Source organism: Momordica charantia, assembly GCF_013281855.1.
Source record: "Momordica charantia cultivar OHB3-1 chromosome 6 unlocalized genomic scaffold, Mcharantia_2.0 BLBB01000006.1, whole genome shotgun sequence".
NCBI classification, from domain to species: Eukaryota; Viridiplantae; Streptophyta; class Magnoliopsida; order Cucurbitales; family Cucurbitaceae; genus Momordica; species Momordica charantia.
Genome location: NW_028275164.1, coordinates 26353334 through 26494826, shown reverse-complemented (window position 1 = coordinate 26494826; position 141493 = coordinate 26353334). Strand labels below are relative to the sequence as shown.

General features: G+C 32.5%; 15 protein-coding genes and 2 pseudogenes across 31 annotated transcripts; 11 read left to right on the top strand and 6 right to left on the bottom strand.

The window, feature by feature from the left end:
- Positions 1–10948: 10948 nt before the first annotated feature.
- Positions 10949–13651, top strand: LOC111026005 (Heavy metal transport/detoxification superfamily protein). Its single transcript, XM_022303969.2, has 3 exons — positions 10949–11311; positions 11455–11530; positions 11853–13651. The coding sequence occupies exons 1-3, from the start codon at positions 11279–11281 to the stop codon at positions 13439–13441; spliced, it is 1698 nt and encodes a 565-aa protein (XP_022159661.1). The 5' UTR covers positions 10949–11278; the 3' UTR covers positions 13442–13651.
- A 3895-nt stretch (positions 13652–17546) lies between these two features.
- LOC111004516 (signal peptidase complex subunit 3B) lies at positions 17547–20806 on the top strand. Its single transcript, XM_022275568.2, has 6 exons — positions 17547–17839; positions 17985–18032; positions 19764–19826; positions 20177–20230; positions 20312–20398; positions 20483–20806. Exons 1-6 carry the CDS (start codon positions 17714–17716, stop codon positions 20606–20608), a joined length of 504 nt encoding a protein of 167 aa, XP_022131260.1. The 5' UTR covers positions 17547–17713; the 3' UTR covers positions 20609–20806.
- A 1820-nt stretch (positions 20807–22626) lies between these two features.
- CAX11 (cation exchanger 11) lies at positions 22627–26730 on the top strand. 3 transcript variants are annotated; one of them, XR_015791941.1, is made up of 3 exons: positions 22627–23763; positions 25273–26218; positions 26474–26730. XR_015791941.1 is itself a non-coding variant. In XM_022303888.2 (2 exons), the coding sequence occupies exons 1-2, from the start codon at positions 22897–22899 to the stop codon at positions 26035–26037; spliced, it is 1632 nt and encodes a 543-aa protein (XP_022159580.1). In that variant the 5' UTR covers positions 22627–22896; the 3' UTR covers positions 26038–26334. The 3 variants fall into 3 exon arrangements, 1 of the variants encoding a protein (XP_022159580.1); XR_002603652.2 differs by having other exon boundaries at positions 25273–26228; XM_022303888.2 differs by lacking the exon at positions 26474–26730 and having other exon boundaries at positions 25273–26334.
- A 7548-nt stretch (positions 26731–34278) lies between these two features.
- NF-YC9 (nuclear factor Y, subunit C9) lies at positions 34279–38003 on the top strand. Of its 4 annotated transcripts, none has more exons than XM_022301388.2 (4): positions 34279–34393; positions 34677–34731; positions 35960–36795; positions 37729–38003. In XM_022301388.2, exon 3 carries the CDS (start codon positions 35984–35986, stop codon positions 36764–36766), a length of 783 nt encoding a protein of 260 aa, XP_022157080.1. In that variant the 5' UTR covers positions 34279–34393; positions 34677–34731; positions 35960–35983; the 3' UTR covers positions 36767–36795; positions 37729–38003. The 4 variants fall into 4 exon arrangements, with proteins under 4 accessions (XP_022157080.1, XP_022157074.1, XP_087981481.1 ...); XM_088125355.1 differs by lacking the exon at positions 34279–34393 and adding an exon at positions 34426–34548; XM_022301382.2 differs by lacking the exon at positions 34279–34393 and having other exon boundaries at positions 34412–34731; positions 37726–38003.
- A 169-nt stretch (positions 38004–38172) lies between these two features.
- On the top strand, positions 38173–43067 carry LOC111023868 (root phototropism protein 3). Of its 3 annotated transcripts, none has more exons than XM_022301371.2 (5): positions 38173–39691; positions 39912–40209; positions 40340–40415; positions 41324–42427; positions 42521–43067. In XM_022301371.2, exons 2-5 carry the CDS (start codon positions 40034–40036, stop codon positions 42983–42985), a joined length of 1821 nt encoding a protein of 606 aa, XP_022157063.1. In that variant the 5' UTR covers positions 38173–39691; positions 39912–40033; the 3' UTR covers positions 42986–43067. The 3 variants fall into 3 exon arrangements, with proteins under 3 accessions (XP_022157063.1, XP_022157060.1, XP_022157055.1); XM_022301368.2 differs by having other exon boundaries at positions 39868–40209; XM_022301363.2 differs by having other exon boundaries at positions 39787–40209.
- Positions 43068–47180: 4113 nt separating this feature from the next.
- AMI1 (amidase 1) lies at positions 47181–53639 on the top strand. Of its 4 annotated transcripts, none has more exons than XM_022301013.2 (10): positions 47181–47325; positions 47454–47622; positions 48805–48957; positions 49257–49381; positions 49475–49600; positions 50058–50240; positions 50846–50993; positions 51107–51275; positions 51696–51830; positions 51923–52322. In XM_022301013.2, the coding sequence occupies exons 2-10, from the start codon at positions 47516–47518 to the stop codon at positions 52055–52057; spliced, it is 1281 nt and encodes a 426-aa protein (XP_022156705.1). In that variant the 5' UTR covers positions 47181–47325; positions 47454–47515; the 3' UTR covers positions 52058–52322. The 4 variants fall into 4 exon arrangements, 2 of the variants coding, with proteins under 2 accessions (XP_022156705.1, XP_022156710.1); XR_015791548.1 differs by lacking the exon at positions 47181–47325 and adding an exon at positions 53502–53639 and having other exon boundaries at positions 47380–47622; positions 51923–52151; XR_015791549.1 differs by lacking the exon at positions 47181–47325 and having other exon boundaries at positions 47380–47622; positions 51923–52151; positions 52275–52322.
- Positions 53640–53694: 55 nt separating this feature from the next.
- ASPGA1 (N-terminal nucleophile aminohydrolases (Ntn hydrolases) superfamily protein) lies at positions 53695–57528 on the top strand. Its single transcript, XM_022301025.2, has 4 exons — positions 53695–53863; positions 56000–56230; positions 56326–56412; positions 56880–57528. Exons 1-4 carry the CDS (start codon positions 53702–53704, stop codon positions 57357–57359), a joined length of 960 nt encoding a protein of 319 aa, XP_022156717.1. The 5' UTR covers positions 53695–53701; the 3' UTR covers positions 57360–57528.
- Positions 57529–58919: 1391 nt separating this feature from the next.
- On the bottom strand, positions 58920–64278 carry LOC111023012 (NAD(P)-binding Rossmann-fold superfamily protein). The gene is made up of 4 exons (XM_022300354.2): positions 64062–64278; positions 63254–63624; positions 60972–61330; positions 58920–59541 (listed from the first exon to the last, which is right to left on the bottom strand). Exons 1-4 carry the CDS (start codon positions 64188–64190, stop codon positions 59519–59521), a joined length of 882 nt encoding a protein of 293 aa, XP_022156046.1. The 5' UTR covers positions 64191–64278; the 3' UTR covers positions 58920–59518.
- Positions 64279–66623: 2345 nt separating this feature from the next.
- Positions 66624–69656, bottom strand: LOC111023797 (NADPH-dependent aldehyde reductase 1, chloroplastic-like). The gene is made up of 3 exons (XM_022301280.1): positions 69042–69656; positions 68059–68417; positions 66624–66781 (listed from the first exon to the last, which is right to left on the bottom strand). Exons 1-3 carry the CDS (start codon positions 69539–69541, stop codon positions 66759–66761), a joined length of 882 nt encoding a protein of 293 aa, XP_022156972.1. The 5' UTR covers positions 69542–69656; the 3' UTR covers positions 66624–66758.
- Positions 69657–76951: 7295 nt separating this feature from the next.
- On the bottom strand, positions 76952–79585 carry LOC111015323 (NADPH-dependent aldehyde reductase 1, chloroplastic-like). The gene is made up of 3 exons (XM_022290319.2): positions 78961–79585; positions 77893–78251; positions 76952–77211 (listed from the first exon to the last, which is right to left on the bottom strand). Exons 1-3 carry the CDS (start codon positions 79458–79460, stop codon positions 77189–77191), a joined length of 882 nt encoding a protein of 293 aa, XP_022146011.2. The 5' UTR covers positions 79461–79585; the 3' UTR covers positions 76952–77188.
- Positions 79586–84287: 4702 nt separating this feature from the next.
- On the bottom strand, positions 84288–88259 carry LOC111015249 (glucose and ribitol dehydrogenase homolog 2). Its single transcript, XM_022290209.2, has 3 exons — positions 87651–88259; positions 86637–86995; positions 84288–84580 (listed from the first exon to the last, which is right to left on the bottom strand). The coding sequence occupies exons 1-3, from the start codon at positions 88145–88147 to the stop codon at positions 84558–84560; spliced, it is 879 nt and encodes a 292-aa protein (XP_022145901.2). The 5' UTR covers positions 88148–88259; the 3' UTR covers positions 84288–84557.
- A 7267-nt stretch (positions 88260–95526) lies between these two features.
- Positions 95527–97463, top strand: LOC111015330 (putative GPI-anchored protein At5g19250). The gene is made up of 2 exons (XM_022290326.2): positions 95527–95676; positions 96792–97463. Exons 1-2 carry the CDS (start codon positions 95589–95591, stop codon positions 97295–97297), a joined length of 594 nt encoding a protein of 197 aa, XP_022146018.1. The 5' UTR covers positions 95527–95588; the 3' UTR covers positions 97298–97463.
- Positions 97464–100915: 3452 nt separating this feature from the next.
- On the top strand, positions 100916–106152 carry LOC111015292 (seryl-tRNA synthetase / serine-tRNA ligase). 3 transcript variants are annotated; one of them, XM_022290267.2, is made up of 10 exons: positions 100916–101037; positions 101255–101408; positions 101510–101580; positions 101876–102037; positions 102130–102235; positions 102912–103105; positions 103604–103707; positions 103799–103982; positions 104445–104624; positions 105196–105552. In XM_022290267.2, the coding sequence occupies exons 2-10, from the start codon at positions 101276–101278 to the stop codon at positions 105406–105408; spliced, it is 1347 nt and encodes a 448-aa protein (XP_022145959.1). In that variant the 5' UTR covers positions 100916–101037; positions 101255–101275; the 3' UTR covers positions 105409–105552. The 3 variants fall into 3 exon arrangements, 2 of the variants coding, with proteins under 2 accessions (XP_022145959.1, XP_022145958.1); XR_002602013.2 differs by lacking the exon at positions 100916–101037 and adding an exon at positions 105750–106152 and having other exon boundaries at positions 101212–101408; positions 105196–105504; XM_022290266.2 differs by lacking the exon at positions 100916–101037 and having other exon boundaries at positions 101212–101408.
- A 7253-nt stretch (positions 106153–113405) lies between these two features.
- Positions 113406–115134, top strand: LOC148211024 (uncharacterized; annotated as a pseudogene).
- Positions 115135–115707: 573 nt separating this feature from the next.
- LOC148211023 (serine/threonine-protein phosphatase 7 long form homolog) lies at positions 115708–117643 on the top strand (annotated as a pseudogene).
- Positions 117644–120817: 3174 nt separating this feature from the next.
- On the bottom strand, positions 120818–128213 carry LOC111015346 (Integral membrane Yip1 family protein). The gene is made up of 6 exons (XM_022290348.2): positions 128053–128213; positions 127862–127901; positions 127383–127463; positions 126513–126711; positions 124565–124832; positions 120818–121171 (listed from the first exon to the last, which is right to left on the bottom strand). The coding sequence occupies exons 1-6, from the start codon at positions 128110–128112 to the stop codon at positions 120965–120967; spliced, it is 855 nt and encodes a 284-aa protein (XP_022146040.1). The 5' UTR covers positions 128113–128213; the 3' UTR covers positions 120818–120964.
- Positions 128214–132336: 4123 nt separating this feature from the next.
- On the bottom strand, positions 132337–139153 carry LOC111015278 (glycoside hydrolase family 2 protein). 5 transcript variants are annotated; one of them, XM_088125681.1, is made up of 11 exons: positions 138867–139153; positions 138516–138654; positions 138001–138232; positions 137800–137858; positions 137139–137204; positions 135774–136004; positions 135162–135331; positions 134878–135082; positions 134059–134715; positions 133741–133968; positions 132337–133455 (listed from the first exon to the last, which is right to left on the bottom strand). In XM_088125681.1, exons 1-11 carry the CDS (start codon positions 139016–139018, stop codon positions 132649–132651), a joined length of 2946 nt encoding a protein of 981 aa, XP_087981807.1. In that variant the 5' UTR covers positions 139019–139153; the 3' UTR covers positions 132337–132648. The 5 variants fall into 5 exon arrangements, with proteins under 5 accessions (XP_087981807.1, XP_022145932.1, XP_087981808.1 ...); XM_022290240.2 differs by having other exon boundaries at positions 137139–137187; positions 138005–138232; positions 138867–139152; XM_088125682.1 differs by lacking the exon at positions 137139–137204 and having other exon boundaries at positions 138867–139152.
- Between the last annotated feature and the right edge of the window lie 2340 nt (positions 139154–141493).

Below are 141493 nucleotides of genomic sequence, written 5' to 3'. Positions count from 1 at the left end.
ACTAAACTTGGAATCCGACCTATACTGACTTGATCGTCGGAGTACTCACCTTTTTGTGCAGGTCCGCCCAAGTGTTCAGATCGGTACAGAGGCCGAGTTCGAGCTACAACCAGAAGTACACTGTTGTGCACATCTTTGCATAAACAATATATACCATCTTAGATATGTTTAAATGAAGAAATAAAAAACAGTTATTAAAAAGCATATGTTTTTTAGGAGGAAAAAAATGGAAAACAAGAAGTAAGAAACCAAATTTCATATTTGACCATAATACGTATACAATTTTGACTTTGGAGTACATAATTTTTATCATGTTTCTTAAAAGCTATTAAAAAAAACATGAACGTTAATCAACGCTGGAGTAAATGAAATGGAGTATGGATATTTTTAAGGGCTTATTTGGTAACGTTCTTATTCATTGTTTCACGTTTTTCGTTTTTTATTTTTCGTTTTCTATTGTTTAATAAAAATATAGAATTACGTTTGATAACTATTTTTATTTTTTATTGATAAAAGAAATAGAGATATGTTTGATAATCATCCCGTTCTCTAACATTGTCAATTAAAAAAGTAATTTTTTCATATTAAATATTCACTTTATATGTTATATTTGTTTTTTAATATTTATTATGCATTTTATAAGTCAATAATGGTAAAATAATTATTTCATTTATATTTTGAAAAACTGGAAGCTGCAAGAACAATAAGGAACAAGACTTAATTTTGTTATTTAATTTTCAAGATTGTATAGTTTCTACACTATATTAATTATGGAAATGGTTCTTAAAAAATGAGAAACGAGAAACAAAAATAGTTATTATATATTTATATTTTTGAAAAACTAGAAATACCAAACTTGCCATAAATTACCAAGCATGTAACATTAAATCAAGCCTAAACAAAAGGCCAATTATTGTCAACATGAGCTTAGTTAAGTAGTAATTGACACATGTCTATGATCAAGACATTATGGACCCGTTTGGTAAAGTTCTTGTTTCTTGTTTCTGTTTCTTTATTTTTAATAAAGAAAAATGTATTGCATGGTTACAACCTTCAAGAATTCAAGTACGATAAAACAATTTTTTTTTTATGTTTTGGAACAAAATGAAAATGAGAATTTTGGTTGTTTCTAAAATTTATATACAATTGTGATAATGTTCCCAAGAAAGAAGAAACAAGAACCAAAATTAGTTGGAAAAAAAGCTTAGATTTCTCAAGAAAATTGGAAACGAGACGGGAACGTTATCAAACGAATCTCATGAGTTAGAATCTCTCGCCCCCACTCATTGTACTAGAAAAAAAAGAATCATAAAATTATCTCTCTAGGTCTTTACACATGAATCAATAAAGTGATGAGAGAGAGAGAGAGGGAATATTTGGAAGACAAGCAAGCCCAAAAAAAAAGTGTATCTGGGTATGTCTGAATGTTGGGGGGTGAAGATGATAAGATGAGTTTGAGTTTGTGAACAGAAAAATGTCAACAAAAGAAAAAAGAAAAAGTAAAAAAGAAAACAAACTCTTCATTCTTCACTCTCAAGTCTCAAGTTCTGAGTTGTTGTTCCTTAAAGCGTTGAAAAAAGAGATCCAAACACTGTCTTATTACTCAGCTTTTGAATCTTTGTTGGAACCTTTTTTTTTTAATTATTTATTATTTACTTTAAAGCTGCATGTTGAAAACTGAAAAGTAACTCTCCCATTGGAGCATTTTTCACCTTCATCTTTTACTTCATTAAATCATCTCTCCCTCCAATGAAATTTATTTACATATGACTGAAAAAGTGTAAGAAAATGGTAACTTTATCAATGGGAATAACCAGATCAGATAAGAATTTCGTTCTTCTTTCTAATTGCTTAAATTCATATGTAATGCCAATTTCAGAGTAATGGGAATTGGAAAATAAGAGTACACTGTTTGGTATTGTTTCTTGTTTTTCGGAAAAATATATTGGATGAGTAGTCACGCAAGTCAACGAGCTAAAATAAGCTACGGACGGGTTTGGTACTCGATCATTCACACACTTCGAAGCTTAAGTTATTACTTAGCTGAACTTAGTAAAGTTGTGTACGTTTGAAAATGTGGGACTTCTTCTTTGATAGGAGATCCTTGGCTATTTAAAATTATAATATTGTGAAGATCTTTTTATTTGGTATGTTTTAAAAAAAATGAAAAATTAAAACAATATTATTATTCAGGTTTCTAATTAAGGGATTGAAAATAAGAAACCGACAACTACATTTTGTTCATTCAAAAACTTATATACAATTTTTAAAACATTTCTTAAAAAACAAAAAAGAAATAAAAATAAGAACAGGAACAGGAACATAATTATTTTGTCATGTGTTGAAGGGTACTCCTCTGAGTTTGTCTAAAAAAAAAGGGTTTTGTCTGTGGAAAACTGAGTGAGGTCACGTCTATCACGAGTCAAATGGTCCCAAATGTTTTTTTAGTTTTCGGGTCGGGTCGGGTCGGGTTTTATGGTGGGTAAGAATGGAAGTTTAAAACTGTACTTTTTTATTTGGTTTTGTTTTGTCGAGTAGTAAGTAAAGAGAGAGTTGGGGAGTTCAGAAAATTGGGGTCCACCAAATGTAGAGTTAAGAGAGGCCAATAATTCACTTACTACAACTCTGTGTGACAGCCAAGCAATGAAAACAGGGATACCTTATCCCCATAACCAAACACCCCTGAGCAATGAAAATAGAGATATCTTGTCGCGAACTGGTACTATAGAGGAGCGGTCATAAACTGGAGACTCTCCTTGATGAAATGATCGAAAAGAAATGGTTTTGTTGAGAGGAGTTCTAATTGTACTCTGAATATAATCTCTAACATTATTTATCCTTTATTCTTGTTTTTAAATTTTAGATGATCAGTTTTGCCTACTGGTTTTGTTCATCTTGATTGGCCCACTCGTTTGTGAATCTTGATTGACTCTTTGATTTGTCGTTGATCTTAATTGACTTTCTGAACTTGTTTTGATTTGCCTTCTAAGCTTAGACTAAAAAGATTTGGTGGAAAATTTCATGTATTTATCCAAGTTTAAGAAAATCTACCAACCTCAAAATGTTACTATTTATTTTATTCAATCTTTAGAAAAGATCATCGTAGTTGTTTTGGGTATTAGATTGACAACGATATGAATTGGTTGGATCAAGAGAAGGACAAAATAATATAATTAACTTGAAAATAAATTGAAAGTTAAAGGAAACTTTGAAATATATCTACAAATATCAATATATTCAAACTTCATGTCAATACATTCCAATTTCAGAACAAACTAATGTGTGAACTAAATTAAGCATTGCAATTTAAAATATGAAAAATAACATATAATATGGGATCAAATATGTTAGGATAAATAGTTAAAAAAAAAAAAGTGAACCAATAAGAATTTTACCAAATCAGAGAAGAATAATTTCTGCGTAACAACTTTGTATAATTTTATCTCGTTTCAATGGATGTTGAATTCAATAGATTAAAGGATGTCAGGATTCATTTGGAGATGAGAAAAAAATAGTATTTCTTTGATAAAAAGAAATTTAGAACGTTTGAATTGGATTGGTGAATCTCCTCGTTTTCCCTCATTTTCAAAAGAAAGAAATGGAAGGAAGAACACTCCCGAAACATCATACATGAACAAGAGGGAAAGAAAGAGAGAAAAATTAGCGTGAGAGTGAGCGGGGGAGGGAGAGAGGAAACAAAAAAGGAAAAAAAACATAATTACCTTGTTCGAGCATAAGAAAGAGACTAGAATTTGTAAGAAGAAGGGGGAGAAGTAAAGAGAAGAAGAAATATAGAATGAGAATGTGAGATAGGTGAAGTGAGGTTGGAGAGAGGGAGAAATCATTAGAGAGAATGTGGACGAGAATAAGGAAAAGTTATATAAAATTAGACCTGCAAAGGTGGATTATTCAAAGCGGGTTCCACGAACAATGAGGATGGAATAGAGAGGTTAGGAAGGGTGAAGAGAGGGAATGGAAGAAAAGGAAAGGGAGAATGTGAGAGAACCATGGAAAGTTACGTAAAATTGAGAGAGTGAAAAGAAGTTATGTAGAATTTGATGACGGGAGAGAGAGAATGAGAGAAAATGAGAGGGAGAATGTGGGAGAATCGTAGAAAGTTACTTAAAATTGAGAGGGTAAAGAAAATTATTTTACTTATTTAATTTTTTCACGAATAAGTTATTTAGAATTAGGAGTGTAGGGAGGGAGCGGGATAAAATGAAAAAAGTTATCAAATATGAAACCACATAAGACACTTTTGAAATGAGCTTTTCAAACATTCACTTCCTTTTTACTATTTTTATGATTTTGCTTTTAACTTAAATAAATAATAAAAATAAAAATAACCTGCACAAAACATGGATAATTAAGATAAACGGGGAGAAATAGAATATTTCACACTGGAAAATTTGACAGAGAAATCATGAGAAAAATATGTAAAAAGAACCAATAAATATACAAATGTTATAAATCTGATGTCCATAACTTCCAAAGTTACACGTCTACTATTTACTCTCCCTATTAACTCTTATTTATTCTCTCGTAATTCATGAGTTATAATCTTCAATTTAGATAGAATATATCAAATATTTATTAGATATTTTTAAAGTTTAACAACGTATTAAACATAAAAGCGAGAGTTAAAACCTTGAAATATGAGTTCTAGTTAAATTTGTAATTTAGCTAAAAAGATATTTTATTTTCAAGAAAGTAAAAACACAAAATTTTAAAGAGAGCACAATAGTACACTCTGTACCTTTGAATTAGGGACCCACCCTAAGGTTTTGTCTACATCTATGCACCAGCTGTTAGCACTAAAATGAATTATTGAATCATTTTTTCAAAATAAATAATTGTATTAGAAAATTTGATTTGATGTTTAATTAATTAATTAATTTAAAACTTAAATTAACCCCACCACCCATAGATTTGAAAAGATATGTCTCTCTTCTCTTATCATCTAGAATTAGATAATTATATATATATATATATATATATATATATATATTATGGTTTAATTCCTTTTTTCTCCCTCTTTCTTTCTTTTTCTTTTCATTTTTTGTCCCAAGCTTTTGCTTCATTCTCACTTTGTTCACCTCTCTCTCACATGTTTGAAAATGAAAGTGAAAAGAAAAATACCTAAATATGAAAAGAAATTAGCTGTTTTTAAACTTATCTCGATATGAAAAGAAATTAGCTGTCTTTGGAAAAAAAAAGATATTCCTATAATTTTTTTTATATATCACATTTTATTCCTAGAATATGTGAAAAAGAAAAAACTAGATCTTTCTTTTATTATTATCTAGAAGTCAGATGAGATGGGATATGCGTACTGTTTCTATACATGTACCTACCCAAGAGATCATTGTTTGGTTGGAGTTGCATTACATGTGGTTTAAACCCAAGACATGATATTCCTTGAAGCCTCAAGCCATCCAAGTAATTCCTTGGAGACAAAAAAAAAAAGAAAACACACTAGATCTTAATCGTAGAAATATACGAATGATGGAGCGAATTTCAGCTAAAATAAATACCTAACATATAACTATGAAATTAGTGTTACCCAATCATAAAAATATTCAAATTAAGTCAATACAACCTAACCAACACGAGTCTAACTCAACTAGTTAAGACATCTATCTCTAATCTAGAATTCGTGAGTTTCAATCTACACTCTCACATGTTGTACTAAAAAAAAAGGTTTCAAAAAGCTGTAATCTTGAATCATCATCTCCACGTATTGTACTAAAAAGAGATTAACTAACAAATAATTCAACTAATTTAACGTTTTTATAAGTACATGAACAAAAATTTAAAGTTGGAGAAAAAAAAGGCATTATTTAGTCAAAGTTTTTTTTTTTTACCATGTTTATTTTGTTTAAACTATGTTGTTTTAAAATTGATAAAATCAAAGCTTCACACTAACTTGTGTGTGTGTGTGTTTTTTTCTTGGTTTTCAAAAGAGTTTTGGTCAAAAGTGTGTTTTTTTTTTTTTTTTTTTTTTTGCAGCTGTATAAATATTCAATTGCATGTGTTTCTTTCTTGAAAATGAGGAAGCAAAAGACAAAGTATAAAAGTTATAGTTTCTTCATTTCCAATTTGCCTCTCCCCTCCCATCTATGATTGAACCATTTAAATTATTTTCCACCATTCCATTTTTTAATATAAATAAATTCAGATATAAATTGGACACTCTAATTCATCACTTGAGACATTATTTTTTTTCTTTTGTTACCAATATTTTTATAAATGTAGATTATGAACCAAAATTTAATTATTTATCGAATTCACTTGGTGTTGTTTATTATTATTTTTTCTTTTACTATTTTATCATTTAAAATAGTCAAATTTATCTCGTTGTTATTTATGAACAAAACATTAAATTGGAATCTTAGACCCAGTTTATCCTTAATTCAAATGGACAAGAATAAATGATCTCGAAAATGTTTGAAAACCCCGAACGTTGAGAAATGGAACCAAAATAGTCTCAATTATTTGTGGGTTCCTCATCAAAACTTAAAAGAATTTGAAAGTTAAAAAAAGAAAAAGAAAAAGGTGAGAAATGGCATTCCTGGTTTGTGTAAGAGCTCCCCAATGGGTAGAGAGAGACTTTTTTCTACCTTAGAATCTTCCAAAGGGTTTTTAAATATCCTAAGAAGATATAATGGGTTTGGTTTTTCTGTCCAAAGATATTATTTTATTTCTTAAAAGTGAACTTAAATGAGAATTAACAATAACACTAATAACAATTATTAATAGTAGGTTTAATTTGAATAGCTTTTGTGTACTTCTTTTTTCCTTTTTTGTTTATTTTAGTGCTAAAGCAAACATAGTTCAGTTGATATATATCTCCAATTAAGAAGTTGCGATTTCGATTCTCCACTCCCACGTGTTGTACTAAAAAAAACTTTTTTTGTCTATATACTTTTCAAAAAGTGAATTTTAATAATTTAAATTTCATTTTATCTCATTTAATTCAATCAAAATTTTAATATGTCACTCCACTCAATATATTTTCTGAAATATAGTCATAAATTTGATTAAATAGTGTATAACAATTATGTTAATTTTTTATGAAGATAAATCAAAAGGTTCACTTCTTAAAAGTATAAGAACCAAAAAAATCACAGAGATTAAAATAAATTGAAAGCATAGAGGCTGAAATAAATAAGAAAGGAACCAAAATTAAATAATATTTAAAAAAACAAAAGAAAAATGAGTTGATTAGTCAAAGGTTACAGGGTCCCAAAGTTCACCATCTCCCATCCCAATAAAGCACTATATAAGATCAGTGTGTCAATTCTTTTTTGTCCCTATTCCACCACCCCCTACTTTTACACACCCAACAATCAAAAAGGAAAAAAAAAAAACATTTTTAATTTCTTTGCAAAACTAAAATTTAATACTCTCATTTTTTTCTTTTTTTGATAGTGATTGATTAATGTGTCGGGTTTGTATAATTCGAAACTTAAGATTAGAGTTCACATTTATTATTTGTCACGTTGGCTTCTGTTTATTTCACATTACCGACTTATTTCACAAAGTTTATATTTTCAATGATATCTTAATTATGATTGTGAACCAAAAATAGAGCAATTTAAGAAATCGACCAAATGATTGTCACAGTTCAACTAGGTTTCGTAAACCATAGAACCAAGAATTTGATGGGATGGCACGACATAGTAAGGATTAATAAACTAAAATCTCTTTCTTGATTCTATTAATAATGATGCATGATCATTCTTAATTGCCTGGTTAATTTCGTTACCGAATGAGACTATATTTACTAAATAGCTGTGCAAAGGTGATTACGACTGGTTAAATCAAAGAGGTTTGAAGCAATAACGATATACCACGTTGTTAGATATTTTGGACCTCAATTTGACTTGGAATCTATTTTCCCTATCTCGATCAATTAGAAGGAAACAAAAAACCAATCAAAATTAATTTGTTTATGTTATACCCCACATAAATTGAAACTTTATTTTCTCTCAGCCAAACAATAATTTACTCTTCTTCCTTTTTTCTTTTTTTGGTTTTTTTTTTCTCTTTTATTTTTCTTTTTTTCCTTTTTTCCTGATCTGTTTCTGAGTTACCCGGGATTGGGATTTTGAATTGCTTTACGTGCTCCACATTACTTTTGCTTTTTTTTTTTCCTCTCTTTTGAATATATATATTTTTTTCTTTTTTTGGTTGCTTTTTTACACATCTAGTCTGGCAACTGCCATTTTGTTGAGACGTTGTAATGTGTTGTGGCCTTTGCCAGCTTCTGCTGTTTAATACAGCTTTGCTTTGCCCCTCTTTCTTGCTCCCCTATAATCAACTTTTCCGGAACAAAAATAATAAAAAATAAAAGAATTCTAGAAATAAAAAAATATTATATTTGTATATTTCTAAAGTAGTTTTAAAATCACTTCAATTTTATGACTTATACTTTTAAGTATTTTTTATATGAATATTCATGAGTTCGAAAAGTCATGGATTTTTGCCAGGGTAACCAGAGGCATGGTCACTAATTAGCGTGTAATCGTGACGATATTATATTTGTTAAAATTTAGATTAATGAATGCTTCATAAATTTCTCCAAATTTTACTAAATTTTCAACCTGAGTCTAGTTCAACTAGTTAAGACATATATCTCCGACCAATAGATCGTGTGTTCAAACTCCTCTCACTCCACACGTTGTTGTACTTGAGAAAACAAGTTTCTCTAGATTAAATTAAAAGAATATATAAATTTGGCTAGTTAAATTAATGTTGCTGGTCTATCTTATAATTATTTGATGAAATAAAGTTGTCAAATTGTGTCACGTATCTATTTAATTTTATGACTTATTTGATAATAAATTAGTCCAATTAAATTGTGTCATAGCCATCTAACGAAGTCTCATTCCATCTGTAAGTCCATAAAAAAAATTAGAGGAATTCATTCGAGAAAGCCATAAAAAAGTCCGAAGCCAAAAGAATACTCTAGAGACTTGAAAATTAAAAGACCAAAGGATTTACTAAAGATGAGAAGATTAAAGATCTTCTACACGAATCAAAGACCCTAGAGATCTTGAAGGCTCTTAAAGACTTCTTGAACATAAACTAAAGAAGATTTTTGTAAGACAAGAGATTTTAAAGTTCTGTTTCGTAATATTTTTGTATTTTTTATTTCTCATTTTCTAGTTTTTTCTGGTATTTTTCTATCGACAAAAACCACGTTTTATAATTGTTTTTCTGGTTTCCTTTCTTACTTTTTTTATTTAAAAAACCAACAAAAACATCTTTATTAACTATTTCTTATTTCTTATTTTTAAATTCAAACTTTTTATGTTATATTTATTTTTTTAATATTTATTATACATTTTATTAGTAAAGATGATAAAGTAATGTTTTATAATAAAAAAATTAGAAAAATGAACAATAAAAAATAAACTTAATTTTGTTCCAAAATTTATACACAATTTTAGTTATCAAATGTTTATATTTTTCAAAAATAAAAAATAAAAAAATGAGAGATAAAAAACGAGAATGTTAACAAAGGGGTCTAAAGATTCCTAGATTTGAACACAGATTCCTAGATTTTGAACAGTAAAACCAGTTAAAATGTATTATATTTATTTATTGATGAAAGAAATATATTAATGAAGGTAACATGAAGATTAAAATGAGTAGAATGGCAAACTCCAATATTCTCAAAATAAATCGTAAAAAATAGAAAAAAAAAATAAGTGGAAAATTCCAAGAAAGAGGAGACCAATTGCCAAAAAAAATTTGGCTCCACATGCCCCAACATCTCTTCCACTAATTACTAATTACTATTTTCTTAAAATATCATTATTATTATTATTTTATTATCACACTAATTATTCATGTTTATCTATGTCGGTCCCCATTTTTTTATTTCCACTACAACTTTCTTATATACTATACTAGATGGTTGAAATTTAAATTATAAAAATGATTTATATTTCCCTAATCCCTATATTTTTAAATCATGATTTTAGATCTTGGTCAATTAATTTTGAAATATTTCGTATTCCCTAACATTTATTATTGACTTGTACTATTTAAAAAAAATCTCTGAAAAGATACCAAAAAAAGATATTTTATATATATATATATATATATATATATACACGAAAAAGTTTGATATTTGGATGTTCACTGTAACTGTTGACTAATTTGAACATACAAATTAGATTTAGAACGTAAATTAAAAAAAAAAAAGATTTAAATTCTATTTGAGTGGTCTAAATTTTATCCTCATTCTATCTAAGTCACTAAATTTTCCATGTTTCAGTCTTAGTTTATCAACTTTGCATAAGAAAATATTTTAATCATTATTGTCGATGCTTTTAATTAATTGCCTAACAAAAACGTGATACAAATACATGGTTTGTTCATTGAACTTATCCAATGAGATATTTGTAAGCATTAGGTAAGGTGTTCACTTCCAAACCAATTTAAGTCCTGTGAAATGAGTGAAATGATTAACTAGGTACCGTTTTATAACCATTTTATTTTTAATTTTCTGGTTTTAAAGCAAAAAAAAAAAAGTAGTTATCAAATTAACCTTGGCTTAATAAAGCTAAAAATATACTTTCTATTAAAAACTTTAGAACTGTGATATAATACTCAAAAATTGAGAGATCAAAATGAAGATATTATTTAGTTTTCTTTAATACTATTACATATCAAAGTGGATATTCCGACCCTCCATTTTAGTTGAGTATATTTTAACTAATTCAACTACGTGCGGTTTTGTTTTTAGCTAAGATGATTACTATCTTACCCATTAAGTTTTTATGTTTAGATTTGAGGAATAAAATGGGTGTTTTTTCTTTTTTTATATATATTTTTAAATGATGAATTGATAAATGTGAAAGGAAATTTGGAAGTTAGTGTAGATGAAAGCTCAAAATCCAGCAAGGTTTCCCCTTCCACTGCAGCAATAACAACCGCCTCTCTCTCTCTCTCTCTGTGTGAAGATTTTAAATAGCAAAGAGAAAACCCTGAAAGAAGGGGATAAAAGCTTAAAAGGGGAACCCCCATTCTTCACCTTTCAAACTAAATATTCCATTTCATTTCATTTCTCTCTCTCTCTCCCTCTCTCTCACTTACTTCAATTTTCCTCTTCTTCTTCTGAATCTTAAGAGAGAAGAGGCATTCTACTTCAAAGCTTCAATCACAAGAGGGAGAACACAGCAGAAAAGCTTAAAGTGAAAGCCCTCAATTCCATTTCTGTTCCCTCTCTCTCTGTGGCTTCACTTCTTCTCTCTAAGAAAGGAGGATGAGTAACAAACAGGATTTCATGAAGATTCAGGTACACAAACTGTTTTTGGGGGATTTTCTTTTCAAATTAGGGGACTGTTTTTCCCTTTTTGTGTCCTTCAAAAAACTTGGTGGGTATTTCTTTTACCTGAGTGAAATTGATGTTTGTTTGTTTGTTTGGTTGTTTGGTTGCAGGCCTGTGCTCTCAGAGTAAACATTCACTGTGAAGGATGCAAGCAGAAGGTCAAGAAAATCCTTCAGAAAATTGATGGTAACACACTACTACTTCTCACCTCTCTCTCTCTTCAATTATTGGGGTTTTCTTCTCTCTCTGTCTCTCTCTGCTTTAACCATAGTAGAACTTAGGGGAGAAATCTCTAAGACCCATGTTTGCTTTCTCACAAATTCTTTGTTATGTCTAACATTTCCTCAAACATATGTGGTTATTCTTACCCAAGTTTCAAAAAGGAGTAAATTTTGAAAACAAAGGTGGAAGAAGTGTTTATAAACTTGATTTTCAGAAACAAAATGGGATTTGTTACTTTGTTGAGAGATTGTAGTGACTGTTTAGCTTCTGGGGGTTTTGTTTTTAGGAGTTTACACAGTGAAGATAGATGCAGAACAAGGGAAGGTCAGTGTGACAGGAAATATAGATCCAGCTAAACTGATACAAAAGCTTGAGAAATCTGGGAAGCATGCTGAGCTATGGGGGGCTCAGTTAAATCCAAGCAATTTCAACAACAACAACCAGTTCAAGAGTATGCAGTTTCAGAATGTCAAAGGAGGAGGAGGGGGAAAAGACAACAACATGATGAACAACAAGTTTCAGATGGAGAAGGCTTTTCTTCAACAACAACAACAACAACAACAACAACAATTGAAGGGCTTCTCCAACAACAAAGGAGGTAACCACAATCTTAACAATCTCAATAATCTCATGGCTCCTCCAAAAGATAAGAAGTCTGTTAAGTTCAACTTGCCTGAGGAAGTCTCTGATTTTAGTGGTGATGAGTTTGATGATGAGTTTGATGATGAATTTGATGATGAAGATGATGAGTTTGATGATGAAGATGATGAACAAGAGTTTGGCCATGGTCATGGCCACGGACATGCTTTACCAAACAAAATGATGCCTATGATGGGGAAAGGAGGAGGGTCTCTTGGGTCAAATGGGCCCATGGGACCCAATGGGATGATTAATTTCAATATGATGAATAGTAAGAAAAGTGGGGATGGTGCTGCCAAGAAGGGTGAAGTTATTGACTTCCCTGTTATGATGAAGGGTAACAAGGGTGGAGGAGGAGGGAATGAAGGCAAAAACAGTAAGGGAGGAGGGAAGAAAGACGGTGGCGGTGGCGGTGGCGGTGGCGGTGGCGGTGGCGGGAATAAGAGTAAGAGCAAGGGAGGAGGGGAGCAGAAGAAAGAGGGGAAGAAGGGGGGTGGGTTTCTGGGGTTGGGTAAAAAGGGGCTGTTTGGTTTTGGTGGTAAAAATGGGGGCAAAAAAGAGAGTGGCCACAGCAAGAAGAAAGGCAGCAGCAATAATAAAAGTTCAGAAGGTGGTGGAGGAGGAAAACATAATGGCAATGGGGCCAAAAAAGGAGGCAAAAATGATGGCCTCCATGAATTTGACAAGCTAGATATTGGCTTCCATGACCTTGATATTTCCAAACCAAGCAAAGGAGGAAAGGGTAATGGTGGAAATGGTAAGAGTATGGGGCAGATGGGCCAAATGGGCCATGGTAATGCAAACAAGAGCCAGATGGGGCAGATGGGGCAGATGGGGCAAATGGGGCCTGGTGGTATTAATAGGGGCCAGATGGGCCCTGGTGGTGCCAATATGGGCCCACCAATGGGAAATTATCCAATGACTCAGATGGGTAACATTCCAGCAGTACAAGGTCTACCAGCACAACAAATGATGAATGGAGGAGGAGGAGGGTATTACCAAGGAATGGGACAGGGGAACCCTTACAACCCACAACAACAACAGTACATGGCCATGATGATGAACCAACAAAGAGGAGTTGGAGTTGGGAATGATATGTTCCAACCCATGATGTACTCCCGGCCGAACCCAGCCGTGAACTACGCCCCGCCACCGCCGATGTTCCCTCCAGTCGCAACCGACCAGTACACACACTTCTTCAGCGACGAAAATACTGATAGTTGCAGTATCATGTAAATTTTTGCCCCAAAAAAACAACTCTTCCCTTTCCTCTCCCCCCTTTGGTTAATTTTCTAGGACTAGTGCTTTTGTGGTAGCTATAGCCTTAGCTGAATGTAGAAATGGGTGCAAAGTTTTTACAGTACCATTGCTTGTGTTACTTGAGAAGAAAAAGAAAATGGGATCAAACTTTGATTCATTCACAGTTTAATCCCTTCAAAGTTAAAACTCCACTCAGTATTTTTACCGTTTCTTTTGTTTCTATACTGACCTTTCAACTTGCAGAGGTAATAAAAACAGAGCCCTTATGGCTCCTCAGTACCTTTATTGTGACAGGGATGTGTCAGTTGAGTAGTGGCTCTCTGAACTGATGTACTATTATTTTTGGTTAAAAAAAAGATATATATATATTTTTTAGTTTTTCTACACTTTTTGTTTGAATTAAATCTCTGTATTTTTGGGAATGTTAGGGTGGGGTATGAATGAAATAAAACAAGCACAGTGACACTAATAATTTTAACTTGAATGATATACAACACCTTATATTACAAAATAAATAATCTTGACAAACTTAGCGATATTGCAAGAAAATTATTACAAAAGACATCGCTTAAAAGTGGCAACGTCTTGATTATCTATATTAAAAAGTCCCGAACACATTGTCAAAATTTTACTTCCATCAAATCATGAATCAACCTTCAAAATTACTAAGAACTATTGGGTACACAATTCCCTTTTGTCTTTTTTATTTTCTTTCAATTTGGTCTCAAAAACTTCACAAAATTGTTTAATACCCACGTGAAAAATCACCTATTTTCCTCTTTTGTTTACTCAACTATAAACGTTAATATAGTTAGTTAACCATGAAATATCAACTGATTGTCACGTAAATAGAAAATGTGTTACATACTCAATGAAGTAACTACGAGGACAATTCGTTGGATTTGATCAAACCATAATAATCAAATTAAAATTTACCATAAAACTAAATTGAAATTAAACTCAAATGATATGAATCCTGTTGAAACTTTTAAGATCACACATAGGGCAAATTAAAACTAAATACAAACTAAATTGATAACTTTAACTATAAAAATGCATAGACCAACATATTACAAAATTTAAGATATAGTGTAAAAAATATTTTAACCAATTTATTTTCAAATATTTCCTTTTCTTTTCCTTTTTTTTTTTCAATGGCAAATATTTCCTTTTGAAGTACTATATATTGCCCCACTGAATCATTATTTGCTTTCGCTTATCTGTTGTGAAGTCATTATTTTTATAATTATTTATTATTATTATTTTTAGTTCAGGGAGTCTGCCTCTAATGATGGATTCAATTTGTTTATTTCTATAATCTCCAAAAAAAGAAAAAAGAAATTGTATTTTATAAATAGTGCTCTTCATTATTGGGCTAATGTGGGCCTGGCCTGCAGTTTAGTGGGTATCTTTATGGTCCAATTAATGATAAATTTGGCAGAGTGGGATAAGCATGGGATAAAGTATCAATTTGCTTCTCCCTATTTTCATAACTCACCGTGCAGAGCCAAGATAATTCGGCAGTAATTGACCTGTAATCCTCTTTTCGAAATCGAAAATTCAATCTCTTATATCTCCCGTTCTTACTTTTATCACGGTAGATATTAAATTGTTATTTTGACGAATGTATAGACACCATAATTGTTTTTTAACTTTCAAATTTCTTGGAGACCTGCTTAATAAATTAATAACTTTCCTTGGTGTAAATTCCAATCCCATAATTCTAACACTGTGTCATACTATATGTTGTTTAAAAAGAAAAAAAAAAACTCCTATAAAAAAGAAAAAAAACCTTCCCCCATTTGTCAATATGTTTTTTTAAGAAAAAAAATAAGACTGTAGTTTATAAAATAATATATTTATTAATTATATAGTATTTAGGTTAAAAAATATTTTGATCTTTATATTTTTATTGAAATAATCCTCAGTCCTTATACTTCGATTCATAACTATTTAATTTATGAAATTTAGTAGCTAACAAATTAGCCCATATATTTTAAATTTAGACCTTACCATACAAAATATTGTCAAATTTTTCAATATGTATATATATAGTCAAAGTTTCGTAACCTTCTATTTCTTGTTTCTCATTTTTTGAGAAAGAGACATGTTTGGTAACCAATTTCGTTTCTCGTTTCTAAATTTTGAGAAACGTTTCGAAAAAAGAGACTAATTTTTGGAAGCTACGAAAAGTAGTTTCGTTTTTTACATTTCTGTTTCTTTATTTTGTGTCTAGGTGCTGTCTCAAGTTAAATAATATACTTTGTCTCAAGTTTTGAAAAAGGAATGAAATGGTATGCAAAATGCTATTTTTAGTTTATTTTTTTATATTTTATATTTCGTATCTAAAATGTTTTGAAAATTTGTTTTGATTTAAAATTATTATATTTTCTTTTAACAAAAAATTTCTCATTTTTTAAATTAAAAATATTTTAAAATTTTACTTTGAAAGTTTATTTCTATTTAAAACTATTATATATTATTTTTAAAAAATTATATTTTTTAAATTAAAAATATTTTAAAATTTTATTATTTATTTAAATTAATAATTTATACTTCTATATCAAAACAAGTTTATATTATAAATGATATTTTCTTTAATAAATTATAAATTTGTTTTTCTTTTTTTTATGTTTTATATTTCTTAGCTTAAAATATTTTGATAATTTATTCTTTATTATATTTTATTAAACAAAAAATTTATATTTTTTAAATTAAAAATATTTTAAAATTTTATTATTTATTTAAATTAATAATTTATACTTCTATATCAAAACAAGGTTATATTATAAATTATATTTTCTTTAATAAATTATAAATTTGTTTTTCTTTTTTTTATGTTTTATATTTCTTAGCTTAAAATATTTTGATAATTTATTCTTTATTTAAATTTATTAAATTTTATTAAACAAAAAATTTATATTTTTAAATTAAAAATATTTTAAAATTTTATTCTTTATTTAAACTAATAATTGATATTTTTATATCAGAAATTTATATTCTGAATTATATTTTCTTTAATAAATATTATTCTTCGAGTCTATGTTATATCTTTTTTATTATACTTACTATATTTTATTTAACTAAAAATAAAAATTAGCTAACCTAAGTAACCTATAAATTATAGGTCAATAGGTTGTAGTAGGTTCGAATCCCATCCTTACAAGTTTTTGTAGGAAAAAAAAATAGAAACAAGAAGTATGAAATAGTGATCAAACATATTTTTGTTTCTTTCTTCTCTTTTTCAAGAAACAAAAAACGTAAATGATTACCAGACATATTTATGTTTCTAATACTGAAAAAAAAAAATAGAAAAAAGAAACAGGAAACAAAAAAAGATAAATGAGAAACAGGAAATGAGATCGTTAAGCCCTAAATCTCTACCGATCTTGCATATTATAGACTAAATCATTACATACTAAATTTTTTTTTCTTCAATTCAATAACATGTAAGGATAGAGATTCAAATCTCTGATATTTTAGTCAAATATATATAAACTTAACCAGTCAGAGTGGTTAGTTCGATATATATTTTTTTTTGACACAAGACAGCTTTTTTGACACAAAATATAAATATAAATAAATATATAAATATATATATATTTTAGTAGGAACGACATATCTACTAAAATTTAGAAATTAGTAATTAAATTATTACAAATTTAACCGTAGATGAAGCAAATTATTATATATTAAAATTCAATTGAGTAACTATTTCTTATTCTTTTTATATAAATCATGAATATAAAACAATATTTTTATTTATATTTTAAAAAATTAAAATTAAAATTTTGATTTTGTTTTTAATTTTTATAAAATTTCTATACAATGTTAGAATCCATTCTAAAAGATCAAGAAACAAAAATTCAAATAATTGTCAAAATGCTTTACCTTTCTCAATCAAAAACTAAATACGAGTTACAAAATCCTCCCTAAGACGTTTAATATATATAATAAAAAAAAGTCAGTTACATAAATCAAAATGCGTGTCCCAACCAATCAAATAATTAGAAAAATCCATCAATTTATTATTTAATTTCATCTTTTGAAAAGAAAATATAAATAATAAAATAAAACTCTGCAACTCTTCCATGCTCGATTCGAAGAAGCAACGGCAGCCATTTCCATCGAACCAAAAGACCATCGAGTCAAAGAAGAAGAATCGAACCACAGAAAGAAGAAGAAGAAGAAGAAGAAGAAGAAGAAATTTGAACCAGATTCCAGAGAATAAAGAAACCAAAAGAAAATATGCATTCTTTTGGTTATCGAGCCAATGCAGTGGTCACTTTCGCCGTCACCATTCTTGCAATTATGTGCGCCATGGCCTCCTTCTCTGACAACTTCAACTCTCCCTCTCCCACCGCCCATATTCAGGTCGACCACTCTTCCGTTCTTGCTCTGCGTTTATTGTTTTCTGTTCCTTTTGTTAGATCTGTGGCCCAGATGTTTAGGGTTTCGGTCTGATTTCAGGGAGACGCTGAAATTTGTTATGCAATTTATTTTTTCTGATTGGTTTTAGGTTTTGAATATCAAGTGGTTCCAGAAGCAGCTTCATGGCAATGACGAGGTAAATTTCTGGAGATTCCTCTCGGTTTCGTCTTTTGGTTCATCTTTGAATTGAATGGTGCAAATTGTTTCTTTTATGTGATTGTTTCTGGATTTGGTTACGGAATTTTGGGGTTTGATTCTTGTGAATCTGGGAATCTCTTGGAAAAATGAAAATGGAGTTTGTGCTCTTGCTAGTCACATTTTTGTACATGAGTATATTGAATGAATTTATGGGTTAGTAGTCTAGCTTCATGGCTACTGCACTATCAGCTTCTTCGATGCTCGAGGACAAACAAGTTATGAATTAATAGGGAAGGATATATTTTGAACTCATTCTGGGTTCCTAAGTTTCAAAATCAAATCGTTCCAGTTTAGTTCTATTAACTCATTCTCCATTCCAGATTCGACCTTTTGCATTGGTTGGGGCATTGGCAGATTAATTTACACCTATGAATCCTAGCCTTTTACTGTCCATGTTTTCATAGGGCATGGTGAAATTCTAGAATTTCTAATTGGGGATGGGGCCGCTTTATAGTTTCCTAAGATCCTTAGTAATGCAATCCTAAAGGCAAATACCACCTCCAGTTCAGCATTGGAGAACCAATACAAGAGATCTGCTTCTTTAAATGTTTTTGGTGTATGCGGTTTGAGAGGAATAAGAGTTTTTAGACGGGTTGAATGGTCTTAGTGGAGATTTGGGCTTTAGCTAGGTTTAATGCTTCTTATGGCTGTTTGATTTCAAGGATTTATGTTATCTAGTCATTATTCTGGTTGGTTGGAGCCTTTTTTTTTTTAAATCTGTAGTATAGGTTATTAGGTTTGTCGTTTTGGTCCTTCTGTTGTTAGCTTTTCTTTTTGCAGGTCCTTTGGTATTTTGAGTATATTTTAGCATCAAAAGGAGAAAAAATTGTATATCTATGTAGGTTATATCTTCTCCCCTCCCCTACAAGATCATGAGACGTTTGTAATTTTCGTTGACCATCTTCAAAATTTTCCTGAAGGTCCAATAAGGTTCAACTTGTTATTTTCCTCATCTATAATCAGTTTTCAACACCAAAATTGAGAAAAAAAGGTAGAATACTCTTAAATGGAACACTTATTTAAAACTAATTGCAGAGAACTTATATGGAGGTACATAAAAAGAGGCCACTTGGCAACTCGTAATGGTTTATTTATTTATTTATTATTATTATCTTTTTATTAATGAAAAACCAAACTTTCACTAAGAAACATGAGAGGGATACAAGTGCATACAAGAAAACAGCCCGCCGAAAGGAGTCTTAAACCTAACTGTGTAGAAAATGACTCTAACCCAAAAGAATAAAACCTAACTAATAATTACGAAATGGCTTAGAGATGGATGCCCAAAAAGAAAGAGTTGAACCTAACCACATCCCATACCTCTTCCCAAGACCTCCAAATCCCTCTAGATATTGTCCCATTTCTCTCCAGCCAAATACCCCATAAAATAGAAAATATTTATCAGAATCATGGTGATTCTTGGGATTATTTGAAATGCAGCACTTAATTCTCTCTGGTTCTTGATTGCAATAGTCGAGCAAGGAAAAGGATTTTAAGTTGGTATTAAGTATCAAATATTTGTTGTTCATGCAATATTAGTGTAATTGATAGTTTGTCCATTGGTTTTTAGATTGTATTGTTAATGAGGATAGTCATTCATCTCAATAATTTTGAAACTTATTATAGCCTTATGCTTTACAGTCTGTGCTGAAAACCATTAACTGTGCAGGTCAGCATGACCTTAAATATATCGGCGGACATGCAGTCGTTATTCACGTGGAACACAAAGCAGGTTTGGCAATAACCTATTTTATTGTTGACCTTTTTCTCTTGTGATTTTTGTGGTATTTGGATGGCTCTAGATACACTTGAACTGAGGATCAAAACTGAGCTGTATAGCTTGTGCTTTTTTTTTTATTTCCTTTTCTCCACAGATTTCGTAGTATGGATTCTAACACCACTCTGGAAATCTTATTGTAATCCGTACTTGTGTTCTGTTCTGTTTAATATACTATAGCTATATTACTTATTAGTCATTAATATGCAATTCTCTCATCTCCTTCCGAGTCGACTGTTTGTTTACATATTGCGATGAGCTGAATGAAATGAATGGGTTTATTAGATTTTAACACAAGTTTACAGGTTTTTGTTTTTGTAGCTGCTGAGTATGAGACTCCTAAGAATTCCTTGAACCAGGTAAGCTCCATTAACACATCTTCTGGATTGCTATCCGTTCCTTGCTTATGTTATTGAGTTGTTATTACATCATTTTTTTAGATCTCGCTGTGGGATGCTATAATACCTTCCAAAGAAAATGCAAGGTTTTCTATTCACACTGTAAACAAGTACCGGTTCATTGATCAGGTGGGCTACCTCTGCAATTTTAGATGAACTTACCTTTTCATCTACATGAACTTGATCTTGTCATATCCTGTTTTGATTTTGTAGGGAAGCAATCTCAGAGGTAAAGAATTCAACATGACGCTGCATTGGCATGTAATGCCGAAGACTGGCAAGATGTTTGCTGATAAGATCGTGATGTCGGGGTATCGCTTACCAGAGGAATATCGATGAATACGCCTTGATGTGGTATTTAAAACTTCAAACCTTTTCCATATATGAGAATACAGAAAATTCAGTTCAGCTGAGTTAGAAAATTACAGACAGGAGAAAAGTTGCATTGCAGCATGTATGAGATAGCGATAGAAAGAGAGTTTTGCTTGGACTTTTTGATACATTCCTATTTCATTTGAAATTCTCCCTTCCCCATAACTTTGGCCTAGCCCTTGATTTTGATGCCTCGAAAATTAGAAATTATAATGTGCCATCACTTTCATAACCGTTAGATGCATGGTAAAAAAATGTTGACGAGTATAAAAGTTACAGTTACGTTGTGTCGGTCATTGAACAAGAATTTTCCAAAAACTATCCCCTAATTTTCCAATTAGTTTTGTAGCTTCTTAAATTAATCAAGTTTGAACCAATATATTTACCAATTGATCAAGCTCTAATAAGTTCATGGGCATTTGCTTTACGTAATTATGTAATTTAATTTTTGATATTTTCTTGCCTCAGATTTGGAGATTTCTTGATTTTGAGTATTTTGCTTGCTGAATTTTATGTGTTGTATTAGTGGAGTTGGTGAGTGATATGCAAATAATAAATAATTAATTCAATATATCGACAATTGCTTACTTATTCCTAAACTTTAGGAGTGAAAACTAAAATTGAACGAACAAAGAATTAGTCAGATGATTCATAGTTCGAAAAATAGTTATAAAAAATTAATTACAAAACTAATTAAATATTTATTTTACAAAATAATTATTCAAAAAGAATTTAAATTGATAATCGTATTCAAATTAATTTATGCATGCTTAAAATATTAGTTACTAAATAAACATTATTATATTTTTAATCACACATATAAATAAAATAAGCTAATTTGTTTTATTTTAAATTCTAAATTCACACGCTATACAATCTCACAAGTTCATTTCTTTTTTTAGTAGTGCAGTGTCATAATTAATTAAAGAAATATGTTTTGTACAATTGAAATATTTTGTACAACTAACTAATTTAACTATTTTGGTTAGTTAAAAAAAGGTGTGTAAAAAAAAAAAAACTATTTTGGTTTGTGTTGAAGTTGATGCGTTTTCAATAATTATTATTTAAATTGTGTTAAGTTTTTAATCAAATGTATTGGCTAAGTTAAAAAGAAAAAAAAATTAAGTTGAATGGTAATTTTGATGATAGTTAATAAATAAATTTAGTTAGAATAACAAAAAAAAATGAATGAATAATTAAATAAACCATTGTAACTTTTGTTTTATTGTAATTTTTAAAATTATTATTTACCGTTAATAAAACATAGCTCAATGATTAAGACATTTCTACTTCAACTTTGAATCCACGTATTTGTATGTGTAATATGACATTTTAAGAAAATGAAAATAATTATATTTTTGTGTTTTTTTAGTTAACATAGGGCGGACAATTTGAACTTCTGATCTTTTAAATATAAGTAATATCTTGACCAACCGAACTAGATGCTTCCAATGGTACACCAATGTCTTTAACAATTGTGTTTAAGGTCATTAATGTTTACTTGAGTAATTGAAGTTTAATAACTCAAGGGGAAATTTCATTTTTTACTCGTAAACTTTCAAATTGTGTCAATTTTCACCCTAAACTTTTAATTTAAAAAAAAGACATTTCAAAAACTCCTTGATTCAAAGAAATCAAGCTCCACACAAAATTAAGTTGCACCAACGTACAAAATTGACACTCCACCAAAACTTACCAATTCCAATAAAAAGCCATAAAAAAAAGGAAAAAAAAAACAAACAAACAAAACCATATGTATTGCCATTTTTTTCTTAATTCTATCAACTTCGTACCAAATTTGTGTTTGTAATTCATTTGATAGATATGATAATACTTTTCTTAACAAATTTCCAACGAAACGGTAAAAATTACAACACATTATAAAGTGTTATGGTGAAGGCTACCACACTTCTGAAATTTCAAAGTGCAATTCAATTAAATAGGAAATTCAATATTAAAAGTGATACACATAACGTTGGATCCCATTTTTCTAAATTGTTGTAAAAAAAAAAAAAAGAGTAGAATACCGAAAGTGTTTTTTTATTGATTTCCAAAATTTTTGGCCTCAAAATCTGTTTCACTCACTCTTGTAAAACGCGTCAAGAATTTGCAGAAAAAGGGCGAATCCGGACACGATTCTTCCTTTTTCTGCTTCTCAATTTGACTCTGTTTTGAGTTCTCACATCCCCATTCTCAGATTCAATCGCGCCGGTGCCATTGTCGGAGAGAGAGATGTTTTGATTTACGGGAATGGCATGGCAATCTCTCTCCCATTCCTAAAATCTTCCGCTCTCTCTCTCGCCATTCTCTCTGTATTCATCTTCTTCATCGTATTCACTCCAAATCGGTCGCCGGAATCGCCTCCCAGAAGGTCTCTCATTGCCGCCGGCGATTTCAACTCCACTGCCTCGCCGACCCCGTCTTGTTCCTCCGTCGAATTCCGCTCCGATGGCCTCGTTAACTACTTGTATTTCCATTTCTGCTTCTTTAACCAAAACCCATCTCTCTCCGTCCCTTTTCTCACTCTCCTCCTCCTCCTGCACTTCTACATCCTCATCAAAACCGCTCAGGATCATTTCTCCATTGTCACTTCCAAGCTCGCCTTCCACCTCAACTTGTCTCCGAGTATGGCCGCCGTGACGCTCTTGGCGTTGGGCAATGGCGCTCCCGATGTATTCGCATCTGTTGCCGCGGTTCGTAGTGGACAGTATCGAACTGGGTTCGGTGCAATTCTCTCCGCGGGCACTTTTGTTTCGGCTTTTGTGGTTGGATTTGTGGCCATCTATGCTGCTCCCTTCTCGGTGAATCCGGCTCAGTTTGTGAGGGATGTGCTGTTTTATTTGACTGCAGCATTGTTCTTGTTCTATGTGTATCTCAGTGCGGAGATTTTTCTCTGGCAAGCTGTTGGGTTTGTTGGATTCTATCTGTTCTTTGTTGGGCTTGTGTTTTGGATGGATTTGGGAATGGGAAGTGGGAAAGCTAAGAGGGGGGCTGATATGGGAGTGGCTAGAGAAGCTGCGGTCTATAACGGTGAGGTGCCTCTAGACTGTGTGATTGGAGAAGGCTACAAAAATTTGGATGAAGAAAAGACAAATTTTGGCTTTTGGGAAGCTCTTGGAATGGTATATTTATTCCCCACAATACCAGATTAATTATTTTAGGTGCATTTTTTTTTTTCTGTTTGATCGCTTGCAAGAATTTGATTTGATGAAGTGGAGAATCATTAGTATTGCTGCAGTAGATTATAAATGGGGAACTGCAACGGTCTTTTTGATGGTTTAGACTGTTTAGTTTGGTTTCAGTCAATAGGAATGAAATCATAGAACTGGTTAAGTAAACAATTTGTTTAAAGGTTTTGATAGGCAGTGGGAGGAGGTTCGAGATCTGCTTATTTTAACACTCTTTTAAAGTTCATCCATAGAACTGGTTAGTTGGTCAATTTGTTTAATGTTTTGATTGATTAGTCAATTTGGCTAAAGGTTAGATCGTGGGAGAAGGTTTTAGATTTGGGTATCTTAACACCTCTACTCTATCTACTGCTTACATAGTTAATTTGTCTAAAGGTTTTGATAGATCATAGGAGATGGCTTGGGATCAGTGCGCTTTATTTAAGTTCATTCGTAAAATTGGTTACACAGTCAATATGTTTGAAGGTTTTGATACATCATGGATGGAGCTTCTGGATGATCTGGTTATTTCAACACCTCTATTCGAGTTCATTGATAGAACTGATTACATGGTCAATCTGTTTAAAGGTTTTGATGGATTGTAGGAGGAGGTTCAGGATGATCTATGTTATTTTAATACTTCTTTTTAAGCTCATTCGATAGAACTGGTTACATTGCCAATTTGTTTAAAGGTTTTGATTGGTCGTGGGAGGAGATCCAAGATTAGTCAAACTCATTTTCGTGCCTTTATTTTAGTTCACACATATAAATCTAAAGTTGCTCCTTTTAAGGTAAGGTCATGAGAGTTATTTGGCATAGTTAAAATCACTTGTGTGTTAAAGATTAAGGCATGTTTGTAAGTGGTTTTGACATGCTCAAACATCGCTTTTGTCATTGTCAAAACCACTTCCATTTAAAACAGTAATCTTTTATAATGATGTACTGGTGATTTTAGAAAATAGAAAAAGTGATTTTGGCTACGCCAAAATTAGTTACCAACACACTATAGAGGTTCATATCAAAATAGTGATATTACTCTTCACCTGCATCTTCTCATAGCAATTTCCACTGGGGACGATGAGTTTAGAAATGACTTTGAGCTGTGTGAGATAGGGTTTTGTGATTATCCTCTTTTCTACAACTTCTTAGTTTAGAACTATAGCTTCAGAATTGAGATAATGAAGCCTAAATTTTACTCATGTTTTGGGATTTAGATGTTGATAAATGTTGTTTATGCAGGTTGAAATGAAAATTTGGCCTGAAACCCATGATAAAAGAGATTAAATCGTTTCAAGTTTCTTTCCACGTTATGTATATATGTATACTGTGCTTGCTTCTCAAAAAAAAAATTTACATTTAGAATGTTATCGATACTAAAACCGATCCAAATAGAACGTTTTTTGCTTTAAAAGATGCACCTTGTTTCCCTGCTGATGTATGTATTACTTTCTACTGCATGCTTAGATCCCAAAAGTATGGGAGGCTCCTGTCTCGTTTCTTCTGAAGCTCACCATTCCGCAACCCGCACCTTCCAAATGGAGCAGATTCTTTACATCAGCAAATATTTCTCTCTGTCCCGTCGCCCTTCTATATTCCTGTAACTCATTCATGCCTTTTAATTATCCCATTGCTTTCCTCTTACCGCATACACATTTACCTCTTTGGTTCGTGGTACTCTTAGCAAGCTCCTCCCTTGCAATTGTTCACTTTGTCACCGAAACCGAGCCCCCCAAAACTGAGCAAGTCCCCGTCGTGCTTGCAGCATTTGTTATGAGTGTATTTTGGATTTCAGCCGTTGCTGGAGAACTTCTCAACTGTCTTGCAGCTCTCGGAGTGCTTCTCAAACTCCCGACAGCTCTACTCGGGCTTACCGTGCTTGCCTGGGGGAATTCGGTTGGGGATCTTGTGGCTGATGTTGCTCTTGCAAAAGCAGGCCAGCCTTTGCTGGCTATGGCTGGATGCTTTGCCGGACCTATGTTTAACATGCTCGTTGGGCTCGGAACGGCTTTGGTTATACAAACAGCTAACAGTTATCCAGAGGCCTATCAGCTTCATTTCCATATCGGAATCGTGATTGCATTTGTGTTCCTACTTTTCAGCTTGATGGGTTCCCTACTTGTAATTATTTGGTACAGATTTCGGGTGCCTCGGTTTTGGGGATTCTGCCTTGTTGTGCTCTATATTATTTTCACGGCTACCAGCTTAGTGATGGCCAAGTTTTCTGTATGATCAAACCCCCTTCTAGACTGAAGTATAAGACCAAGAAACTCCATATATGCCAATGAAGCAGCATTCGGTCAAGGAAAGGCAGCGGCCGAGAATAGTTGGCGTTTTAACTGGGCAGTCAAGGCGTGAAGCGCATCATTTGCTACCTTTGCTACCATTGCTCAACAACCTCAAGCCACTTTTAGTAAGCAAATGTAAATATTTTCGATTCACTGACTGAAAATCCCAAAAGTAAATCTCTACATAGCATCATATTTAATATATATACCTCACCATCTCTTGGACAAGTCGTTGGTTCTATTTTTGGTGATTCTTTTCTACTAAGTTTCATTAACATATAGCAAAATAAGCTTGGTATTATGCCAATGGGCTTCATGAAAACTTGTTTCTGAGTAATAAGTGGGTTTTAGTGTGATGTTCTTTTTTCCCTTTTTTTCAGATTGGCAGGGTTGTTGGCTTTGAATCTGCCATGAGAATGGAGGGAAGCCCTTTAAATAAGCTAAGATTTTGAGTTGTTGAAGGAGAAGCAGTAGGGGAGGAGCTTCATTACAGAGTTGGATGAAAATTGAATTATGATGTGAAACCAGCTGATGTAGATGGTTCACATCTCTCTGTTCAGATGCCTGTAAATGGGGCTACTTGTTTTAACGGCATTCGTTCTTTCGATATAAATGAAATTAAGAATCTGTTTGGTAACCTTATTATTTGTCATGGGGGCTACTTATTTTAAGGGTGTTCGTTCTTTCGATATAAATGAAATTAGGAATCCGGGTAACATTCTTATTTCTCACGGGGCTACTTGTTTTAAGGGCGTTAGTTCTATCGATATGAATGAAATTAAGAATCCGTTTGGTAACATTCTTATTTGTAGTCTTAACGATAAGTTTGATATAGTGAAGAACGTTGAAGTTTGATAGAGAAGGATGAAAAGTCCTCCGGTGTCTTTTTCGTTTTTTTTTTTTCCCAGAATTTCCATAATGTTTATTACATATTAAAAATGTTCAGAACTTTTCAAATACTTGAAAATACACTTCAAAATTTAGAAGAAAATAGCAAAAATTGTTTATTGTAAATGTACGTATCGAGTTTAAATATATTAATGAGTAGAAAGAGTGCCGTCTTTTGTTTTGGAGTTTCTAATTCACTTATGATAATAAGTCTTAATAATAATAATATAAAAAACTTTATGATAATAAGTTTTAACATTTTTTTTGTTTTGGAAGGAGATAGATGGGAGTTGTAACGACCTTTTTTCTTTTTCCTTTTTTTTTTTAAGAACCAAATTGAAAATTACTTTAATACATACATGCATACATATTTGAAATTTTGTGTTCAATTCTTTTAAAGAGTATAATAATTTCGTAACCTCAACCTAGTTTGAATTTGATTAAACGGACACAATGGGTTCGAAGCTTGTATAATTATTAGATTCATGATTAAAATTCTTTTGTAGTAATATATTTTTTAATACGTTTAATTACAATCATAAAAACGAGTAAACAAGGAAGGAGGGATGAAAAATAAGAAAAGAATTGTCTATTTGACATCACGTCCATATTGTTTGTTTTTTTTATTACAACATATTAGAGGTACAGAGTTTGAACCTCCGATCTAGAAAGTAGTAGGTGTCAATTATCAGTGAGCTAGGTTCATGCTGGTTTCATGTTTCTTATTTTATAAAATAAAAATAGAATTGTGTTTGGTATATATTTTCTATTTTGTATTTTTTAATTATTGGAAAAAATAAATAAATAACCATTTAGTTCTCTTAAATATTAAAGTTAAAAAATAAAATTTTTACATGAAAATTATATATTTTAAAACAATTATGTTATATTAAGTTTCTAATATTTATTATTTTTATAAAAGTGATAAGATAATACTTTTATTTATATATTTTTTAAATTAGAAATTGGAACACGAAGCAAGAAACAGTTTTTATTGATTTTTTCAGCCCAACAAATGTAAGGACGAAGGATTGAACCTTCAACCTCGCTAAAGAATAGGAGCAAAATGTCTTTAGCCGTTGAACTATACTCGTGTAGTAAAATGAATAGTTTCTAAACACGTATATCTAGAAAAAATTAGAAACAAGAGAAATATAAATGTTATCAAATGACCAAAGATAGCACGTAAAAGAAGATAGATTTAAACAAATTTAATATTATAGAGGATGTCAAATAGATCAATAGATGTGTTCTCTCTACTTTTCTTGATTCTTCCTTGTTTTCTTAAAAGTTTGATTAGTAATAATATTCCCATTTTGAATTAATTTCTATGATACTCTAAAGGGTCTCAATTTGAAGACAGATTTGATCTTTCCTCATTTTTCTTGATTGCTTTCCATGTTTTTTAGGATTTGAACTAATTAATTTAATATTATAAAGGGTTGATGTAACTTAGTTTGATTCTTATATTTGAATGCTTTCTTTTCTTTCTATACTTATGCTTCTTTTAAGATTATTCTTATCATCATGTGATTAATGCATCTTTTTATTGGCTAAAAAATGTTGATTAAAATCTTAGGTTCCATCACTTCACATATACAAGCTTGGTAATCCAATCCTCTCTATCTATAAGAGAAAAAGAAATGTAGTTGAAAAGAAACGTGAAACAAATTATTCTTAATATATGATTTGCATTTAGGGACATCGAAACCAATTTTGGGATGACTTGTGCTTCAACTGAGCATTAAAAGGTGAATTTTACCTAGTTTTTGAAAGTGTGAAAAATACTTTGAGCTAATTAAAAACAAATTTTGAAATTCGAAAGCCCTCTCTAAACTACTTTTAGAGTAGATGCTTTAGAGCGTGTTCTAAAAATGTTTCCAAAATAATTGTTTTTAGCAAAGTTACATTAGTCAAAAATGCATAATAATAAATAACTTGGATCAAAGGTACAAAAGTGATTTTAGTTACCCTCACAGATACGATGATTTTGAGATAGAGAAATCCTTGTAGCATTGAGAAAAACGCTCTCATACATAGTCTTGGGTATTTCTCGAAATTTTTTAATAGAAAAAATTGTTCAAACACTTGTTAATTCAACTAGACATAATTCAACTAATTAAGATATTTATCTCGGATCAAAAAATCGTGAGTTCGAATGCCATCTCGCATGTTTAACTAAAAAGAAATTCAGGTAGAGTCTACTTTCTTAAGCGCTCAGTTAGTATTTTTTTTTAGGAAAAAAAATTATAAGATCGATCTTAATTGAATTTTTAAGATTGTGTCGGTTTATTTTAAAATGTTACAATAGGTCCATAAATTTTTAGAATAATTTATATTTTAGTCTCTATACTTTATAAATATTGTAATAAAATTTCAAGCTTTTTATATTATATCTAAAAGATCACTAACTCATGGATAAATTTCTAAAATTAGCCTACTATGTGTAATTGTGAAATTGTACAATCAATGTATCACATAAATGTTAAATTGACGATGTTAATTGGTAATATATTAAATACGAAATTGAAAGCTTAAAGACTTATTAGAATATTTTTTTTTTTAAATACAAGGACTAACAAATATATACAACTAGATATTTATTAGAAACTTTTAAAAGTTGAGACCATTTGTAATTTCAAAATGCACTTTGCACGTATATATTGCCGTTCCAAAAATTATCAAGGTTTGGAAATAATGTAAAAGTGCATTTAGAAAAGTCAAAAAAGACCTTAAAAGTGTATTATTAGAAAGCAATTATGGAATAATTTTAACCCAAGTGGTTGATCTAATCGAAGAATTAGTGTCAAGGTCCAGAGCCTAAGCACTTTCAACCGTGGTCTGCTTTGCGCCTAACGTTTTTACAGTTTTACTTTTTATTTTATCTAAAAGACATCATACCAGTGAAGATGTTGTCCCTCACTTATATAATCCATGATTTTCTCCTTATTTAGTCAATGTGGGACTGTAATCGTCGCATTCCGAACAAGCCACAAATTAAGTAGTGTCTTTGTTGGTGGAAATGAGTGATCTATAATATATAGATGATGACAATTATATAATCCATTGATATAAGTCCTTTTGAGTGAAAATCAGAAACAAAGTCATGAGTTATGTCTAAAACGGACAATATCATACCATTGTAAGGTACCAAAAGCTCTATGTTTTATAAAGCTTCTGCAAATTAATTTTCTTATAAAAATATGATTTGCTTGCGTTAAACTCGAAGAAAAAACACATAGGATAATAGCACATACAACTTAACTAGAGACGATTTTGAAAGGGCAAAAGAGAGCCATTTTTATGTCAAAAAAATATTTCATTTTAGGCTCAAGATCAAGGAGGTTAAGTTCGGGGACGAATCACGGATTTTAAATGTCTGTAGATGAAAATATTGATAGAAATATCGACAAAATATCGTTGTCGAGCCAACGAAATTCCATTTTTTATGCTGACAACTGTATCTCATTAGTGGCATATGTCAGCTCTGTAGATGAATAAACACAATTAATAAGTATTACTAGTTATAGAATAAAGTTTATGAAATATGACACTAAATATCTTATTTGGTTAAATAAAGTATACAAATTATTAACTAGAAAACAAATAATCAAACTAATGCAATATATATCTATAACTTAACACTTTATAATTTAACATGTATCACTTAGAGAAAAAAAATGTGTATATTAAAAATGATGCTATAACACTTTTTGTTATTTCTAAAATTATTTATATATTATTATAAAATATTAGGATTTATTTGACTAAAATCGTTTTTGTCATTGTCATAATAATGACTCTAAAACATGCCTTGATCCAGTTTTATAAAGTTTCAACGAGTTTTTGTCCCAAACTCGCGGATTAGTCGAGCTCGATTTATGTATGAGATTAATAAAGTGTAGTTAGTGTGTGAAATAATTAATATAGAGTCATTTAACTAGTTTATTATTATATACATATATATATATATATTTTATTTTTGTATATTATAGGTTTTTTTCTTCTTATTTTAGAAAAACCATTTGTACTATAATATCAAAGTGAAGAAAACTAAGGATTTTGAAGAGGGTTTATAAAATTTCTTCAAAATTTTAATTAGATCCGGTTTAACTAATTACTTCACATTTTTAACACACAACTTAGCTGGAATATTGTAAATACACAAAAAGATATGTAAGATATCAAGGATTCTATTAAAATAATTTATTTAAAATTTGACAACAAAGACTAAAAATAACTTTTTATGATAATCTGAAATAAAATTTCTAAAAATTTACAAATCAAAATTAAACGAATTTAAAAGTCTTAAGTTATGTTTTATATAGAAATAGCTTCAAATAAAATCCTATCATTATTGGAATCGACGGATATAAATATATATGATTAGGTAATAAATTTTTCGATATTTTCATTAACATTATTCTATATGTTCATGCACCGTGGCAGATCCAAAAATTTTGTTGAGGGGCGGCTTCATACTACTTATAGGTGAGAATTCATAAAAGTAATTTTGAAGCTGGTAAGAATTGTCGATAATTTTTCTAAATTTTATATAAAATATCTTTTGAACATTAATTTTTTTAGTAAACTCACCACCTCTTAGTCAGAAATAATGTCAATTAATGATGTTGATTCTATAAAGAATCTTAATAATAATAAAATTAAAAATTAATCTCTAAATAGTAAAACTAATCATATATAAAATGTAAAGATAATAAAAATGTACCTTGGATAATTAAAATTGTAAACTTTTTTGGATATTGCAAAATTGAAACCAAAACTTATATAAAATAAGAAGAATTGAATATAAAAAAAATGATGGTTTAAAGACGAAAAAAAATATATCAGTACAAGAATTTATTAAAAAAAAATTACCCATCTATAACGGCACCGACAATGTATAAATGAAAAATAAAAGCATTATGATTTAATTGTAGCCGACAATTAAAATGCTTTTGTTTTTCACTTTTACATTACAGTTATATCATAATGCTTTTGTTTTTCATTTATACATTGTCGTTATATATATATATATATATATATATATATATATATAAATAAATAAATAATTGACATATTTGGTTGTCCTAAAAAATTATGACATAGAAAATTTGCCATTTCTCTTAATTTTTCAATTTTTTAAAATTGACCTAATCTATGATTTCTTTTTGAAAAAATTGACATAATCTATGATTTCTTTTTCTTCTTCAAAAATAAAATTGATGATTTTCTTTTCTTTTATAAAACTCACAAAAACAATAAATATGAAAAATTATGGGTAAATCACAAATTAGGCTTGAAAACGGACACCGGAAGAATACGAATTACAAAAAAAAAAAAAGAATTACAAAAAAAACACAAATTAAAACAAAATAAAATCGTAGTATTGGAGGCTAACAAACATGAAAAAATAAAAAATAAAAAATAAAAGCACGGGGGTGCAGGTTCAAACACACAAAATAACACCTCAAACACACAAAATAATATGAAGTATAAAAATGTACAAATTACAAAAAAAAAGGGACTAAAATATGAATTAAAAATGAAAAAAGAAAAAAAAAATATGTTGAGGGGGCACTCAAAGATGTTGAGGGGGCTAGAGCTCAAAGTGATCACTGCGCCATTTTTTATTTTTGAAAATAAGACAGATTAATTTGTACTAAAATTATAATGTCAAAACTTGAGGGCTCGAACCCCCGGACCCTACCGTACCTCCGCTCCTGTTCATGCAGATTCGACATTAACATAATGGGTGAATCAACATTTTTATAGTATCATAAAAAAATTGATAATATATATATATATATATATATATATAATATCACTAATGTGGACATAATATTAATAATACAAATTTTTAACTTATTTAAAATACTTATTTTTAATTTATATTTTATCAATATTTCCATACAAATCAAGACCTCAACGTGTCCATCAACCTCCATGATTTAAAACTTAAAATATAATCTTATTTTAAAATTTATCAAACTCTATGTGGATAATGAAAATTAATAAAAGAAGAAAAAAAAGAAGATGATAGTGATGATGCATTTTTTTAAAAATTGGCATATTCAACTCATCCAATCATGAAAATGGGATTATTCAAAGGGTTTTTTTGTGAAACTTGGGGAATATATGTTTGGGTAAAAAAAGAGGAGACCAAAGAAATTGAAAAGCTCAAAATTTAAGATTATGAACAAAGAATTCAAGTAAAAGAGATCATTTGGTCTTTTCTTTAATTATTAGACACCCAATATTTTTTACAATATTTTTTATATGCTTAAGTTGAAAAAACAACAAAATACAACTTAGAAGAATCTCACAAAATGAGACAGCGGAGGTGGATTATCAATGTAGTTGCTTTTACGATAGGTGTGGGTGTAGGGATTCAAACTCACGACCATTTATTTGAAGACATATGATTTAATCAATTAAACTATGTTTAGTTTGACAATTCTCAATGTAGTTTCTAATTAATAGTCATATTAAAAACAGTATATGTTTAAACATTAATAGTAATATTTTTATTTTTTATGTTCTCATTATTAATTTAATATAAGTTTCATTTTCAACTTTAATAGTTTTCTAAAAAGATAATTATATAATTTATGTTTATTTTTTAAGGAAAAAAATATCACGGGTATGTTATATTACTAATAATGTAATTCCTTCACAATATTAAAAATAAATGGATATATTATATAATTTAACTGTAGTTTATTTTACATTAATGTACAAATATACTTAATAGCATAAAGTTATTTATTAAACGACGAGTATATTAATTATAAATTTAAAAATAAAAATAAAGAAAATGTTTAGGTAAAATTTAAAAAAATTGATTAAATAAAATATATGGAAAAAAAATGGCCAAAATGTAAAAAGTGGATGCTCTCAATACGGGAATCTTGGAAACCCGTGTTTCAAAAGGGCGTCCACCTAAGATGTCCGTCTCACGGGAATCTTGAATTCCCACGAAACAAACGGTCCCTTAGTCCTTTCCTTAAATTGAATGTTCAAATCTTTCGCATCCAACATATATCTCAAATCAAAAGTTGTGAGTGTCTCGTAAGATTTATTAGACACAAAATTGAAAATCCAATGACTAACCAACTGTAAAAGATATTTATAGGATGTCTTTTGAAAATTGAAATATAAATTTAAAAATCGATTAGACACTCAAAGTTAAAGAAATTTATTAGATATGATTATGAAAGTTAGTGAACAGCTCTATAATTTAACATATATATTTTTTTTGTGGATCGAAAGTTAGAATATTTAAAAAGATGGAGAAGAGAGGAGCAAAGCAAAGCATCCACTATAAAAAACCCCTTTTGGCTCTGAAGATTGTAAGTCAGAATAGAAGACATAGACTCTGCTATTCCCTCTCTGTTTCCTTCTTTTTTAAGGTCAGTTTCTAAGAAGGGAAAAAAAAAAAAAAAAGACAGAACATTAATCTTTACGAAAACTAAAAAAAATCTCTCTGATTTTCTCTTCTTTTCCTTTTGGGCGGAAGAAACATCCCCAGAAAAAAAGTGTCTCTATACAATTTGGATCTTCCATTGTACGGAGAACTTCCAAACTCAAAAAACCAAAACCCCCAAAAAGATGACATGGGTCATCATCCAATCCTCGCCATAGATCTCTTTTTCAAGCTTTTTCTCTCACCGATTTTCCTTTCTTTCTTTTCAGGGTCTCGAAGATCTTGCACTGTTTTAACTTTTAAGCATCATCTGTCCCAAAAAAGGTAACAAAACTCTCTCTTTCTCTCTATTGTACACTTGTTAACTGCTTGATCGTTAATGTCTATAAATTGTGAAATTTTGTTTCTGGGTATGTTTGTTTCTTATTACATGATTCGGTCGGGTGTGGAAATTAATGATTGTTCTAAAATTGCTGTGGTTTCTCTGATTGTCGGAGGATGATCTTCTGCAATGAACAGAGCTAAAATCTATGCAACTCATTGGGTTTTTACTTTTTATTTTCCCCTTTTTTCCTTGTTCTATTTCTAAGTTCTAGGTATGAACATAAATCAGTCTTGTTTTGCATTTAGCTAAAAGCATAATATCGATTTCCCTCATATAATTTTGTATCTTCTCCACTTGTTTGATGAATTGAATCTGAGTCATGAGTGAGTAGAACAGTGAAGCAGGGGAGTTTCTAAACTGCTGGTTGTTTGTGGGATTTGTTGATTCACGAGGTCTGACGTATTAAACGGGATTCGGGGTTTAGTTTCAATATTTTTTGTGACACTAAGGATTGATATGTGGCTATTTTGCTTATCCTGTAGAATGAAATATGGGTTAGGAAGCACATATAGACAGATTCTTGAATATATGGAATTCTGTGGTTGCAGCTTTGAGAATTTCCTGTAATGAAATTTTTAGTAGATAGGTTTTCAAATTACTTGAACTGGTTAGGAAATGCGAGATATATCATCTACGACGAAGAAATAATGTAAGGAGTCCGATATCGTAGCAGTATACTGACTGATAGTAGACTTGTGCAGTTCTGTGCTGTGAGTTTTGCTAATAGAAAAGCTTTATTCATATATGCTGATTTTTGCTTCCTCCTGAGATCTATTGATTTTGGAGAAAATTTTACTTTGATCACTCTATGCATGTGTATTAGTTTGTTTTAGATTATTCGGTTTGCGGGTAATTATGACTTGATCGTTCTGGTGGGTTGAATTGTGAGATAGCTTAGCTTTGTATAGTGAAGTGAAAAGTAAGCATACCATGGTCTCTGTCTTGCAAAGGTTCTGAATGATATATTGCTAATACTTTGTAGAATTTTGACAAAACTTATGACATGAATGCGTAATTTTTCTTCGGTTCATTTCCCCGGTTAAAAAGTTGTCCTTGTTTCTTCTTTTCCACTATTTCTAGACCCGCTTAGATATGCAACTTTATTATGTCAACTGTTTACTCTAGTGTACCTAATCTGATTATTCCCTTTTATATCTTCTTTTCAAGAGCTGTTGAATTCTTTCAACCGTGATGGATCAACAAGGGCATGGCCAGCCTCCATCGATGGGAGCAGTTGGCAGTGGAGGTCAGATGGCATATGGTAGCAACCTGTACCATCCTAGCCAAATGACTGTAGGTCCGACTTCTGGATCTGTTGTTACATCAGTAGGAGGTATTCAGTCTACGAGCCAACCCAGCGGAGCTCAGCTTGCTCAACACCAACTTGCTTATCAGCATATCCACCAGCAGCAACAACAGCAACTTCAACAGCAGCTCCAGACATTTTGGGCAAATCAGTACCAAGAGATCGAAAAGGTAACCGACTTCAAGAACCATAGTCTTCCCTTAGCAAGGATCAAGAAGATCATGAAGGCTGACGAGGATGTACGAATGATATCGGCTGAGGCACCAGTTTTATTTGCTAGGGCATGTGAAATGTTCATCTTGGAATTGACTTTACGGTCTTGGAACCATACCGAAGAGAACAAACGCAGGACGCTTCAGAAGAACGATATTGCTGCAGCCATCACAAGAACTGACATTTTTGACTTTCTGGTTGATATTGTGCCGAGGGAAGATCTGAAAGACGAAGTACTCACATCAATCCCGAGAGGAACAATAACCGTTGGGGGGCCTGGAGATGCACTTCCTTATTGCTATATGCCGTCTCAACATGCACCTCAGGTTGGGGCCCCTGGGATGATTATGGGCAAGCCAGTGATGGACCCAACAATGTATGCTCAACAATCTCACCCTTACATGCCTCCACAAATGTGGCAGCATGCACAAGATCAAGCCCCTCCCGAGCAATAGTAGCTGTGGCATGGAGGTGAAGGAGAACCGTACGTCTCTCTTTGTTCTTTTTATGACCGATTTTTTTTATTGAAATGATAAGTTTTGTGATGGTATACGTATATATATTGCTGCATTGGTCTTCTATCTTTCTAAGTAGATTTCATGTTTTTGAGGTTCTGTTTGTGTTGAGATTCACTTCAGTCTTCAGTGATACATATTTTTGTTGAAAACATTGGCTGTAAAGTTCATTTTGAGTATATTATCACCAATGATATATGCAACTTATAATTCCCTTTGAGTTGTAACTTTAAATAACTTCCTCACTTTGTGTGTTCCTTGTAATGTGATTATATCTCATTGCTTCTCTGTGAGGGGTCTTTGGCTTAGCGACTGGATTTGTAATAGCCTAGACATGAAAAGTCGAGTGTATATTTGACATATTTGTATAGCCTGAAGTTGAGAAGTCCGACCATGCTCTTGATATATATTTTTGCTTACCTTAGGCCACAAATTTGCTGATCCCACGACCGACATAAACCTACACTTCTGAAATCTCTCTCTTAGGTTACCAACTAACTCTTACAAATTACAAATCGACAAACCAAACATAGGCTATATTAGTTCATACTTCTGACATCTTTTCTTTTGAACAATCCAAACACCGAGGAGAGGACTCATTCTTCTGAAAAATTGAAATGCAAACAATTTAAGCCAAGACTTTGTAACTTGGCTAGCAACTCTCCCTGTGTTCTTTCAACCATTTTTCTATTTCAGTTTTGACTTTAGGGGAAGGAAGGGCTGGGATTCATTATTTTGAACAAACCTGAACACAAACTATACAAGTTTAGACTTCTTAACTCTAGACTACACAAATCCAAACATTTCAAATTTGTGAACCGAACACCCCATAAATGGCTTCACATCTTGATTTTAGATTTTTGTTTGGCCAATACTCACCATTTTCCTGTCAATTGTAGCAGACGGAGTCCCCTCCGAAGCAAATTCATGTCGATTCCAAACCACACACACAACGCAACGGACTGACCAGAGATTTACACTGAAGATTTGATCTGAGGCCCTACGTAATAGTTCTTGTAGATAATTTGCTTGACAAGAGTAGATAATCTTGATTAAGCTGGAAAAAAATCTCTTCTTTTCCAATTCATGCTTTACTCCACTCTCTGAATGTTGGTAATGACAGTCAAAAAGAATGTGCAACTTTATATTATACTTACACATTTGATGCTTTCTTTCACATTGCAACATAAAGAAACTGTAGTTTTCTTATTCTGTCCAGCTTGATTTAATGTTGAACAGGTTATCTTGATTTAAAATAAAATTCTATCTGCCTGATAAGAGTTATAAATTAGAAGCAAAATCACGAGAAAAGGGTTGTTTTGAAGTTGAGTTTAAATATTTTTTCTAATTTAATGTGGATTCATGAACAATGATTTGAAGTGTATAATAATTTTAACTTTAACGATTCATTCGAGCACAGATACACAAAGTACTTTTTAAAGACGATTGTGTACAAACAATCTTCAAAATTTTGTGAAAATATTTTTATGTAGTAGAAAATCGATCAGGAATTTAAAATTGAAATCTCTTTTTTATATTTATAGTAATAAGCTCAAGAAGACTTTTGTCGAAACATCAGTATATAGGAATTCTAAGATTGGATTCTTTTTTCCTTCTTGTGAAAAATTTGATACTCCCTTGACGTTGAAGAGAAACGTTTGGTTAAGTTATAACCTGAAGTGTAGGGACATAACCAAATTATTGGAAATTTAGAAACTAAATAGACATGATTATAGGGACTAAACTGAAAATTTTCAATTATTAACTGATATTCGACATTGAATTCTAAAAATGATAAAGAAGATGATAAAAAGATTTTGTCTTCATTCATAAATTTCTTGTAAGCTTATATTCTAGAGGCATGCTTGAAACTGATCTGTGTGCAGATGCAGAACATCAAAGGTGACCATATTAGAAACCTCGTTTGTCTGAAATTTGTTTACAAACCGACTGAACATACTCATGTTTTTGGAAGTACTAAATAGACATGAACTTTGTTTATAACTTTTCTTTTGTCAATGGCTGCTGTTCTCTGTGTGCTTCTATAGCTCCCATACGGATTTTATTCTCTTATAACAAACATCTATTAATATTATATAAAGCTGAACATGCGAAGTCTAGATTTTGAAAGCTAGCTTAGGAAAGAGACAAGCCTGTAGAAAGGGTTAGGTATCATTACCGACACATTTTACTACCGTTAGTAGCATTTTATTTTTCGCTCATAGTCAACTGGTGAATATAAGATGCAGCCAAAGTTTCACGTCTTGTTTGCAAGTAAAAACAATATCTCCTACTAGGAACCTTTCTGGATAGAGTTTTAAAGCGCGTGGAGATATAAAAGTCCATATGCATATCTCACATATTCGTTATAGCCTTTGTTTTACCGCTTATAGTTTGTTATTTGATTCCACTAGAAAACAGCTTGTATTAATTTTGTCAAGGATGCAGCTGAAGTTTCATATCAATAAGAAATGTGACATAAGGGACAATATCTGTATTAGTAAGAAGCTTCTGAGTACAACATGTCGGGGTGGGGGATCGGACTCATAACCTATTAATTAGAGATATATGCCAATTACTGTTGAGCTATGTTCACTTTGGCAAGAAGCTTTTGAGTAGAGTTTAAAAACACATATGGATAATGTATTGTATGTTTGGTGTTAAGTTGCAGAACATTATAGACCATATATTTTTTTAGAGAACTTTTTTGACCAGACAAAATTTCCACGACACAGAACGTGTCAAAATATCGACCACATCAGCTATTTGAAACATTCAGGGCTAAGGATGAAAGATTCAGTGTCATGGTCTTACAATGAGGATTGTGATGATGGCTGCCATTGGAGCAGACATTGGCAGAAAAAGGTGAGGTCCTCAACTTCTTGTTTTGTGGATGAGAATGCAAGAACAAAGAGTTATGATTGTTGTCTCTAATTTTGTCTGTGGTCATCTTATTACAGTGACAGCAGACAGGAGAAGCCAACTAACTCCATTAATGACATAACTACTTCATTTATCTAACAGAAATTCATTTTGTCTAGAACTCTGTGATGAAACAATTAATGTGCTCACTTTTTTGGAAAAGGGAGGACCTTTTTGGTACTGAACAGACCTATTTAAGGAGACGTGTGCTGTCCATCTGACCATAGTAGACAAGAGAAAATAAAAACAGAACACTTTCTGCCATTTTCTGATCCTTGGAGGAAAATGGAGTGTAGATTTGCTACCATAGATCCTATTGAGATGACAGAAGCAAGGAGGAATCTTGATAGGGAAATTCCGACTTGTGGGTCGGTGATTGGTGGAAAGCACAACAAGTGTATCATTTTCCCTGTTAAATCGATCTTGGTTGCTGAATCTATGGAAAGAAGTAACAAGAATTGGTAAACTACTCTTGGAACCCCTTGTATATTCGTTCTGTTTCATCAGGGCCAGTCTATTGTCTTGGTTCCTAAGACCTCTAACATTTCATTGATACGGTTTTTAACCTTATTTACTATCTGCCAATTGCAGGATTGTTCAAACAAAACCGGCATACGAAAGCGACTTATTTGTACAAGTTGGGGACTTCAGCTTTCACTTGCATAAGGTACACTCTTCTTTTTCAGTTTATCTTTTCAGTCTAAAACAAAGAGAGTTGCAGCCTTGATGATTCCATTGATTAGAGTTCAACTCATCATCATTGATCATCACTCTGTTCAAGTTAATCTGAGTTCTATAATATGTTCTCATCTGTTTTTCAAGTGATTTTATCCCTATTTCATCTATTCTAATTTTGAAACATGGATAGTTTTACAGGATTTTGAATGTATGATTCTGAATGAGTCATAAGAATATACGCATATGAAGGCTCTCTTTCAGTTGCTTGTTATTTGTTTTCAAAAAACTACTTGTGCAACACAACTTATGAAATGAATTTTTGAATCCGTGATTTTTTATTTTTATTTTTTGATAAGAAACAGAAAACCATATTTTGCTATCATATGTAAATTGTAACTACTAAAGAATTTCTCGTGGTTTGTAGCCCACAGAGAATCTGAAAAATTCTTTTGATCGTAATATATTCTAATTCAAATCTTTTTTTCTTCTTGAACTTTGTTTTAGTTCCTCAACTCTTAAATGTTCTGTCCACTCTACACAAAAAGCTACAGAACCAAGAAAATTTTCATTAATAATTTAACAAAAATCTAGAGATATTTTGAAGCCGACACTTGACCTACTGCATGTAGTTTCAAAAACTTGTCTACTGTAGATATGTACTCATCAAAATGGAAAAAAAAAAGTAACTGTGTTAGGTTTCTATGAGATAACTGAAAAAGAATCAACAACAATGAACTTGGTTTTTTATGCAAAGTTCAGAGACTTGCAAAATATTTGAGAGTTTTAAGAACAAAATAAAACTGGAAAAAACTTGAAATTTCAAGGATTAAAATAGGATTTAAACATATATTACGCGAACCGTGCTGGATGGTAACGGGCCAATCTTCATCTTTTCAGCTCCCTATGGTTGCAAGAAGCAAATATCTGAACAGAATGATAATCCAAAACAGCAGTCATGAGGTGCAAAATAACAACAGTGCCATCACCATACAAATTGACAATCTTCCAGGTGGGCCCATGGCCTTTGAGTTGGTGATGAAGTTCTGCTATGGATGGAAGGTTGATTTAACTGCCAAAAATGTTGCTCCCCTCTACTGTGCAGCACATTTCCTAGAAATGACTGATGATCTTGCACAAGGGAACCTAATTTCCAAGGCAGAAGCCTTCTTGAGTTTTGTAATATCATCCTCATGGAAAGACACATTCAAAGTTCTCAAGAGTTGTGAATCGATTTCTCAATGGGCCCAACGGCTGCACGTCCCAGCACGCTGCTCCGAAGCGATCGCTCGGAAGGCTTGTATGAATCCAGAGTCCTTCTGTAACAGAGATTATAATGTTGATAATGTGAAGCTTGAATCCGTGGCAGACAACTGGTGGTTTGAGGATGTTTTGGTTCTAAGGATTGATCATTTCATTGAAGTGATTGAATCAGGTAAACGAAGAGGAATGAAGTCTGAGGTCGTTGGATCATGTGTAGTACACTGGACAATGAGATGGTTTGCTCGTGCCATGAACGGACTCGAAACTTTGATGCTGCAGTATTTCACTGACAAGTTAAAAGTCATCACCCTTGAAAGTTTGATTCGGTTACTTCCTGTGGAGGAAAATTCGGTTCCCGCTAGTTTTTTGTTTCATATTCTGAAGCTGGGATCTGTAATGAAAATTGACTATGAATTGTTAATTAAGCTTGAAAGTAGATTGACCATGATGTTGGAAAAATGTCGTGCTTCGGATTTACTTGTCAAGAACTATGGAGATGCTGATGGCGTTTATGATGTCGCCATTGTTACTCGGGTGGTGAAATATTATGCTTCTCACATATTTCTTAATTCTCAATCAAATTTGCTCGCTGTTGGGAGACTTGTGGATGACTATCTTCTGCTTGTTGCCCGGGATCAGAACCTCAAGGCAGATGGTTTCCGAGTTCTTGCAGAAGCATTGCCTCAGAATGCTCGGCTTTGTTTTGACAATCTGTATAGTGCAATTGATATGTACCTGAAGGTAAGGAAATGCCAAGTTTCAACTCAGAGTGATCGAGTAAGTCTTGGGTTCGGGTCAGTTTTAGTAATGTGATTCTTCTCAATACTTTTGCAGGCACATCCTGAATCAACAGAAGAAGAAAGGACCTGTCTATGCAGATCCTTGAAATACCATAAGCTTTCAGAAGAAGCAAGGAAGCACATAACAAAGAACGACCGGTTACCGCTGAAATACATTACCAGTTTTATTCTTTTGGAACAAGTGAGTATGAAGAAACCTACAACAGCATTTGGATCTAGTTACCGACAAGCAAAAAGTCGAATCGGAATGGGTGAAAGTAGATGTCCAGGAACGAGTTGGATGATGAGTTCTCAAAAGGAGATAAATCTGATGAAAAGGGAGGTCGAGACAATGAAAGTGCAGCTCAATGACATTCAGATGTGCAAGACAAAGCTTCAAGGGCAAGTAAAGAAAGGCTTCAACTACAAGAAAAACCTTGCCAGTGTTCGGAAAATCGTCTGTTTAGGGTTCAATGATTCTAAGTTCGGAAGCCTCGGTTTTGCTCCGTTGTCAACTTGAACTAATCTGCTGTATTTTCTGAAAGAAAATTTTCGTTGTAAATATGTTCATTTCAAGCTAGGAAAAGGCAATCGTTCCAATATATTCCAGCTCTAACCTTATCTTAAACTTCATAAGTTTCTTTGGTTGCATTCAAATACAATGAATTAACAGCTTTGCCAGCTGTTAATGACCAGAATCAAGGCTGACTGATAACCCAATAACCAGAAATTTACAGCTTAAGCAATGAAAGAAAACTCTGTCATTCATATCTGGGCAGATTTGGAAAGTGATCTTTATTGTATCTTGTTATATATAGACTGTACCAGAGAGAGGTTTGGTTGGTAAAGAAAAACGAATTCGAGTAACCAGACTCTCGAACTCTGGTGCTTTTTTGCTGTAACTTCCATAACGTTTGAACAGATTGTTGGATTATAGAACAAAGTCTTGAGTTTTCTCCTTGTGGGTGGAAAGAAATTTCATGTCATGACGTAGCAGAGGTTGGGGAGGCCCCAAATCAACAAGATTCGACTTGAATGAACGATCTAGGAGTTAGTAACTGTTGGCAGTATCGGATGAAGTTGACGACCGATCAGTTACGTTGGGATAGCCTCAAGATTCCACAATCGAAGGAGTTCGAGGAAGTGATTTTGAGGAATATGAATGAAGGAAGCTGTAGAGTTTTGGATGAGATGATCCCTATTGAAATATCAATCTATGATGTTGATATTTGTGAAACTTATAAGGTGAAGTTGGTGAAGAAAGAGGCATTCTGGTTTGAACCACTGCCTCTGGTTGGTGAGAAGTCAAGGAAGGATAAGTTTTCTTCTCATTCCATTGCAGAAGTGAGCGGCAAGTCCTACAATCTGCACAAGGAAAAGAAAGAGTTCGCCTATTCGATCGAGCCTTTTCGACACGTTGTAAACAAACGGGGGCTTGATTATCAACAAGAGATCGGTCTGCGTTGGTCGGGTAGCAAAACGATCAATCAGTTCGATTTTTCAGTTTTATCTTCTCCCAGATTGAGCTTATACAACTTGATGATCTGATCAACTCAGAGCATGAATTTGATGTTTTAGTTCATCTCTCTCTTTCTTCTAACATTTTACTTGCTTAGATTTAGTTTCTTTGGATGTTTGGAATGATAGAAAATCAAATCACCATTTTCTTCCTAAAATATTTGTGTTTTGTGTTTTTAAATTAGGGATTAAGATTTTATAGAGTTACTAAATAACCACGTCATTTAGAACATAAATTGATAAGAGTTAATATTGTAACCACGTCAAAGAACCAGAGAAGTCGGGTAGGAAAGAGTAGAGATTTGTAGTATATCAAATAGTAGAGATTTGTAACATACCCTTCGACTTATCCCTATTAGAAGTTGAATCCTGAATCCTGAATCCTGATCTACGATTGTGGAATTCGAATCCTGATACGTAAATCTGATATCTCCCCTTTGAATCCCTTGAATAAAGGCAGTTAAGATTTTCTCATCCGGCGTACAAACTCAAAAGTAACTTAATTGATCAAAACTAAGTAGTTTTTAAGAAATAGAATTATGATAAATGATCTTATTTATTGGAAATCGTACATTGTGCATAAATGAGATAATTAAAAAAAAAGAAAAGGAAAATGAAAAAGTGGGAAATAATCTAAATCTCTTTAAGAGATTTTATTTTATAAATAAAAATTATATATAACCTTTGTATAACCTTTGCCACTTCCGTGGTGCATCTTATGAATAAAGTATTAAATTTTTATTAACATCCATATGAAGACATTTTCATTGCATTGTAAAAAAAGAATTTATAAAATATAAAAAAATCTATCAGCTATCATTATTTAAAAAGGTAAAATACTTCTATTTTAATTTAAATATTTATTATGGATTTTTTAGTTTTATAATTTTTCTAAAAATATTGATATTGACATTTTATTGATATTTTTATCGACATTTTCACAAAATTGAGACTTCGATATCTTCATCGACATTGTTATTTAAAACTTTGTTTATTAGTGACAACGACTTTAGTTGAGAGAGGATCATACCGTACGTTTGTTGTCATAATTCTTCTATCTTGATTTCTAACAATTGCCCATAAATTAATAAATTAGTATGGAGTGTTGAGGTTCGACCTACCCGTTAAGGTAGATTTTTATCATATAACAATTTAATCATTGTAATTCACAAACACATTTAATCTAGCTCATCGGTTTTTCGATCTACATATATAAAAAAGTTTAGCAAAAAATTTTCCGATAGAGACTAAATTGTTAGTAAGTTCATCAACTAATTGTAAATGGACTAATAGTGTATTTTAAACCATTTTTTAAATGGACAGTATTTGCTTAAAAAGTTAAAAAGGAATAGTGTCAAAAATGGGATTTAAAAAAAAATATTTTAGAAAATGACGTAAATAATGTAGTTTGAAAAGTAGTTACAAAAATAAGGTAGGAAAAAAAAAGATAAGGGACTAAAACGATCATAGTTCAATGGTAATTACTTAATTGACATATCTACAATAAAAAAGGTTGTGAGTTTGATCGTCTCCATATCTATTTAATATATGACGTGTTGGCAGCTAAATCGCATTCGTTGTATGCTATTTAATAATACTTATCTTCTTATTATTATATGAGTCAGCTAAAATAAGGATCACAATCTAAGGAGGAAAGTCTTTCCTAAAAAAAATCACAGAGATTTGATAAACTAGAGAGTTGAAGAAAAAGAGGGTGGAAGGAGGAGAAAAAAAAAAATAATAAAGGTGTGAGGGAGTGAGTTGATAAAAGTTAAATTACATAAAGGGAGGGTGATTAAGTAATTTTCTTTTAAAAAATTGAGACATTCACAGTTGATCAGTTTAGGTTGGCGCTCGAGAGTTGATTTTCAACTAGCTAAGTTCAGGGTTCAAAAAATCGAGCGACATGTTGACGTGTTGGCATGTTCGATATTGGTACCGAGGGAAAAAGTCAATTTTCCTCCATGTTGTCGACATGTCTTTTTTTAAGGTTATTTTATTTTCGTCTTCTCCCAGTACAATAATCCATAATTTCTCACCCCTCGATGATTGTAATATTAATCTCTTCAATGCAATATTCGTAATTTAATACTGTATAAAGGATAACTAATAAGATCAAGAATTTACTTTATTGATTTCTAATCCAATCTAATTCTTAGTGACACAATTGAATAATATATGTGAAATATTGACATATATAAATTCAAATTAGGTAAAAATTAAAAAGGTAAAAAAAGTAAGAATAATTTGAGTGAATTAAAGATGTGCTTGAAAAGTTGGATTGATGATTGATTTGGAGATGTGTTTGAAAAATGTGTAAATTCAAATTTGAAAAAAGAAGCATGTAAAAAGTAAAAAGGTACTGGTTAATTAGAATTTAGAAATGTGTTTGGAAATCAAGTCGTAATTATCTCATTTTCAAATGAATCCTATTATGAAAGAGGCTATAAGAAAGTCGTAAAAAATTTACATTAGTTTACTTTACATATTCAAATAATTTTCATTAATTTTTATTAAAGAAAAAAAATATTTTTGGATATTTTCATTATAAATAAAATGGTCATATTTCATTAAAGGTGATCAATTATAGACTAATTAAGCTACGCTTTATTTGCTAATTTAAAAAATTTTCATCAATTTCCATCAATTTTCATTATTTTTCCCAAAATATTCGTCGACATCGACATGTCCGTAAAATCGAGACCTCAACATTTCTATCGACATCGACATTTTGAACCTTAGCTAAGACATGAACACTGTAATAAAATCACACCCTACTTAATAAACAAAAACTAATTGATTTGTCATCAAAATTCATTAAAACATTTAATCTAAAAGATAGGATTTGACCAAAATTGGTGAGTCCAAACAAGTCATCATCTTGAAGTAGTATGTCAAAGAGCCATCGTTAAGGAGTGCTTTTTAGTATGAGTTGGTGAAATAAAAACTACTCTATCAAGCAAGAAAGAAGCGGCTCTTCCCACGGTAAATCACTATATCAAGAATCAATATAAGATTTTATTTTGGTTCAATAAATCTACCTACAAGACTCACCTTTAACTTTCTCGATAGGTGTATTATTTTATATTTTTCCAAAGAGCATTCAGTCATTTCTTTTTTTCTCACCTATCATAGTGACTAAAATGACACGAAAAATCTATTAGAAGAGTCGGTGGTGGGTATTTATCGAATCTTCATTCAAACGACTCAAGAGAAGCAAAACGAAATAAAGTGAGAAGTCGGAAGGTAGATAAGGGGTCAGGTATATTCAATCATCGAGAAAAATAAAGGACCTGGCAAAAGTTTATGAGACGACGTGAATATGTACAGAGTTAACCACTGGTACGCTGACAACTCTGATCCATTCTTTAAGTCTTATCTTCTCTCTGCAGCATTGACGATTGATCCTTATTCTTCTCACATTGCCCTAACTTCCCCTTCCACTCTGCAATTTCCGACCATTGCATCAGTTTTTGCGGAGTCGAATTCTGATTATATTTGGAGAAGAACGAGGGCCATTTCAGGTTTGGCCATGGCCGTTCAGGATCATGGAGCTTTCGTGGAGAAATTCCTCCTGCAACCGAGCTCCCCCTCCGATGAACTTCCCTTAGCTGGCCTCACTTTCGCCGTCAAAGACATGTGAGTTTCTGATTTTTTACTCCTTTTGATTTGGTCTAAATGAAAGAATTTGTGACAAACTGTAGTGAAATCTGCAATATCTGTGAAGTATTCTTGATGATATCAAGTCCATATAGGTTGAATATATGTTTCTCTCCAAAATATGTATTCATGAAATGTATTGATTATTGTAAGGGTAAGGTTCAATTTTACTTGGGTACTAGGTGAGTTCTTAATTTCACTGAATTCAACTTGGAATTTTAATAAGTGACAAGATTAATATCTCCTCATAATAAATTGTCCTTGAACCAATCAATAAATGATACAAAATTTGATCAAGAAATATGAAAAAGTCCAAAACCAACCAATAAAGTACCCGAATCTAGCCACAAAGTAAAGCAAGTGATCCATGATGGCCACCTACCTGAGGAATTAGTAATTCCTTTGAGTTTTCCGTTACCAAATATTATAGGGTTAGACGGTTGTCCTGTGAGATTAGTCGAGATGCGCGATATCAAAAGAAAAAAAAAAAGTGACAAAGTGCTCAAACTTAACAATAAAATGTCCCAACCTAGCTAAAAGCATTCAACGCAACTAAATTTCCACAATAGTTTCGTCCGACCACAAAAGCACCCATATCTATCACAAGTTCTAAAAAAGGAAAAAGAAACTCAACTAGTTGAAAGTGTTAATTTTATTTTTACCACTTATTTGAGTTCAGTTTAATGAAAATTAGAACTTTAAGGTCTAATTCAATTCTAGGGTAGACATGAATTTTTCCGCCGTTGTAAGGTCTTATTTGAACTACACCTTTTTTTTTTTTTTTTTTTTTTTTTAATTTTATAACAGAGAATATAAGTAGTAAATTGAAGTTTAAAATTGTTATAAAACATAAGATTATTGTTTTTCATTTTCAAATTGCTACGATATATCAACACTTTTCTGTGATTAATCGACATATCTGTAAACTCTTGTCACCAATATTATCTGTAGATATTGATATTTTTGTTCTTACAAGCTATCAACCGTTGGGTTTCTATTGCAACGGCTGTTTGTGTGTGCAAGCCAAAGTTTAGTTCAATAGTATGATTCTTGGTTCTTTTTTATATAAATGGATGGTTCTTAAAATAAAAATGTGACAGTTTTTCTCCATGACATTGGGGAATTAATGTCAAACTTATTATTGTACTCTGAACCAAACAGATTTGATATGGATGGATATGTAACTGGCTTTGGAAATCCTGAATGGGCAAGGACTCATCCACCTGCCAATCAGACAGCCCCAACCGTGTCGACCATCCTAAGAGGAGGAGCCACATGCATTGGCAGGACTGTCATGGATGAAATGGCCTACAGGTACCTAGAAAACATTCCCTTTACTTTTTTTTCTTTCAGCTTTCATTTTGCCACAATGGATAACAAACAAACAAGGCATAAGCTGTGCAAATTTGGATATGGTGGGCAAGGTTTATTCCTTCAATTTCAAGCAGATAACTCTGCTTTCATATCGGTTAAAAACATGAATGTGAACCAATTAGATTCGTTCTGGTTTCTAATTTCTAAACCGAAAGCTTTCACCAAACGATTCATCCCAACAATGTAGGCTTTTGAATCTTTACATTAGCGGAGTGACTAGTTTGATAGTATTTTGGCAGTATAAATGGGGAAAACATTCATTATGGCACACCCCAAAACCCATATGCATTAGACCGGATACCTGGAGGATCTTCCAGTGGCTCTGCTGTTGCTGTTGGTGCAAAGCTTGTAGATTTCTCCTTAGGCAAGTTCTTAGTTCTAAGACGTTGAATAATTTGTGTGGTTCCATGACTTATACTTGGTAAAATGTTGTAAAAGACCGTACCTTGTTTTGTAGGAACTGATACTGGAGGTAGTATAAGAGTGCCTGCATCCTATTGTGGAATTCTCGGATTTCGGCCTTCACATGGGGCAGTCTCTACCTCTGGAGTAATACCTATGTCACAGAGCTTTGATACAGTAGGTAATATGTGATGTCTCATCTTATTGTCACTTTGTCTACTCAATATTCTTTGTAAAACTAAACTTGTTTATTAAGGCCGCCCTCTAGTGATTGTCATACAAAGTTGTTCTTTTTTATTAAAAAAGTGAAATGTCCTTTAACAAACATTTATGATTTTTTTTTTCAAAAGAATTTGAATTGTGGAAACACAACACTCTGTTATTGGCGTTATAATCACAACATCATTGTGATGGCCATGTTACTTGTGATTTTGCGTTTAAATGATTGATATGGAATTGATTGGTAGCAGAGGAATTGGTTGCTTATAGATTGAATAGAGTCCATATCTCAACAAAATGCTATCTTTCGGAACATTTTATAACTCTTTCTTTCAACATCAGCTTTGTATTGATGTTTCGTTAGCTATCCTCCATACTGAAAAAATGTACATTTCTTTGACACCAAATTATCATTTTAGGATGGTTTGCAAGGGATCTGGCTGTATTCAAACGAGTGGGTCGGTTGCTGCTGCAACAGTCGGAGGTTGAACTAATCAGGCCTACGCAGGTGCTCATTGCAGAAGATTGTTTCAAGCTCTCGAGCATTCCTAGTAAACGATTGACACAAGCTTTTGTTAATTCCGTAAAGAAGTTATTTGGTGGTAAGTCAACATCCAGTGTTAGTTTATTTGCACAGGATGTGGTCTTGATGAATGGATATTTAGTAAGGGTTCTGTTAAGCAATTGGACAAACTTCTTTTTCTATGAAGCACAAACAATCCTAAGAGAAAGTTACACAAGGCTGGTCTCTCAAAAAAAAAAAAAAAAAAAAAAGATAACTGCCTAAGCCTTTTAAATTCCTACCTAAGGACCCACTTTCCCTTTTAGATCATTCTCCCTCATAACTAACTTTCCTACATTATATCTTTTTTATTCCCTTGTACACCCATTCTCGCGTATGTGAAGTGAATTGGAGGACTTGTCCGCTGGGTTCATGAATGAGCCGAATTTAGTTCTCTTGAATTTAAGCTTCTCATTTGGTCTGGAGGGAATTCATCAGAGGATCTAGCTTCTACTTCAAAATGTCTGTCATTACTTAGACTAGCCTTTTCGGCACGTTCAACAAAATATGGATTCAGGTCCAGAGCTTTTAAATGGCATACTAGATTGATAGCAATATAGAAGAAAAAATATTTGAGTTCATTTATATTTTCTGATATGATTTTCCAACTGGGTTGGATACTACATATTGAGCCTTCAACTGCAGGCCATCTTATAAAGGAAATTAGCCTTGGGAATTATGTTGACGAAAGAGTTCCAAGTTTGAAGCATTTCATGATTGAAGAAAATGCAGCCCATAAGCATAGCATACCATCCTTGGCAGCCTTAGCAAGATCGATGCAGTTGCTTCAGAGGTTCTGATCTCACCATAAATTGTAACTCAAAATTTTGCTGAGCTGATTGACTGTGATATATTTGTGTTGAATGAACGAATGATCGCTCCACTCTTTTTCCTTCTCCTTCACAGGTATGAATTCAAAACCAATCACGAAGAATGGATTAGGACTTGCAATCCTCATTTTGGTCCGGGAATATCAGAACGAATATCAGATGCCATGAAGACAACAGATGAAAATACTGATTTGAGTCGCTCCATTAAAACCGAACTGCGGGAAGCTCTCGCTGCTCTTCTTGAAGTACTCTCTCTCGCTCTCTCACACACACACAATTTACTGAATTTTGAAAGCCATATAGTTGGAGCTTAAAATGTATGCATTTGGATGAAACTTCTCTTACTGTGCATAAAACGTCATTTTGATGAAAAAAGAGCCCAGTGACAAACAATGTCATTTAGGAGTCAAACTTGAATTACTTGTACAACTTAAAGCGTCCATCGTCTAACAATAATAATGAATTACACGAAACTTATTTCTTGTACTATTATGGCATATTGGAGTTTGTTTCTCAAGAAGTTTCGATGCCCTTGATTCTCCCTAGACTTGTAATTATCTCTCTGAATATAAATAATAGAATCGAGATTCAATCAACATTTTGTGGAATGTGGATCATCATGTTAAACAAATCTCGAGCTGCTAATGTGAATCATCTTATTTCAGGATTTTGGGGTCCTTGCTATTCCAACAGTCCCAGGCCCCCCTCCAAAACTAAACACCAACATATCGGAACTACACGATTTTCGTTCCAAGGCTTTCAGCTTGCTCTCCATTGCTGGAGTCTCTGGATTCTGCCAGGCTCTCTCTCTCTCTCCCCCTCCTTTCTTCTCTCTCTCTCTCTTAAAAGTTAAAACAACCATTTTGATGTTTTTCTTCCACAAAATCTGCAGGTTAACATCCCTCTAGGCTTGTACAATGGTCTTCCTGTATCAATATCTTTGCTGGCAAAACATGGTGCAGATGGGTTTTTGCTCAATGTTGTTGAGACTATTTACAACACTCTAAAAGAAGAGGTTAGCTGCTAAGAAAGACAAAAGGAGGCTAAAAAAAAACTACCTTGATGTCTACAAAATGCTGTCCTTTTTTCAGGTTGAAAGAACAGGAACACGTGAAAAGCAGGTACTTTACCATCTACTCAAAGCATATTGACATGTTTTCCTTTTTCTAGCAATAAATAAATTTTTAAGTTTATTGCTCCATGAGTTATTCGATCTTCCATTGTCACATGTATCCTCTGTATAGTTGTTGATGATGAAGATCCTGATGACGATATTTCATTGCTTTCTCGTATTTTGTTTCTAACGTTTTGAACTTCACTTGAAGAGTTAGACCTCGATATTTCTAGAAATCTTGGTGAGAAAATGTTTACTAACTAATAATTTGGGAAATCAGGAAAATCATAGAAGTTGATGAAAATATATTTAAATTAGTAAATGAAATCTAATTGTACCAATCTATAGTTAAGTTATAGATTATAAAAATTATGTTGAGACATTCCATCAATATTATGATGATATTTTGAAATAAATAAATAATCATGGCCTCTTTTGCCTAAAAATGTATGAATAATCAACATTAATATATATATATTAAAAAAAAATCCTATGGTGTAGGTTCAATTTATTAAGTATCAGTAACTTTCTCCAAATATATAATCACCAACTTCAGCAAATCAGTATTAGTCATAAAGGAGGCATCAATCTTCATCACGTTTGAATTGTAATATTAAAAAAATGAAAATAAAATATTGTAAGAAGATAAAATAAAAATAAAAATTTATATTTAGTCCATAAACTTTGATTTTTGAAAAGTTACTATTTAGGGTTTGCACTTTTTATGGCCTATTGTTATGCTAGATGTATAAATTTTTAATTTTGTGCCTAATGAATATTCTCTATTAGTTTTTTTTAGTACGGCGAAAACATCGAGGAAAATGGTAATTGCATTTACAACTAAGCTATGTTTATGTTGTTCCACGCCGTTAGTTTAGCACGTCCAAAATCCGCTTACCACGAAAAAAAATCCTCAAATATTACATGGTCAACATGTCATGTAAATGTTAAATGAATTAAACATAGAGACATAATAAATCTAAAATGGAAGGATTTTTAAATGTTAAATGAATAAATGATAGAGGCATAATAGATCTAAAATTGAAAGATCAAGTAAAGATCTTTAATCTAACTAGATATATTCTTAAAGTTCAAAGATTAATTATAAACATTATATTATAAGCCAAACTTGTAAAGTTTAAGATAAACATAACTCAATGATTTAAGAAATCTTATTCTTATTCATTTCTTGGACATTGGAGATTCAATTTATCAATATATACCTTAGCAAGATAGAACTATGTTTAAATTGGTTGAGGAATTTAAAAATTTTTTTTAGTACAATAAATTCCCTTGATAAACCAATCCCTAACATTTTGTAGTATTTCAATGATAAACAAAATAATATCCTGTCCAGTTTCCAATACATCGAACACAGCGATCTTCTCAATCTGCACGTCACTCGTCAATGATCAAACGGCTCGCGCACGTCAATGGTGGAACCGTTGCACCAACTCCGCTCTTCAAACCATCAATAAATGTACCGTAATCATTCTTCTCCATCAACCCTTCGCCGGCGAATGATCTGCAGTTCAATCCGTTGGGTGGGGGAGGAAAATGGGGTGGGCAATAGCTCTCCACGGCGGCGCCGGGGACATCCCACTCACCTTGCCGCCGGACCGCCGCCACCCGCGCGAGGAAGCCCTCCGCCACTGCCTCAGTGTAGGCGTTGAAGCTCTCAAAGCCCACAAACCTCCGTTGGATGTTGTTGAACTTGTGGTGAGCAATATGGACTTCCTTTTTCTTTCTATTTTTTGTTTTGTTTTGTTTTTAATTTCAAGATTAATATGAAATGATTTAGTCCTATTGTCTAAGGTTTGTGAGGAAGATTTAGTCGCTTAATTTAAAATTTGTAATGAATTTGTGCTTGCCTTAAAATTTGAGATAAGGTGTAATCAAGGTTTCTTACTCACTGATACCAAATATATGTCCAAGGACTAAATGGTTATACATTGAAAATCGATATTTCACATTGACTAGATTCTTCTTGACAGGTACTAACAAGATGAGAATCGAACTATTAGATTCTTCTTGACAGGTACTAACAAGATGAGAATCGAACTATTGGTTTTTGAGATGGTAATATATGACTTATCTACTAAGCTATGCTCGGATGAGTACTGGTTTTAAACTACAAGACTAGATAGTAAAGTTTAGGGACTAGATGAATAAGGATCAAATGTGGCTTTTAACTTTTTTAGTTTTTTCCTTTCTTTCTAATCTTTTTCTTTCCTCCATGTTCTTTCTTTTCTCAATTTCCTGTTTTGCCTTTTTTCTACTTGCTGAAACTCGGCTGATGAAGGTCATTCTTTTCTGTAAATCTGGAGATTGTATTTACTTTTCAATTTGGTTCATTTTAGTATTTGCTTGTGATTTCCCTTTAAACATAGCAGTGAGCAAGTACTAGCTTTTGGGGTTTGGGGTTTGGTATTATATTATTTTTGACGTTGCCTTTCTGAACAAACAAGTTGTTTTAGCTCATTCACTAATGGCTGTTTAGTGTGGAAATGGATTGTTGATGGGAAATCAGAGAAATTACAAATGTCAAAATCTTATGGGATGTTTGGTCACAGTTTAACGAGTTCGGATTTACGAAATCTGCAGTTGGAAGGAATAAGTTATAGAAATTTGGGTTGTGTAACTTATGCAACCCCTTCAACAGGGGCAAAAGGATTCTTTCGCGCCATCTCTATAGTTCATTATAAAATCTTTGATTGGAAAGAAACATGGAACTTTTAATGAAGGAAACTCATATGCACAACTTTTTTCTTTTTGTGTAGCTCTAACATGGTGTAAATTTAACCCACCTTTCAATTTTTGTTTAGTTGAACTATTCCCCAAATTGAAGGGTTTTTTGTGATCTTTCACCTTTCAATTTTTGTTTAGTTGAACTATTCCCCAAATTGAAGGGTTTTTTGTGATCTTTCATTGTCTGAGCCCGAGGCTTGACTTTTACAACTCCATGTTGTAATTTCAGACCATCTGTAGAGTGGTCGGTATTTTCTATAAACAAAAAATAGCAGGAAGTTGTAAAATGTGAGTTCCATAAGTTTTGGCCTACGTAATTTGGATTTTTGTATTATATAGTCCACAAGATTAGCAAACCCATAGCCTATGGCGCTATATTATGTAAACCCATATCCTAAACAACTTGGCTTCTTACTTTCAAGTTACACAAATCTAACTCATGAATCAAACGTCTCATACCGATTATTAACTCATTCAATGATCTAGATTATCTGAAATAGGGAGAACACCTCCTGTTTCAATGACCTTTATTTTCAAGTCTAACTATTCTTTCCAACACAATCCGTGGCCACCATGACGAAAGCTTAGTTTAGTGGTATGTGGGGTTAGCAAATCCACAGCCTTGATAGGTTAAACCTTCTCCTGTTTCGTTTGTTCACTTTTACTTTCAAGTGTGACCAGTGGAGTCAGCGCATTTTTAATAGATCTCTCCTCTGATCGGTTTATAGAATCAATTATTTTTTTGGCTATTTCTTGGTGTAAATGTTCTCTCATTTTTCACAACTATAACTTTTCCTCTCTCATGTTCAGCTGGAAAAGCTTTCTGTAATACCTTTTAGGAGCACTTTTGTAATTTCATGTAATCCCTTTTAGAGACACTTTTGTAATTTCATATCATCAATGAAATTGTTCCTTTCTCTGAAAAAACCTTCAAAGCGCGACCCTTTTCTTTGTATACAATGCTTGGTTACCTCAATTAATGGTTGCCGCCTTATTTAACGTCGTATAAGTATTGTTTCATAGATTATTTTGACTTGATAATCATGTTATGATTATGCATCACACTTTCCTTGGTTAGATGGTTAGTCTGAATTCGTCCTCCTACAGGTTCGAGAGCTCGAAAACAATCCACATTTCAATGCAGGTAGGGGCTCTGTCCTAACAACCAATGGCACCGTTGAAATGGAAGCAAGCATCATGGATAGTACGAAGAGATGCGGAGCCGTTTCTGGGCTGACCACTGTTGTTAATGCCATATCTTTAGCAAGACTTGTAATGGAGAAGACTCCTCATATATATCTGGGATTTGATGGAGCCGAGGCTTTTGCAAGGGAACAAGTTAGAAATTTCAATCTAAATAGATAGCTAGTGTTTCGTGGCTGTTCAATTTGCACTGATTTCTTATGTGGTCAATTTTCTTGAAATTTGTCAAGGGAGTGGAGACCACTGATTCAAGCCACTTTATCACCCCAGAGAACATTGAAAGGCTAAAACAAGCTAAAGAGGCAAACAGAGTGCAGGTTTGTTGCTTTTCTTTTAACCCAAACATGGATTTTAACTGGTGGTTTGTTTTTTTTTTTTGTTTTCCCTTTCCTGAAGCATCAGATTAGACATCTAATAGGCTAGATAAAGTCATATTATGGAGTTTCCAGTAGTTTTTGTTGGTTAAAGTGTCAATTTAGTCCTCAAAATTAGTTTGAATTTGATCCTTGAGGTCTTAAAAGTTTCAATTTTATTACTATTATTGCATACATGACATTTTCTATTTACGTAGTAATGACTAATGAGCGGGTGTTTCTATTTGACTAATTATGTTGACTGATTATTAAAGTTCGGAGCTAAGTAAGAAATAGGAGAAACGGGTAGGTTTTCAGGTGGGTTAAAAGCGGTGTAGGGATGATTTGTGATGTTTAACCCAACTATAGGAACCAAATTGGTAATTATTTATTTTTCCCTGTATATTAAAAGCTGTTCTGAACCCTTATAGATTGATTATACACAACCAATTCCACAAGCCCCAGCAGAAGAAACTGAGATTCCGAACGGTGACAGTCAACTTGGAACTGTTGGATGTGTGGCTGTTGATAACCATGGGAATTTAGCTGCTGCAACTTCAACCGGGGGATTAGTGAACAAAATGGTCGGTAGGATCGGCGACACTCCGGTAATAGGGGCCGGGACGTATGCTAACAATCTCTGTGCAGTTTCTGCAACCGGCAAAGGCGAAGCCATCATACGCGGTACTGTGGCAAGGGATGTGGCAGCTCTGATGGAGTTCAAGGGTCTATCTCTCAAAGAAGCAGCAGCCTATGCTGTTGAAACTGTTCCTAGAGGCAATGTCGGCCTGGTCGCCGTATCCGCCTCCGGTGAAGTCACCATGCCTTTCAATACGACTGGAATGTTTCGAGCTTGTGCGACCGAAGATGGTTATTCGGAGATTGCAATATGGCCTTCCAAACATGACTGAATGAACAATGTTACTGCAAAGCCAGTGCTGCAAGTTTTTGTTCTTCTTTCAGTCATCAAAAAAAATCTCTGTAACCTGAAACTTTGATGTCTGCTGTGTTTAAATGGATTTGGTGTCTCTCTGTATCTCTGTTGTTCTTTCTTAATAATAAGAGTAAGCTTCCAACTGACATCTTTCATTCCATGTTCTTTGGTTTGATTTTAATAGCTACGTACCCGTTGGTACAAGATGCAGTCACGGTAGAATATTATTTATCTTTATCCAGAGCTCATTTGATAACGTTATACTTCTTGTTCTTAGTTTTCGAGGGTTTTTTTTTCCTGTCCTTTTTTATTGTAACAAATTTGGGATATATGAAAAATTGAAACTTTGTTTTCTATTTCTCAGAAAAATTTCCAAAATTGTTTACAAATTTTAGAAATAATAAAATTCATTGGGAGCTTACCAATCAAATCTTTATCGAAATTTTAAATTTACAATGCATGCTGCTTAGGATAAATAATCAATAATTAATAAACAGTTAAATAACTTGATCTCTGTACTTTTGGTGTAGTCTGTATATTTTCAAATTAGTAACAACATTTTTCAAAATAGAGACTAAAACGTTATAAATTGTAAATTACAAAAACTAAATTGTCATCTATTAAAGTTTGGAACTAATTTTTTTACAAATTAAAAAATATATGGACTAAATCATTACAGATTAAATTTATCAAAAATATTTTTTAACTTTTGTATACAACTCTAGAAACAATTTTTTTTTTCTGGTTCCCGTTTTCAATCAATTTTTCGAAAATAGGAAAAAACAATTAGACCAAAAAAACGACAAATAATGTATAAATTGATATAATTTCAAAAAGTATGTAGTGACTATCCAATTTAAAATTCGGGTTTAAAGTTCCGCCAACTTATATATTCTATAATTTTTCCTTTTTTAAAAATTGACATATTTGTATAAAAAATTTGTAAAATTTTTTTAATTGAATAGGAAAATCACAAAAAATAAAATAAAATAAAAGTATAGGCCGAGCTGGAAAAATCTCACAAATCATGGAAAAAGAAAATAAAGATGTACAAGTAATGTGTGAACAGTAGACAGTTAATTAATACTAATACATATTTGTACCCCTGCGTGTAGACAAACTAGTCCCTAAACATAACATCAATTACATCTAACCAAGTTAAAAGAAAACCACACATTTAAAAAAAAGTATCAATCAAAGTGAAAATAAAATATGTTGACCAATCTAATCGCCACTAAAAATTAACGAAAAATCGACATATCACACGTTTGGTAAGGTTCTCAATCCTTATTTCTCATTTCAAAGAAATTTAAGCATTTTACAACAAATTCTCGTTACAAAAAAATTTAAGCATTTTACAACTAAGTAGGATTGTAAAACAAAAATGTTACCAAAAAAATCTTTGACACCAACTGTCATCATCATTCTTTGAAAAATACGAAAAAATTAATCTTTAACGGCTCTCCTCCTCTTGTCTCGATCCAACCAACCAGCATCGATCTTCTCCTCGCACAACACATCATTTTTTAAAAAAAGTAAAAAAGAAATTCTTTTTTACATCTCTACCTAGGTCATAAAAAAATTTAACAAACGAGATGGTCTACCTAAATACAATGCCAAAAAACCCACACGTCCCAAATAATTTATTGTGAACACTGTTTGGTCACGTTTCTATTTTTTTTTTCATTTTCAACTTTTTTTTAAGAAATCTAAATATTTTACCACTAACTTTCGCTAACTTTCTTTCTTATTTCTCCTCTTTTCAGAAGATTCTTTCTCACAATTATAAGAACCACAGAAACAAATTTCTCTTTTATTATTTCCATTTTCAATTTGTTCCAAAACATAAACAAAAAATTATATGAATTCGATTGAAAGTATGAAATACATCTTTCTTCAAATTTACCAAAACAAACCGGAATAAATTTAGAAGCCACTCAACTATATTTTTTATTTGATGGATTCACATATAGACACAGTTCCACCACATTAGAGAAAGATGCAAGCACACATATATAGCACTTTTTTCCCCCTAAAGAGAGAATTATAAACAAGAACACCATTTTTTTTAAAATAATTTTTTGAAGAACACAGCCAGCCTGCCGTTCTAGGAAGAAGATTCAACACACATTATAATTACCCATTCACAATAGTCCCACCTGCATATTCACACACAAATTAAATCATATTCAAGAAATGAAGGCATCATCAAATGATTAAAAAAACTAGATCTATTTATTAATAATTTATTTTTTTAACCTTATTTCTTATTAAACTTGCTTTAAAAAAATTAAACAAATCTTTTTGTTTTTTAAAATCCCAACAAATGAATTTTTGCGAGTATATATATATATATATTAAAAGAAACCTAGAAGAGCCTAAAATCTCTGTTTTATTTTAACCTTTCCAAGAAATACATTTTAAGTTCTTGGACAAATAATATAAAAGCAAAAACCAATTAAGGAGACTACGTACACTAAATAATAATTAAAAAAATAAGTATGAAAATCATTCAATAACATAAAAATAATTTTAAATACGTTTCAAACTAAATATTATTATTAGGGATTTAGTCCTAATATTAAAGTATTTTTTTCAAATTAGTTTTTATTATTTAAAAATATCAATTTAATCTCTTTATATTTTAAGATTTTCTAATTTACACTAAAAAAATGTTAAAATTTGAGTCACGTGACATAATACTAACTAAATTTGGTAAAAAGAAAAAAGATAAGGAGAAAAGAAATTATCTACTTAAAAATTTAGAATAGAGATTAAAAATTAAATAATAGGTTGTGTAATCTCATGATAAACCAATTTCAATATTAACCGGTGTAAATATGTGTGATCTATCATGGCGGTGTAAATATGTGTGATCTATCATGGTTAAACAAAATGTATCATGGTTAAACAAAATGTATCATGGTTAAACAAAATGTAAATCTTTCAAAAGCTAGCATAGTTTAACGGTAATTGACATATATCTCTAATCAAGAGGTTGTGAGTTCGAATCCCACCCCATTTGAACTAAAATATATCTCTAACTAAGAGGTTGTGGGATTGTCCCACCCACGTGTTGAACTAAAAAAATAGGAAATCATTCTAGAACATATAAGAAAACAAAGTCCTCCAGCTTTTCATACTTTTGGAGAACTTCCAGCTATCAAGGCATTAAAATTACCTTCTGGGGAGGTCCGTTTGATATCCAAAAATTGCATGATTCAAATAATCTATCATGATTGATTAGAATCATGATAAGTATATTTATGTACATATCTTATTATAATTTATAATAATTATATACACTATACTCATCGTGGCTAGTGGCTTATTCATTGTTACCTATTCCATTAGGAACACTATATTAATTAAAACTTTTTAAATAGTCTAAGACTAAGTTAAAAGAAGTAATATTACCTAAAAAAAATAAAAAGAAGTATATAAATATAAAAGTTTATGGAATAAAATTTCTTATATTAAAACTATTTAAATAATCTAGATTAAATTAAAAAAATATATAAATATAAAAATTTATGGAGTAAAATAAAGTTAAAAAATTTATGTTTTGTTGGTTTGCATGGAAACTTACCGTTGGGATGGAGGATTTGACCAGTGAAGTAGGAAGAACAGTGGTTGCAGGCCAAGAACACATACGATGGAGCAACCTCCACGGGCTGCCCAGCTCGTTTCATCGGAACATGAGACCCGAACCTTCTGACTTCTTCTTCATCGACCGATGCCGGGATCAATGGCGTCCATATCGGACCTGGTGCAACTCCATTCACTCGTATCCCTCTACTCACTAGCTCAAGGGCCAGACCTCTGGTGAAGGCAACGATCGCGCCTTTTGTCGCTGTGTAGTCGAGGAGCTGTGGGCTGCCCTTGTAGGCGACTACCGATGTTGTGTTGATGATCGAGCTGCCTTCCTTCATGTGCTTCAGCGCGTGCCTAATATTGTATTGTCACATATGGATCATCGTTCCGGGGCGGGGGCCCGCCCGATTCGACCGACTTTTGGATAACAAGAAGGCGAGCTGATATGCTTTGATCTAGGAAAAAGCCCAGTCAGCCACTAACTCGGTGACTTCATATTCATCATTTTAGAAAGCGGCGCCGAACACCGAAAGTGAAGTTGCTCCTACCTACAGGAGCATCCGCCCCCTCGAGCTCCCGAAAAAGACATTATATGGACTGGATTAAAAGGGTCAGTCATCCTAAAATTAGGATTCATTTCTTGTCGCAAATATTCACTTGTAGCCATGCCATATCTCAATGGACTGGCGTAATTTTTGTATTGTCACGTATGGATCATTTACTACGATACGTTTGATTGTAATTTCAAAACAAGAGATTCTATTGCTGGTTTGATTGTAATTTGAAATTTGAAAACAATCGGTGTCTAATATTGTTATAAACTAATAGATCATTCACTACGACACATTTTTTAATTTAAAATTTGAAAACAACCGGTGTCTAATATTGTTATAAACTAATAGATCATTCACTACGACACATTTTTGTAATTTGAAATTTGAAAACAACCGGTGTCTAATATTGTTATAAACTAATAGATCATTCACTACGACAGATTTGATTTGATAGAGAAGTTCATTCTTTCCATGGGATTCCATCCTGTGAAGATCCACCTAAATGAGACTGAAAATCTCCATTTAAATTCTGTGGAAAAATATTTTTTCTCTGTGACGGGTGGGAAATGCATCTCCATCCCCGTTCCCGTCGATACCCATTGCCCGTCCTGCCCCGCACTTTTTTAAAATATGCATATACTAAAATAATCTTTTTATTATTTCTATACTTAGATAGATACTAAAAAGATTATATCTCAAATACGTAGATCACGTAAATAAAATATTTATTATTGAAAATTAATTAATTAATTATAAATTTCCTTGGAAAAAATGTTGAGAAATAATTTTAGAAGTAAAAAGAATAAAGGGATGAATTTCTCGTGGGGATAAATGGTGGGAGGGATGGGGACGCCGCCGGGCCCATGAACATACCTAGCTTTTGCTGATTATAATTTGAAAATTATTAAAGATCCAATGAAAAGTTTACTGTCCGTGGTTTCAGATGAGTATTTAGTAACATATTTTAGAAATTAAATTTCAACTTTAAAAATTAATATAATTCTAATTTAATCTAAAATAAAATTAATCAATTAGGTGTCTAGTAACATAATTTAGAAACTGAATTTCAATATAATTCTAATTTAATCTAAAATAAAATTAACCAATTAGGTTTCTAGTAACATATTTTAGAAATTGAATTTCTATTTTAAAAATTAATATAATTCTAATTTAATCTAAAATATAATTGATTAATTAATATATATGTTATAAATTTTGTATAACAATTATTTTACCTATTATAAAATTTATAAAATTTTGTATTTCATCTTTTACTCATATTATTTTAATTTTAGTAAAAAATAAAATGAGTTTATAACTCTGAAACTATATTTTTCAAAGTTTTTATCTAATTATTAGATTTTAAAAAAAATTAATTTCTACAATCACAAGTTGTCTTACTCTTTCTTGTTCCCTATCTAGCTAGATATGATGTACATTTTTATTATGGGATTTTAGATTATTTTATTTAACTATTCTATAGTCTATATTATATTTAAGTCTTATGATATTTTTTGAACATCAAGAGATACTATTGAGTTTTTATTATTGTCACAACTAATATTCGTGTACCATTCTATTAATCTAATCTATTAGGTTCTGTAGGAAGCGGCTATGTAAATATACGTGTTCAAAGTAAATAATTATTTTTAAATATTAAGTAACCAAGCTATAAATAAAGCAGAAAATTTATAGACTAAAGTATTAAAGCTTGAAATGCTACCTGGCCATGAAGAACTGTGAGAATATGTTGGTTCTAAAAACTCTCTCAAGCCTCTGCTCATCAATCTCCTCCACCGACTCCGCCTTGTGCGGCTCTGCAGCGGTGTTTACCAAAATATCAATCCGGCCGTAAGCGGCCACCACCTCCTCCACCCTCCTCCTGCAATTATCGTCGAACCCCAGATCGACGGCAATCGCAATCGGCCGCTTGGCGTTGGCGGCCTGAGACTCCAGCAGCATCTGAAGCATATCTTGAGCATCTTTCTCCTCCTCTTTCTTCACGTAGGTGAATGCCACAGTGGCGCCCTCGAGTGCGAAGCAGTGGCACACGGCTCGCCCGATCCCCGAGTCGCCACCTGTCACCAATGCCACCTTGTCGAGAAACAAGGTTTTAAATATGGCATCGATGTCAAATAGAATTTTTAAATAATTTGTAACGAATATTCCATTAACAAGTGATTGCAAAAACAAAATCGTATTCAATTAACAAGTAAGTATTTTAAACTTTTAAATAGATTAACAATCTTGCAAAAACAAAATTTTCAATTAACATAATTATTTTACAATTTTTAATCTTTTAAATAAATTAAAAATTATTAATATTTCCATATTAGTGATGTTATGTTGGATATTATTTTGACTTTTTTTTTATATATTTTATCGATTTTTTATTTACGATATTAAAAAATATCGATTCATCCTTATGTCGGTGTCGAACTCACGAACACATGAAAATATAGACACCGATTCACCCTATCGATATCATAAACATATAAAAATGTAGACATGTATCAATGAAAATTTAATACCTTGCCGAGAAGCTTATTTGAGGGCTTGTATTGAAAGCTTGAGAACTGAGGAGGTGGGTCCATGATGTACTCTTTCCCCGGCTGCGTTGGTTGCTTTTGAGGAGCAAACTTTTGACCTTCGGTAGCCATTGGAAGCAATCACTGAAAACAACTCGAGCTTTAGATTTGCACAGAGAGAGTAAAAATGGAAGATAATGGAGATTTTTGGATGAGGATATAAATTATAGTTTATAAAGGGGATTGGGGGACTGGGAGAGCGACACGTGGAGATGTATGGTAGAAGAGAGTGTACAAAATAATGTCCACGTAATCACATGCAATTGACACGCAGGAAAATGTGTAGGGTGGAATTAGGGTGATGGGAGGGAAACATAAAGACACGTGTGTTGGAAACAGACAAAAATTTAATTTAAGGTTGTCTAGGAGGTGAATTTATGTATGGGAATTGGGAACTAGTAAAAGTTGTTCGAACATATAAAGTTTTTCAAAGATGAAATAAAATTCATGGAGTGAATATTATTTTATTAATGTTTTAAGTGATTTGAAATCTCTAAGAAAATTTACTCTTGAAAATCCATGGAAGGAATGCCAAACGGAATGCCAAGTCAGCATATGGTTTGTACTAGATGAACCTAAGACCAATAGCATTTTGAAGAAAAATTAAAGAGAGACAAAAAGATAAATAATTTACAGAAGCTAAATGCAAAAAGCTAAAAAAGTAAAAAAAAAAAAAGGTTTATTAAAGCTTATAAATCAATACAAATTATTATACGGATTGGATTGGGTTGGGTTCATAATTTTTCATCGAAGCTTTTGAAAACTCCTAATTACACATGTAGCATCTGGCCCTAAATAATACCAACTTAAAGTTTAAAAAAATGGCAAATAGGTCACAATTAACTCATATCATGATGCCATATTGAAAAGATAATGAATCTAACAAAAATTTATAATATACATGAGTTATTATTCTATTGTCAATGATCCTAAACTTAAAAAAATAGAGAAATTAACAAATAGGATTTTATTGAATTCAATTGCTTCAAATACAAAATCTAATAATCCATGATGACCACCTACCTAGCAATTAATTAGGGGCAAATTATTGCCTGTCATATGTCAACATAAAAAAGCTAAAACAAATATTCATTCAAGTCATTTATATGGGTGAGAGTGGCCCGAGTCGTCGACTCAATATTCCTACTATTTTGGAGACGAGATTGAGTGGAGAGTTGTGAACATAACTACACAAGATGAAATTCACTAATTCCCGACTTTAGGGTAAGTAGATGAGTGTTCTTTTAAGTGCTGACTTCGAGACTTGAACAAGTGGCCCCCACCCTTTCACTGGCCCGAGAGGGACTTCCGGTTATTGGTTGGACCATAACCAGGTTGTTCATTAGAGGATCAGCGGTACTTAAGGTCCAAGATGTAACATAGGGGTAAAAAGTAATTTGATCCAACTATGGTTACAAACAAGGATTGACTTACAATTAATAGTCAAAATCCATGGACACAAAATATTCTACAGTGAGAAGAGTGCAACTGTGGGTTTTTAGTGGAGTGACCGACAGTTAATGAATGTTGATTAATATGGTTAATGAGTTTAATCAATTAATCTCATATTGTTGGGAGGTTTTCCCATGGTGGAAAGTGGGGAAGTGGGTGGGGAATTGATGACTTCCCCCTCAGTCCTCATTCCCTATAAAAGTGAGTTCTCCCATTTTCTTTTTGGAAGTTCCCTGATCCTCGGTTGTTGAGTTTTCGAAACTCCAATGAGAAATTTTCTCTCTTGATCTCCCCATTTTCCTCTCAATTATAAGACGGTTCCCACAAACCGAGTTCTTAACATCCAGAGGATATCGAGGAAGACTTTGTGGTGGCATTGGTGTCTACATTGAAGAGGTGTCTTCAAAGGTATGTTTCACTATATATCTTCCTTTTAATCATATTGCTTATGTCTTTTTCTTCGTTGTAATTCTAAAACAAGATTGAAGCACACGCGTTTGCGTGTTTCCGCTACGGGATTCGATCCCTTCAACTTACGGGATTCGATCCCTTCAACTTAAAGATGTTTCTAATTATGATAATTTGTGCGAGACTCCTCAGGTCGGAATAGTTAGTCGAGCTGAGTTTGACAACGTGCATCATTGGCCGACCTCCAAGGTCAAAGCCGATCCATGCAATGATGTCCGCGGGAATGTTAAATAACATGTTAATCCTACAACACGCCGCATTTCACGGACGGTCGGATGACCGTTAATTCCCATTGTCGGGAGTCCTATTGGACATCATCCCTATAAATAGAGATGCCTACCCCTTATGCAAGGTACGCGAATCCATTGACATTCTAAGAGTTTTCTTTGGAGAGCAAGGTGCTGACCTACGTGGATTCCGAACTTGACCATTTTTGGATCAAACAATACACAAGTAAACAAATTTAATAATTGTAAACAACCCATTTCAAGTTTGAGGGGAAAAAGGAGAGCAATCCATGATATTTAGAACTCTCTAACTTTTTATTTAAGATGAACATAAAAAAATAAAATAAAATCAGAACAATAAAAAGAAAAAGAGAGACATACATATAATATTCTCTCCCTCATAGCTTGCTTTTATTTATTTATTTCATGTAGAGATACTTATAAATAAGAACACTATTTTTATTGAGAAATGAAGATCCCACCAAGATGACATTCACCCATTTACAATAACCCCACCTGCATACAAAATTCAAACACAGATATCATGTCACAAAACTGAAATTACCATTTGACAGTTAAAAAGTTAAATATATTTACTAATAACTTCTCGTCTAATTTTTAAAATATAGTTCTAAATTTTCAACCAAAATTTTTAAGACTTTATTTTTTTTATATTTGATTAAAAAAATTTCAAATGCCTTTTATCGCGAGAAAAATCATTTTATACTACAAGAATTTTTGTCTTTTCTAACCCTTTTTTTTTCAGACCCAACCAAAAACAGTCCGAAAAAGATAGTACTCCAGATGGTATATGAAAATCCTCGAGCTATATGATTTTAAAAAATTAATTTTTAAAATATGGCGATGGTTTTGAAAAACCGTCGACATTAGTTACTTTCTCCCGACTGTTTTCTGCGACCGTCGGGCAATACATAATTTAAGAAAAAGATTTTAGAAAGAGTAATATTCGTGTATATTTTTTTGAAATATACGGTTTTGCGTATATGAGTATATTGTTTTGTGGCAGGTGGAGATATATAGATTAGAAAGAGTAATATTCGAGATAGAGAAAGAAAATCTATAGAGGAATTTCGAGGGAGGGAATTAAAAATTTTATAGAGATCACCAAAGTTAAGAGAGGGAAAGCAATTTATAGAACAATTGAAGTTTTATTGAAAAAAAATTAGGGAGAGAGAAAGAGATATACGTTTGAGAGAAAAATAGAAGTCAATGAAAAAGTTAGGAAAATGGGAAATTTGATTAAAAAAAGGAACTAAATTTGAGAGAGAGAAATTAGAGTTAGAACTTTTTTCTTTTTCTTTTTTTTTTTTTAAACAAATTAGAGTTGAAATTGTAGAGAGATAAGGTTTTTTTTTTTTTTTTTTTTGAGAAATGTAGAGAGATAAAGTTAATTAAACAGGGAGAAGTATATTATGGGAATGACAAATAAGTTAAAGAGAGCAGAATAAGTTACAAAGGGACAGAATAAGTTAGAGAGATAAAAATTAGAGAAAGGAGAAATACATGTGATAAAATTTAGATTTTGAAAAACGTAAATAGAAAATTATTTTAAAAGGGAAATTTTACCACCTAACATAAATTAATTAATATTTACATTTTTTTTTCTGAACATAGTCTAAAGTTTGACTTTTGTTATTGTGTTTTATATTAAATTTGAATTTGAATATGAATGGGATAGTATTTTTTTTTGTAAAATTAAATTTTTTTTATTATACTTAAATATACATACTTATTTTAAAGCTTTTGCTTTTGTTATTTGTACAAAAACTTACCATTGGGATGGAGGATTTGGCCAGAGAAGTAGGAAGAACAGTAGTTGCAAGCAAGGAACACATATGAAGGAGCAACCTCGATCGGTTGACCGATTCGTTTCATCGAAGCACTACTCGCAAAACTTTCAATGTCTTCATTATCCATTGATGACGGAATCAATGGCGTCCATATCAGTCCCGGAGCGACGCCGTTGACTCGTATCCCTCGACTTGCCAGCTGAAGAGCCAGAGCTCTAGTGAAAGAGACAATGGCACCTTTGGTAGCCGAGTAGTCCACCAGCTGAGGGTAGCCCTTGTACGCCACCACCGACGCTGTGTTGATGATAGTGCTGCCTTCCTTCATGTGCTTCAACGCATGCCTGAAAAAAAAAATAGAAACAAGTTCATCACTTAAGCCATGGATTTTGGTTAAATTACTTACATATTTAGTCTTGAATTAGTTCTTTTACTTTTGATTGTAAGAGATGATTTGACATGCATAAAATGTAGGTCAAGGGATAAAATAAGGATCAATAATATATAGTTGACACAAAATGTGGATCCTTAACATCTCCACATGATGGCTGGATCCCGTTTGAGTTTGTTGGACTCTGATATCATATTATTCATGAGTTCTATCTCAAAATCAATTGACAATCAGAAGAGTAGTCCATATCTATTATAGATCCTTGTTAGGTTTTATCTTTTCAAAGTGGTATCGTTAACAATTTGGAGCCGACTAAACAATAGAGAAAATAGATGGATTTTTAGTTGAATATATAGAAGACGGTTTAAACATCATTACAAAGTTTAACCAAATCATTGAACACTTTTAAAACAATAAGGATCACATTAAAACTACTAAATTTTCATTAAGAATTAAATTAAAACTAACTTTAAAATAATAAAAATCAAATTGAAATGAAGTCAAGTTCATAATTAAACCCTAAATATTTAAAGGCCAATAGTTTCGAGTATTTGATTGATTACTTTTTGTAACTTACCTAACCATGAAGAACTGAGAGAATATGTTAGTTCTGAACACTCTCTCAAGCCTCTTCTCATCAATCTCCTCTACGGATTTCGCCTTGTGTTGTTCGGCAGCACCGTTGACCAATATATCGATTCGGCCGAAAGCTGCCACCACCTCCTCCACCACCCTCTTGCAATCCTCATCAAACCCCAAGTCGGCGGCCACCGCAATCGGCGGCTTGGCGTCTGCCACCCGACACTCCTCAAGAATTTGAAGCGTGTCTTGAGTATCCCTCTCCTCATGCCCCTTCACATACGTGAATGCCACGGTCGCCCCCTCGAGCGCGAAGCAATAAGACACCGATCGGCCGATTCTCGAGTCGCCTCCGGTCACAAGCGCCACCTTCCCGAGAAGCTTGTTGGAGGGTTTGTACTCGGGGTTGGCAAACTGAGGAAGAGGATTCATGAGGTACTCTTTTCCTGGCTGGGTTGGTTGGTGTTGAGGAGGAAATTGCTGCCCTTTGGAAGCCATGGAAGCAATTTCAATCACAAATTTTCAATCTTTTACACAAACAAGAAATGAAACAAGATCGATGATGTGAGAGAGAAAGTTGTTAAAAATGGAAGATGTGGAGAAGTGTCAATGGGCAAAGGAAGCCTTATAAAGGCAATTGGGAGAGAGCCACGTGGTACAAGAGAGTGTACAAAATATCCAAGTAACTCATTAAATGTACCCAACGGCACATATGTGTTAGAAAACGGGATTTAGTGGAGAGATTCGAATTTCCGATCTTCGTTGAAATGATTGAACACAATTAATTGTGTGAACCGTCGAATTTGTTTGAGTTGTGTAGTATGAATTAATATTAAACTTCTACTTGTATTATTGATAGTATTTTATATGCTAAATATATAGATACTTTTAGTTTTGTCTTTAATCTTTTATAATTTTCAATTTTATGTTTAATGCGAGCTCTCTTTCTTTCATTTTTATTTATTTATTTATTATCAAAAGAATGTATATTAGAATTCTTAGATCTCTGCATCAGAAATTGTTAAATTTTGTTTACAAAAATTTGATGTATCATTTTACTAACATATTTATCCACATGCTTACTTAGATGCGCTACATGACACATGAAACCTAGCAACAAAATTTATGGTAGTGTGGTACCTACTCCTTCCTATTCATAATTAAACACATCATCAATTCATTTTTAAATTCTATTCGCATGGTGGACAATTAATGAAAGTACAGTAGGATGCAAAATTTTCATACTAGTGTAATATTTGAAATTTTCCCAAACTCAACTTGCGGATTAGTTAAATTTGACCCGTTCATCAACAAAATCTATTTCTTTCAAATCTATTTCTTTCATGTGGCATGCTTAGGTGTCCAAATATGTTGATGAAACAATAATTTAATAACACATCAATTTTTTGTTAACAAATTATAACAAACACCAATAAAATGTTAAGAATCCCACATTAAAAATAATAACGGACCTAACAAAGATTTATAATATATATATGCTAACCTCTAATGGTCAAATGATTTTTGAGATGAAACCTATAAATATTGATATATTATAAGAGCCCAACAAACTCAAACGAGCCTTTGATATGATCTTATATTGAAAAGATAAGAAACCTAACAAAAGTTTATAATATACTTGAGCTACTCCTCTCATTGCTAATTGGTTTTGAAATGAAATCGCATGAATATTGATAAAGTACCACATAGTCCTCCTTAAAATATTATCAATCCATCCAACTCCTATCCCGGTCAACTACTCTTTTCCGGAGCATATGGCATGTCCGATAGAGCTCAACTACGGATCATATCATGACTATATATCATCTTCCAATGCTCACCATTTCCTTGTTCGACACCCGAGGATTCTACCAACGCAGTTAAGTTAGGCACATGACTCTAACCAATGGAGATGTTGTCATATCTTTCATCTTATTTAGCCAATGTGGGAATTTGACGACAAACAAAACACTTCAAATGAAATGAGGGATATGGAGCCAGAAATTTTCATAGAACATTCTAACCTCAAAGGAGGAAAACTTAGGGAGAAAACTTTGAAATCTTAGCTTGTTTCTCTTTATATATATAATCTCTCTAAATCTAAAGATGAACTAGGGAAGGAGGTAATTGTCCCGTTCCTTCTTCGCTCGCCCTAGTTTAGATCATTGTGTATAGTATCGTCGATGAAATAACGAGACTCCTTGTGGACAAGCGCCTATAGATAGAGCCAAAGACTTGAGAGTTAGAGTCTCTAACTTAGAGATGAAATTTACCATATTTAGTATTCTTGTAGTTGCATGGAACATAAGTCACGTATGTGTTAGAAAGAGGCAATATAATTAATGTGTAGGACCATGTAAGAGGTGAATTAAATTGATGAAAGTGTTTAATTTGAATTAGTTAATGTATTAGTGTTTAGATTTTGATTAAGATTCTAAAATATCGTATTTGGAGTATATTGGTGGTATTTTACATCTATCTAATTATTCTTTTATGATTAAATATAACTTTTGTTCCATTTCAAATTGTATCACTGCAAGGAATTTAACCTTTGCCCACGTGAATCTTCGTTGCAACAAATTAAAAAAAAATAAAAAAAAATCTTCGGAATGACCCTTCCCGCCAACGAAAATAGAATTTCGTCGCTAAAATCTTCCAAGACCAATAATTAGTGAAATGATGAGAAATAATGTGTTTGAAATACTTGATGTAGTAGAGTTTATATTTTGATAACATTCTTCATGTATTTTGATATATTTAGTAGTGGTCTTTTGTATTTATATAATTTTTTTATGATTGAAAAATATAATACTAGTTTCAATTTTCAGTGAAATGGATATGAGCTTCAATGACAATTGTCACAAATAGATTTTCATGTAATAGTTTTTTTTTAGAATCCTATTTAGTTTGGACCTTTTTATTTTCTTTTTCTTCTTTAGTTTTGTCATACCATCTATTATAAATAGAGATAGATGAACATAAATTGAGAGAATCGTGAGAAATTCTCCAAAGAGAGAGAGAGTTTGAGAGTTTAATACTTGTGTATCCCGTAGAGAGTTTGAAAGACTTGTAGAGTGATTCGTGAGTGTTTTCTGTATGAGAGAAAATGGAGAGAAATATCATTGTAAAAGGGCTTGTAGACTCTTGGAAGGTTCTTCCTTACATTTTATAGAACCTGAAATGGTAGCAAAGAATTGGACATAACCCACATGGGGTGAACTAGTATAAATTCGGCATTTAATTTTCTTCTCCTTAATTTTTATTTATCATTCTTGTTGCTTATAAGTTTTAGATTAATTTATCTATTTTTGTAAGTTGTAAGTTCCAATTTGTTTTGAATTTCGTATTAATTAGAACTAGAACCTAATCAAGGATTAGCTAACAAATATTGTCTGCATTAATTTGTGATTGAGATAATTATTAGTTAGTTGCGTTATTTTTTCCCCAATACTTTATCTAGATAATATGTTCATTGTAGCGTTTTTCATGAAAATACCAGTTGGTTATGCGTGTAGCTATTAGAGTCCTGAAAGAATTTCTGAGCCAGTCCATGGTTTCGGGAAGAAGGGACGGTGTTTCTGAAAGTAGCACATTGTTTACCTCGGGTTTTCGGTAGTCAAGAAGCAGCTTGAACTCTTTCTTTTCAACAAAGCAAGAGCGAGGAAGATGTCGAAGATGGGTCATGGCGGAGTAAGGGAGCTCGAGAGAGAGAAAAGTCAGTCCCACGTGAATAAAGTTGGGACCAATCAATTATAGAGCTAGTAGGAAAGCTTTCACCCTAATCTTCGAGGACGACAACCTTTTTTTCTCTATCATATATATTAGAACTTGACTTTGTACACTTTGTAATATTACAAATCAAATGAACACTAAGGTTGTGTCGTGGGGATTTTAGAAATGGAGAGTTTAGTACTATAATTGATTTTTCAAAATTACTATCTAAGTGATACCTTAGAAATCAATTTTAGGTGATTTTAAGCTTTATCAATTCTCTAATTTGCCAAACATCACTAATGACAGTGCCAAAATCACTCCCAAATACATATTTGGGTTTGGAGTACTTAGATATTGAATTCAAAAGCTACCATGAATTCATCTCCTTTAGAGTGGACAAAATGTCCATGTAATCACATGCAATTGACACGTAGGAAAATGTTGGGGTGGATAATTAGGGTGATGGAGGGGAACATAAAGACACTTGGATTTTCTTTAAAAAAAAATTACGTGTGGGAATTGGGAAGTAGCTGTAAAAGCTGTTCAAACAAGGTTTTGCAAAGAAAAAAAAAATATGGAATGAATATAATTTTAATAATGTTTTTAGTGATTTAAAACTCTAAGAAAAATTACTCTTGAAAATCCATATAAGGAATTGTTAAGTTTGTAAAGAGTTCGAACAAAATCTAATCCTGGTAAGTTAGGGAATAAAGTAATCCATAATGTTATATAGACGATGACAAGTATCTCCATTGGTATGAGACTTTTTTGGTGAAACCAAAAGTAAAGCTGTGAGAGTTATGCTCAAAGTAGACGATATCATACCATTATGGAGATACTTGAAGTACTTGAGGTAACGTTGTTCCTTAACAAGTGATATCAGAGTCATAATTTAAATCTAGATATATCAGTGAAATCTTCAAGTGTCGAACCAAGAAATTGTGAGTCTCAGAGGGAGACCTTTTAGATGAAACCAAAAGTAAAGTCATACGAGTTATATCCAAAACGGACAATATCATTCCATTGTGGAAATAATTGCAGTACTTTAGATGCCGATGTGAGCATGGTCGGTAAGAAATCAATAAAGCTAATAGCATTTTGAAGAAAAATGAAAGAGAGACAAAAAAATAAAATAATTCACAGAAAGTAAATGAAAAAAACTAAACAAGTTAAAAAAAAATTATATGAGCTTATAACTTAATGATTAATCCAAATTGTACGGGTTGAGTTGCGTTTATTGGGTTTAATTTTTCAAGTCGTTGGAGTTTTTGAGCACCTCAAGTTGCAAATATTACAATAATTAGCCTAAATACCAAATCTGAGATCAAACTAAAAAAAATTGTAAACATGTCGTCCAAATTCAATAATATATCTTTATCACTGATAAATTGGTGGATGTCTTTCACTGGTGAACACAAATAGATGCTCAGTCTATTAAATTGACATATTTGCAAAATCTTATTCTTCGTAGTATATTTGTAAATATGACAAAACTATATATTTACCACCGATTACAAATTTCGTATTAATTTTGTCGTTTATTTGATTTTAAAATTTAAAAAAAATTCAATTTACTCTCCTAAGTTATATACACAACAAGGTAAACAACCCATTTAAAGTTTGAGGGGTATAGTTTGTTGAAACCAACTCAAGACTCAGTATATCTAGGCTTTACCCAAAGGGTTAAAGGTTAGAAACCGGCGTATAAAACCAATTTCTAATTTTGTATTAGGAGGGATTTTGAAAGATTCACCTTGTAAACTTGTGCTGTGAAATAGAAAAGTTTTCTCCCTACAGTGGATGTAGGCCGTGTGCCGAACCACTTTAAAAGATTGTTGTTCTTATTCTCCTTCCCTTTCATTTTCTCTCTTATCTTCATCTGTCTTCTTTGTCTTCTTTGTGAGCACCGCCAGAAGTTGTCTTCTCCCATTTTTTGTTCTGCATGCACTAAAGAGAAGCAAGAGGTGTAGGGTGAGGTAAAATCTCAACAAAATTGGTATCAGAGCCTGCAAAGGAAAAGAAAGTGACAGATTGACAGAAAGAACCAATCTTTCTTTTCAAGAAGATATTCAAGATGGCAGTTGCAAGGTATGAAATCGAAAAGTTTGATGGTAAAGGGGATTTCGAACTATGGAAAACCAAGATTAAAGCAATTCTTGGGCAACAGAAAGCCTCTAAAGCGATTACAGACCCTGCAAAATGGCCCGACACCATGAAAGAGGAAGAAAAGGAAGTTACGCAAGAAATGGCATATGGAACTCTGATATTGAATTTGAGTGATAGCGTTCTAAGGCAGGTTATGGATTTAAAAACAGCCTATGAAATATGGACAAAACTAGATACTCTTTTTTTGTCAAAAGATTTACCGAACAAAGCCTATTTACGGGAAAAATACTTCACGTACAAGATGGATAGCTCTAAAACACTGAGTGAAAACTTAGATGACTTCAAGAAACTCTCATCAGAATTTAATAGTCTTGGAGAAAAGATAGGTGCTGAGAATGAAGCATTTATTCTTCTGAATTCACTACCGGAATCTTATAGAGAAGTAAGAGTTGCTCTAAAGGACGGTAGGGAATCCATAACCACGGATGCGATTATTTCTGCAGTCAAGACAAATGAGCTAGAATTGCAGGCTGGGAAAAGAGAAAACTCAAATGCAGAGGGACATTTTGTAAAAGGAAAATTCAAGAACAATGGAAAAGATCAAAAGAATCAGTAAGAAGATAGAGGAAAAATCAGACCTGTAAAGTGTAACTTTTGTCATAAAATAGGCCACTTGAAGAAGGACTGTTATTTCTTCAAGAAGAAACAAAACACAAAGCAAAAGAAAGGGAATTCAGCGGAAGCCTCAGTGGGTGAAAACTCTATCACATACTCAGATGTACTTGCAGCCACTAATCAGTGTGGACAAGGGGAAACCTCTCAAGAAAAACATGACTGGGTATTAGACTTTGGGTGCTCATATCACATGACTCCATCAAAAGCGTGGTTTCGCTCCTACAAGGAATGGGATGGAGGTCTTGTTTACATGGGAAATAACAATGTATGCAAGGTTGTGGGAATAGGCACAGTTTCTTTGAGATTGAAAGATGGTTCCACGAAAATCTTACAAAATGTAAGGCATGTACCCGGCTTAAAGAGAAATTTAATCTCGTTGGGAATGTTAGATTCAAACGGCTGTAAATACAGTGGGCAAGATGGTACTCTAGAGGTATCAAAAGATTCCAGGGTGGTGCTTGTTGGAGAAAAGATCAATGGTCTTTTTGTTGTTAAAGATGTTGAAAAATTTAGCACAAGTTTAGTCTCTACAAATGGGGAACTAACCAGTGGAGATTTATGGCACAAAAGATTGTCACATATAAGCAGCAAGGGTCTGAGTGAACTAACTAAACAAGGAATATTACCTAAAGAAGCTTGTGAATTTTGTGTTCTAGGCAAGACAACCCGACAAAGCTTCAACAAGTCTGACAATGTAACAAAGGGAATCCTTGATTACGTTCACTCAGACCTATGGGGTCCAGCACAGAGTCCATTTGTCTAAGAATCAACAATTCCACAATAGAACAAAACATATAGATGTGAAATACCATTTCATCCGAGAACAAATCGAAAAACAGCAAATCAAGGTGGAGAAAGTTCATACATTAGAAAATGCCGCAGACATGCTCACAAAACCAGTCAATCAACAAAAATTTGAACACTGTCTAAGATTGATTGGAATGCACGTACCTGAAAAAGGGTAGATCTTCCTCAGAAAGGGGGATTTTTTCTTCGCTTGCAGTATGTTTCAAGGTGGAGTTTTATAGTTTGTTGAAACCAACTCAAGACTCAGTATATCTAGGCTTTACCCAAAGGGTTAAAGGTTAGAAACCGGCGTATAAAACCAATTTCTAATTTTGTATTAGGAGGGATTTTGAAAGATTCACCTTGTAAACTTGTGCTGTGAAATAGAAAAGTTTTCTCCCTACAGTGGATGTAGGCCTTGTGCCGAACCACTTTAAAAGATTGTTGTTCTTATTCTCCTTCCCTTTCATTTTCTCTCTTATCTTCATCTGTCTTCTTTGTCTTCTTTGTGAGCACCGCCAGAAGTTGTCTTCTCCCATTTTTTGTTCTGCATGCACTAAAGAGAAGCAAGAGGTGTAGGGTGAGGTAAAATCTCAACAAGGGGAAATAAAGACAGCAATCCATGTATTTACTATTTAGAAGTCTCTTAACTTTTATTTAAGATTCACTTGTAGGCACAGTACTTACATAGAAAATAAAATAATATCAGAATAATAACAAAGAAAAAGAGATACACATATGTATAATAACGCTCTCCCTCATAGCTTGCTTCCATTTATTTATTTTATTTGGAGATAATTATAAATAAGAACACTATTCTTTTTTTTTTAGAGAGAGATGAAGATCCACCAAGATGACATTAGTTCACACATTTACAATAATCCCACCTGCATACAAAATTCAAACACAAATATCAATTATCCTTTGACAGTTATTTACTAATAACTTCTTTGTCTAATTTTTAAAAAATTTTAAGTATATGAATATCATTTTTTATGGTATATGAGTCGATCAGAAAGGAGAAAGAAAAGCTATAGAGAGAAACATGAGGAGAAAGATAAGTTAGAGAGACTTATGTTATTAATATTTTACTTTTTTTTCCCGAATGTAGTCTAATTTGTGACTTATGTTATCGTATTTTATATTAAATTTTGAATTTAAATATAAATGGAATGGTATTGCTGCAAATATGACAAATACATTTAGTAAAATTAGCAAAATAACAACCACATATAATTTTTTCAAATATAGTACTTATTCTTTTTTCAGAAAAAAAAATGGATGTCCAATTTTACCCGAATGATATACTTATGTAATATATATATATGTAATATATATAACTATTGATATATGTATGTGATATACATGTGATATACTATCAATATGAGTGTCTGACATACTTGCAATTTATATGCAATATACTACTGATATGAGTATCTGATATACTACTAATATAAATGAAAATTTGTGATATTTGAAAATTTTTATAATAGGTGGCATATTTTAAAATATATAAAAGATTTTTGTTACCCAATGCAATTTTCCTACTTATTTTTGTAGAGACTTACCATTGGGATGGAGGATTTGGCCAGAGAAGTAGGAAGAACAGTAGTTGCAAGCGAGGAACACATATGAAGGAGCAACCTCGATCGACTGACCGACTCGTTTCCTTGGAACACCACTTATAAAACTTTCAATATCTTCATTATCGATCGACGCCGGAATCAATGGCGTCCATATTAGCCCTGGAGCGACGCCGTTGACTCGTATCCCTCGGCTGGCCAGCTGAAGAGCTAGAGCTCTAGTGAAAGACACAACAGCACCTTTGGTAGCCGAGTAGTCCACCATCTGAGGGTAGCCATTGTATGCCACCACCGACGCCGTGTTGATGATTGCACTACCTTCCTTCATGTGCTTGAGCGCATGCCTGAAAAAAAATATTATTAATATTCATGGGGTTACATCTCAAAACCAATTGGTAATGAGATGAGTAGTCTATGTTTAAGATCCCTTCTTTTATCAATGTGGGGTCCTTAACATGTTTGACATGTATGAAAAGTTGGTCAGGTGAATAAAATAAGGATGAACGGGAGAATTTTTCAATCAAGAGATTGATGACGGGATTGGTTGGGATTTATGTCTTAAAAAACTTTGTAATTAATAAATGTTTTATTATTTATTTGAAGAATAATTATTTAATTATTTTGATTATATGCGATATTTATTAGCCGTTTGTATGAAAGTCGAAGATTATAAATGTAATTTTGAACCGCATATAGAACATCCAAAATGATATTGTTCAAACTATAACCTAAACAATCTAGAGTAGATGGATAAGGTTGGGTGCTCTGCACTAGTAACACACTATTTATATGACCCGCTTTGTAAATGTTACAAACGATTTGATGCAAATCATTCATGTGAAGACATGTGAGTGAGACTATCATATACATTGAATTTGTATAAGACTGGACTGCAAAATATTTAATCTTCCTTTATACCTCCGTGAAAATATAAAGTAAGTATTTCACATGACGATCATATATGTATCTCAATCTTAATCCTGAGTGATCAAGATCAAGTAAAAATTTTTGTATGGTTGATTAATAAATAACTTTTTGTAATAACCTATGTACCTAACCATGAAGAATTGAGAGAATACCTTAGTTCTAAACACTCTCTCTAGCTTCTTCTCATCAATCTCCTCCACGGACTCCGCCTTGTGTGCCTCTCCAGCGCCGTTGACCAATATATCGATTCGGCCGAAAGTCGCGACCACCTCGTCCACCACCCTCTTGCAATCCTTGTCGAACCCTAAGTCAGCAGCCACCGCAATTGGCGACTTGGCATCTGCCACTCGACACTTCTCAAGAATTCGAAGCGTGTCTTGAGTATCCCTCTCCTCATGCCCCTTCGCATACGTGAATGCCACAGTCGCCCCCTCGAGCGCAAAGCAATAGGACACCGATCTGCCGATTCCCGAGTCCCCTCCAGTCACGAGCGCCACCTTCCCGAGAAGCTTGTTGGAGGGTTTGTACTCGGGGCTGGAAAACTGAGGAGGAGGGTGCATGAGGTACTCTTTTCCTGGCTGGGTTGCTTGTTTTTGAGGAGGAAATTGCTGCCCTTTGGAAGCCATGGAAGCAATTTCAATCACAAATTCTCAGTCTTTTGCACAAACAAAAATGAAACAAGATGGAATGATGTGAGAGAGAGTTGTTAACAATGGAAGATGTGGAGAAGTGGCTATGGGCAATGGCAGTCTTATAAAGGCCATTGGTAGAGAGACACGAGGTCCAAGATATATAGTGTACAAGGTATCCAAGTAATCTCGTGTGGGTGGCTCCAATTTTTGACCTTTGAAACTATATTTAGGTGGCCAATTAGATGAGGATATTTGAATTAATTGTGTAACGTTACGGCGATTAGGTAGAGAGATGTACACAACTCTTCTCTTTTTTTTTTTTTTCCCCTTCCTCAAGTCACCCAATCAAATAGATTTATTAAATATCTATTAGGTATTAAAGGATCCTAGGTTGATAAAAGAAAGGACTCTACATATGTTTATAATAGACGATATGAGCCACTCCTTTCGTTGTTAGTTGGTTTTGAGATGAAATCTCAGATATATTAATATGATATCAGAGCTCAAAACGGCATCCGGTCTAATTTTACTATCTAATTTTTATATATAAAATCTTTCCATTCCATTCTTAACATTTAGGAGGACAAATTAGAAAGAAAATTTTAAATCTGAGTTGTTTTTCTTATATATAATTTTAATTTAAATACTATTTGGAACCTTGTACTATCGACTTTGGTTTATTTTAGTCCATTTACTTTTGATACGTCTATCTAATATTTCTACTTTTACAAAGTGACCATTTTTAGTCGCTTTATTTTATTTTTATCTCATTTCTTTCGATTATACAATTTTCTTTCGATTATACAATTTTAGCATTAACACTTTGTTGGAATTAATTTAATAATTAATTCATATGTGGGTGATAAATTAAAGAGCAATTGTCTTTGGACTATTTAATTGACATGCAAGTGATCTTGATTATGGGCGCATGAATTCTCATTTAGTGGTGTGTTTACTGAATAGAAACCAGCCTATTAATCTGAGGGGATTATGGGAAGCCCTGGGACTAAACTATAAATATATAGTTATGGTTCCCAATACACTATGTTTCTTTGTGCCTCCTGTTCCCCATCACAAATAGAGAGTATTGCTCATATTTAGTCCGGGTTACATAGTTGAGGAAGAACACAAACCACAACTTCTTGCATGTCAGATCAACTATATAATCATTCCAGGTAATTCTAACATTGTTAAAGATTTTGGTTTTCTTCCATAATTAGATCTTTGATCTTGATTGTTCTGGAATTTTATGGCTTTTATTTTTAGAACAATCATAAACTAGGATTCCTTTAATTTTCCAACTCACCTCACTCATTAAATTTCTTAAAATTGTACCCATAAATTTGTATTAAATAGCTTTTATTGCGTATAAAATTGGTGTTAAAATTTTATAAATATAGACAAAATTTTATTACCTTTTAAAAGTACAGAGACCAAAACAGATATTTTGAAAGTACAAAACAAAAATGAACAAAAGTTGAAAATAAGAGACCAAAATGAACGTTTTAAAAATATAGGGATCAAAACGAACCAAAGTCAAAAGCATAAGAACCAAAATAGTACTTTAAACCTATTATTTTTTTAATCTAAAAGATGAACTATTGGCTTTGATACTATATCAATATTCATGGAGTTCCATCTCAAAACCAATCTCAAAACCAATTGGCAATGATAGGAGTAGCTCATGTCTATTATAAACCATTGTTAGGTCACTTTTCTTTTCAATATGAGATCCTTAACAACTAAGAAGGGGGGTCGTCCCTTCTTTGCTCACTCTTTACTTTAGATGATTATTGTGTAGTATCATAGATAAAATAACTAGACTCCTTGCAGAAAAGCTCCTATGGATAGAGTTAAAGAGTTAGAGTTAGAGATAAATTCTTCACGTTAGGTATTCTCGTAGACTATGTCATTGATAATATATTAGTGATAGACACATATGATATATTATATTATTAATAGACATTTATCAATGATATAGGTAGACTGGTGGATGGAAATTAAATGAGTTATTATATATGAAAATTCATATAGGTATATTGTCAAACGAGAGACTTTTTGTTTGAGTCAAAATACAATGATTTTTTTTTCATATTTATAATTGTTTACATATATATCTATTAACCATCTTTTAGATTAAAAAATTATAAATATGCAAAAAATAAAAATTAAAAAAATTTACCTGTCCAAAAGAAAAAAGGTTAAAAAACACATTTGATCCCTATACTTTCACTAAAGTAACAACTTAGTCTCTAATCTTTAGTTTGTAACGATTTAGTCCCTATAATTTCACTAAAGTAACAATTTAGTCCTTGAACTTTAACTTGTAACGATTTAGTCCCTGTCATTTAAAATTTTATAACAATTTAGTCCCTATTAAAAAAAATTTATTAAAATTAAGTGTCAAATTTTATCGTATAACAATTTAATCTTTGTAATTATAAACATATTTGGTCCCTTTTTAGTTTGTCAATTTGTATATATAAGAAATTTAATAAAAAAATTTCACAATAAGGACTAAATCGTTACCAACTGTAAATTACAATGACTAAATTGTTACATATTAAAGTTCAAGGACTAAATTATTACCAATCTGAAAAGTTCAAGAACTAAATTGTTATCAATCTGAAAGTACAGGGACTAAATCGTTACAAAATAAAGTTTGGGGACTAAATTGTTACTTTAGCCAACGTATAGGGACTAAAAGTATTTTTTAACCAAGAAAAAATCTCTATTTGACGAGATTTCTCCCTATACCTATGAATTTTATAGGACCCATAAATGTTACTACAAAAAATACCATTTATAAGTATTTCAATCGAAATATTAGAAGGGAACAACAGGTAGTCCTTTCTCTCGTTTTTGAAGTGACTCAAATTGAGTGATAAATTATATCATAACCATGTTGCAATATTTGAAAATATGACTATTTAAATTGACATATAACAACTCAAATTTTTGTGCAGAATTTGAGATGAACTTTACCTCCTGTAGTTACGTATATAATTTCACTCATGTTAGAGAGATCATAAGACAATTAAGATTATTATTTTTTATTTTATTTTGAGTACGAGGAATAATGTGTTTGAAATACTTGATGTAGATAAGAGTTCAGATTTTATAACATTCTTCATATATTTGATATATTTAGTAGTGGTATTTTGTATTTATCTAATTATTTTATGATTGAAGTATAATATTGGTTTCAATTTCAAATGACAATAACTAATAATAAATTTTAATTTTATTGAATAGTGATATTACATACAATATAACCTATGCTTGCAAAAAGACGGGATGTAGTTTTGAGTTTTGGATATAATAATAATATAAATAATCTTTAGTGTTATTCTTATCTTTATCCTTATCTTGTCGCTATTCGTTTACTTTCAACCGCGATTTTAATGTATCTTGTGTTAGATAACAGTATCCAAAATATCTCTATAATAGTATGGTATTGTCTGTTTTGGGTATAGCTCTCGTTACTTTGCCCAAAAGATACCATATCAATAGAGATAATTTTCTTCACGTATATATCATGGATCACCTTCTTCCTTAACCAAGATTGGATTTTGTTTGCACTACTTGCAACCCTAACACCTTCCTTTTCTATTCTCTCCTCTTATTTATAGAAGAAGTATCATTTGGTCGGTTTGGATAGACCAGTTTGATCGGTTCAGATCGGCTCAAATTTAGTTTAGTTGTGTGGACCCAAACGGGACAACTTGACTCGAGTGGCTCGATCCATATCGCTTATCTAATCTCCCATTCATGTGAGTTTTATAGGATACGATTTTCTTTCAAGATTGGTATGTATATTGGACTCGCTGCACATCAAGAGATAATTAAGTCCATCAATCATGCACTTTACAAATCAACAATACAACTTCTAAAGGCCGAGTTTGAAATTTAAGTGAAAACACTACTAGGTAAAGCACAAAAAAATTAATTAAATGCTTTTAGGAAAATACCCTAATTGTCTTATAGTGTTAATTATTTTAAATTTTCAAAATTATTTTTGATTATCTAACCAAACACTATAAAAGTTTTGAAAAGTATTTTTAACAGGGAAAAATTACTTTAATTTTTATCATTTCAAAAATCATCCTAAATTTGCTACAACTATCTATATAAACATTAATTTCTAATTTCTAAACTCTTACCAAACTACCTAATCAACAAAGAAGAGAAGAAAAATTTAGAGTTATATATTCTAATTGAAATTCATGGAAGCTTGGAATTTGTTATATACCATCTACATTTTACTAATTACATTTCTTGATTTTGGAGAAAGAGATTTCATTATACCATACATTATATTCATATAATGTATAAAACAAAAAGATAAGCTAAAATAATTATTCACATAAAGTAAATAGATAAGCTAAACAAGTTTAAAACAAAATGAGCTTTTAACTCAATCCAAATCGTACGGATTGGATTGCATTGATTGGATTTAATTTTTCAAGTCGTTGGAGTTTTTAGCACCCCAAGTTGCACATGTAACAATAATCTAGCCCTAAATACCAAATCTTATATCAAAACTAAAAAAAAATTGCATAAAAATGTCACACGTTTATTACTGATAAATTGGTAGATGTCTTTCACTGGTAGACCACAAATAGATGCTCAGTCTATAAAATTGACATATTTGCAAAATCTTATTCTTCGTAGTATATTTGTAAATATGACAAAACTATATATTTACCACCGATTACAAATTTCGTATTAATTTTGTCGTTTATTTGATTTTAAAATTTAAAAAAATTCAATTTACTCTCCTAAGTTATATACACAAAAAGGTAAAGAACCCATTTAAAGTTTGAGGGGAAATAAAGACAGCAATCCATGTATTTACTATTTAGAAGTCTCTTAACTTTTATTTAAGATTCACTTGTAGGCACAGTACTTACATAGAAAATAAAATAATATCAGAATAATAACAAAGAAAAAGAGATACACATATGTATAATAACGCTCTCCCTCATAGCTTGCTTCCATTTATTTATTTTATTTGGAGATAATTATAAATAAGAACACTATTCTTTTTTTTTTTAGAGAGAGATGAAGATCCACCAAGATGACATTAGTTCACCCATTTACAATAATCCCACCTGCATACAAAATTCAAACACAGATATCATGTCACAAAACTGAAATTACCATTTTGACAGTTAAAAAGTTAAATATATTTACTAATAACTTCTTGTCTAATTTTTAAAATATAGTTATAAATTTTTAACCAAAATTTTGAAGACTATTTATTTTTATATTTGATTAAAAAAAATCAACTACTTTTTTTATAGCAAGAAAGATGATTTTACTATGCAGAAGTGTCTTTTAAAAAATTTTGCGTATAATGAGAATCACTTTGCAGATGGAGTCAATCCGAAGGAGCAACATATTAGAGAGAGGGAAAGAAATAAAATCTATAGAAAGAAAAAGAAACGTGAGGAGAAAGATAAGTTGAGAGAGATTATACTTTCGAGAAAGGGAATTAAAAGTTTTATAGAGAGTAAAGTTGGAGAGAGATATGTAGAGGGAAAGAAATTTGTAGAACCATTCAAGTTTTATGGAAAAAAAAAATAGGGACAGAGAAAGACCTATACATGTTTGAGGGAGAAATAAAAGTGAGAGAGTAAATGGGAAATTTTAAAAGAACAACTGAGATTTAAAGTTTTAAAGTGAAAAACTTATAGAGATAAATTAGAGCTCGAAAAAAAGTACTTGAACGATAAAAGTTAATTAAATAGGGAGAAGTATATTATAGGATTAAAGATGAGTTAGAGAGAGCGGAATAAGTTTTTTTAAAACAATAAATAGGGCGTGGGAATTTGAATTTATAACTTCTTGGTTGGAGAGGTATGTCAATTACTGCTAAATTCTTTGGCTGAGGGTAAAATAAATTATAAAAGGATAATATTTTAGAAGGAAAAAAAAATAAGATTTTATGATGAAATAAATTCTAGAGATATAAAAGTGAGAGAAAGGGAGAAAAATTAGATAAGAGAGAGGAAATTTTGAAAGATAATCTTTAGAGAGAGAAAATATTTAAAGAGAAAAAAGAAAAAATATACAGTAATATATAGAGAAAGACATAAAATTTAGCGAGAAAAAAGATTAGCCTGACATGTGTCAGAGAGGGAAATGTGTAAATTCAACGAAGACAGAAAAAAAAATTATATATATGTTAAATAAAGAAAAACGTATGATAAAATTTAAATTTTAACGAATATAAATAGAATTTTTTTTTTTTTTAATACAATAGGCTTTACAAAGAGCATGCGTCAAAAGATGCAAACGAAATTCTTCAAATAGCGGAGAAAACCATTTCTCTAAAAAAAAAATTATCAATTTTGAGAACCCAAAATTTGCTCATTTCTATAGAGTTGGAGATTGAACTCATGACCTCTTAATTGGAGTATATGTCAATTACGGTTGGATTAAGTTCATTTTGACAAATAGAAAATTATTTTGAAAATAGAAAAGTTAGCACCTAACATAAATTTATTAATATCTACTTTCTTTTTTCTTTTTTTGAACATTGTCTAAAATGTGACTTATGTTATCATATTTTATATTAAATTTTGAATTTAAATCTAAATTGAATAGTATTACTTTCGTAAAATTTGAAATCTTTTATTATGTTTAAAAATACACAAGTCACAAATATGAAAAAACAAAAAAGATTTCAAATTTTACGAAACTAATACTATTCAATTTAGATTTAAATTCAAAATTTAATATAAAATATGATGACATAAGTCACAAATATGATAAAAATATTTAGTAAAATTAGTAAAATAACAACCACGTTTAATTTTTTCAAATACTGCACTTCTTTTTTTTAGAAAAAATGGATGTTCAATTTTAAAATGACAACTTTACTCAAACGATATACATGTGTAATATATCTATTCTGACTACTGATATATGTATGTGATATACAATTGATATACTACTGATATAAGTGTCTATACAATATGAATGTGATATACATATGATATAATATCGATGTAAGTATCTAATTATACTAGTGATATGAGTAAAAATTTGAGATATATTTAAAAATTTAAAAAAATAGGTGATATATTTTGAAACACATAAAAGGTGCTACCCTACTTATTTTATGGTAAGTTTTTGTTTCTGATGTTTGCAAAAAAAACTTACCATTGGGATGGAGGATTTGGCCAGTGAAGTAGGAAGAACAATAGTTGCAAGCGAGGAACACATATGAAGGAGCAACCTCGATCGGTTGACCAACTCGTTTCATCGGAGCAGTGCTTGTAAAATTTTCAATATCTTCGTTATCAATCGATGCCGGAATCAATGGCGTCCATATCAGTCCCGGAGCGATGCCGTTAACTCGTATCCCTCGACTAGCTAGTTGAAGAGCCAGAGCTCTAGTGAAAGAGACAACGGCGCCTTTAGTAGCTGAGTAGTCCACCATCTGAGGGTCGCCATTGTACGCCGCCACCGACGCCGTGTTGATGATTGCGCTGCCTTCCTTCATGTGCTTCAGGGCATGCCTGAAAAATATATATATATTAGAAACAATTTAAGCTATGCATTTTTCCCATGTTAAATTACTTACATATTTAGTCTTAAATTAGTTGTTTCCATTTTGATGGCATGGGATGATTTGACATGTATGAAAAGTAAGTCAAGTTGATAAAATAAAGATGAACCGGAGAATTTTTCAATTCAATAGAATGATGACAGGATAGTTGAGATTTATGTCCTAAAACTTTATAATTAATAAATAGTTTTTTGCTTATTTGAAAGATAAATTATTTAATTATTTTGATTGCATGCAATATTTATCAATTGTTTTTATGAAAGTCCAATATTATAAATGTCATCTTGATAATATTGAGAACAGGGAAGAGAACAATGTTCAAACTATAATCTAAACCGTTATAGTAAATCAATAAGGTTGGGTGTTCTTACTCTAATTGATATGGTCCGCTTTGTAAATATTACGAACGGTTTGGATTTATGTAGAGATGTGTGAGTAGATGTATCATAAATAATAAATTTGTATAAGATTGGAATCAATTAAAATAAGTAAGTAAGTAAGTATTTCACGTAACAATTATATGCGACTCAATCTTAATCCTGAATCATTAAGATCGAGTAAAAATTTTTATATGGTTGATTAATATATAAATTTTTGTAACGTACCTAACCATAAAGAATTGAGAGAATACGTTAGTTCTGAACACTCTCTCTAGCCTCTTATCATCAATCTCTTCTACGGATGCCTTATGTGCCTCTCCAGTGCCGTTGACCAATATATCGATTCGGCCGAAAGCTGCCACCACCTCTTTCACCACCCTCTTACAATCCTTGTCGAACCCCAAGTCGGCGGCCACCGCAAGCGGCGACTTGGCGTCTGGCACCCGACACTCCTCGAGAATTCGAAGCGTGTCTTCAGTATCCCTTTCCTCATGCCCCTTCACATATGTGAATGCCACAGTCGCCCCCTCGAGCGCAAAGCAATAGGACACCGATCGGCCGATTCCCGAGTCGCCTCCGGTGACGAGCGCCACCTTCCCGAGAAGCTTGTTGGTGGGTTTGTATTCGGGGCTTGAAAACTGAGGAGGAGGGTGCATGAGGTACTCTTTTCCTGGCTGGGTTGCTTGGGGTTGAGGAGGAAATTGCTGCCCCTTGGAAGCCATGGAAGCAATCTCAATCACAAATTCTCAATCTTTTGCACAAACAAAAATGAAACAAGATAGATTGATAAGATCATGTGAGTGAGAAGATTGGTATAAATGGAAGATGCGGAGAAGTGGCAATGGGCAAAGGAAATCTTATAAAGGCCATTAGGAGAGAGCCACGTGGTAGAAGATAGTACTGTTCAAAGTATCCAAGTAATATCTCACGTGGGGTGCTCCAATTTCTGACCTTTGAAACTACAACTAGCGGGGATATTTGAATTAATTGTGTAATATTAATTACCACTCCATTGGATGAAAATCGGAGAGAGGAAGAGGATGGAGGAAGGAGGAGAAGACGATGAATGAAGAAAAAAGAAACGTGGAGAGAGAAACGGAAAAGATAAGAAGATAAGAAGATACTGGGAGGAGAAAAAGAAAGAGGGGGAAATTAAAAACGTGGGATAAGAAGAAATGGCTATTAAATAGCCACGTAAGTGGGTAAGGAGATACGTAGAAAAGAAAATAATAATAACAAATAAATAAAAGGATAATAATAAAAATAAATAATAAATAAAATATTAATATTATTAAAAAGAATTCACGTGAAGCATTTTTTATTTTTCAAAGGTAAAATCTATTTTGATCACTGAAATTTGAACTGGTCTTTATAATTTCGAAAGTTATATTTTTAGTCCTTGGAGTTTGAAAAATAGTTTAATTGGTTGCTGAGTTAGATTTATTATTATTTGACTAACGAAAAAATGACGTGATATTGTTGATGTGTCAATTTTTAAACAAGGCGTCATTTTTTAGTAATTTTAAATTATTATAATCTTAGGTGGGTTTTTTTTTTTTTTGTTATTGTGTGGTTTTTGATAAATTTAAATAAAGTTAGGACCAATCAATTACAATATGAAGATTTTTACCTCAATCTTAGTGACAATCCTTTTTCTCATCAGGTATATTAAAACCTTGACATTGTACACTTGTGGTATTACAAATTGCAAAAACACCAAGATTATGAGAGCTTTTTCTTTTTTTAGGAAGATTATGAGAGTAAATCTTTGGGTTGGGAATACTTGATCTTGAATTCAAGCATGAATTCATCTTATTTAGAGTGGAAAAAAAAAGCTTTAGAAACTATTGTGGAGTAATGCGTTCATATAAATTACTACATGGTGATTAAATTGGGGTTAAACAGATCATTTACTTACCAAGAATCGAAATAAAATTAATGAGAATGAGAATGTTATTTCTTTAATGTACCAAGAATCGAAATAAAATTAATGAGAATGGGAATGTTATTTATTTGATGTTGTTTATTAAAAAATTATCTGAATCGAAATTAAAATTTATTGAAGATGTTTACTATAAATTAATTAAATTGTCCCAAGATCAATATAATAGAAATTAAATATAGTGTAATTACTATAATACCCGTTTATATTTTTAGCTAACTAAAAATACATTAACTAAATAGTATGATATAGTTTTTTAATAAAATGATAATAACTAAAAATAAATTTTAATTATTGTATAGTGATATTATGTACAATATAATATGTCGTTGCAGGAGACTAGACATAGTCCCGAGTTTGGAGTGTAATAATAATATAAATCTCTAGTGTGATTCTTATCCTTAATTCTTATATTGTCTCTTTTTGTTTACTTTCAACGACGGCATTAGCATACCTTGTGTTAAGGACAATATCTCTACAATTATATGATATTGACTCCTTTGTGTTTAACCTTTGTGACTTTGACTTTGGTTTCACCCAAAAGGCATCATACAAATGGAAATATTTTTTTTTTTTTGAAACAGAACAACAAAACAAATTAAACACAATCAGCGGCCAACAAAACAGACAGCCACGTAGCGCAAAACTGGTTCCACGAAGACGAGAATCCCTCTTCGCATGCTCTCCTTGCTATCCCATGAGCGACTCTATTAGCCTTCCTCGACAGATGCTTGAATCCTTCAATTGGCAAGGATTCCACCTCTTTCCATACGTCTTCAACAATTAGAGAAACTTCGGTGAGCTCCATGGACGATTTATTAATGATGTTCACTACTTCCAGACAATCTGATTCCAACTCAATTTTGATTTCAGCTTCTAGGGTAAGGGATTGATTCAATGCTTTGAGACTTTCCAAGATTGCTAGGGCTTCCAAAGCTTTAATGGGTCATTTCCTTTGTAGGTGGAAACATCCTGCCATGATGGAGCGCCTTTCGGAGTCACGAACAACCCACCCGAGACCGCCGACAGGCAACGAATCCATCCAAGTAGCATCAACATTTAGTTTCCACAGGTGCTGCGCCGGGGGGTCCAGCCGATGTTCCTAGGGAGATTTTTATCCTCCATGTTCAGGTTCCCTCCAAGATTTGTTTTGAACTCATAAATTTTACTTTCGGTAAATGCCCTAATCTTCTGAGAGCAAGGTTGCTCAATTGTGCTGTGAACAATTTGGTTTCTGTATGTCCAAATACTCCATAGAAGAACTAGCCCTGATTGTCTTTTGTACTGGTCCGAGTCTCGCCAAATCCAGTCGAAGTAGTCCATAGCCGTACATTCTGACCTGTCAAACCTACACTTCCAAAATTGATGGATAGTTATGTCTCTTCTTTCTTACGACAAAGAGGACACCCTTTTTTGGTTGTGACTCCTTTAGAGCTAAGATTAGCAAAGTTTGGGATAATATCTTGTCTAATCTTCCAGCAGCAAAGCAAAATCTTGGGGGGGGGGGGGCACTTGAACTTTCCAGAACCTCTTCCACAACATACTTATCAAGTCGGTATGTGATGAAGAAGCTGAATCAGATTCATAGGCGTTGATCCCCAATCTGTAAGCACTTTTCACTTTAAAAAACTCTTTCTTGTCAAATCCCCATATTATCTCGTCATTAGGGTCGTTCCTGCTAAGGGGGATATTCATGATTAAATCAACTTCATCTTCCTGAAAGCAATTCCTGATGATCTCTTCATTCCACACTCCTGGCTCCCTTATTAGTGAAGCAACATTCGAATTAGACAAAGAGTTGTGCACATAATTAGGCTTAAAATTTCCTAATTTTGGGAGCCAAGGTTCATCCGCTATATTCACATCAATACCCGAACCAATTCTCCATCGATAGCCTTTCCTAAATAGATCACGACCCCATAGAATGCTTCGCCAAACAAATGAGGGATTGTTCCCCAAATTAGCTTTGAGGAAGCTTTCATCCTAGCCCATGGAAATAATTGTCATCATTTATCCTAGCCAATTTTGGACTTTGTTTGTGATGAGAAAAAAATCTCCTAATTCTACCACATGAATAAGCAGAAAATAACTAAGAAATTTAAAGAAAGCAATAAAATAAAGAAACACAAGAATTAACTTGGAAAAACTCCAAACCGGAGAAAAAACCACGGCCCACAAGGGAAAAACCACTATGTGAAAAATTATTACAATCACACAATTTCTCTGCTCGACCCTAATTACACAAAACACTCTTTCAAAACAAATATCGCTCAGTTAATTAAAGCTGGTATACCATCCTTAAAGTATTTCAATTGGGATGATTAAAACTCATAAACTCCTTTTATAGTAGTTGGAACACACCTCCTCCTTGTACTTTTTTTATGTGGGACAACTTCTAACACATGGAGACCATCATTGTATTATTCCAATGTGGGACAACTTCAATTCCAATATTTTGCCAAAACCCAACAAATTCCACCTTGGCAAGATATTGAAAAGTTCACAGCTTCTACTGCATTCATTGTCTTCACCGACAATCATAATTCTCAATTCAGAGAACTATAGCCTACTCCACCATAAAAGTGATCACTTGGAATGTCGCCTTCCAAGATTTTTTTTTTTCATCGTCACATGTCAATAAATCTTGCTGAGATTTATGATGCAACTTCCACCTACTTAGCTCACCTGGAAGTTCTTCTGTCATCGACATAACTTCCACCACACACACCTTGCATAACCGCCAAGCCAATGTCCATGTGTAAACTTGTGGAACCGCTAACATCACATCCTCTATCATGGTTAAACGGACATACCATGAGGATGAATTCTTCAAAGGAAATGATCATCGACTCCCCTGATGAGAGAAACACTGTCAGCATCCGACCTAGAGCTCTTTGACGAATCGGCTCTGATCTTTCTTCATGTGTCCAGACTGTCCGCATCCCCATCAACAAGCTTTCTTTTATACGAAGTTTTTCTTCTTCTTCCAATTGCAAGCTACCAGTGTCGAATCTTCATGTGAAGTACGCCCTTCACTCTTCAACCCTTTTTCCTCTAACAAGAGTTTACTAGTAACCTCGGCAAAATTCAAAGTATCTTTCCCATACATCAAGATCGGCTTCATGTGTTCATAAGAAGGTGGAAGTAATAAGATGAGCCTGAGTGCTTTATCTTTTTCATTTATCTTCACTTCGATCGCATCCAGCTCAAAGATGATGCTATTGAGATTACTCAGATAATCTAAAATTTTCGTACCTTCCTCCATTCGCAGCGTGTGAAACTGCTCATTCACGTACAGCCGATTTGAGATGCCCTTTGCCTGATACAACGCTTCGAGCTTCTCCCAAAGTTCTTTGTCTGTCGAAATTCCATGCACATTCGCAAGAATATTCTTAGCTAAACCTGTTCGTATCGCGCTTGCAGCTCTCAAATCCATTTCCTCCTAATCTTCATCACTCATGCTAGACTTCTTAGAATCTCTACTGGAACCACCGTTGTACTCCATTGGACCTCCATCACTGCTTAGCTTTTCGGAAGCACCTTCACTCGGTCTTCCCTTCAACGCCTTGTGTAACCCAGATTGTATCAACACATCCTTGACTTGCAGTTGCCACAAGCCAAAGTTGATCCTTCCGTTAAATTTCTTCACGTCAATCTTCACTAGACTCATAAAGAATGACATATCTGCTTCACAATCCTAGTGAATCTACAAATAGTGAACAATCCACACTATTCACAGAACCGTAGCTCGTTTCAAGAAATCTTTTCTGATGTGGAAGTTCAGACAATGTTGCAACCACATAGCATACTCAGAAATTCTATAAACTACAAACCTAAAGCTCTGATGCCACTTGATCAGAAAAAATCTCCTACTTCTACCGCAGGAATAAGTAAAAATAACTGAGAAAATTAAAAAAATAATAAAATAAAGAAACACAAGAATTAGTAGTTGGAACACACCTCCTCCTTGTACTTTTTCGATGTGGGACAAGTTCAAACACATGGAGACCATCCTTGTATTCTTCCAATATGGGACAACTTCAATTCCAATATTTTGTCAAAACCCAACAGTTTTCACTACTTTCAACCCTAATACATTGCATCGCCCTGGTCTCTTCTCTTATATATAGGAGTCTCATTTGGTCAGTTTGGATGGACTAGCTCGACCGGGTCCGATCGGCTCAAATCTAGTTGTGTGGTCTGACCCAGGTAATTTGATTCGAGTGACTCGACTCATGTCACTTATCTAATCTCCAATTCATGTAAACTTGATAAGATAGTTTCACCTATAACAATTGATTTACTTATGTTCAACTCGCTACACATCAAGAGGTAAGTCATTAATTATTTAGTTACAAATCAACAATACAACTTCAAGGGGTGAGTTTGAGGAAAGGTAAATTTAAGGTGGAAACACTTCTTGGTAAACACAAAACATTATGATTAAGTGCTTTTAGGAAAATACTCTATTGTCTTATTTTAGAATTTCAAAATTATTTTTGGTTAACGCTGTAAAAATTTTGAAAAGTATTTTTAATGTGCGAAAAATCACTTTAATTTTTATCCGATAAAAAATCATCCCAAATTCACTACAGCTATCTATATAAATATTACCTTTTCTAAACTCTTACCAAAACTACATTATCACAATTCACAAGAGAAGAGAAGTTTAGAGTTATATATTCTGACCAAAATTCATGGAAGCTCGGAATTTGTTACCATCTACATTTTACTACATGTCTTGTTTTTGGGGAGTTGAGAGATTTCATTATACCATAAATTATATTTGTGAGGTGAACTTAAGAGCTAATTAAAATAAAGCATGGTGGATAAATTATTTAGCCATTGTTTAATTTACAACGGAAAAAAATTATATTTTCAACAATATACACTACTTACAAATAAGAAGAAAATAAATATAAAATTCAAAACCTATTTCAAAATATATATATATATATAATTCAAAACCAAATCAAAAATAATGATAATGTTGTATTTCTGTTAGTTTTGGAAGGAAAAAGCCAAAGTCAAGATCCCATATGCCTTGGTTGGCCCGACATGAGAGTCATAATTAGTTTTACAGCCAAATCATATGGCTTCCTTTTGTCCTTTTTGTGTCAAATATTTAAGGTTAAATTACGAGGATGGACTTTTCCAATGTTGAACTAGACGGAGGAACTTTAAAATGTATCTAATAAATCCTTGAATTTTCAATTTCATATCTAATAGATTCTTAAATTTTGTGTTTAGTAGATCATTGACTTATTTGACATTTTAAGATTTACGGATATATTAAATACGAAATTGAAAGTTCATGATCATAATATATTAGAAAAGTTCAGGGTCGTAATATATTAGACGCAAAATTTAGTTTTATGTCTAATAGATTTTTTTTTATCTAAAAACAAATTTAAACATGTAATTATAAGATTTATTGGATACAAAGCTGACAATTTGGTAGCGTTCCTGTTTCTTATTTCTATTTCTTCATTTTTAATGAAGAAAAATAAATTACATGGCCCCAACATCTATGAATTCAACTATGATAAAATAATCTTTTTATTTATGTTTTGGAACAAATTAGAAATGGAAACAATAAAAAAATAAACTTATTTTTGTTATTTCCAAAAATTTATATATAATTTTGAGAATGTTCTCGAGAAACAAGAAACATAGTTAATCGCAAGACAATTAAAATTTCTCAAAAAAATTGGAAACGAGAAACAAGGAAACTAGAATGTTACCAAACGGGCTCATAAGAACCTATTAGATACTACTTTTTAAAATTTAGAGATAATTAATTGCAAAATGCTTGAAATTTCTTAGAAAATTGGAAACGAGAAATAAGAAAGCAGGTTCATAAGAACCTATTAACTACTACTTTTTAAAGTTCAGAGATCTATTAGAGACAGACTCAAAATTTCAGAGACTAACATTACGAAAAAAAAGATAGGTAAGAAAGGGCAAAGAAGATGCATGGTATCTTAGCTAAAACCCAATTACTTGACTAACAAGGCAAAACTTGATGAAAAGAAAGAAAAAGAAATAGACAGAGAATAAATTATTCAAAAGTTGTATATGTGTGTGACATAATATTTATAGCAATGGAACCTTCAAAGAAGCTCTCTTTTTCTTTTTATTGCTTTGGGCACAATTGGCAGTCACAGCCTTATTCTTTATATATATATTATCAAACTTATTTTTCATCCACAAGAAAAAGAATGGCCTCTCTCTTCAGATTGTTCAACTTATTCTTCTTTGTTGCTCTCTTTAACTTCATCTTTATGCCCAATGCTGTTCTTTGTAGTGGTACTCTCTCTCCCTCTCTCTCTCTATCTATGAACATCTCTAAGATTTTGTTCATGAATTCAAACAATTTTTTGTGGGTTTTCTATCATTTTCATGATTCTTTTGATCTTTAACAATATTATTCATCCACATGTATACTTCTTCTATCGACAATTTCGTTTATTTTATTTCACGATTTTCTTGATCGGCATTAACATTATACTATGATGTTTTTATCGACATTTTTGTTTTATATAGGCAAGTTTATTACCTTTTTTTCCTTGTTTTTATCTATCGGTATCGACTTGTTGTTAATATTTCTATCATCATCTCTCCATTTATTCAGACGTCTGGGACTTTCTTACAACTAAACTTTGTTCTTTTATTGCAATTGCATTCAACATGTTATCAAATATTTTCATCTACATCACATCTCCGTTTGCTCCATATGATTAAAAAATAAATTACAAATTCAATGTATGGTTTTCGAAGTTTAAATTTTACTCCCTTGAGGCTTAATTTCAATTTGCTCCATATGATTTTATTTTAAAAATTTCAATACGATTAGTACTAAGTTTGGTCGTCATATCATAAGTCAATCCCAAAATTGTATTTTATCCACCTAGAGGATAAAACCATTTGTTAAATCCTACTAACACAATTAGTTAAATAGAAAACATCTTAACATTGTCGTGTAAAAAAATTTGTCAATATAACATAATGATAGGGCAATTTACAAAGTTTAACTAAACCATAAGAACTAAATTTAAAGATTAAATTGAAACTGAACTCAAATTGTAGCGATCAAAACTGAAATTAGGTCCAAATGGTTTAAACCAGTGGCACTAATTTAAACTTTTAAAAATATAGGAACCAAATTGAAACTACACACCAAAATTACCTTTAGGGATTAAATTTGTAATTTAACCGAGATTAATTAAATTCACTCTAACCCGTAAGCTTAAGCTTTTAGGTTTATTTGTGATCTAGTTTGGTTCTTTTTCTTTACTTTCTTATCAAACAACACTGATATGGTCGTTTCCGAAGCAACGAGAAAGTTCCATTATTCTTATATATTCCTTTCTTTGGTAAATAACTAAGTACAATATCCCCACATGGCTACTTTTTCTTTACAGTGAAAGATGAGAATATTCTAAACGCCATCAACAAATATAGGCATTCAAAGAACCTATCCGAGTTTATTATCAACACCAATGCGGCGTGTTTGGCTAGAAAACTGGCTTTGAGGCTGCGAGATGAGGTTTGCTCAAGCCCAGATGATTTCAACAAAGAACTCACCTCTGAAACTAAGCTCTCAGACTTCCACAATCTCTTGCCAAAGTGTCACATAAACTACAACTCCTCTGTTGATGGCATCGTTCTCCCGGCCTGCGTCCCCAACCCCGACCCCGACTCCGTTGTCAGGAACTTCACGAGTTCCCATGATCGTCAGTATCTCGACGACGGGAACTTTACCGGAGCTGGCGTTGGGACATACGACGACTGGGTCGTCGTGGTTTTGAGCACCAACACGTCGAGCGGGAACTTTACCAACGGTGGCTTTTCTTTGGCTATGGATGGGGGCGGCTCGATTGGTGTGATGGCTCTGTTGTTAGGGTTGTTTGTTTCTCTGTTGGTGTGATGAGTGAAAGTTTTGAGGACGATTACTTGCCTACTTACACTGTTAAAGTCGATAGCACTTACTGATCAGTGTGTATGTAAGTATATCATCTGGTGAATTCTCTTTCTTCTTTTCTTTGTTTTTAAACGTTTGTTTGATTCAATAAAGATGAACATCATTCTTTTTATTGCGTACGACCAAAATTAAATAGAAATATAATGAAAATTTTGACGAATTGTAAACTAGGTATCCCTTAATTGTAGGAGTTGTTTAATTATGAATTCACTAGCAAATTTCTAATTGTAAAAATATGAACTAGGATGTGCGAGATATGAGGTAGAATAACAAAACTTATAAATAACTCTTGTTAAGAGAGAGAAATAGTATTTTTTTTTCCCTTTTTAGTGTCTTTTAACCTTTTCAAGCAGTGAAAGGGAGAAAACGACGTGAGAATATGTGAAAGGAAAGTATTGTTATTGTTACCTCTGAAGAAGGGGAAAAAGAAAAAAGAAAAGGGTATTTTCATAGTCTATTTTTGCATTTGGGATTTTAGAGCTAGATTTCGAACATGTTTCAATCTTATGAAAATATTGATAAAATTTCGGTGTTTCTAAAAAAGTTATATAAATCAAGAAATTCAAACGCCAACCTGAACTCGACATGTCTAGCTCTCTAACTACTAGATCATGAATTTGACTCCACTTGTTATATTATTTATATATATATATAAACTTAGTTGTTAATTTAACTAACTATATATATAGTTAATTAAATTAACAAATAATTTTTCACTATTTTTTTAGTTCAACCATGGTGGGGGAATTTGAACCACCGACCTATAGGAGATAGTGTGATGTCTTAACTAGTTAAAGTAAAAGAGGTATTATACATTTTACTATTTTTTTTATCAATATTATATCCACACTAATGATATTTTGTTGGCCTTTTATTAATTTTTTTTTTCACAATATAGTGGAAATGTTGATTTACCCTATGGTTGAACATTTCGAACTCATGGACATATGTAAATATTAATGGAAATATCGACACTGCAGAAGTTGAGCAGTCATGGGACACGGATGTGTTGATGGAAATTTAGTATATACAATTGGAGAGTGACCATTTGTACATCATATTTTTTAAGAATTGAAATTTTTTCAATGATAACTATTTTTGTTGTTTATTTTTAAAGAAAAAGTACAATTTTAGTCTCTAAAGTGTGAACTTGACGTCTATTTGATCCATGAAGTTTCAAAATATACCATTTTAATTTATGAGATTTGGAAAATATATCTTAAATAGTTCGTGAACTCATTTGATGGTTAATTGACTAACAGAAAAAATGACATGAAAGTTACTATCAAATTGGACCTGATAACTTGACAAATTATATATATTTTAGGTTAAAAAATATATTTTATCCATATACTTTCATTAAAATACGAATCAGCGCCGGAACTTTGAAAAAAGTAATTAGTCGTTGTGATTTTATAATTTAATCGCTACTATTAAATATTATGTTCCATGTGTACAAATTAAAAAACTATCTATGGAATTTTTTTACATATATAATTTATATTAATTTTAAAATAATTTACAAAATAAATGAAGATATTATACAATTTAATCAATATTTTATATGTAAATGTATATATGTGTATATATTTATTGCATATAGTTGTTTAAGTCCATTCATTTATTTTAATTTAACAACCTACTTAAAATTCCGTGTATATATATATAGTAGGGTCCGTTTGTATCAAAATCTTGGAAACCGTGTGAGAGCCCATTTGTATAATCTGAATCTAAAAGAGACATCCCATATTTTGTTTAATGAGAATATAGGAAACTCGAACGTATCAAAATGCTTAAATCTGAAGATGTCCTTACGGGATGCATCTAAGCCAACCCATGGGCCAAACAACAATCTTCTCTCCATTTTTTTTAATATTTTCTTTCATCAATTTTATTATTAAAATCATTTTACATGTTCATGTATAAACAACTCATATATTATATATTACATTTATATATCAAATAAACTTCAATTAAAGTGTATACAATATCTCAATTTATTTAGTTTGTAAATTCTCTCTTCAAATTGATATTAATAGTTAATGTCATATATTTTTATAAAAATCTCAAATCAATATAAATGAATATGTTCTATAAAATAACATTTAAAATTCATATAAGTTAAATTCAGAAAAAATAAAATATTAAATTGACAAAGACATTCCCCAAGTACAAATCCTAGGAGATAAAGATAGGCCAGAATTTATAAAGAATTATCCAAAAACATTATAGAAACAAATTTCAAACATGTAGTTTAAGAAAAATTGGGTTAAAAAAAAACCAATTCCGATTAGTATATTGGTTAGAATTTTGACTGGACCACGACGTTATTTAAAATGGTACCTATTTGTTAAATTAAAAAAAAAAAAAAAAAGAAAGGGCGCTGGCTGAATTTGAAAAAGAAAAAAAAAAGGCAGAAAGGTGAGAAATTGAAGTTTTTGGAAGAAAGGAAGAAAAAGGGGGAAAGAATAAGAGAAGAGAAGTAATTTTAAGCCATGAATGAGAAATAAACCTTTTCATTTTTTCCGTATCAAAATAAATTGTGGGACCCAATTTAAATTTAGCAATCTCATCCCCCTTCCACACCATTATTAATCACAGTCTCATTCCTTATTCTTTATTGTGTGAGCCTCACACATTTATTGTAAATTATTACAAATTTTAAACTATATGGACTAAATTGTTACTAATATGAACGTAGAGATACCAAATGTGCTTTTTAATCTATTATTTTTGTTCTTTCTCTATAAATGAGATCCATAACATTTTTAATTAATTTGTTTTATACTTTCATTATTTCTTTTTTATTTATACTATTCATAATTTTTCATCTAACAAAATTTTATACAACTTTTATTAGTTAATATGATATTATTATAAAATAATATAAATCTATATTTAATTTTTTAATTTTACTTTGTTATTATTTATTAATATTAATACATTTTAAAAATATATTTCGTTTACTGAATATTATAATAATAATATTTTATATTAAATGAGAGTTATTTTAATAAAAATATATTTTAATTGATGTAATTTTATTTTAAATGTTAAATATTTTATTAATATTAAATAAAGTGTTATAATAAAAACATTTACCAATAAAATAAAATATATTATATTATTGTTTCAATTAAAAAATAACACATGTATTTATAATTTGCAAAAAAGAAGAGAGAAGTATATTAGTAATTTTTATATAATTCTAATTCCACACCATTTTGATAAAAGAAATTCTGATTTTAATTTCTCAAAAAAGAAAAAATATCAAAGAAATTCTGATTTTAATTTTTGAAAAATTATAGTAAACAACATCAAACAGATTCTTGTTTCTTTATAGTTCATATCAGCGATGAAATGTAAATAATGAAAAAATTCAGGGTTAAAAATGACAATTTTCTGGTACCAAGACTTGGGCACCAAGTAAGAAAAACTTGAGCAATCAGATTTTTGGCCACTAAACATAATATAATAAGCATACAATAATATTTATAATACTTTTAGTTTAAATTTGAAGGAAAATGGCGTGATTGTCAAAAACAACCAAACCGACCGAACCGAAGAATTATTTAAAATGATATTATATTGCATTATAAATATAAATTAATTAACCCTACACCCCAATGCCTCCCTCTCCCTCGTAGCACATCGCCGCCGCCGCCGCCGCATCACTCATCTCTTCGGTACGGTCTTTGTACCCATTTTTGTCTCTCAAATTTCATTGATGAACGTCTCGTCTGCAACCCTGAACCGCTGGTTGGAAGCCGGTTTGGTCCAATCATGGACATCGGTTCGGTTGTGAACCGGGCTGATGCTCAGGATTAGGGTTTTACAGCTTAAAGCTCTTTCTCTCTGAATCTTGCTTGCATTTTCTGGACCCTGTTGTTTGTTGTTCTTCAGAGGCAGCGGAAATCGAGAGAGATGTTGGATATCAATCTCTTCAGAGAAGAGAAGGGTAACAATCCTGAAATCATCCGCGAATCTCAGCGCCGCCGATTTGCTAACGTTGAACTCGTTGATGAAGTCATTAAGCTTGATAAGGAATGGCGTCAACGTAATTCTCATTTTTTACCACTTTTTCATTGCTTTTTTTCTTTTCTTCTTTTTCCTGCTCTATCTATCTGTTTTGAAATTGATAAATTAGGATTCGTGTAGGCCAATTTGAGCTCGAGAATCTCAGGAAGGAGTTCAACAAGATCAACAAGCAAATTGCTCAGCTCAGAATAGTAACTGATCTGCCTTTTTTCTCATTTGTCTTTGTTACCTTTTTGCTTGTTTTTTCTGTCTTACATTATCAGATTCATCTCTTCGTTAATATCTTGCCTGTATTGGTTGCAAGAAAATTAGTTTTGGAACTGAATCGGCTCTCTTAAGTGTTAATTTCAAAGTCCATGCAACTGTTAGTCATCGATTTAGGGATTTAAGTTTCTCTCTTGTGAAATTTATGGTTTGGTTAAATTTCAGTATGCCCTGTTGTAAACTTTGATTTTTTTTAAATTTTTTTTATTTTTTGAAATGAAGGCTGGTGAGGATGCATCGGAGAAGATTAAAGATACTGAAGAAAATAAAAAGTTGTCTGCAGAGAAAGATGTTGAAGCTAAAGATGTGCTGAAACAGTTGAACTCAAAATTGGAAATAATCGGAAACCTTGTGCACGATTCAGTTCCAGTCAGCAATGATGAGGTATAGTGTTTGACTTCACTGCAATTTTTCTGTTCTTGGTAGCTCTTAATTTTTATTTTTATTTTAATATTGGACTTGGCAACATTTTGTAGGCTAACAATGCTATAATCAGATCGTGGGGTGAGAAACTGGTAAAACCCAAACTGAAGAATCATGTTGATCTTGTTGAGCTTCTTGGAATTGCAGATACCAAAAAAGGTAACAAATTTTAACTGTCTTATTCCAGTCGATCTTCTATGTTATGTAAAAAATTCATCTCTCATACCTTCAATTATTTCTACTATGGAACTCTGTTTCAATCTCTTGGTTTTGCTTCAAATCTATGTACCAATGGAAATCTCTTTGTTTTCGTCCATCTGACAAAATGAGGAGTAATAAATCTAGTGTTATATGCTATCCTAGTGATATTGGAGCATGTGAAAAATGTAAAATGACTTCATGAGGATGGATTAAATTCTCATGATGGCCACCTACTTAAGATATTAAATTCGTATGAGATTCTTAATAGTCAAATGTTAAAGAGTTGAGCAGTTGTCTAGTGAGATGCATGTAAGCTAGCTTTGAATGCTCACGAATATAATAATAACAATAATTGTGGTTTGTAGAGGCATATGCTATATGCATCATAGTATTTCAGAGGTTAATAGCTGAGCCCTCTAGTTTGAGAAGCATTAGATTTAGGATTTTGGTTGAGCTGGTAGTGCTTTTCCTTAAAATTTATGCATAGCACTCGCATTCCTTTATCTCCACACCTTGTACCTTGTGAAATCTTTGTTTCCAATCTATACCTTCTATATCTCCCCATCATAATTTAAATTCAGAATAATTAAGCGTTATGCTAATTCCAACTTACTGGAACTATGGAAATATATAGGTTCTGAAATAGCAGGAGGCAGAGGCTTCTACCTAAAAGGAGACGGTGTACGTTTGAACCAAGCTTTGATAAACTATGGCCTTGACTTTTTGGAGAAAAGGGGTTATACAGCTCTGCAGACTCCTTTCTTCATGAGAAAAGATATTATGGCTAGATGTGCTCAACTAGCACAATTTGATGAAGAACTCTACAAGGTTTGCTTGTGCCCTCTGTTTGTTTCCATAGGATTTGAAGGGATTTTAAAATCTAATGGATTTGAAATTAATTCTTTTATTTTTATCTCTTGAAGTATAAAGATTATTTAGATAAATGGTCAGATTTGATAGGATTTCTAAGTCAATTACCAATTTAACCTGATCTGATTTCATTTTTAATTCATGAATTAGGATGGAAAGTTCTTATCCAAAAAAGAATTAGGATGGAAAGCATTAGTAAACTCCTTGTTTTTCATTTCCAGCAAACATCCAAACATGTTTTTTAAATCAAATTCATTTCAAATCCTTACCATTCCAAACAATACAACAAATTTATGCCAAACAAAATTTTAATGATTTTCTTTCTTTGGAAAGTATAGTTTTTACTTGTATTTCAGGACAAGGGGTCTCAGTTCATTAGTAAAACAGTTGTTTTTCTGTGTTTGGGCTGTGGAAGCATGCCAAAATATGACCATAAAATAAATTGGTATTCCTTAGGTTACTGGTGAGGGGGATGATAAATATCTAATTGCCACTGCTGAACAACCACTTTGTGCATATCATCTTGAAGATTGGATTCATCCTTCCCAATTGCCTATAAGGTTCGTGCATCTCACTGAAGACTGTCTACCGTTCTAGCACCAAAATAAAGCAGTTCTGGTTTTGTTACTATTCCTAATGTTCTCTCCTCAGATATGCTGGATATTCGTCTTGCTTTCGCAAAGAAGCGGGTTCCCATGGCCGGGATACTTTGGGAATTTTTCGAGTCCACCAGTTTGAGAAAGTAGAGCAATTTTGTATGACCAGCCCGAATGGCAATGATTCATGGGACATGCATGAGGAGATGATTAAAAACTCCGAGGACTTCTATAAGACGGTAGCTTCTATTCTTTGCCTCAATGGTTTCTTTTTTACGCATTTATGATTTCCATGTTGTCAAGCTGGTTGTTTTGCCGTTTGATGGGATATTTCGCTTGCGAGGAATAATATTTTTTTTTTAAAAAAAGGGTTGAGATGTCTTGGGGGAGAGGGCTGGTCTCTTGCCAAATTTCTGCTTCTCATTCGGTGTTGGTGTCTAAGTTGTGTTTTTTTTTTTTGGTTTAAAAAGGAAATTATATGTTAGGCCTTATTCTTTGGATTGGAGCCCAATTTTGTATAGTTAGTTTAGGTTCTGGGTTGGCTCATCTTGTCGGTAACTTGAATCGACCTTTTTTTTTCTTTTGCCTTTTTGCGTTCTCGTACTCTTTCACAGATTTTTTTTTTCTCGGCAGAAGCTTAGTTTTCCATTAAAAAAAATTGTTTTACTCTTTTTCTGATGTGAGATCATATGTTTTGACAGTTAAATCTCCCTTACCAAGTTGTGGCCATAGTTTCTGGTGCATTAAATGATGCAGCTGCCAAGAAATATGATTTGGAAGCATGGTTTCCTGCATCTCAGACTTACAGGGAGCTAGTATCCTGTTCAAATTGCACTGACTATCAATCCAGAAGGTTAGAGATCCGATATGGTCAGAAAAAGGTCAGTTCTTTTTCATCATTTCTGAATTATTATAGAATTTCTTTGGCAATTAAGATTGTTGGACCTGGTGCTAACCTTTTAATAGGGAGGGATTGATTCTTAAACTTAATTGTTGTCTATGATTCTGGCATTCCTGTAACTTCATGGTTTATTTTTGGATTAAAGTTGATTTGGTCATTTTAAATTTTGTGTCTAATAGCTCCTCATTGGTTTAACGTTTACACCACATACAGTCAGTATACCACTTGTAATTGACACATGAACTTATCAATTGAGAGATCAATAAAAAAAACCTTTTGAACTTTTTGAAGTATATGGATCTCATACAATCTTGAAAGTTGAGGGATCTAGACTAAATAGTCGCATCCCTAGACTTTCGGATCTAACCTATCATTTAACCATTTATTTTTCCTTCTTTGTTTTTTAGTATGTTCAATTGTTTTCAATCTTGGAAGTTGAGCGATCCATCATAAACTTTTCAAAATATAGAGATTGAACTGACTTCAAATTTTCTTTCTTTTTTTTTTTCATATGTTTAACTGCTCTTTTATTCTCCATGGTGCAACCGCAGAGCAATGAGCAAACGAAGCAATATGTGCATTTGCTAAATTCTACTCTCACAGCAACAGAAAGGACTCTGTGCTGCATTCTTGAGAACTACCAGAAAGAAGATGGGGTTGAGATACCAGAAGTTCTACAACCATTTATGGGTGGAAAGACCTTTCTACCCTTCAAAGCGAAGCCATCGACGAGCGAAGCCAAAGGGAAGAAATCGAAGGCCTAATTGCATTTTTCTTTTCTCCACTTTGATTTATAAATTATCTGACTCAAGGGAAGGAAATTGCTCACAATATTGTTGGAACTTCAAATTATCTTTTTGGTGGGTATCAAATTATCTTAATTGCTAATACACACGGCTGTTTCTGTTGATGCATCTTTTGGAAACCTACTTTTTTTGTTTGGTCATTTGTGTACTCTATAAAACAGTTATAAATTGAATTTTCTGATCTGGGTCTGATCTTTTTATTATGACCCAATAAGTATTTTGAAGCTTTCTTCAAAATATTACTCGAATGAATTAGGAATATCCTTGGATTCTAAACTAATTTTCTTGGGCTTTTGCAGGGCTCGCAATCGTTTCCAATCTTGTGAAGCAAGCCCAAAGCTCACTCCAATAATGAAATTCTTGGACCACTCCCACATGGTCTGGAAACTCTTATTTAGAAAATTCAGATTAGGTTTGAGATGACGTATCGATATCGAATGCAGCTGCTACAATATAACTATCACTTTTATAATCGTTGAGTCGTGGTCATGTTTTGGCAGCTGGGTTCATAGTCGTTAGATGTGTGGAAAGTATGATATTGCTATCGCTTTTTCAATAGTTAGATCTGTGGAAAAGAGAATTCAAAACTGTGGTCACGTTTTGGCAGCCAGTTTTGGCAACGTTGTCGTTTTGATGAGAAATTGAAGTCAGATTGAAAAAAAGAGATTAATTGCTGCAAAACAATTTCTTCTATTTTGTTTACCATTTTGGAGTTTTTGTTCTTTGACAAATCCTACTGAGATTATTCAGACCTACTTCGGAATCTAATCAAATGAAAATTTTGATACGAGCAATTAGAGAGTATCAATTTCATTTTCGCTTTGGTCTTCCATTTGGTTTAGTTAGATGATTCGATTTTGATTGAATTTCTCAAAAGCAAATCGAATATTGTTGAATTTTCTTATGCAGTTAATTTTCCCCTTCTAATGCAGTTGAATTGATTAGTAAACAGAGTTTTCATCTCTAAGACCCATCCTCTTGAGTGTTCGATCTTTTATAATCATTCACTTTTACATATCGATGCGAAGCAAATGGTCGGTTTTCTAAAATAATATGAAAAAGAGGTACTTCAAATCATTACTAGTTGATTCTAAACTTATTTGAAACTTATTTGAAAAGTACGTTTGAACTTCTCAAATTGAACTCCTAAAATTACTTCAATATTGGATCTTAAACATGATAGTTTTGAGTTAACTTTTGAAGTCATGGTAGCATGCATCTAATCATTATTTTAAACAACCGAACTAAAAACAATTGGAAAAGATCGACTTTAATCAAACTAACCAAAATTGATGCCAACATGAACATAGGTCGGAAGTAATTGGCAATAATCTTTCTCTTGAGGTCGGAGATTTGATCCTCATATCTTCAAATTGTTGTACTCAACAAAAGAAAAAAAAATCAAACTAACCAAAATTGATCGACGATCAATCCGCTAACATCCTTGAGATTTTTATAAGAGACAATATCATCAAACAAATAAAGAATAACCAGTTTAGGAGCCGGAGGTAGAGAGATTACCCCGTTTTAAAGATTCAATTAAGAAAAGGATTTTTTGGGTTCAACATTTTTTAGTTTCCACAAGAATAAAGATATATATGGAAGAATTTTCATTCATGGTAATCACTCCCATTCATTTCTTACATGAAATAAGAGAGAATCATCAATCCTTCAAACCCAATTAGCAGCACAAAAGCAAAACCAAACAAATTCAACTACAACCACATTCTAATGAGATTAAACGAGACAATTGTGCGGTACTTACTTTGGCTCACACACAATTCTCCACCAAATCGACAAAAGATTATATATAAAACTTGCTCTCACTAGCAAGCAAGTCGACTAAATCAAAATTTAATCCCTACCACAAACACATAACTACATATAACGCACAATCATCTTCGCATACGTTTGCTCGAAAATGATATTTATACAACGCAGTTCGAGAAAGAGAAATGAGAACATCATTTCAATAATTAAGTTTTGATTTATTTCATGAACATTTCACTGATACATGTTTTAGATATATACATATATGAAATTCAAGTACAATTAGAAGTTGTATCAAAATATATACATGTACTCATTTATTTTTGTCTTTACAGGATATTTAGCAGGATAGTATATAGATATATAAAGGGAAGATTTCTGATTCACATGTAACCAAGAAAAGAAATTGAAATAAAACCCAAAATAGGGTTTTAATTTGTGGAGGCAAAAAAAAAAAAAAAGAGAGAGAGAGAGAGAGAGTCTACCTGTTGTGAAGAGGGTCTGGACAAGAGGGAACAGCTCTATAAGTTGTGGCAAAGAAGGCATCATTTTTGTTGGATTTTGGGCTCCCAATTTCATAACTTTCTTCTTCAACTTTCTCCCTCAACTTTCTCACTCCAAAAACCTCATAATTCAAACTTGAAACACTCAATAATAAGAAGATTATCAAAAACCAACTCACTTCTCTCCTTGACATAATTAACAACTGAACATATAGTGCTAAAATTTTGGAAGAGAGAGAGATTGAAGATGAGAAGAAAGTGGTTGGTGTGTGAGGGATCACTGTTATAAGAAAATAATAAATTTTCTCATAACGGGGTTTGTTTTTGTTATTATTATTTTTATTTCTCCCATGTAATTTATACTGTGCGCTCTATCACTGAACTAATAGTTGTCGTGCGGACCTACTGCTGGGTCCGCTATGCCAAAAGCGGGGAAACTTCATCCATCTCTTTCCTTTTTTCGCTCCCACGTCACCATACCAGAGGGACATAGAGACGTAAAAAATGGAATTCTATCAACTTGTTCCAATCTAGGATAATAAGTTCATGGCTTAGTCGTACTTCACCGTCTTAAAGAGGACTTCTATCTCCAAATTTAACTCAGACATAGCTTACTAGCTTTGCAGTGTCAAACCAAAATACTCGAAACCTATAGTTGGAGTTTGTTGTTTGGGTTGAATAATAGTGTGACTAATAATGCATATCTTGAATTTCAGATCTCAAAATAAGCGTTACACAAAGTTCGAATTGCTTACCACTATGCGATCCCAGGAGACCATAATGGGGTTTGTTATTATATCCCAAAGAAAAAAGAGAAAAAAGAAAAGGTGGATTCTCTAAAGCAATACCTAGTGCATATGTGTGATGGCCAATTGTTGAAAGACTTAATTTGTTTCTTGGTCTTGTCAACCTTTTGGAAAGATTATATATATATATATCATAGAAAATATAATGAAGGGCGAGAGTCAATAATAAAGATAAACCTAGGATTTAACTCGAATAATATATGAACTACTTGATCATAAAAGCACGTGTAAATATGAAATTTTTAAAGTCAAATAATACAGCTCAGAAGTTGATATTAAACAATTTATAATCCAACCAAAATAATAATAATAAATCATTCTAAATACTATTTCGTGACTATTCTTTTTAAATTAATTTCTATTGTTTTTAATTCTACAAAATTTGTAATTAACCATGGTGGGGTTGCCTAATTTTCATTAGAATAAGTAAAAATTTTAAAGACACTTTTCCAGGTTTCTGAACTTTCGAAAATGGATTTGGTAGGTTCTCAAATATTAATAACTGTACTAATAAGTATGCAACTTTCAATTTTGTATGAATATGTGGTTGAAACTTTTTATATCTATGATTCGATTTTTAAAATTAAGTGATTTCTTAGATGCAAAATTAAAAGTTCAAAACACAACGTTAAAAGTTGTTTAGAGACTCATTAAAGACATTTTTAAAAGTTCTAAATACTTATACAATTTTGTAATGATTAATGACTACATGTAATTTAACCAAACATATTGTAAAGATATATTTTAAAGAGTTTTCACGGAAAGAAAAAAACAACCACAACAAAAACAATATATTGGTTCTTTTCATGTGTTTTTTTAATGGTATAACTTGATTTAAATGTATACCACATAATCAAAAGACAAAATAAAAGTAAGGCTTTAAATTTTTGTTGACCTATCGGTATTCTTATCACCATTTTCATCTTCGTAGATTCGAGGTCTATATGACATTTCTATAATATCACAAAAAAAAAACAACTAAATATTAAAAAAAAAACCAATATGGATATAATATTAATTATTATTTATTAATAATTTTTAACTTCTTTAAATCAATATCTCAATTTCATAGAAATATCGATAAAATATCGATGGATATTTCTGTAAAAGTTGGAGGAATTTAAAATTCTTAAAAAATATTTAAATTAACAAATAAATATTTTTCTATTTATAGATAATTTATAAGGAATTAATATTAATATTATGTATATATTAGTGGCATTTTGTTGATATTTTTTATATTTTGTTGACTTTTTTGTAATATGATGGAAAATGTCGATTTACCCCTCATGTAAATGTCAAACTCATTGATATATGGAAATATCGATGGAAATGTCATGTATCAACGAATATTTAATATTATGTTCAAAAGATGTGAAATGTTTATTTTTTAATTAAATTTAAATATTTTAAAATTTTTTATAATATTGATATTTCATCTTTCACAAAAAATTAAACTAATTGGAAGCAATTTTGTAAGATTAGTTAAAATAAATAAAAATAAATAAAAAATAAAAAATTCCGTGCACGTTTCCATTTGAAAAAGGCATTGATGGTGGAAAAAAACACATAATTTTTGGGCACTTGACATTTTGGGATTTAGGGTTTCTAGAAAAACATAATTTATTCTGAATTTTGTTTCTTCTTTTGTAATAATAGCTACCTTTTCGCTTGATCTTTTAGCCTTTTTTAATTATTTTCTCTCTCCATTTTCCACTTTCAGAACTTTTTGGGAAAAGTTCTTACTTTTTCGAAATTTTTTCAGTTGAGTCCTTACTACTTTCAAATTTTAATTTTGTAGGTTTTAAAAATTTTCAATTTGAATAGTAAAATTGGTTCATAATAAATTTATATTAGAATACAATATGAACATAACTTGACAGTTAAGATATCTACTCCTTATTTAAAGTCGAAGGTTCAAAGTCTCACATTTACTCTTAAAAGTATTATTTAATGAAAATTTTTCTCTGTATATTATGTTATGTATATTAGATAAATTTATTATCAACAAAGAATTAGATTTTTATAAAAATATCAAGGACTAAAATATATATTTAACTTTTTTTCCTCAATTTTCTTTTAGATACAGCCTCGACTCTCTCCCATTATTAATAATCAAATTTTAAATTATAAAATTATTAAAAGGAAATATTTGGTACTTTAACTGCGTGGTTAATAGTTAAAAGAAAAGTAGTTTAGATTTTGATGTTTTAATTAACATTTAGATTAACGACTCTCTTAGCTTGGTTGCACAATTCGTATTACATTTCGTGTTTTGTTGGTGACTTGTAATAGAGCTTTGCACTGATATAGTGTTCGATCTCGTACACTTTAAAACTTACGTTAGTACTTAGTATTATCTAAATTTACGTCTGAGTAGACCTTCAGAAAGGTGGGACTCTACCTTTTATAGGAGAAACATTGAAAATTATTCCTATATCTTTTTTAGTACAACATGTGGGATGAAGATTTAAAATTATGACACATTTTGGTCAAAGATAGCTATTTTAACCCATTGAACTAGGCTCAGGTTGACACTGTGTTATATCTAAAAATCTAATTTTAGAAAATAATTGGATAGATTCGATTAGGGTAGGTAGGGTGCAAGTGATATATTAAAAAAAAAGCAAAACCCTATATCTCACTTTTTTTTTTCTCAAATAGCATTTCTGATATTTTTGTGAACAGAAAATTAGACACGTTTATCTCACATTTTCTTTCCATTCACACCACATTTTCAATAACGAAACCACCTAATTTATATCCTCAAAAGGGAAAAATATTTCTAATCACACCATTTAAATTATTTAGAGTGGGTTACAAAGCAACAAAAACTTCAATAATTCCAAACAAAAAACAAAAAAAAAATAATGTTTTGAGATGACTGAAATTCAACCCTTAAGTAGAGAAATTAGTGTTCATTCAAGGACATTTAGAAATAAACAATTGTAGGTCCACTTGTTAAAATTTTTTGTTTTTGGTTTTTCAATTTAGAGATAAGTGGATTAAATTTAAATTCTATTTTGATTCTGAAATAGAGTTTAAAATATTTTATTTTAGTTCTCCTACTTTAAAAAGTATCTTAGTAATTATTAATTTTTTTGCTAATTATATCAAATAATCCATAAATTTTTAGAACTTCTTGAACTTGTTAGAGGTATTAATACATGCATACTAAGTGAAATTTAAAAACCTCGGCTATAGAAACTGTTGATGTAGAAATTTGGCGTCCTGGGATTCCGCCAAATTCGCACTGAATCTTCTAGAATAAAAGGAATCCGACAAGACCTACAAAACAGAATAGCACTAAAGATTGATGTGGCTTTAAGCCACACAGACTCCGATGCTTAAGTCAGAGTCGGAATAGTGGAATAGAAAGAATAAGGTATTTTTACATAGCAAAGAGTAAAGATTTGTAGCATATCTCCATATTTAAGTAAAATCCTAAGTTCAACATATCTTCTCCTTTTGAATGAAAATAGGAATTTTCTCAAACAAATAAATTTTCCATAATATAGTTTAGGTAGGTTAATAAAATGAATAAAAAACGATTATTTGGAATCCAATAGAAAATTTACATAATTTAATATAATGAAATAAATAATTTTTTAACAACTAAAAAAATATGACAGCTCAGGCAAGCTAATGCTGAAAAAATATTAAGGGGTTGTATTAAAAATCTTCATACAAAAAGATCCAACATGGCACTACGTATTCCAATAGTTGAACAAATGACTTAATAATAAATCAAAAAATATTAGGAATTCAACCTACTGACTTAAGAATCTAATTAATAGGAAAAAGGCAGATAGTCAAAATGAAGGAAAAAAGTTACCGATAATTTTAATTTCTTTCTGATTGAGAATAAGATAGTTTAGGTATGGCTTTCTTTAATTATTTTTTTATATCCATGAGTTTTCGTGCCAATCTACTAGCACCTTCGCTAATCTCACGTGAGACAACAACTTGACCCTTTTATATTTAGCTTCTCTTAATTTGAATCATATTCAAATCATCCCTACAGAAGAAGAGTGGGTGGAGCTCTCTCCGCTCTCCCTTGTTCAGATTTGTTTTTGTCGATGGCGCCTGTGAAATTCGTTGAAGAAGAACGAAAAAAGAAAAAAGAGGGAGGGAGGAGATTTCAAGAACAGTGGCGATGCCGACTAGGATGGCAGCACTAGTGAAGGTTGCTGCTGGAGGAAGAAGAGAGATAAGGGAAATGAAACGAAGAAAATGAGAGAGGAAGAAGAAGCCAACTCGTACGGCTTAGTCATCGAAAATAATATAATTTATCAAATCAACAAGCTCAATCGATAAGTCATGTATTGTTAGGAAAAAAAATCAACAATTCATGTTATGCTCTAACGGTTAAATGATTTCAAGGACCATTTTGAACCAATTTCAAACTTTAAGAACTAAAAATGTACTTTTTGAAATTTAAGGGATCAAATGGATACTAAGTTCAAACCTCAAAAACTAAAAATGTATTTTGCTCACTGCCAAGACGACATGCATATGTCTCCCATCGAGTCATGTCGAGTACTGATAAGTGAAGTGTCATGTGATGCAACCAAGGAGGATGGTGCATCACCTAACACACTATATGGATGTGCTAAAACAATTCATAGAAAAGGCATTTATAGAATGTAAGTAGAGGCGATGTCAGTAGTGTTAGTGACAAGTCCAATTAAGGTAGTTTTTATACTTTAAAAACCAAGAATAATTAGAACTTGTTTATAGACACCCTAATCAAACACCATCGGGTTCCATTAAATACATTTATATTCCATTAGAGAACCATAATGCATTGGATTTAATGTTCTCTATTGCACTGCCATGTCCGCAATTAATGGAATTATATGTGAATGTTAGAAATATGACGAATGTCTCATTCGACCTCGACGGTGAACATGATATCCCTCTTGAATCATTGGATCTCGAGGGACCCAGCCAACGTCTTGACCATAGTCAATGTCTTGATCCCGAACCTGAGTCAGTTGTACCTCCAACAACTAATTTAGATGAAGATATAGACTTAACTGCTGATAATAGGTTTATAGAACTCAGGACAGCGACAGATGATGAGTTTGATGAATTGGAACTCGAGGGTGAACATGAGATCACTTCTCAAACATTTGACATGGACGGTGTTAACAGTATTGCAGAACACGAGTCCATGTTGCAACCAGTGACAGTTGAAACTGATATGTTGTACAAGGGGTTCATGTGTAATGATAAAAGAACTATGCAACATATCGTCAAACGTTTTGCTGTAAAGAGTCATCATCCTTACGAAGTTGTAGAGTCGCCACCATCTATATGGACGGTTAGATGTAAGAAGTGGCAAGATGGATGCAATTGGCGACTTCATGCGATTCTTAAGAAGAGTACTAACTTATGGGAGATTACAAAGTACGTGGACCAACATTCCTGCATATATTCAGAATTTAATCAAAGCCATTGTCAATTAGATTCAAATATGATAAGTAGAGAATTTTGTGATGCAGTGAGAGCTAATCCTTCTACGAGTATTGCGACACTTCAAGATCCGAGCAAGGAAAAATTTGGATATCATGTTCCTTATGGGAGGGTATGGGAAGGAAAAATAAAAGTTTTGGCTCGTATTTTTGGTAACTGGGATGAGTCATATCAACTTTTGCCAAAGTGGATGTACATGCTGAAACACACTAATCCAGGAACAATCGTTGAATGGAAAATTAGAAACTATGGACAATCGGGTCATGGCATTCTTCATTCTGTATTTTGGTCATTCGGTCCTTGCATTGCAGCCTTTCAGGAGTTTCGCCCTGTGCTTCAAATAGATGGTACTCACCTTTACGGAAAGTATAAGGGGAAGCTATTGATAGCAACATCAGTCGATTCAAATGGACATTTGTTACCTCTTGCGTTTGCCATTGTAGACTAAGAGAGTCTTCAGACCTGGGGATGGTTTTTAAAAAACCTAAGAAAAGTTGTTACGCATCAAGAGATATGTTTAATTTCAGATCGACATGGTGGTATTATCTTTGCGGTTAATAATCCAGACAATTGTTGGACCGGACCTAAATCGCATCACAGATTCTGTCTACGACATGTTTCTAGCAACTTCAACAAAAAATACAATTGTAAAGAGTTGAAAGATTCGGTATATCGTGCCGGTGCTCAATTCCAAATTTAAAAGTATAACAAGGAGGTGGAAAATATTAAATTACTGAATAGTTCTTGTATGAATTTCTTCCGCAACATTGGGATTGAGAAGTGGACCCTATCACATGATGGTGGATATAGATATGGGTGGGCGACAACCAATCTTTCCGAATGCATAAATGGGGTGTTGAAAGGAGCTCGGATGTTACCTATCACTGCCTTGGTAGAACTTACATTCTACCAATGCGTAAAATATTTCGAGAAGCGGAGGGAGGAGACAAGAGATGCTTTAAGTAGAAACGAAAAATACACCAGGTATTTTTTAATGCGTTGTTTACTATCCTTGCATTATGTCAATTTTGTTAACTTACATTATCAAGCTTAATAGGAATGCTTACGATAAGCTTGTTAGATGGGCCGCGAGATCCAGCAAACACACTGTAGTCAGTTATGATTGAGTCGTAGGTGTGTTTCATGTGAAAACAGGGCTTCACTATTACAATTCGAAAGGAGGGAACACACAAATAGTGAGAATTACTGCCGAAGAACGTTCATGTACATGCAACAAGTGGCAAACGTATGGCATGCCATGTTCTCATGTAATGGCAGTTTGTTCACACTTAAACTTTAACTACGAGGACTACATTGAGGAGCCTTACAAGCTTTCGAGGTATGCTGAGTCTTACGCTCCTCAATTTCAGCCAATCCCGCATGAAGATTATTGGATCGCTCACCCAAACTTACCTATATTGCACCATGATCCAACATTATTGAGATTGTCTGGACGACCAAGGAGCTCGCGTATTCATAACGAGATGGATTGGAGAGAACCAAGTGTTCAACAGAGATGCGGGCTTTGTAATCAACTTGGTCACAATCAAAGAACTCTGTGTTAGTTTAATTGTCAATGTAATTGAAAACTCTATGTGATTGTACTCTGTGTTAGTTTAATTGTCAATGTAATTGAAAACTCTATGTGATTGTACCTTCAGTTTAATTTTCCAACTAATGATTATCTATTGTATTAGATTATGGAATTAAACCGAAGTCCTATCGATCGATCTGTATTGTATGACCAAACTCGACATCGATCAGAGTTAGTTTGGCAAGGTCAGTGTAACGAGGAGTTGCACTGCCGACGTAGAGAGGCGGTATTTGATCGTACCATCCCATTGCATCATTTAATTGAACCTGCATTACGCGCTTCTGGATTTTACGGATTCGCCAGATTGGGATTTATCCAATTAGATTGGCATTTCATTACTGCGCTTGTGGAACGGTGGAGGCCAGAGACTCATACATTCCACATGCCTGATGGAGAGTGTACTATCACTCTACAAGATGTAGCGGTGCAGCTTGGGTTACCAGTAGATGGCGAGCCTGTTACTGGTCGCGTTGATTATGATTGGAGAGACACCTGTCAAGCATTACTTGGGGTGACTCCAGGTGCTGCGCACATTAGAGGCTCTAGGCTGAGTCTACCTTGGCTAGCTTCCCAATTTCGTAATCTAGCCGACGATGCTGATGAGGAAACCATTGTCAGATACGCTCGTGCCTATATTATGCAGCTTATCGGTGATAGTCTATTCGCCGATAAGTCTAACAACTTGGTGCATTTAATGTTTCTTCCTCTATTAGCCGATTTCGAGGTAGCTGGACGTTTCAGTTGGGGTGGAGCATGTTTGGCGTGGTTGTATCGAAATCTGTGCAAAGCGTGTCGCTCTGACTCTCGTGACATTGTTGGTCCAATTATACTTCTACAAGTATGGGCTTGGGATCGATTCCCCACTATGGCTCCACAACGTCGTCACATCTCAGATGACGACCTCGTGGGTCGACCAATAGCTGCCCGGTACGTCGATATAAATATTGTCCTATTTTTCTCTTAAAATTTTTTTACGCATTCAATTGTTGTACTAACCTATAATATTATTGATCCAGTACAGATACATGTTGGACCTCTTGCTGTCAGGCTCGGTACGTTTTTTAAATGTTATAATGTAAAAATATATATTGATTTATAATTGATTACACGATTTTTTTATAACAATTTCAGATGATCTGGAAGCCATATGATAACGAATTTGCCAACCTACCCGACTTCTGTGTCAATGGACATAACATCTGGTGCACTGTGAGTCCACTCATATGCTTTCATATTGTGGACTGGCATCATCCTGATAGAGTTACAAGATAATTTGGTATGAAACAAACAATTCCAGAGGTGTCATGCACCTGGTAGGATCATATTGCACATTTTGTGGCGAGGTGGAACATACGTAGCCAATTTCTTGTTATCAATCCTCCAGTCGACGACGACGATACTTGCGATCCAGGATACATGAGCTGGTATACGTTAATCACCAGACGATATATAACTCGAGAAGGAGCAGCATTTGGTGCTACGGTACAATCTTTTATTTCGTTATAACAATTATTCAAATTAATAAATACATATTCATTAATTTTTTTTTCATGTAGGCTGCGTGTTTCGAGCAAATCAGTATTCTCTCGTCATCAGACGAAATTAATAGGTTGTGCAACGTTGGCGGGAGGCATCTTCAGAGTCTTCATCAAATGTACAAAGTACCTACTCCTGCTCGTGGCCCTAGGCGTAGAGGACGACGTCAAGTAGATCAAGATGCTCCAGTACGACTTGACGATCCCGTACCTGAAGTTATCTATCATAGGGTTGAAGACATTCCACCATTTACACAGACACAGGATGATGCTGGTCCGTCCACGCCTATGGTCATGATACCGACTCCTGGTTCTAGTCAGTATCACACACCATCTTTGCCGCCGCAGTATGGCTATGGAGGGGGCCATGGACGTGGAGAGCATGGACAATACTTCAACTCTACGGAAGATCGAGACCCTACAGAGAGTCAAGAGACACCGGCGGCACCATTAGTTCGTCGTCAGCCACATCGTAACCGGCGACGTCCCCATTGTGGAACAGATTAGATCGATAGACTGTAAATTGACGGACTACAAACATTGTTCTCTTATTTATAATATTAATTTTCAATTTTGAACTAACATGGATAACTTCATGATTATATAAGAAAATCATAAAATCATAATTTTTGTTTACACATCATAATATAATTAATAATAAAACTTATTTTAAAAATATAATTAATAATATATTTGAGGGGATTTTTTAATTAATATAGTTAATAATAACTAGAGATTAAAGTGAATTTTTAGTTAATAAATAAATAAATATACCCAATCATTTGTATTTTATTTAAAAATATTAAAAATACTAAACAAAAAATAATGTGGTCGTCAAGAGACGACCACGATTAATAAAAAAATAAATAAATGAGATGGTCGTCCAAGGTGGCGCCACGTTGTATGGTCGTCTCTTCCTGCATGGTCGACGACCATCCCTTACTTTTTTAAAACCACTGTATTTTTAAAAAAAAGTTTCAAAACATACCATATTTTAAATAATTTTAATTAAAATACAATATTTTTAAAATAAGTTTTATTATTAACATTATTAATAAAAAACACCCCATTTTTCTCTCCTACTTTTCAAAATATTTTCTTATAATTTTTGACTAATTGTATCAATGGTTGCTAAATTTAAGGTAAAACTCAATCATTGATTCAACCTCTAAAATTTAGAACCATAAGTTTTAAAATTTTAATTAAAAATTTTAAAAGAGTAAGGACTTTCTTTTTTAATTGAGATTAAAGACCAAATTGATCACTACTTAAAAATTAAAGACCATTTAATATGTTTAGCTTTAATTTTTCACTAATCTTTAAGCAAAAACCTAAATACATTTAGCAATCCAACAGCTAACCTACCATATAGTTGCAAAAACTTGTAGACATTTATTGTTATGATAAATAAACAAAAGATGTGTCTTTGTATACTTGTCAAATAATTTATTAAATTGAATGATAATGAACCAAGAAAGTTCAGAATTTAAACTTCAACTAATATATTTTTGTATTGTCATCATACTTTTAGAAACATTTATTTAATTTCTTAAACAAATTAAAAACTCAAAATTTTTGTGTATTTTTAACAAATCTTATTTTAGTCCCACCCTCTTAAAATGTCCACTTTAATCTCGACTACTTTATGACTTTTAGATTTATTCCGTTTTGATTCCTATATTTTCAAAATATCTATTTTGTATCTAAACTTTAAAAAAATATAACAATTTTGGATCTTCCCTTTATTGAACTTTTAATAAATCGATAATGTTGCTCCAAGTAAATATACTAACGTGTTAAGTACATGAGCATATAAACGAATCTTAGGTGACAAAATAATATGATAATTGATAAAAAATGGTTAACTTTTTAAAGTTCACGACGAATCTTCAAAAACTAAAATGGTTATTTTTCTAAAACACGTGAAGCAAAATAGACATTTTGAAAGTTCAAAGATCAAGATAGACCGAACCTAAAAATTTATGAACCAACATGAATTTTTTAACTTTTTCAAAACTAAGTAAAAAGACTTCAAAATCTTTTGAAAATATAATATTACAAAATCTGAAAACTACTAATACTTCGACCATTCAAACTACCTTCCAAATCGACACTTTAAAATTGTTCAGAGATAAAAGAATTCTCCAAATCTAATTTCCAAAAGCAAGATATATCATAGTATCTATATAGATCTAATGGAAGGAATCCCAAAAGGTGTTGAGTGACATATAATAATGAAGTTGATAACAGTAGCAAGCATAATTAGGGCAAATGAGTCCAAATAAATGCAGCAAAATAATTAGAAAATGAGGTCCCACCCATTGATGCAAAATTTATAAAGGACAATATATTTGAAATGAGAACCAAACAAGACAACTCATAGACACACATGTAGCCACTACCACCTCTATTTATCAAATCAAATCCAACTTCAACAATCTTCTTTAAATTCAAACAACATCATATCATATCATTCCATGATAACGATTCTGTTTCTTTCGAGTTTTTATAAATAATATTAGAAAATTGTTCATATTTCCTGTTTCTCATTTTAAGAAATGTTTATAAAGTTGAATATGAATTTTGAAAATAACAAAATCAAATTTCTTACTTTATTTCTTCTTCCTTGTTTTCGTTTTTCAATTCTTTTTCAAAATATAAATTTTTTTAGTACAATATGTGGGGTGGATCATCGAACTCATGATTGGAGATATATTTCAATTGCTGCTAAACCATGCTCGCTTTGACTTTTCAAAATATAAATAAAGTCATTACTTTATCATTCTTGACTTATAAGATATGTATAATAAATATAAAAAAAAATTTGAATACTTCATATAAAACTTTTGTTTTTTATTTAGATAATAAAAATAAAGAATAGTTGTCGAACACACTTCTCCATCATTTTATTAATAAAAAAAATAAGAAACAAAAAATAGTTACTTTCTCTAAAAAAACAAGAAATAGGAAAATTATCGAATTGACCCCAAATTTTCATTCACATGTCAATCTTTTCATCGATATTGTAATTTTTCACCATATGAATGAAAAGATCATTTTTCTTTTAGCAATCTGCTTTGAACCATAAAATTCTAACCAAATTTATTAGACCAAATGTAGTTTCCAAATACCTCTTTTCATTTTTTAAAATTAGCTAAGATTGTACTAGTAGGAGTAAATAAAACCTACTTTTTCCTTTTTCTAATAAATAAAACGAGAAAACCGGATAACAATGTCATTTTTACATTTCTGTTCTTAACATTTATACTTCCTTTCTAACCGTTTTTTCCTTCTCTCAAAACACATTCTCAACCAAATTTCAAAAGAACTACTTTTCAAGTTTTCAAGTTTTAAAAACATTTTCAAAATCTAATCCAAGTAAAAGTGGGGTTTATAAGCTTAATATTCAAATATCAGTAAATCAAAATAGTTATCAAACAGACCTTAAATCACTATCGAATAGGATTCAAAAAGCTCAAAAAAATATAATCATTTAATATAGAAGGACAATAAAGAAAACACATACCTTTGTTTGAGCCCCTTGAGAGATTGGAGAAGATATGTCCAAACCTTCCCATGGATGAGAGACCAACCAATTGAGATGAGAAAATGTAGTAGGATAGATTAGAAATTGATAAATCATACATGTTCTTGTAATAAACATAGTAGAATCCATTGATCTTATAGAACATATAAGCTGTTTTCAATTAATGAATGATATGGTTTACTAAACATGCCAAGTATTGGAAACCAATGGCCCTCCAAAAAGAAAAAAGAATTCTTCTTTGTAATCTACAATATGTTTATCAAGGGTGGGGCAGTTCAGTTTTATACAGTAATAGTAAACAGATATAGTTTGAGTATGACAGCAAGAGCTAACTGCAGCAAGAAGATACTGGCCACAATCAAAAACCACCTTTCACCAGCTGACTTTATGTGAGCTCGGAGATTGAGTGCCACAAATGTTGCAGACATGAATCCCGCTACACCCGCAATAACCCATCTGAAGATTTCCAGAGGGATGACAGAGAGACACTGCAAACAAATACACTCGTTTGAGCCGCCAACAAGTAGAGAATAATATATCAAGGACAAACTGAGCATAGTTCAACAATTACTAACTCTCCGGTCTCACATTCGCAATGCTATATTCTAAAAAAATAAATTATTTGGGACCAGTGCTATGGCCTGGGCCTCTCAACTCAGGACCACACTCACGAGAGATATCTTTCATGCTATCATGGAGATAACACAGAAGGTACCCGAAAAAGATTATGAAAACTCACCATAGCTTGTTAACATTTATTATTATGGATAGGAAAAAGAGTTTATGAGAAAGAATGACACGAAAAAGTATTCTGAAGGAGCAATGGAGGGGAGGGGATACAATTATGAGAATCTTTTAAGGACTTTGTGGAGGAGATTGATGCGTTTGGACATGGGGTAGTGGCAGTTTTGATGCAGTGCAATGACCCATTGCTTCTTTTAGTTTGGTCCTATCTTATCAAGCTTACCAGAGGTCGGCTTATAAAAAAGCGATAATAGCTATCCTGCTAGCTGTTCAAATGTGGTGCCATGTTCACTTGGATGGACGTTCTTGATTAAAACAGATTAGAAAAGCAGCCAACACCGGCATAGCTCAGCGGTTAAGGCATCACGATTCACTACTTCCTGGACCCATCGATGTAATATTCTAAACAAAAAACAAATCAGAAAAGCCTCAAGTCCTTGCTGGAACTAGTGAGTATGGAAAAACTGCTTAGTTTTGGGACCCAATATCAGATAATTTTAGAGGTAAAGCAGCTGATTCTCTTACACATTTTCCTATGGGAAATCTCAGGAAGATTACCCCCCACCCCCTCTTGAAAGCAGTGCAGAAGCGAGACTGTACTTACTCTATAATTTCAGTTGAAGTCTAATCATGTGAGGTACCAAAGGCAGTTGGTGATTTCGAGGGGATCTTTAGTCATTTCCACATTTCTGCAGCAATATCACTACAGGGCATTGGAGGAGGTGCAAGGGAGCTGAAGGCGTATAATAAGAGAATGGTTGTCAAGAGATCATATACCTGCTTACATTGCTTTGCTTTGAAAAGCCCATATTCTTGGGCCAAATGGAGTGGCTTAGAGCTGGTAAAATACTTTGAACCATGTATCATCGAAAGTCATCCTTTCCAACTACTATATGGTCCGCCACCTCCACCTCTAATTCGATATAGTTTCCCCTCATCTCTAATTTGCTAGTAAAAGAGATGCACTCCTCAATTATTTGAAATTACAGAAAATTTTTTATAATTTTTTATGAGAATCATTCATTTTATGGATCAGATGAAATTACAAAATATGAGGAAAATGACCTCTTCCACCTAGGGGAGCTACAATGGTAAAAATTAAGTTATAAAAGTAAAATGAAACCATCATGAGTGGCTCATTGGTCCAAAGGGGTTAGGGTAAATTGAGAGGGAATAGGTCCAAATCCCATGATGGCCACCTACCTTAAGAATTAATTTCTATGGGTTTCCCGGCACCAAATGTTGTAGGGTTAGGTTGCTATCGTGAGATTAGTTGAGGTGCACGCGAACTGGCCCGAACACTCATGGATATATATATATATTAAAAAAAATGAAAGTAGGATGAATTTTTACACCACATAAATCACGAAGCCCAGTAGATCATGAAAGCCCAACAATTGGCAGCCCAGTAGATCAACGATAGGAGAGAATAGAGATGTTGACTACCAGGCTGGTGAACTGGTCTTTCGTAAAATCCAACCTTACCAGCAGTGCTCCTTAGCAGCCAAATGCAATAAGAAGCTGGTACCATGATATTATGGTCCTCTTGCAATACTAGGGAAACTGGGCAGGGTGGCTAAATGCTTGCAGTTACCAACTTCAGCATCCATTCCCCCTATTTTTCACATATCGCTGCTCATGGAACCAACCTCCAAAATCCATCACTGCCAGCCAAGCTCAGTTCACATATGGTGCTCCTTATTTTCCATCAAGTGTTTGGGAGTGAGGCTACCTACAGCTACCAATGGAGAAATAGAGGTGCTAGTATAAGCGTAGACGCCTAAAGAGCACCTTGGGAAGACTTCTTGCTTTTGTCTCAGAATACCTTGCTTTCTATCAGGAGAACAAGATGAAACATTGGGCAACAGGTATTGATAGTTTGCTTTACTTACACCAGGAAGAGGCGTGAATCTAAGGAGGGCAAATAGATGGAGAGAATATAGGGGAAGTATTTACTTAGTGTAAAAGATGGTCTTATGTCCGAGTTTGTTAGCTTTAATGAATTCAGCAAAATAATGTGAAGTTGGTTAGCTGACGTTGTGAGAGGAATTATATATACAAGGAAAGGAAAGGGAAACGGTTAGGCAGTTAGTAAGTGGAAGCTAGAATAGTCTTACTGCTCTTAGAGAGATATAGACCTCACAAACGTCATGAATTTTGTACCATTTTCCTTTTAAGTCAATAAAAAGTTATGTTTCATTTACAAGACTCTTATCACATCAGTAGGGGTGGGTTCACTCAAACTTCCCTGAGCTTTACGAGCATGTCCCTCTTTCCTACTATTTGAACTACTGACAAAATCATCAAAAGAGACCCGAATAATTGTTGAAACAAGGAAAGACAACACATTGGGATATGCCTCTAGGCATCATCATCAAACAAATTCTTCTAACCTCCCTTTATCTTGACTAAGCACCATAATATCAATTATCTTCCCGAGTTATCAAGTCTGAAGATTTCCACTACACAACCTTTCTTATTTGAGGTTTTTTCATCCCATAGGACATTTCTTATAAGAGCCCAAATTAAAACTCGGAAACTATCATGCAGCCAAACAAGGGAGACCATTTGGTCCGTCCTTCCCAACCTCATAAAAAAAAAATCATAGGTGATAAAATTCTAATCTTAGGTGGGGAAAATTGTAAACTACAGCTCTACGCATGTACCCTTAGAGTCTAAAAACGATCCTTCATACTCACATGCTTGATAATAGACAAAAAGGTACTTCTTGCCTTATTCACTCTAACTTCTTTGTTGATGTGACAGACAAACAATAGCAAATGCATTTGACCAATAAGAACATAAAATGCAAATTTGAGAGTGACATGGACAAGACACAATGTCGAATATAGAAAGAAAGTGAGAGAAAATGAAGAGTGTGTATGTTTACTAATTATTAAACAACATCATGGGTATAAAGAAATTATGATCATTTTAATTTATAAATGATGCATTGTAAACATTTTAAACAACAAAGGTGCATTTTCACTCAAGAGTTAAGATCCATGCTTTCTATACTCGTTTTTTTATGGAAAGGGGAAGTAAGAGTGGTTTCATGAGAGAAATTTCATGAGACAAAAGGATGAGCATGTACTTCGTAATAAGTAATAGTATTGATTATAGACTGATAGACATACCAGTGCTGGGATGAACACAAATAAAGAGTAGCCATAGAGACATAAGAGCTGCACAAGGCCGGAAGGCACCGAGAAGTACTTAAGCACTAAGTATAGTCCAACAGGAACAATGGTGACATAGCCATAGAACAGACCAGCAGACCAAGTTACCACATTTATGTCATAGTTCCAATCTTTATTCTGTAACTTGTGGGCCAAGTACGTTACAAACGTTCCAATAGAAGCAGCCACAAATATCAAGGTAGTACATATCCAAAATGGTCCGTATCTGGGAAAAAATGAAATTATAATCAGAGAGTATGCGCCTGCAAGATAAAATAATTTCATTCTCACTACCATCATGAACTAGGTCATCAAGTAAAATGATCATCATTTACTAAGTCTAACCTTCAGCTAATAAACTTGAAACATATACGATATATGTAACAAGAAAATCTGAACAAATATTTTAACTTTACACAGTTGTTAGAAAGCATTACAGAAAAAGCAAATTTGGAAGCAGAAAAGGGAAAATTTTCTAGATATACATGGCAATATTTTAATATCAAACTTTTTATTAAATATTTATTAATCCCCTAGTTTTGTAATAATTCTTTCATCTCCAACCTTTTTTTTTCATCTCCAGCCTTTAATACAAAAAGAGGATAAATGATAGAGTCATATTTAGACTATTTTGTCCCATCTCTTAATTCAATGCAATTATTTATATACTACTTATTAGCTTCATACTTGTACATATTAATATCAGTTAAATTACAATAATTATAATAAGTAAAAAGCTAAGTATAACCCTTTCTAAATCTTAGAAATATTTTAATATCAAAGTTTTTATTAAATATTTATTGCATTATTATTAAAATATACAATATTAGGAGTACCTTTTATTTCAAAATAAAATTAAGTATTAATATTTCTTATTTGCTTTTGTCAAAAAAAATTATTGAAATATTAGTGAAAATTATTTCATTTTTCAAAAATAATTTTTTTTAAAAGAGATTGCTTAAGATTTCAAAAAATGAAGAAAATATTAAAGGAAATTATTTTCATCCCTAAGGCCTGTTAGGTTGTCTGTTTTGCTTTTTTTAAAATAAATATCCCCATTTGAGGTGTTAAAAAAATAATAAATAAAATAAAAAGGAAATTATTTCCAAAAAGCTTATTTTACAAAAACGAGGAAAAAGAAAAAACTAATGTGTGGTCCTTAGTTAATTTGAAACCTTATTTTTATGATAAGTCTATAAATTTACATACATACGAACATGTCTACATTCATCAACAGCAAACTTTTAATTAAGTGTCAAATGATCTTCTTTGTAGGAAACGAGACTGTATTAACTAAATAAGTGTTAAACGATTGAAGTAAAAACCTCACAAGTATCACTTATTTAACACAAAATATAGATACTTCTCATAGATCTGAATTGAGTACTTATTTTGTATAAAAACAAAAAATAATTGAACGTTTCACCTGTATTGCAGTTCGTAATAAACTAGTATGATAAAATATGGTTTCTTATCAAAATGAGGAAAAAAAAAATCTGAAAGAACTTTCTGTCTCAATCTAACAGAACAAGACAAAATCTTATAATATAGCAAGTAGCAAGTAACTGCCTAGAAAATATATATCTAACAAAACTTTGAATTCCACAGACGAATGATTATTGATATGATAATTTTATTCTCAAATTCTTGACAGAACATTCATGAATTCGACATCTAGAGCAAACTTCCTCATGGAATTTAAGCCACCATTTATAGTTGCACTAAAAAAATCAAATGCTTGAATTCACTATCGTTTGGGAATTTGATAGAGTAAATTGCCTACAGAAAATTCAGACCACTATCCAAAGAAATTCTCATTTCAAAGGTAAATTTTTTAATATCATTCTCCAATAATGAGCAACATCAAGAAACGACACATTAGTACAGCTATAGAAAAAGAGCTTACAGATCTGGGGTGTCAGCTGTCCTTTCATTGAAAGTTCCTCTAAACGGAAAAAGTGAATCTTTGATCCTCTCTAAGACATCTGAAGTATCAACATCAAAATATTGTTTGTAGGAAGACACTGAGAAGGTCCGAACCCAACCACCCTGTTTGGGGGATTCATCAGAACCAGATGAACCAGAGATAGGTTTTGAAAATGTGTCTGCAACAGATAAAATTCGCTATTAGCTCAAACTTCAAGCTTTAATACAATATTTCGTAAAAGAAAAGGTATGCTCCATTGCTTTGTTGGCTCTAGTAGAAAATACTTTGTGTTTTCCATAGTTACATATGTACATGCATACATATATATACATATGGTTAATGTGAGTGTCTATATGTATGTATGTCAAAAATAGAAATAAAAAATGAAATCAACATAAGATGCATGCTCTTTTCATTACACAAATAAACTCATGTCTTTCCCAGTATAATGAAATGAAGCCCTATGATACCTTGATGAATTTAACAGCATAATTATCCATTGCTCATAAAATCTAATAAATGCTCATTACATTATGTCAAACTGAGGATTAAATTAATCCATTTAAGTGAGGTGCGTCTCTATGAGATCGTGTCATGAACTTCTGACCAAAAAGTAACCACCATGCACATGGTTAATGAAACATAAACTAACATAAAGTATACTGTACGTAAAGGTCAATGGTTGAAGAAGCCCTAAATCTCTATACATTAAAAACAAAATACCATCTATAATTTGACTTGATCAGGGAAAAACATAAAGAGATTAACAGTAAAGCCACCTTCTCCTATCTAATTTCTATACATTAAAAACAAAATTGAACTAAACAATTAGGAAAGATCTTTAAATACCATCAGCATCGCGAGGAGGCTGGGAACCACCAGAGATTTTTCCTTGAGTTCCAGATGGTGGAAATGTTTGAAGATTTGAGTCTACAATAACAAAGCACCAGTTATCATCTTGCCACTTATAGCAAAGGAAAAAAAAAAACATAAAATCAGTGGATCAAAATCAAACTACAGTAGTTGATCTCGATCCTCATAATTTATAATTAAACTAAAATTTCACTCCAATATCTAATTCTAAATCTTTCCCGCAATAGAAGATTACATCGAATCCATTTTCCATATTAAATTCTCCATGAATAGATTATTTAGATCTAGCTCAGGCCAGTCTGCCAAGATTCACTTAAAGAACTCAATCTTCAAACTTCATTCCAATTATCTATGAACTTTGGATGTGGCTAATATGTCTAATCGAACGTGCATAATTTCTCAGAATCTAAACGAACATTAAAGTAAAACGATATCAGAAATAGGAAAGGACTTACCAGTGAATTTAACGGTTAAATGTCCCTGATCCGGAACAGCCTGGAAATCAAAGAACACAGAAAATGGAGAAATCAATCAGAAGGGATCAGATTCGAGTATTGTGGAATGCCATTTGAAAAAATGCAGCAAATTCGGTAACTTCTCTCCAAAATCAAAAAGAACGAGAAAGCAAAAGGGAATAGAAGCTTACGGGCACAGATCCTGAAACATTTTGGTTATCTATAGTCGTATAGTTACCTCCGGACATCATCTTGTTCGTCTTCTTTCTTCTTCTTCGTCTTCCTCCTCGGTCTTCTCAGAGATCTATCGCCATTTCTGAGATTAAATCGAGTTTCTTTATTTGTTTGTAGTTTTCTTTCATTTTTTTTACTTTATTACATTTTCCTCCACTTTATTTTCATTATTTACATAATGACCCGGACTTTACCACAAAAATGACATTTTTGAGAGAAAAAGTCGTTATTACTCTTGTGTTTAGTTCGGTTTGGTAAATTTATGACTTTTCACTTTTTGGTTACCGAGTTTTCAAAAGTTCTATATAATCGATTTATTTATAAATATATATTCTTTTTTTAATCTTTAATATTAAGTGAAATTTGAAATATCTCATATTTGAAACCTTACTCTGTCATTTATCTAATGTATCTAAGGTTCTATTTACTCACCACGGAATAAAAATTATTGGAATGGAAATGTTATTCCTTTATGTCCTGTTTACCTATTCAGAATTGAAATCGAAATGAAAATCAATCAAAATTGATTCAATTGAATGAAATGTTATTCCTTTGATACCATTTATAAGAAATTTTTTATAATCGAAATTAGATATATAACAATTACTAGTATACCTTTTTATACTTTCTAACTCATTACAAATTCATTATTGTGCTATCTTTTTCTAATTAAAATAGTAATAAATTTTAAATTAATTTATTAATGTATTACTAATGGTAAATATTTTTTATTATAATAATTTTTAATATTAATAAATATAGAATAATTAAAATAAAATTTCATCTACTAAAATACTTTTTTTATTAGAACAATCATTTGTCAGCTTCACGAGCTTCAATCATATCACATGTCTTGATGATAATAAACTTTATTTACTAATTACTTTAGTAGTTCAAGGTGTCCATTAGAGCTCAAAATGACAGTTTAAACGCATTTTGAATCACTCAAATCAGAGTTCAAATGAATAATTTATGGCCAAAATAAATTTGGGAAGAAAAAGCATACGTGGCACGTGATGTGGACAGTTCAATCAATTAGAAGACGACATATGGTAGATGACATGGCAATTTGTCAATGTGTGTTAGATGATGTGACAGGTGACGTGATATCTAATAGTCAAAATATGCCAATGTAACAGTGATGTGGCACTGACGTGAAATCAACAATTTTGCTGACGTTGATAGATCATGTGACGATATGTGACGTATTCAAATTTGAAGAAATCAATAGTTTTCACAAATTTCTCTCAATCTACAAATCTTCTTAATATCTGTAAATTCTTTTTCGATCCCCACAAATTCTCCCAATCTCCAAAATCCTCATTATTTCATTACCTTACCTCAGCTTTTAATCTAAATCATTTGTTGTCCTAAATCCAATGACCATAATTCATCATCGAAATTCTATTTAAAGCCACTAAATTCATCATCCTCCATACACCAATTATCCAAGTAAAAGCTACATTTCTCTCTTTAATTATTTTGCTCTCAAATTTTCATTCTCTTTGCACAAAAATTTGTCCATATTTTTTCGTGTGAGAGATAAATTAGAGTGTAGCTTAGCTATTTCATTTCTTTAATGCGGAATTTGTAAATCTAACTCAGTGAGATACTTTATTTGTATTGCTTATTTTACATTTTGGGTTTTGTATTAAGATGTTTGTACACATTGGGTTGTAAGAAAACACAATTTGTTGGATCCCGAATCAGAAAAAATGATGTGGGTTTCTCTTTAGCCTAGGTCAAAAAGAGGTTCAATCGATTTAGTTCTCACCTATAAGAGAGTCGGCGCAGTAAAAATACCAAAAAAGAGTCTTGAGGGGGTGAAGTAAAAATTTTCAAACCACTATAAAAATTCATGGTGTCATCCCTCTCTACTTGTTTTAATTTGTGCATTTTTTAATTTTGTTTGATTTTTGTTATTCTTGATTTTTAATTTTAAAATTTAAAAGTTGGTACGCAATTTTATCCAGCCCCTCTAATATTGCCAAATGATCCTACACCATCATTTAATATAAAATTATATTTAATAATAATTAATTATATTTTAAAAAATCATGATATTAATTAATAATAACAAAGTAAAATTAAAAAATTAAATTAAATTTTATAATATTTTATAATAAAATTAAATCAACTAATAAAAGTTGTATAAATGTTTATTAGGAGTATAAATGGAAAATAAATAATAAAAGTATAAAACAATTAATTAAAAAAGTTGTGGACATTAACAGAAGAGAGAAATGATAAAAGTAGTAAAGTAATCGTAATAAATATTTGAGCTCACAGAATAGGAATCGGAATTAGATTGATGAAATTGTAAGAGAGGAATGGGATGGGATGGGATTAGAGTTTGAGGTAGTCTCGCCATTTGATTTCATTACTACAATTTAATAAACACATTTGGAAAAAAATTGATTCTCATCTAACAAGGTCACATGAAACTGTTGATAAAAGTTAATAGATATACACTGATATATCTAGATAATTATATATCTATATAATAAGGGATAAAGATAATAAAGAGAGATAAAAAAGAAAGAAAAAATTTTTTAAGCCTTCATTTTCTATTTTTATCTTTTTTCAATTGGGGGAGCATAGCTCCACTAATTAAAAATTAAGACATATAGTCAACAGTTAAAATATCTTGCTCTCTCATAGGTTGGAGGTTCAATTCCCTATTTCCACATGTGTTGTACTTAAAAAAAATTTGGACATTATCTCGGATCAAAATGTTGTAGATTTGAATCTTCACTCTCATACATTGATATATTGAAGAAAAGGTTTTATATAATCCACGATGAAAATTTTGATATGAAAATTAATAGTTCAAGTTTATGGATATTTAGATATGAAAGGAGTTATAAGAAAAATCACTTATATTACTAAAATTTATTGAAATTTTGTATGTTTCTTTCAAAAAAAATCATTCAAGTCATAAACCATCATTTTAAACATATATATCAATAACATAAACATTAAGGTTGCAAGAACCCGAGAGTTTATCGTTAAATTCATAGCGAGAGAGATTCTTCATCACTTTAACTTATACATATCCTTCACTGCAAATTCGAGCCTACCTAGCTTTGCTAACACGAGTCCAGTTAAATAATTAAGACATCTTGCTGATCATTTTCTAGAGGTCAAATGTTCAATCTATCATCCTCGTATTTGTTATACAAAAAACAAGATATCTATTGTCATTACAAAAGTTGATGGTTTGATTCTCCACCTCACAATTGTTGAACTAAAAAAATAGGTATTGTATAAACCAGTGATAGGTGAAGTGGAAATTATGAAATTACAGTATAATGAAAACTTGGACTTGGTCTCAACTTTAGAATGGATGTAGGTGCTAGAAAAACAAAACTCCGACTCTCAAATTATTGAGAAAAAAAAAAAGAAAAGAAATACTTGATTGCATTTTCAATTATTATCTCTGAGTTTCTAAATTTTAGGGAGACTTCTAATGAACTCTTTTTTTTTTCCTTTTTTGTTTTAGATTTCTAATGAACTCTTGAAGCTTGTGAATTTGACTTTATTTGGAATAAGATAAATATAAAGTATAACAAGAAGACGACGAAGAAAAAAGGGAGCAATTGACTGTCCTTTGCTTTATACACACACACAATATATATAATTAAGATTTTAAGCCTTCTCTCTAATGAAATATTCTGAGATTTATATATTAAAAAAAATTAAAGTTGGCTTTACTATTCTTTAATTATAATGTGCAAATATGTTTTTAAAAAAATAGTAATAACATTTTTAGTACAACAAATAAAATAGGCTCACTACCTCTTAGACAGATAGGTATGCTAATTTCTGAACTAAGCTCACGTTGGCTAAATAATAATAATAATAATAATAATGTGTGAATATCTATTTTTTGGATCCAACTTTATTCTTTTACAGAACTTGAAATATTAGTAACAAGTTTTATTTAGATTGAGTTAATTATTAATTCTTAAACTTTAATTTCCTATTTAGTCCAAGTTTCATTATCATCTGTATTTTTAATGAGTAACAAAAACTTAATGTAACAAATTATTAGAGGCTGCACCCGAGAAAATTAAAAAAAAACATTTAAGTTTAAGTTTATTTGCCACCCTTTGAGTTTAAGTTTAACCCAATGAATTTATAAAATAAGCCTAAACTTACTGATAGATGAGTACAGCTTACTTTTTTATTATTATTATTATTATTTTAAAAAGTCTTACCTATAGTACAAAAAATAAATCTTAGATAAACAAACATAACTCAAATGATTAGATAGATATTAAAGTCTACCCCAATTATAAGGTAATTTCAAATCTCTTTCCCTTATTTTGATTATATACCCACACAACAACGTATATGGAACGATAATTTTGTTGATGCAGCATTCCTGTTGAGAATGAAAAAGAGAGATCCTCTTTTGAATGGGAAAATCGTGTAGACCTTTGATTTTATGGAAATTCGTTGATAGTTCTGTACGAATTTATTAATAGAAAATCCATTGAAGGTTCCTTCGACAGCAGGAAAGGAAGTTGACTTAGTTGACCGTAATTGTATTAACGGAGGATAGTTAAACCCTGAGGAAAATTCCAACCATGAAGAGTAATTTTTGGGGTGACACCAGGAGGGGCCTCAAAGGAGATCTTGATGGACATAACCTCACCAGGAACCAAAGAAAAATAGTTGTCTGAGTAGTGAACTGGAAGAATTCTTGTATCCTCTCCTTCTTTACTCTCTACTTTGGAACCATGAACTGAAAAGTGAAGGAAGAAGGCGACTCCGACATCATTCCCGTCTGTTTCAACGGACCTCTGACTGCTGTTTCCCATACCTATACGTCGGCAGATCCTGTGAAACAGACCAGCACTGCTGCGTTTGTCATCGGTCTGTTCTTTATTTCCAAGAATTGCAGAATTCGAATCAAAATCGCCTTTGCCGTGTCTATGGATAAAGTTGTTCTTGTAGGTTAAGCTTGAAGATTCTGCATTCTTTGATTTGTTCTGAACATTCATTCTGACTTCGTAGGTGGATCCTGTTACATCAACCTGAGATGTAACCTGAATGGGAATGTTCCTCTCTCTGTAAGGCTCCAAGAGCTTGTAATCTCCTCCAGACTGATGCAGCCAGTAGAAGTTCCTCGATATGATACCGTAGTTCGAGACCTCGTACAGCTTGAGAAGAAGAAAGTAGACGGGCTTGGGATTCTCAGACTTGGGATACTCCATCTCGACAATGGACGATGTCTGCTTCGGCGGCAGGGAGAGTTTCTCGAAAACTTTATAATATGGGCACGTCCCTTCGAGGTCCCACACCGAGGCTTCAATGGCAACACCAGATATCTCCTCCGACGTAGTGTTTACAACCTGTTCGAGGCAGATACAGAAGCATCTCACAGTTTAGTTGCTTTGTAGAAGAATTAAAGGTGAAATTTATTTGATTCAATTCATTGATTCCCTCATTTTCAAGAGCATAGGAAATGATGAGATGAACATATAGTTTACTACCCTTAGCTATCAGTCAGTTAAAAGAAAATGGAAGACTTAAACATGAAGAGCATATTTACGGTTCTACTCGAGATGAAACCATCTCCCATCATGATTTATTTCAAACTAAAAAGGGTAGAATGTAACGATATTAGAAAAACTTGCCTCTATGCAATATGTGCTAAGATTCAGCTGGACGTGGATAGGTTCTGCAGCACAACGACACCCAAAGAAACCTGCTGTTTGGTCGAGGAGATGATCGTAGAACTGACCTCTTAGACCCGTCCAAGGATTTTGCGTTTTCCAGATTAGAAAGCCCGTGTACTTCTTCCACATACGGCAATTCCAGCCTTCGATTAGAGCTCGATATTGGATATAGTTAGCAAGTTGAGCCTGAAAGTTTTGAATGGTTAGAAAATAATTCAACTGTAAAACAATGCATGGCATGGCACTACTTCAAACCAGAAACAACTTCCTTTTTACCTTCAAACAAAAATCATCGAGATCTTTTGGAGAACCGTAAAGTTCAATCTGACTTTGAACCTTATCTGGTTTAGAATAGGGAATGTATTTATGGTAATCCCAAATGTGGTTTGGAACTTCTTCTACATAGCCACTGGGGAGTTTCGTGACCAATGGAATCTGCCACCCTTCAGGAGGCATCATGGCTCGGATGGTAGTGGCAACGGGCATGCCTACAGAACCAACCTCGGGATTGAATCCATACTTATAAAAATCATCCTTAAAAAAGTTTTCGGGGTATTGGATTTCATAAGGACCATCAGTGAAGTTTCCCTTTCCATCTGCAAATCCATCCCACATGGATCCTTGTATGTAAACACGAGTACCATCAAGATATTGGCTAGGATCCGATGAAATGCCCATCCAGTTCTCACTTTTGCTCGACATTTGAAAATAAGGATGAAGTTTCAAGTCGTCTTTCAATGCAGCATTGATATCAGGTGGTGGAACTTGTTCGTTCCCCCCGACCCAAAGAGCAAGACTAGGGTGGTTCCTCAAAAGCTTAACCGTGTCTCTCGCGCAAAGCAAGAAAAGATCATGATCCAGAGGGCCATCAGGATTTGATATTGGCACACCACGTCCATCGACGTCTCCAGTAATCCAAAATTCTTGCCACACCTACATTAGTTTATTCCACAATGGCAACCGACATCAGTATTTCAATCTTAGTTCAACAGAATTAGAGAGTAAGCAAGTGAACAGAGCATATCATGGAGGAACTTATGATAATATGAAAAGGAAAAAAAACATATCCAGAATAGAAAAGGAGCCATGACTTACCAACAAGCCGTAAATGTCACAAAAATGATAAAACTCTGGTCTCTCGGCCAATCCACCACCCCAACAACGAATCATGTTAAAATTCATATCAGCATGAAACTTAATGTCGGTATGATATCGTTTCTCTGAAAGTCGGAGTAACCCATCAGACAATATCCAATTGCCACCGCGAATAAATATAGGCTGGCCATTGACCTTGAACAGCCTGCTGACCAGATAGAACAATCTTACAAAAAGGAATTTCATTAAACATGGGTGTCAAATCAAATTAACATAAAAATTACCTTCCACCAGTTGCAGTATCAATATCGCTTTCAATTTTACGGAATCCGAAATGATGACTCCAGGAATCAGACTCCCCAAATCCATCTACGTCTACGGATATATCAACATTATATAACGATTGCTTTCCCATTCTGTTCGGCCACCACAGATTGGGTTTGTAGAAAAAGAGCTGTCATTCAACACAAAAATCACTTGAATAGAAGTTTGCGTATGCAATGGCTGAGCAACCTTTGACTTACTAATCATGGAAGAACGACATAGTAACCTAAAGTAAATTTGGCATTTGAAAATTTTAGCATTTCATTTTTAGAAGTCTTAGCAAATATCTAGAAAAGAAAAGTGAAGTAAAAACTAGTTCTCTGTTTCTCAATTTTAGAATATAAAACTTCATGCTCTCCCTACTGATTCTTTTCGAACACGAGGTTTCTTCTTCTTCACTAGTTCATTGTTTCTTAATACGAATTTCATTGAGAACAAATTGAAGAACACGTGAAGAATACACAAGGACAATACAGAAAAAGGAAAGCCCAACCTAGGAGGAGCCAAAAACAAGAATGACAGTTTCTTTTTCTTCTCTCTTTTTTCTATCGAAGAAAGATGTAATCACCAACCTGAGGAATTGTATATTGTACAGTTGATCTAGCAGGAACAGACACCTTCCGAGCCTGAAGATGCTCAACCAAGCAAATGTTACCTTCTAGTTCAGTGGTCACTTGAATTTTCACAGAACAATCTGCATCCCAAGAGCTTCTGTTTTGCAACTCCAGAGTAGCATGCAAGTAAACTCTCTCATAATTGTCATAAAATGTCGATACCAAGTGAGGGTCAATAATCCTCACTGGCTGTTCAAAAGAGTAAGCATCAATATAAGATGATCAAACTTCAGAAACCGTCAGGCGTCAAAAATGGTTTCTATAAGGCAGAATATAACTAATGACATATTAACCAGATGAAACAATAACCCAATCATACAGAGCATTCAATGTAATTCTCAAGTTGCAAGCTTATCCGGAGAGAAATGGAATGGAAAGCTTGGTTTGGTAATTCAATGTATGTTTGATGCCTCAGAAATATGCAGAACACAAGAAACACACATTTGAAGTTTTAGAGTGTAATAATAATTCACTCAACATGAATGCACAATCCAACTAGATAGAAATAAGAATGGAAAAAGGAACAATAAATAAAGCATATCATTTTATTAGAGAACCAAATATTAAACTATATACCATGTATTGATCCTGCTGCCAGAGAAATATTTGGTTTGAATCCTATTTCAATCCAGAGCTTTCATAATTTATCTATTTTGATAACTATACTTTCAAATATTTTATTTTTGTCCCCGAAACTTCAGATAATAAATCATTTTAGTTATTTTTACTAATATTTTAATAATTTTTTTTAACAAAAACCTAACCTTGGGACATCTTTTGTTTAAGATATTTACAAGGATAAGTATTTCAAGCTACATAGATGACAGATGTGTGGGGTTTCCAAATAAACTTAGGCCTTTTTAATTATCAGTTAGGAGTTATCAATTAGGATTCAGTTCTCCGTGGGGTCGATTTCGAAGTTATTTTGTAATTATCAGTTAGGAGTTATCTTTTTTGATTGGAGGCCCTTTTTAGGTTGGTTTTTTTTTTATGCTCTTATACATGAGTTCTTTTTTCATTTTTCTCGATGAAAAATTCGGTTTCTCATTAAAAAGTTTAAGAAAAAAACTTGGCTTTTGTTAAATGATAATGCAAAATCAATGGTATGGGCTAAAATAGCCTTTTATGCAAAGTTTGGAGACTAAAACAGAAAATTTAAAAGTTGGACTAAAACCGGACCTTTAAAAGTTTAGAGACCAAAAATAGAATAGGCACGAATGTCCATAAACCAAAATAGGATTAAAATCGAAATACTTTTTTGATAAAAAAAAATATTCTCAAGATAAATAGGATAAGAAGGGGTGCACTTCAAATGAAACTCACCCCAGTCCTAGAAATTGATACTTCATCCCATATGCCAGTGTTTCGATCCCTGAAGCGACACAAATACTAAAATGCATTATATACCATATACTTTGCAGTTATTAGCAGTTCATTTCTACCAGTAAATGAGTATTTGTATAGTATATGTTTCAACCTAGTTACAATCTAGCCAACCTGAGCGTGGAGGTTCAAATATCCGCCCCACATATTCTTGAACTAAAAAAAACTACTTACAGTACGAATTACAGCCAGATATTGCATTTAAAAGTGGAAAATGGAAATATTTTTCATACATGTAGATACTCATATGTAATATTCTTATAAATAAGATCCTTTTTCAAACACTTTTCTACAATTTTCACTTAATTGATAACATAATTAAGAGTTGAAATAGAATGATGCACAGAGTTGTCACAACTTTGGCTAAAATTTTTTTTTTTTTATTATTATTATTATTTTTTTGAAATCCGTGTGTCCGGGCTAGTTTGTGCGAACCTCGACTAATCACGGGCCAACCGCCTGACCCTACCACATTTGGTTGACAAGGAAATTTTTTTTTTATTATTGTCAGAATATAAGTAGCAAATGTGGATATTATTTGAAATAATATCAGAACAGATATAAAAGAACAAGAACTAGACATCAAATACAAGTTAGTCACCTTATGGGAGCCATCCAATCCCAACCCTCGACATATTGTGCAGCGACATCTTTTCCAATCTAATGTGAAATATAAAATATCAGGCAACAAAAAGACCCGTCATCTAATGAACAAATCCTTAGGACGTCTCCGACAGAAGAAAGTGCAGACGACTATGATGCACCTTGAGAAAAGACCTGTCTGAGAAGAAAGAAGACTTACATACCTCATGATCACCGCCCTGACCTCCCTCTATCGGGATTCTTCCCGGATGATCTGGAGGGTGCACTAGAACAGCTAGTAAATTTGTACCATCAGGATGCAAAACTTCAGAGACATCAAGAGAATGCCTTCTAAACATCCCTTTTGGCAGGACACTTTTGTGACCATTTATGTACACATCTGCAGAGTAATTTATAGCGCGGAAATTCAGGTCCAAGTGCTGAGATTCTGACTGCAAGTGAGCAGCAGTCAAGAAGGTTATGAACAGGCAGAATAGTCATAGAAGCAGAAGTGACATGATGAGACACCCTACAGATCAAATAGATCTTCTTTTAACACCTCAGGGTCAAGCGCCAACGCCGATTTAATAGGATAAATATTGAACTATCCATGTGGCCGAAAGCCCTCACAATTCCAGTAGCCAAAAGAATGAAAACAAACCTTCATGGAAGTAACAAAGAGTATACAAGGCAAAAGCCAAAAAAGAAAAACATTCTCAAGGCACAATATCTTACCAGTTTACATTGAAAAGTTGTGAAGAACCAGAATGTGTAGTACTCTCTCCCAGAATCAGCTATATCAATTATAGTTTCATTTTCTAATCCATAGAAAGGATCAGGAATAACTTTGTTCTTCACCAAAGTCCCCAGTACACTGCAACATTCAAATTAGGCCAATGTCGTAATCAATTCCATTAGCTTTACTCTGAATCCACAACATATGTATAATCAAATTAATGTACCTACTCATTACAAGTTTAGCAATAAAGAGTTTCAATTTACATCCCCAAAATTGTATGGTTAATTTAAGTTTAGATTACGAGTTTAGTCCTTGAAAGTTGAGAGTAAAAAGGAAGAGGGAATTACGTTCCGGGGAGTGCGGCCTCCATCCATGGCGAAGAAGGACCGATCGAGGGAGGATGAGTAGTTGTAAGCTGAGTCCCAGTGAGCTCGATCTCGGTCGATCTCGCGGCAAGCCAGCCGGAATTGAGCTTCAACTTCTTTCCGATTTCCGCCATTGATAGCAGCGCAGAGAAATTGAAAGAAAACCCAAGACCAAGCCACGACTTTCTCAAAATGGAGCTACATATTGTCGGTGGTCGCGGTGATAGAGACACCACTTCCTTTTTCTTCTGTTTAGTTTTTTGTGGAGCAACAAATATGGGTTTAGAAATTCAACTTCCCAACTCCGCACCATCTCTTAACTTCTAAGCTAACATAAAGTCAAACACAAACAATTTATTGATGATTTGAAAACAATAAATTCAACTAAAAATGAAGTTATAAAATGTATTTTAATAAGATAGGGTAGTTACTAATGGTGTGTTAAAATATTTATCAAAGTTCTTATTTAATTCTCCCTTTTAAAATTTTCAAATTTTGAAATTTGAAAATACTAAAAGGTTGTTTTTAGAATTTCTATTGGATCACACAATTCGAGAACAATTTTAAAAAACGAATCTCCCAAATCCTGACAAATGCATATTCAATAAATCTCATTCATGGATTGAAACAAAAAACAGAATCCGAATTTTCAGGTCCTAAATATCTAGTTTAATCTAAGATATTATTAATTATGTTTGATTAAGATTTTGACCAAGACTGCAAAGAATGGCTTAGGCTAGGATTGACTCGATAAATAAACTGACGTGCTAGCAAGTAGAAGGCTTACAACCAAAAAAAAAAAAAAAGAAGAAGAAGAAGCACTTTGATAACTGGTTTACCCATACTCAAGAAAGAGTATAGTTTTGCGTATTTGAAAATGTAGTGGCCGGAGGTCTCTATTTATAGGCGGAGCTCCGATAAGCCTCCAACAGCTCCACGACTATTTGAGAATCGCGGCGTGTTGTCATGGATTATGGCGTCGTTCAGTTCTTGAAGAAGTGTCATTTGATCGACTCGACTAATGACTCAAATATCCAAGGTAGAGGTTTGAGCTCAGCTCGACTGATATCTCAGGCGATCGGAAAGGATATATAGGTCAGCTCGTCTTCAAAATGTCTTGCGACCACCTTTGATAGATCCCTTCTCCCTCCATCCCATTCCTTTCATCTCCATATTGTTCTCCTTGGTCTTTCCCTCCCCTCTTCTCCCTCAATCGATCCCTTCTCTAGTCTCCCCCTCCTTTCTTCTCCCCTCATTCTACGTACTCTTCCTCATTTTGATCCTCTTCTGATGATGGCGGCTGGGATAGTGAATTGTGAATAATTTTCTCTACCATGAACAATCAATTTTTGCAGATTTCGACTGAATCCTTTTTGTTTGACTGCCTTCCTTCTCTCGTCTCAACCCGACGATCCAACCCAACCCAACCCGAAAATATAAGGGTTGGATTGGGTTGAGTTGGCCTTCTTGTTCGGTTCCATCGGTTCTCTATTCTACCCAACCCGAAAATTCGGGTTGGTCCAAAAAAACTCCCCTAACCCGACCCAACCCAACTCGTGAACAATGGAATAGAAGTAGAAGACTGCTGGCTTGAGAGAAGATGGCCTCCCTCGGAAAACATGGCCTAATGTCTCTTCTTTTTTTTTTTATTTCTTTGACTTGAATTTGATATCTATTTTTGATACATTCAAAAGAGACACTTTAGTCTATAAAATTGGAAGGGTTTAAATTATCATGGAGACAATTTGACTGACATGATATACTGAGGCGATACATTTTAGATGAAGTGACAACTTTTTTTTTTTTTAATTTTATGTTATTTTTGTCTCCCTCCATTTCTCCTTATTCTTCTTCGTCTTCTCTAATAGATTTTCTTGCCGTTCGTCTTAGTGTTTGTAATGCGTGCCTAGGCGCTCGTCTATAGCGAGGGGCGAGGCATTTTAGATTGGGCGCATCTCGAACGACACCTTGGTGAGTATCTTCAATCAGGTTCCTTGCTCGACTTCTTCCTTGTTCACGGGTGACTTCTCACTTACTCTGAAGACCTTTCGCCAAAAGGTTTAGGTTTTGTGTCTCTCACTTCTTTTTTTTTTCCTTTCTTCTTAGATGTTTTACTTTTGTACTTATTTTATTATATTTAAGTTTTACCTTTATTCTTATTTCCTAACGTTGTTTGAGAATTAAAAGAATTTAGTTATTTTATGTTTCTTTTTAATATTATAATGTATTCACTATTTAGGATTGATATGTTATAGTTTTGGGTGTACTATATATAAATTTACGCTTTCTATATATAATTTTTTCGATTTATTAACGTACGCCTTGATTTCATTCGAAGAGGCGAATAAAAGATTTGGTTGTTTTGAGGTACGTCTTGCGCCTTGAAAACACTAGTTCGTCTATATCTAGAACCAATTGAAAGTTTTTTACCTCTAGTTGTTACTCGTCTCCAAGAAGACTAAGGTTGTACTGGGGATTGATTCTGAAAGCATTCAAAGTGATTATAAGAATTTCTAACAACTTTCGTGTTTGATAAAATTGATTGCAAATGAATCCATTTAAAATCACCTTTTAAAACCCTTTTATTTGCAAAATCTGTTTATTATGAT

Coding starts and splice junctions, on each gene's coding strand:
- LOC111026005 (XM_022303969.2), top strand. CDS start 11,279: ATGAGTAACAAACAGGATTTCATGAAGATTCAG. Junction 11,312..11,454: donor AGGATTTCATGAAGATTCAG/GTACACAAACTG, acceptor GTTTGGTTGCAG/GCCTGTGCTCTCAGAGTAAA. Junction 11,531..11,852: donor AATCCTTCAGAAAATTGATG/GTAACACACTAC, acceptor TTTTGTTTTTAG/GAGTTTACACAGTGAAGATA.
- LOC111004516 (XM_022275568.2), top strand. CDS start 17,714: ATGCATTCTTTTGGTTATCGAGCCAATGCAGTGGTCACTTTCGCCGTC. Junction 19,827..20,176: donor TCACGTGGAACACAAAGCAG/GTTTGGCAATAA, acceptor ACAAGTTTACAG/GTTTTTGTTTTTGTAGCTGC. Junction 20,399..20,482: donor AGTACCGGTTCATTGATCAG/GTGGGCTACCTC, acceptor TTGATTTTGTAG/GGAAGCAATCTCAGAGGTAA.
- CAX11 (XM_022303888.2), top strand. CDS start 22,897: ATGGCAATCTCTCTCCCATTCCTAAAATCTTCCGCTCTCTCTCTCGCC. Junction 23,764..25,272: donor TTTGGGAAGCTCTTGGAATG/GTATATTTATTC, acceptor CTGCATGCTTAG/ATCCCAAAAGTATGGGAGGC.
- NF-YC9 (XM_022301388.2), top strand. CDS start 35,984: ATGGATCAACAAGGGCATGGCCAGCCTCCATCGATGGGAGCAGTTGGC.
- LOC111023868 (XM_022301371.2), top strand. CDS start 40,034: ATGGAGTGTAGATTTGCTACCATAGATCCTATTGAGATGACAGAAGCA. Junction 40,210..40,339: donor GAAAGAAGTAACAAGAATTG/GTAAACTACTCT, acceptor TGCCAATTGCAG/GATTGTTCAAACAAAACCGG. Junction 42,428..42,520: donor CAATTGATATGTACCTGAAG/GTAAGGAAATGC, acceptor ATACTTTTGCAG/GCACATCCTGAATCAACAGA.
- AMI1 (XM_022301013.2), top strand. CDS start 47,516: ATGGCCGTTCAGGATCATGGAGCTTTCGTGGAGAAATTCCTCCTGCAA. Junction 50,241..50,845: donor CGTAAAGAAGTTATTTGGTG/GTAAGTCAACAT, acceptor CTTCAACTGCAG/GCCATCTTATAAAGGAAATT. Junction 50,994..51,106: donor TCGATGCAGTTGCTTCAGAG/GTTCTGATCTCA, acceptor TCTCCTTCACAG/GTATGAATTCAAAACCAATC.
- ASPGA1 (XM_022301025.2), top strand. CDS start 53,702: ATGGGGTGGGCAATAGCTCTCCACGGCGGCGCCGGGGACATCCCACTC. Junction 56,231..56,325: donor AGGCTTTTGCAAGGGAACAA/GTTAGAAATTTC, acceptor AAATTTGTCAAG/GGAGTGGAGACCACTGATTC. Junction 56,413..56,879: donor AAGAGGCAAACAGAGTGCAG/GTTTGTTGCTTT, acceptor GAACCCTTATAG/ATTGATTATACACAACCAAT.
- LOC111023012 (XM_022300354.2), bottom strand. CDS start 64,190: ATGGCTACCGAAGGTCAAAAGTTTGCTCCTCAAAAGCAACCAACGCAG. Junction 61,331..63,253: donor TCACAGTTCTTCATGGCCAG/GTAGCATTTCAA, acceptor ATACAATATTAG/GCACGCGCTGAAGCACATGA. Junction 59,542..60,971: donor TCAAATCCTCCATCCCAACG/GTAAGTTTCCAT, acceptor GTGAATATGCAG/GTGGGACTATTGTGAATGGG.
- LOC111023797 (XM_022301280.1), bottom strand. CDS start 69,541: ATGGCTTCCAAAGGGCAGCAATTTCCTCCTCAACACCAACCAACCCAG. Junction 68,418..69,041: donor TCTCAGTTCTTCATGGTTAG/GTAAGTTACAAA, acceptor TTTTTTTTTCAG/GCATGCGTTGAAGCACATGA. Junction 66,782..68,058: donor CCAAATCCTCCATCCCAATG/GTAAGTTTTTGT, acceptor TTTTGTATGCAG/GTGGGGTTATTGTAAATGGG.
- LOC111015323 (XM_022290319.2), bottom strand. CDS start 79,460: ATGGCTTCCAAAGGGCAGCAATTTCCTCCTCAAAAACAAGCAACCCAG. Junction 78,252..78,960: donor TCTCAATTCTTCATGGTTAG/GTACATAGGTTA, acceptor ATTTTTTTTCAG/GCATGCGCTCAAGCACATGA. Junction 77,212..77,892: donor CCAAATCCTCCATCCCAATG/GTAAGTCTCTAC, acceptor TTTTGTATGCAG/GTGGGATTATTGTAAATGTG.
- LOC111015249 (XM_022290209.2), bottom strand. CDS start 88,147: ATGGCTTCCAAGGGGCAGCAATTTCCTCCTCAACCCCAAGCAACCCAG. Junction 86,996..87,650: donor TCTCAATTCTTTATGGTTAG/GTACGTTACAAA, acceptor TATATTTTTCAG/GCATGCCCTGAAGCACATGA. Junction 84,581..86,636: donor CCAAATCCTCCATCCCAATG/GTAAGTTTTTTT, acceptor TTTTGTATGCAG/GTGGGATTATTGTAAATGGG.
- LOC111015330 (XM_022290326.2), top strand. CDS start 95,589: ATGGCCTCTCTCTTCAGATTGTTCAACTTATTCTTCTTTGTTGCTCTC. Junction 95,677..96,791: donor CAATGCTGTTCTTTGTAGTG/GTACTCTCTCTC, acceptor TTTTCTTTACAG/TGAAAGATGAGAATATTCTA.
- LOC111015292 (XM_022290267.2), top strand. CDS start 101,276: ATGTTGGATATCAATCTCTTCAGAGAAGAGAAGGGTAACAATCCTGAA. Junction 103,106..103,603: donor TTGATGAAGAACTCTACAAG/GTTTGCTTGTGC, acceptor GGTATTCCTTAG/GTTACTGGTGAGGGGGATGA. Junction 103,983..104,444: donor CCGAGGACTTCTATAAGACG/GTAGCTTCTATT, acceptor ATGTTTTGACAG/TTAAATCTCCCTTACCAAGT.
- LOC111015346 (XM_022290348.2), bottom strand. CDS start 128,112: ATGATGTCCGGAGGTAACTATACGACTATAGATAACCAAAATGTTTCA. Junction 127,902..128,052: donor ATGTTTCAGGATCTGTGCCC/GTAAGCTTCTAT, acceptor TTTGATTTCCAG/GCTGTTCCGGATCAGGGACA. Junction 124,833..126,512: donor ACAGCTGACACCCCAGATCT/GTAAGCTCTTTT, acceptor ATTTTTTCCCAG/ATACGGACCATTTTGGATAT.
- LOC111015278 (XM_088125681.1), bottom strand. CDS start 139,018: ATGGCGGAAATCGGAAAGAAGTTGAAGCTCAATTCCGGCTGGCTTGCC. Junction 135,083..135,161: donor GATACTGCAACTGGTGGAAG/GTAATTTTTATG, acceptor TCTGGTCAGCAG/GCTGTTCAAGGTCAATGGCC. Junction 133,456..133,740: donor TTAGCACATATTGCATAGAG/GCAAGTTTTTCT, acceptor TGCCTCGAACAG/GTTGTAAACACTACGTCGGA.